Source organism: Mizuhopecten yessoensis, unplaced genomic scaffold (assembly GCF_002113885.1).
Source record: "Mizuhopecten yessoensis strain PY_sf001 unplaced genomic scaffold, ASM211388v2 scaffold4033, whole genome shotgun sequence".
NCBI lineage: Eukaryota > Metazoa > Mollusca > Bivalvia > Pectinida > Pectinidae > Mizuhopecten > Mizuhopecten yessoensis.
In genome coordinates this window covers 1,698,253-1,842,431 of record NW_018405342.1, presented here as the reverse complement: position 1 = coordinate 1,842,431, position 144,179 = coordinate 1,698,253, and the positions used below count along the sequence as shown (strand labels likewise).

General features: G+C 36.2%; 15 protein-coding genes across 20 annotated transcripts; 8 read left to right on the top strand and 7 right to left on the bottom strand.

Annotated features, from left to right (window-relative positions):
* Positions 1–3,200: 3,200 nt before the first annotated feature.
* LOC110448452 lies at positions 3,201–14,713 on the bottom strand. The gene is made up of 3 exons (XM_021494704.1): positions 13,989–14,713; positions 4,958–5,095; positions 3,201–4,259 (listed from the first exon to the last, which is right to left on the bottom strand). The coding sequence occupies exons 1-3, from the start codon at positions 14,209–14,211 to the stop codon at positions 4,048–4,050; spliced, it is 573 nt and encodes a 190-aa protein (XP_021350379.1). The 5' UTR covers positions 14,212–14,713; the 3' UTR covers positions 3,201–4,047.
* A 10,153-nt stretch (positions 14,714–24,866) lies between these two features.
* On the bottom strand, positions 24,867–33,767 carry LOC110448451. The gene is made up of 3 exons (XM_021494703.1): positions 33,666–33,767; positions 31,337–31,840; positions 24,867–30,489 (listed from the first exon to the last, which is right to left on the bottom strand). Exons 2-3 carry the CDS (start codon positions 31,830–31,832, stop codon positions 30,170–30,172), a joined length of 816 nt encoding a protein of 271 aa, XP_021350378.1. The 5' UTR covers positions 31,833–31,840; positions 33,666–33,767; the 3' UTR covers positions 24,867–30,169.
* A 1,423-nt stretch (positions 33,768–35,190) lies between these two features.
* Positions 35,191–40,802, top strand: LOC110448404. The gene is made up of 5 exons (XM_021494622.1): positions 35,191–35,651; positions 36,608–36,686; positions 37,180–37,335; positions 39,324–39,421; positions 40,631–40,802. The coding sequence occupies exons 1-5, from the start codon at positions 35,373–35,375 to the stop codon at positions 40,694–40,696; spliced, it is 678 nt and encodes a 225-aa protein (XP_021350297.1). The 5' UTR covers positions 35,191–35,372; the 3' UTR covers positions 40,697–40,802.
* Positions 40,803–43,491: 2,689 nt separating this feature from the next.
* LOC110448403 lies at positions 43,492–48,147 on the top strand. Its single transcript, XM_021494620.1, has 5 exons — positions 43,492–43,834; positions 44,510–44,588; positions 45,174–45,329; positions 45,623–45,720; positions 47,102–48,147. The coding sequence occupies exons 1-5, from the start codon at positions 43,562–43,564 to the stop codon at positions 47,168–47,170; spliced, it is 675 nt and encodes a 224-aa protein (XP_021350295.1). The 5' UTR covers positions 43,492–43,561; the 3' UTR covers positions 47,171–48,147.
* A 404-nt stretch (positions 48,148–48,551) lies between these two features.
* LOC110448449 lies at positions 48,552–53,004 on the top strand. Its single transcript, XM_021494702.1, has 3 exons — positions 48,552–48,994; positions 51,884–52,021; positions 52,571–53,004. The coding sequence occupies exons 1-3, from the start codon at positions 48,802–48,804 to the stop codon at positions 52,849–52,851; spliced, it is 612 nt and encodes a 203-aa protein (XP_021350377.1). The 5' UTR covers positions 48,552–48,801; the 3' UTR covers positions 52,852–53,004.
* Positions 53,005–53,068: 64 nt separating this feature from the next.
* LOC110448470 (gibberellin-regulated protein 14-like) lies at positions 53,069–54,382 on the top strand. Its single transcript, XM_021494735.1, has 2 exons — positions 53,069–53,072; positions 53,703–54,382. Exons 1-2 carry the CDS (start codon positions 53,069–53,071, stop codon positions 54,380–54,382), a joined length of 684 nt encoding a protein of 227 aa, XP_021350410.1.
* Positions 54,383–57,480: 3,098 nt separating this feature from the next.
* Positions 57,481–66,159, top strand: LOC110448402. The gene is made up of 3 exons (XM_021494619.1): positions 57,481–57,735; positions 62,487–62,630; positions 63,348–66,159. The coding sequence occupies exons 1-3, from the start codon at positions 57,516–57,518 to the stop codon at positions 63,647–63,649; spliced, it is 666 nt and encodes a 221-aa protein (XP_021350294.1). The 5' UTR covers positions 57,481–57,515; the 3' UTR covers positions 63,650–66,159.
* Positions 66,160–71,465: 5,306 nt separating this feature from the next.
* Positions 71,466–73,901, top strand: LOC110448469 (elongation factor 2-like). Its single transcript, XM_021494734.1, has one exon. The coding sequence runs from the start codon at positions 71,466–71,468 to the stop codon at positions 73,899–73,901; it is 2,436 nt and encodes an 811-aa protein (XP_021350409.1).
* A 7,640-nt stretch (positions 73,902–81,541) lies between these two features.
* On the top strand, positions 81,542–120,830 carry LOC110448448 (tektin-3-like). 5 transcript variants are annotated; one of them, XM_021494699.1, is made up of 11 exons: positions 81,542–81,635; positions 107,671–107,832; positions 112,468–112,644; positions 113,007–113,185; positions 114,334–114,419; positions 115,817–115,954; positions 116,510–116,580; positions 116,981–117,124; positions 117,732–117,954; positions 118,484–118,638; positions 118,971–120,830. In XM_021494699.1, exons 2-11 carry the CDS (start codon positions 107,825–107,827, stop codon positions 119,200–119,202), a joined length of 1,413 nt encoding a protein of 470 aa, XP_021350374.1. In that variant the 5' UTR covers positions 81,542–81,635; positions 107,671–107,824; the 3' UTR covers positions 119,203–120,830. The 5 variants fall into 5 exon arrangements, with proteins under 5 accessions (XP_021350374.1, XP_021350376.1, XP_021350372.1 ...); XM_021494701.1 differs by lacking the exons at positions 81,542–81,635; positions 114,334–114,419 and adding exons at positions 91,791–91,887; positions 113,862–113,947; XM_021494697.1 differs by lacking the exon at positions 81,542–81,635 and adding an exon at positions 91,792–91,887.
* Positions 84,268–84,789, bottom strand: LOC110448468. The gene has a single exon (XM_021494731.1). It carries the CDS (start codon positions 84,787–84,789, stop codon positions 84,268–84,270), a length of 522 nt encoding a protein of 173 aa, XP_021350406.1.
* Positions 84,808–85,317, bottom strand: LOC110448467 (UPF0506 protein SJCHGC02965-like). The gene has a single exon (XM_021494730.1). It carries the CDS (start codon positions 85,315–85,317, stop codon positions 84,808–84,810), a length of 510 nt encoding a protein of 169 aa, XP_021350405.1.
* Positions 85,865–86,779, bottom strand: LOC110448466 (trichohyalin-like). Its single transcript, XM_021494729.1, has one exon. It carries the CDS (start codon positions 86,777–86,779, stop codon positions 85,865–85,867), a length of 915 nt encoding a protein of 304 aa, XP_021350404.1.
* Positions 86,780–87,331, bottom strand: LOC110448464. Its single transcript, XM_021494728.1, has one exon. The coding sequence runs from the start codon at positions 87,329–87,331 to the stop codon at positions 86,780–86,782; it is 552 nt and encodes a 183-aa protein (XP_021350403.1).
* A 2,850-nt stretch (positions 120,831–123,680) lies between the features above and the next one.
* Positions 123,681–129,917, top strand: LOC110448447 (uncharacterized protein C17orf105 homolog). Its single transcript, XM_021494696.1, has 6 exons — positions 123,681–123,907; positions 124,428–124,498; positions 124,873–124,997; positions 128,141–128,264; positions 128,920–129,036; positions 129,759–129,917. The coding sequence occupies exons 1-6, from the start codon at positions 123,805–123,807 to the stop codon at positions 129,813–129,815; spliced, it is 597 nt and encodes a 198-aa protein (XP_021350371.1). The 5' UTR covers positions 123,681–123,804; the 3' UTR covers positions 129,816–129,917.
* A 71-nt stretch (positions 129,918–129,988) lies between these two features.
* On the bottom strand, positions 129,989–136,752 carry LOC110448446 (intestine-specific homeobox-like). 2 transcript variants are annotated; one of them, XM_021494693.1, is made up of 5 exons: positions 136,503–136,752; positions 133,261–133,407; positions 132,376–132,527; positions 131,812–131,961; positions 129,989–131,368 (listed from the first exon to the last, which is right to left on the bottom strand). In XM_021494693.1, exons 1-5 carry the CDS (start codon positions 136,642–136,644, stop codon positions 131,102–131,104), a joined length of 858 nt encoding a protein of 285 aa, XP_021350368.1. In that variant the 5' UTR covers positions 136,645–136,752; the 3' UTR covers positions 129,989–131,101. The 2 variants fall into 2 exon arrangements, with proteins under 2 accessions (XP_021350368.1, XP_021350370.1); XM_021494695.1 differs by lacking the exon at positions 136,503–136,752 and adding an exon at positions 134,185–134,264.
* Positions 136,753–144,179: the final 7,427 nt, after the last annotated feature.

Below are 144,179 nucleotides of genomic sequence, written 5' to 3'. Positions count from 1 at the left end.
ACCCACAATTGGAACCCAAACATACTAGTTGCTTAACCGGAAAACATGCTCCTGCACAATTTGCAATGGAATGAAACCAAAATAATTATAAAAAAAAACTTCAGGTCTACTTTCACAGGAATACATACATAAATGTAGGGATTAAGCCGTAAATAATCGAATGTAACATAGAATTACTGACTACATATTAAAACAACCCACCGCATTCAAATAATGTCGATGTGAACGAAACACAAGATGACTTTGGGGTAATGACAATTTAGATAATGCACCTTTCTATCTATAAAGAATATTTGTTTGTAAAATATTTGAGTCTGATGAAGGAGATATTTTAACTTTAAACCATTTTCCCCATTTGGGCCCCAACCCTCCAGTCCCTGGGGATGGGGCAGGATCTTATTTTCTCATACGATCGTATTGCCATCTGACATCATAATTTATTCCGACCAAGTTTGAATAGTTTCCTGTTGAAAATTGACAAAATAAACCCAAAAGTGTTATTTCCCTATACATGTATAAACTAAATTAAGTCAACCTTAACCGCTCCCCAAGCAGGAATCGAGGCCCGGAGGTAATGAAATTGAAAAATAGATAAAGCCCCTAATGGAATTTTCATCCATGCACACAATTTGATTGAAGTACATGTGAGTCTGAAAAAGAAGACTTTTAAAATATTGGTAAATGTTCCCTTTGGAGCCTCGTCCTAGCCCCTGGGAAGGAATCCCAATTTTACAATGTAATACTCTCTTCCAGAAAAGATGATTCTGACCAAGTTTGAATAATTTCCTGCTGAAAATGAAATATACCCAAAAGTGTTATTTACCTATATAAACTGTGGTAAACAAGGGAGAATGGATTGCCCGGGGTAATTAAATGACAGTTAATATAAAGCCAATGATGATATTTCCATCCATGCAGATAATTTCATTGTAAAGCATCTGCATCTGGAGAAAAAGACTTTTGAAATATTGGCAAATGTTCCATTTGGTGACCCGCCCTAGCCCCTGGGAATGGAGCAGGAATCCAAATTTTACAATTAAGTACCCTCTTACCCCAAAGATGATTCTCATCAAGTAAGAATTATTTCCTAAAGAAATTGACAAAATATACCAAAAGTGTTATTTCCCTATATAAGCTATAGTAAACTTTAACCCCTCCCCAAGGCAAAACGGATGGCCCGGGATACTGAAATCTACAATTTAAATAAAGCCCCTGATGATCTGAGCATCCATGTAGAGTAAATTACTGTAGTACCTCCGAGTTTGGAGAGGAGGACTTTTGAAATATTGATTAACTTTCCCTGTTTGCCCCACCCTGGTCCCTGGGGTTGGGGTAGGAATCCCAATTTTATACTTTCGTAGACTTATCTACCAAGGATGATTTTGACCAAGTTTAAAAAAACAACTTCAAATATTAGTTCATGAGATGGCCGACGGACGACGACGGACGGAAAGTGATTAGAATAGGTCGCTTGAGCCAGTTTAACACCATCTTTCACTGTCTCATAGCTTTACAGTAAACTAGAAAAGTTAGGCAAATGAGTAGGAAGGATAAAGCACGTATTGCAGTGGGTGAAGAATACAGATTAGAACTGTCGGTCCCTTGTACATATTGATTGAGCTCATCTAATGGTTGTCGAAACGTTTTAAGCCGCCCGGACGTGACGTAGGAAGAAGTGATTTATGTTGTGCATTGTTTCTGAAGCCCGCCCCAATATCGTATAAAGCGTTTCTAGATTATCTATTTCCTATCATCATTGATGGCATTCTTTACCAAAAGTAAACCGGAAGAATGTCAAACATGCAAGATAGGGTCGGCCTCACAAGGCTCAACGCTTACTTTCCTATCAATCCGGCAGAATGCTTTCATTACAAATAAACGATGCATTGAATTTAAACTCATTGTCAATAAAAAGCTAAAACATCCCGATGAGAACAACATCTACATGTAAATCGATGATAATGAAAAGTCTTTGAAATAAATATAAATTTCCAGTAGAATACTTGCCAAGCGAAACCTTACCCATAGAAATAATTGATGATAGTGTTAAAAGTCTTTGTTGTCTGATTTAAACCGCTGTAAATGTAAGGGACGTTTAGTCTAGCAACCGAATGCAGAATTGAGGGCTTTCTGTCATTCTCTCTGCTGGGGTACAAAAGCGAACAAAATATATCTGCGGCGACCATTGCAACACTTGGACCTGTCATAAAATCTGTCTCCACATTACCTCGCGTTTGGACTTATTGCTGGGCGTGCGTCCAAGTCAAGAAGGTTTTGGGTTTAACGTAATATTGAAATTGATAAGTATTGTTCTCTTATAGACGATCATCTTTAATTGATGGTAGTAAGGACCGACAGGTTAGCCCGTTGTCAGTATGCTGGGACCGAGAAGGAATTCCATGCTGCCATGTCCAAGATAGGATATTTCAATTTGATGACACATTAAGTGGGATTTGAGTGGCCCCGTCATCCGACATTACGCCTTAGTATGACCTTGACTGTAACGAGGACATAAAAACCAAGACTCGAATGTTTTTAGTCTCTTAACAACTCATGACTTTTACTTTAAATCTTTTCTTTTGCAAGATTTGTTGGATTTTCGTCTTCAGTCTCCCTGTGTAATTTGCGTCCGTTTCCTGCATTCAAGGTAATCTGATGAGGGGTAGGGGTGGGGCTGGGGGTAGAAATGAGTAAATAAAACATTTAGTTGATTTATTTCAAAAAGTCAAAAGACACAGAGTCATGTTTTTTGCTTGTAACTGGCTCGGACAAAGGCTGACAAAGATTGCTAAAAGAAGCCTGGAGCTCTTTTTTAGGTTATTGACGTTTTCATGCAATCATAGCTGATGCGAGGACATTAAACATTAAACAATCAAGTATAACGCCCTCACAACAACAATGGCAGAAAATTCCGCGAAACCGACAACAGTATACATAATTACACATAATGAATACACTTTGTTAAAACGGATAATGAAATCTATACAAAAAAGGACTTTGAGCGATACACGTATATTGTGTCTCTGTGAACGGACCGCCAGAAAAAAAAGGGGGGAAAAAAGAGAACTATCAATGCTGACTGACCTCCAGAACATAAAAACGGTAGTAATGCTAACTGACAAAAGAAAAAGAAAAAGAAAAAAGAAAACTATTCATGTTAACAATGAAAGCAGTGCAATGCCTGAATAACAACAGTTCGATTGGATTGTATCATAGTTTATTTTTAGGCAGCAGTATGACAAAAATAATTTTACAAGTCACGTGTTACAAGGATGTAAACTTAACAACTGATATTTTCACCTTTTTGTTAGTTTATGTTGTACATCACAGCACACTACACCACACACATGTAATTGTTTACATCAGATGCAATTAACGGTATATATACATTTTATAATCTACACACAAAAAATGATCCAACCCGGAATTATGAAAACAGGACTCGAGCCAATGACGTAATAACAAATCAAGATGACAGGTAAGTGATGATACGATGCGAAAGTTAAATGGGATTTTCACCGAGGAAAATTATGGAGTTCAGAATATATGGGGTTTTTTTTCCGTTTCTCTGTATTTACCACATTTCAATACAAGGACATTTTTCGAAATACATTTTTTACAAAATACCTAAATTAAACACTCTTAACAAGTGTTCCTTGCTTTAAAAGAAAGTTAAAGTTATCGCTTAATAGCGGGGAAGTCTCTAATAAAAACCTCCTTGTTAATTACTTTTCTCTTGTTTCTATATTTTCCACAAATTTATAAAACTCAAGATATATGTCCTAACAGTTGGTTGAAATAATTATTTTTTTCGTTTTTTTATAAATTTTGTTTCTCGATTTTTGCTTTTTTTGTGGTTTGTTTTGTTTTGTAAACATAAATACATATCTCCAAAACATATTTACACTGAACATAATGATTGCACATGAACTGAAAGCAAACTCACGTTCTCGAAAGTATTAAAGCATTTTTTGCCTGTTTTGAATGTTAGTCAGATATATATTGTATATGTCATTTTTTCTGAGTGAGACGCACTTCCGCTTCCGGTCAGACAATAGAAGCCATATCGCTGTCCCCGCCGTGTCCTGCAGCCTTCACCGTGGCAACGGCTGTCAAGGCTGATGCCAGTATGTGCAGAAATCCCGCGAGAATGTTTATTCCAAACGGGAAGCTAGCCGAATGTGTTCCGGCTGCCAGGCCGTCGCCGAGAGAGTCGTACAAAGCCGCAAACACAAAAGACCCTCCCAGGGCAAACAAGCCTGAAACAAGTGAAAAACATTCACAGAAAAATCTACGTGTTTACAAAATTATCATATGATGTCTTCTCTCGTTCAGAAGTTGCAGCTGGAAACGAGACAGATTTTCCATTGACTTCCTATTTGTATGTTTATATAAACACAGGCATTGATATGTTTTGAACAAAAAATCAACAAAAACAAAACAAAAACATTAAATAATAATTAAAAAGAAATAACAGCGAGTATACGTTGACTCCAGAAAATCAAATTAAGTCAGACACAAACTTATTTGAAAGGATTCAAATTGATAATCATGTACAGTATAATTAGTAAAATTATAGTTAGCAATTTATGTTACATTACTATGGTATGAGTCTCCTTTACAAAGAAATCTACAATAAGACACATACGCTGTCTTGTATTTATGTTTAATCTTATTTAATACCTTGATGGCGCTTCGAATGAACATTTAAACTCAACCGAAAAGGGGAGTAAACTGATGATAAAAAACACATTTATATTGTGTAAGGTGGCAAACGATTTTTTTTTTCGGCACACAAGGTACAACTGCAGGACAAAGCAAGTTTTTGAAGTCAAGCTTAAACGTATAAATACGTTTGATATTGTCCTGTACTTGTAAAAGATCTGACAATAGAAGAGCCTGTGACACGTGTGTGTCAATGCTAGAGACAGCTTACAACTACAGTAGTTGTACTGACCTGCCGCTCCAAGTAGATAGATGGCCACAGATCGGACTCCTTCCTTTCTTATGGGCAGATACAACACGTGCATAAACAGTGCCAAGATACACAAAAAGCAGGCGAACACTTCAAATATCCTTGAGATGAACAGCCATTCTGTAATAAATTAATAAATGTCACCGATAAATGTATTTCAAATTCTAGGTTTCTTAGAAGGAATTAAAGTTAAATTACAAGTAACGTACATGTTGTCCCCGTATACGTAAATACCAAGAAATGTAATCTCCCTCGAGGTTAATAACAATGGTAGCCTCGATATTTATGTACAATAACCGTTGTTTCTCTTAATGTAAGACGCATATCGTAGTCTCCCTTTACATTAATCACACTTACCGTAATCACCCTAGATATTTATCACACCTACCGAAATTTCCTTCAGTGTCAATGACACTTACCGTAGTCTCCTTCAATGGTAATGACACTTACCGTAGTCTCCCTCAAGGTTAATGACGCTAACCGTAGTCTCCCTCAAGGTTAATGACGCTTACCGAAGTCTCCTTCAATGTCAATTACACTTATCGTAGTCTCTTCAATGTCAATTACACTTACCGTAGTCTCTTCAATGTCAATTACGCTTCCCGTAGTCTCCTTCAATGGTTATGACTCTTACCGTAGTCTCCCTAAAGGTTAATGACGCTAACCGTAGTCTGCCTCAAGGGTAATGACGCGTACCGAAGTCGCCGTCAATGTCAATTACACTTCCCGTAGTCTCCTTCAGTGGCAATAGCCTTTACCGTAGTTTCTTCAATGTCAACTACACTTACCGCAGTCTCTTCAATGTCACTTACACTTATCGTAGTATCTTCAATGTCAATTACGCTTACCGTAGTCTCCTTCAGTGTCAATAGCCTTTACCGTAGTCTCTTCAATGTCAACTACACTTACCGTAGTCTCTTCAATGTCAATTACACTTACCGTAGTCTCCTTCAATGTTAGTTACACTTACCGCAGCCTCCTTCAGTGTCAATTACACTTACAGTAGTCTCCTTCAATGGGAACGACACTTACCGTAGTCGCTTCAATGTCAATTACGCTTTCCGTAGTCTCCTTCAATGTTAGTTACACTTACCGCAGCCTCCTTCAGTGTCAATTACACTTACCATAGTCTCTCCAATGTCAATTACACTTCCCGTAGTCTCTTCAATTTCAACTACACTTACCGCAGTCTCTTCAATGTCACTTACACTTACCGTAGGCTCTTTAATGTCAATTACACTTAACGTTGTCTCTTCCTTGTCAATTACACTTACCGTATTCTCTTCAATGTCAATTGCACTTACTGTAGTCTCCTTCAATGTTAGTTACACTTACCGCAGCCTCCTTCAGTGTCAATTGCACTTAAGTGTCAATAGCCTTTACCGTAGTCTCTTCATTGTCAATTACACTTACGGTAGTCTCTTCATTGTTAATTACACTTACCGTAGTCGCTTCAATGTCAATTACGCTTCCCGTAGTCTCCTTCAGTGTCAATTGCACTTACTGTAGTCTCCTTCAATGGGAACGACACTTACCGTAGTCGCTTCAATGTCAATTACGCTTCCCGTAGTCTCCTTCAGTGTCAATAGACTTTACCGTAGTCTCTTCAATTTCAATTACACTTACCATAGTCTCTTTAATGTCAATTACACTTAACGTTGTCTCTTCCTTGTCAATTACACTTACAGTAGTCTCCTTCAATGGGAACGACACTTACCGTAGTCGCTTCAATGTCAATTAAACTTACCGTAGTCTCTTCAATGTCAATTACACTTCAATGTCAATTACACTTACCATAGTCTCTTCAATGTCAATTACACTTACCGTAGTCTCTTCAATGTCAATTACACTTACCGTAGTCTCCTTCAATGGTAATGACACTTACCGTAGTCTCCCTAAAGGTTAATGACGCTTACCGTAGTCTCTTCAATGTCAATTACACTTACCGTAGTCTCTTCAATGTCAATTACACTTACCGTAGTCTCTTCAATGGTAATGACACTTACCGTAGTCTCCCTCAATGTTAATGACGCTTACCGTAGTCTCTTTAATGTCAATTTCACTTACCGTAGTCTCTTCAATGTCAATTACACTTACCGTAGTCTCTTCAATGTCAATTACACTTACCGTAGTCTCTTCAATGTCAATTACACTTACCGTAGTCTCTTCAATGTCAATTACACTTACCGTAGTCTCCTTCAATGTTAATGACGCTTACCGTAGTCTCCTTCAATGTCAATTACACTTACCGTAGTCTCCTTCAGTGTCAATTACACTTACCGTAGTCTCTTCAATGTCAATTACACTTACCGTAGTCTCCTTCAATGTTAATGACGCTTACCGTAGTCTCCTTCAATGTCAATTACACTTACCGTAGTCTCCTTCAGTGTCAATTACACTTACCGTAGTCTCTTCAATGTCAATTACACTTACCGTAGTCTCTTCAATGTCAATTACACTTACCGTAGTCTCTTCAATGTCAATTACACTTACCGTAGTCTCTTCAATGTCAATTACACTTACCGTAGTCTCTTCAATGTCAATTACACTTACCGTAGTCTCTTCAATGTCAATTACACTTACCGTAGTCTCTTCAATGTCAATTACACTTACCGTAGTCTCTTCAATGTCAATTACACTTACCGTAGTCTCTTCAATGTCAATTACACTTACCGTAGTCTCTTCAATGTCAATTACACTTACCGTAGTCTCTTCAATGTCAATTACACTTACCGTAGTCTCTTCAATGTCAATTACACTTACCGTAGTCTCTTCAATGTCAATTACACTTACCGTAGTCTCTTCAATGTCAATTACACTTACCGTAGTCTCCTTCAATGTTAATGACGCTTACCGTAGTCTCCTTCAATGTTAGTGACACTTACCGTAGTCTCCTTCAGTGTCAATTACACTTACCGTAGTCTCTTCAATGTCAATTGCACTTACCGTAGTCTCCTTCAATGTTAATGACGCTTACCGTAGTCTCCTTCAATGTCAATTACACTTACCGTAGTCTCCTTCAGTGTCAATTACACTTACCGTAGTCTCTTCAATGTCAATTACACTTACCGTAGTCTCCTTCAATGTCAATGACACTTACCGTAGTCTCCTTCAGTGTCAATGACACTTACCGTAGTCTCCTTCAATTTTAATTACACTTACCGTAGTCTCTTTCAATGTTAATGACGCTTACCGTAGTCTCCTTCAATGTTAATGACACTAACCGTAGTCTCTTCAATGTCAATTACACTTACCGTAGTCTCCTTCAATGTTAATTACACTAACCGTAGTCTCTTCAATGTCAATGACACTTACCGTAGTCTCCTTCAATTTTAATTACACTTACCGTAGTCTCTTTCAATGTTAATGACGCTTACCGTAGTCTTCTTCAATGTTAATGACACTAACCGTAGTCCCTTCAATGTCAATTACACTTACCGTAGTCTCCTTCAATGTCAATGACACTTACCAAGATTCAAGACTTCAAGATATTTTTTTATTACGCTCTGACACACAAAGTGTGTAACAAGAGGTCAAACAAAATAACATCAAACAAATAAAACATGACAGAGAGAGTAGATTACACATGGACAGATCCAGCATTATTTCATAGACAGATTTATCATTATTTCATAGACAGATTTAGCATTATTTCATAGACAGATTCAGCATTATTTCATAGGAAGATTCAGCATTATTTCATAGGAAGATTCAGCATTATTTCATAGGTAGATTCAGCATTATATCATAGATAGATTCAGCAATATTTCATAGATAGATTCAGCAATATTTCTTAGATAGATTCAACAATATTTCATAGATAGATTCAGCAATAAATTCATAGATAGATTCAACAATATTTCTCATTGTTTGATGTACATATATGTATCAGAAGTATTGTTACAAAGTAACAGTAAGATTATACATGAACAGATTCAACATTATTTTCTTACATGTGAAATAGTAAGTTTACACATCATTATTTCATACATGTGAAACAGTAAAATTACGCCTCATCATTTCATACATGTGAAACAGTAGTATTATACAAGGACAAATTTAGCATTATTTCACACATGTAGATTACATGTGAACAGATTCAGCATTAGTTCACACGAGTGAGAGTAGATTACACATGAACAGATTTATCAGCATTAGTCATATATGTATTGAATACTCAATTTTCACAGCAAATTATCTTCACTGCCATAATCATAATGCAAAGTATAGTATTTTTGACATACTGATTTATTTGCAGTTTTACAAGAAATGTACTAACCCTTTTGATTAATCGTGTATTACATATTGTAAACATTCCTTTCATTTTATCAACATTTGGGTTCGTGTAATAATATTTTGGAATATTTTTTTCCCTAATCTGGCGTATGGATTCTTGTTGGCATTTAAACAAATAATGAAATGCATCTCCTGTTTCATTTCTATTACACAAAGTACATTCTCTTTCCTCTCGAGGAATTCCCATCCAACGGCCAGTTTCCAGGGGCAGCGGAAAGTTTGACGAGCGAAATTTTCAAAACACAACACGATCCCTCTTGTTTAATTGAGTTAAGTAATTGTCAAAACCAAAATTAGATTTAAATAATAGATAATTTTGTCCTCTACTATTTTTTCCGATATCGGCATACCACTTTTGAATAAACTGATCATTAAGCTTTTGTGTTACAACATGTTAAGTTTTTTGTCGTTCTAGAGTAGTCACTTTTTGGGATGTCCAGACATATGTCAACCCTAGATCCTTTAGTGTAGTTTTGATCAAATTTAGCCACTTCGAGTGAAATGCGCCCGTTTCGTGCATTGCATGTATAATATTATATAACTGACTCGATACTTTACCATTTTCTGTTATTAGTTTGTGCCAAAATAAAATCATTCTACTTTTAATAGTATTTTCTAAAGGAAAACGTCCCGATTCTCCATATACCATATAATTAGGCGTAAATTTCCTTAAATTGAGAACTTTTTTTATAAATTTCAGATGTATCGTTTCCAAGAGGGTAATATTTTCGAACTCCCATATCTCTGACGCGTATAACAGTATAGGCAATATTAATGTATCAAAAAGTTCAAACTGCAGGTCTACTGGTAAATTGATATTTCTGATTTTCCTATATAAAGCAAATAAGGCTTTCTGGGCTTGATCAGCTAGTTTCTTTTTCGCCTTACCAAAGTTTCCAGTATAGTTAAACAATAACCCAAAGTACGGATAAGAATCAATAATTTCAATTTCCTCTCCGCAAAGCATAAATGTACTACTGATTTTCGATTTTCGTTTTGAAAAGAAAACTATTTAGATTTATTTGTATTAACATGTAATTAATTTCCATATTTTACGATAATCGCCGAATACATCTAAAGCTTTCTGTAGACCCTCGGGCGATTCTGCCAGTACAACAGTATCATCCGCATATAACAAAATGAACAATTTTAGGTACATTCCAATAAAAATTTGACTAAGATTATCAATATCTTTGAGACATTTCACCTCATTATTAATCAGGAACTCTTCTAGATCATTCAGGTAGATCGAAAATAAAAATGGCGATAAATTTTCCCCTTGTTTTAAACCGATATTGCACGTGAAGAACTGAGTCTGCTCGTTTCCATTTTTTACACATGACTTAGTATCAGTATATAAGTTATAGATTACATTTAGTATTTTGCCATTGATATTGCTTCTCAGCATTTTCCCCCAAAGTCCACCCCTCCACACTGTATCAAAGGCTTTTTTAAAGTCAATGAATGAACAATATAACTTTTTATTATAGGAGAGATACATTGATATTAGTGTTCGCATTTTCTGTAGTAGAATAACCTTTCCTAACGCCAGCTTGGCTTCCATGAATAAGATTTGTTTGATCAGATAATTGATTCAATCTATCATTTAGTATAGATGTAAAAAGTTTTCCCAAACACGATACTAAAGTTATTGCTCTATAGTTGTCAAGATCATTAATGTCGCCCTTGTTTTTGTATATTGGTTTAATTAGCCCCACAGTCCATGACTTAGGTATTATACCAGTATCTAATATTGTATTAATTAATTTGACATATATATTTATAAAAGGCTCTAATGAATATTTTATATGTTCATTCAGGGTCTCATCGTTTCCACATGCTTTATTATTACTAAGATGTTTAACAGATTTCCTTATCTCTGTCTCAGTTATTGGACCATTTAAAACATGGTCATACAATTTTTTCATCTAATGTAGGTAACTGAAATTCTTCCATATCACTGTTATCAGTATTAAGATATTTAAAATAATTGAAAATTTCATCTATTTTTTATCGACTTTTGATATTTTTCCTCGTACAATCTATTTTGTTCAAGATATCCCAAAACTTTTTCGGATCACTTTTTGAGGTTTTTCTTATTTCTCCCTCCATTTTTTCTTGGAAGTTTATATAACATTTGTTCATAGTTTTACGATATTCTTTACCTTTCCTTTTCAACCTTTTCCTATTCAATTTTTTTTTATCATTTTATAGTTATGCTTAGCGATATTAAACTCGCGTCTTTTCTTGGCACATTCATGTGAAAACCATTGTTTAGTGTTTTTGTCATTATTACAAAGCGTCAATAGTAATAACACTTACCGTAGTCTCCGTCAATGGTAATCACACCTACCGTAGTCTCCGTCAATGGTAATGACACTTACCGTAGTCTCCGTCAATGGTAATAACACCTCCCTTAGTCTCCGTCAATGGTAATGACACTAACCGCAGTCTCCGTCAATGGTAATAACACCTACCTTACTCTCCGTCAATGGTAATGACACTTACCGTAGTCTCCGTCAATGGTAATAACACCTACCTTAGTCTCCGTCAATGGTAATGACACTTACCGTAGTCTCCGTCAATGGTAATGACACCTACCGTAGTCTCCGTCAATGGTAATGACACTTACCGTAGTCTCCGTAAATGGTAATCACACCTACCGTAGTCTCCGTCAATGGTAATCACACCTACTGTAGTCTCCGTCAATGGCAATCACACCCACCGTAGTCTCCGTCAGTGGAAATGACACTTACCGTAGTCTCCGTCAATGGTAATGACACTTACCGTAGTCTCCGTCATTTGAAATGACACTTACCGTAGTCTCCGTCAATGGTAATGACACCTACCGTAGTCTCCGTCAATGGTAATGACACTTACCGTAGTCTCCGTCAATGGTAATAACTCCTACCGTAGTCTCCGTCAATGGTAATGACACTAACCGTAGTCTCCGTCAATGGTAATAACACCTACCTTAGTCTCCGTCAATGGTAATGACACTTACCGTAGTCCCCGTCATTTGAAATGACACTTACCGTAGTCTCCGTCAAGGGTAATGACACCTACCGTAGTCTCCGTCAATGGTAATGACATTTACCGTAGTCTCCGTCAATGGTAATAACACTTACCGTAGTCTCCGTCAATGGTAATAACCCCTACCGTAGTCTCCGTCAATGGTAATAACACTTACCGTAGTCTCCGTCGATGGTAATGACAATTACCGTAGTCTCCGTCAATGGTAATAACACTTACCGTAGTCTCCGTCAATGGTAATAACACCTACCATAGTCTCCGTCAATGGTAATCACACCTACCGTAGTCTCCGTCAATGGTAATAACACCTACCATAGTCTCCGTCAATGGTAATCACACCTACTGTAGTCTCCGTCAATGGTAATAACACCTACCGTAGTCTCCGTCAATGGTAATGACACCTACCGTAGTCTCCGTCAATGTCAATGACACTTACCGTAGTCTCCGTCAATGGTAATGATATCTACCGTAGTCTCCCTCGACATTTATGACACTTACCGTTGTCTCCCTCGAATGACACCTTTTGTAGCTCACTCAGTCATGGTAAATGGCTCTTTAATTTTACCGTAATCTTCCTCGAATTTAAGTGCACATTACCCTAGTCTACCTCAAAGTTAATGGCACTAGTCGTAGTTTCACTTTCAGGATTAAAGACAGTCACCGTAGTCTCCGACAATGGTCATGACACTTACCGTTATCTTCTTCGAAGTAAGCAGTACTTACCGTAGTGTCCTTCGTAGTTAACGGCACATGGTGTTATCTTCCTTGTTAAATAATGACACCTACTGTAGTTTCCCATGAAGTCAATAGCACATTACCTAGTCTCCCTGGAAGTTAATGGCACTTACCGTTGGTCCTTCGATTTAAATTAAACTTACCGTAGTGTCCCTCAATATTAATGATACTTACCGTAGTCTCCCTCAATATTAATGATACTTACCGTAGTCTCCCTCAATATTAATGATACTTATCGTAGTCTCCAACAATATTAATGATACTTACCGTAGTCTCCAACAATATTAATGATACTGACCGTAGTCTCCCTCAATATTAATGATACTTACCGTAGTCTCACTCAATATTGATGATACTTACCGTAGTCTCACTCAATATTGATGATACTTACCGTAGTCTCCCTCAATATTAATGATACTTACCGTAGTCTCCCTCGAAATAAATGACCGTAAAGTCAAAGTTTGTTTTGAACACAAACAGGATTGAAAACATATTTTGCGAGCTTTCGAAAACGTCTGTTTCTTTTACCCGCTGAAAGCAACTCACTAAGCCACAATGAACCGAATCAGCGACGTCAGCTGTCAAAAATCATAGCGACATTTCGCCCAGTTGCATTCTAATACTGCAGGCAGTCAGGGGACGGGTTACATGTTTACCCATTCCGCCTTAAACAAACTTAGCCTTTATTATACATACCAAACTGATGAATCTTTCTCCGAAGACAATTACGGTAGTTTCTCTCGATACATGTATCAATGTCACTTACCGTTTTCTTCCCCGGTGTAAACAGGAACCTGCAAGTCAATTCCGTAGTCTCACTTTGATGTTCATAACGTAAGAAACATGTCTAGGCACTTACCATATTTGTCAGAAACGTTAACAGTAATTCGTAAGAAAAGGGCGTAGTCTTCGTCGACCACTATGTAGGAAAATTCGTTAAAACACTTACCGTAGTCCCCTTCGATGTTTACCAGCAATTTTGTTTCACATTTTGGTAAGCATTCTACGGTCTGGTACATGCCAACGGTCTTTGTCCTTTCGACGAGGGCGCTACTGACATGTTTGTAGGACCACCATTCCGGATAGAAGAAAGATAAATACTGCAGTGCTACAGAGACAACAGTTACCGCTAGGGCCACAATGTCTAACACAGTAGGACACAGGAACACCATTGTACTCGATTTCTCAAACACGACAGGTGCGATCTTCACAGGTGGATTATTTCACAGAAAATATCCTTTCACATAAAGGAGGTGTTTCTTCTATCTAATGCTACACAGATAGTAATTTCCAGGTCGGTTGTTACACGGTTTAATCCTCTCACATAGGTGATGTTTCACGGATAAGTTTATTTTTACTGTTTGTCGTGTAACTACAGTTGGTGGTACTAGAAAAAGTGCAGTGCAAACAGATTTGTATCCGATTTATGTAAACAAATATGTATCCGATTTAGATCATTCGCCTAATGTTACTAAACAACGAATGTAGTGAGCAAAACATTTCCAAAATAATAAATTACTATAAAGATGCCCAGTCTTTTTTCTATGTAAACTGTAAACACTGTCCTCAACGTATACACACGACACTATTCAACTGTTTACCGAAAAAAAGTGTATCACCTCAGCGAGCTCCTCGACTTCGTGACGTCATCCCGGACAAGCCTCGTTTCGTAAACAATCACCGTATTTATATACCACAAAGTTTGCAAGTAAGTTGCAAGTCCAGATGAAGGCTTAGCTAAGTTACATATCCGTTTGTATCGCTTTCATTACATTGAACGAGCAATTTTACTAATACTGTTTTATGGAACGATGAAGTATCTGCTGTCCCAATAGCATTTTGAATGCATGTGTTGTTTTTTCTCTAAATTGCTACCCTTTCTTTTATTGCAGTGTCATATGACGTCCTCATATGGCCTTGGCATTTACGAGCAAACACACAAACAATAAAGCAAAGACGTTAAACTGCATACAAAGTGATATACACGATGTACAGTGAAGCAACATAGATTGCCTTTCCTAAAGGGCCTTATGGCAGAAAATCATGTATGACATATGTATCTAAAACGTTGTCTATCCATATTATGTCAATAATACTTGAAACTAGGAGAGCTTCAGTACTAACCGGAAACAAACATTTCCTTTACTTGGTCTAATACACGAAGGCTAAGCGCTAAACTCGTCGACCGGAAGTGTGGAACATCGGGACATTTGTTACCGTCCACTCCAACTTTCCGAAGTATTAAGTGATGTGTAAGCAAAGCCGGAAGGAGATAGCGAGGCAAGGCCTCATACCCATCGGAATACCTCGATAATAAAACCATTCGGAGCATAAGACATGTCGGTTGTTTTCCTGTAAACTAACATTAAATGATCATGAACAGTCCAAGTAATACACGTTGTTACTTTACGAGAAGCAACAGCAACTGAACAACGCCATCTCTAGCATCTCTTGTCTACCGGGATTTTGCAAAAACATGTGATTTCTATGTCAGTCAGTCCGTCCATAACCAATCAGTTAGTGGCTGATAAAACCGGGGGTAAAGTTGCAATGTAAAAATGTCAAATATTATTGGTAATGTAGTAATTAATCGTTACGTATCGTTAGGTACTGCTTATGAGGTTACCAAAAATAGAAACACCCACATATGTATTATGCCTGAAAGAGAGTGACAAACTAATTGGTAAACGTCACAATATCACTCTGTCAATTATGAATGGCGAATTGGAAGTTTCCCTTTCTGTTTTGCTGAAAAACTCTTGGAGCAAAAATAAAATGTATTCATACTAGTTCGATCCTTTGGTGTACATCAAAAGAATCTCGCGGTCATGGAACGGTAAAATAATGACAGGCTTTGAAGTCGGGCGTTTCCTCTTTGTAATCTTCAAAGGACAGGTATCAGCCTAGCGATTGGTCAGTTTTGTTTTACCTGACACCAATCAAACAGCTATTGTCGTCCTTCAATTTTGCTATGACATATTCCAGGGCTGTAGAGAGCGAAAGTGAGCGTAACCCCTGGATATCGAGGAGCTGATACGCTGTCATTGACCACGTGTTTTGAGACTGAAGAAATCACCTCTAGCTTCAAAAGCAGCAACGGTGACACCACTTGGTACTATTTTAAGGTCACGTGAAACCATTTCTTCAGAGAAAACATTATTTTATTATTCAATCAGCTCCTGAGATTGTTTAAAGTGGTAGCTGTATATAAGCCGATCAGTATATACTGGGAGACATGTAAGTACAACGTAAAATCAAGGCGGATCCAGGACGTTGTGTAAGAGATGGCGTAATTATAGATGATACTTGAAGTTTGTCGGGATCAATTCAATGTAGTTTGTTCTGTTGGGGCGCGGAGAAGGTAGCAAAGACCGCTTCAAAATAAAGAGAAATTTGATTAAATGTATTTAATTTTAATTTCCTTTAATGAATTGACAATTTTTGACGAAAGTTACCTTAAAAGGTAAACTAACAATATGTAGAACTAACTTTTAAAGCAACAAAAGTGGAGTTTAATCGAACGCCGTTAAGTCAAGAGAACCTCGGGTCAAAGGTTTTAAATTACTGATATTCATGATTAAATATTCAAAACTAAAAAAAGATGTCCGTGTATTTGAAATGATAACCATCAACAGAAAAAAAATATGAAAATAAACTATTGTTTTGTAGATTGCTATATAAAGATTGGAAAAAAATCTAATGCAATTTTGTTTCATGATTTATAAGATTCGTCGTAGTATTTCTATAGTAAGGTTTTATACACGATTGTTTAGGAAGGGTCCAGGATCTGTGTATGACTACTTGTAATACGGAAACATGACGACAAGGAAGTAAATATCGCAGTGATAAGGGCACTTAAATTAAGGATTGACCTTCATTTTGACGGCGTATACGGTAGTATGGACGCAGTTGGCTACGAACATATTAAATGTTGCGCGGTACCGCTCCATAAATAACATGTTCTTTGCCAACTGTGTTCATACTACCGTATCCGCCGTCTAAATAAAATTCAGTCCTTATATTTACATTCAAAAAATGTTAAAATGATACATTACGCAGTAAAAAAAAAGTCGAAGCGGGTTGCCACGATGGTAACTACGGTAGCCGTGGTTACTAGGACAATGTAGTTCCAGTGAATCTACACCGATATATGAGTAAATTTAGAAAAAAACGCAGTGAGCAACACTATTTGTTTCCTTTCATGGTTTTAAAATTTTAAACTAAGCAATGTGAGAAGCCCTTCGAACTTTTCTATTCATTTACAACGGTCGTTATGTACGCGCATTGAAACACTGCTCCTGGAGTGACGCGGTCGAATGTTTCAGAACGAAGCTGCCATTGTTGACGTTACCGCCAAAGAAATTTGAATGTGCATTCATGGAATAAAAAGTTTGTCAGCATTCTTTTGTTGTATAATTTGACATAATGGATTCCGAATATGTTTGTATCTAAACGGTGAATGAACCAAGCATTGGTTGTCATTGGACTGTTGTCTTGCTGGAGCGTGAACGGTGCCATATTTGAAACAAGTATCAATCCGCCGAGCCTTTTTTCACTTCGTATACGCTACTCTATACGCAGTCAGAGTTTCCTAATCTGAAGAAGGGAGACGTGTAGATATTGTTCTTTTAAGACACGTGTTTTCATTTTCCGAGATACATGTACAGATGGTAAAACAAGAGGTCCTCAGGACCTTTATCATGCCGATATCTTATCTTGAGTACTACAGCCAAAATTTCCCAATTTCGGATTCTGCCTCTCGGCGGCGATTAGGACAACATCCTTCCTTTACATAATATTTAAGTCATAAAGATGTTTAAGAGAAAACTTGGTTGAAAAATATTTTACAGAAGGAAAAGACTACATATGTAGGTCTCGAGAGACAGGTAGCATCTGTGTTTTATCTCTTTTTGTCTAGCAACTGTGAATTATTTATTAGTGTTGAATTGGGATCTAGCTGGTTCATTGTTATAAAAATGACATAAATACGTGTGAATGATTTCAGTCCCTTTTATTGAAGGGTGTCCCTAGGGGGGCAACATCAACTTGAGTTTTTATTGCAAACACACTGAGTTTACAAACTGGATTTAGTCAAAATCCATCCAGGCGTTTTGGAAAGGTACATTTGACGGACAACTGTTGTTGTGTAATGTCATAAATCGACATGTGTAAGCTTAATTATTAAGAAAGGAGGCTAGGTGGCCATCTTGAGATTAATGGTCGGTTTGAGTGGGTATTGCATGTACATTAAGATACTGAAATATGTTACTTTGGCCCAGATAAACTGGAAATAATTATGAGAATGGTGGGAGATAACTAAAACCTTTCCCTACTATTATAACTGATATTATAATGTAATTGTATGGCATATATTAGCTTCTTTCTCTATTGTAGCTTTTTAAAAGTAGGTTTCTTTTAAAGTTACGTGGTTTTACATTCATTTTAGTTATTTAGTCTCTCTCTCGTAACTCTTTATTAGTGGCTTTTGTCATGTTTTATGTATATTTTATTGGCATTGTATGTATGCGGAAGGTGAGACTTTTATAAACTAGCTGTACCTCGGGGAAATCACAAAGAAATCTGAACCCGAGGGGTGATACTCTTGATTGTCTAACCTGACTAACCTACACACACAAAAATCAGTATGGAAACCTCCGCGTTGGGAATATAAATATGTCATTTATATTATGATACTGGTCATATTCAAAATTTTAAAGCACAAGAACAATCTGTATAAACAACGAAAGCAGTTTGTATACATGTTCAAACATCAACACAAATGCTACCAGAGCCTAGTATACGTTCCGACAGCGCAGGGACCTGAACATTTGTTCAGCTATATTTGGACCTAAACTAAGGTGTTCAGAGTAATTTTTCATATTTTAGGGGTTATGATCAACTTTCGGTAAAAATGACACCCCCAGTGATCATAAATAAGAGAAAGGCGGAAAGCTCTCGACTTTCTTGCATCAAAAACAACACTTCTAGTTTATCTAAAATGCTTAATACATGTACCGTTGGAAAGATGGATAACTTTTCTTTTAAAAACCTCCTAAATGCACGTAAAATGTAATCTCCTTCCGCGGACATGATCTCCGCTTCCTCCAAAAACACACGCCATTTCAGAGTTCCAAAGTTGTTCGTAGTCATCGTGCTACTTTTTTGTATTTTAATAAGGTTGACGTCAGCCACGTGCCGAGACCCGTGGTTTGATTGGCTGGAAGCGCAGACATTTTTTTCGCTAAACCAACCAACACTGCATGTTTCGGTACTAAGCATGTTTCTGTAGATCAACTAGAAATTGTTGTTTTTGATACAAGAAAGTTAGGTGGCAGGGGCGATACAGAAATGTATTGATGGTGTTGCCAAAACCAAAAACTTAAAATTAATTTAGAATTAATTTCGCCACTATTTTCTGCAATTGTACTTAGGAATTCGTATGAAGATTCTATCCCATTTTCTCTGTCATCACATTATAGGGATTTATATATAGAGTATATACAGCTGATTATAGCTAGAACATTTTTTTTTTATTTATTTACTCTCGGCGAATGAAAACTAATTCAAGATACATGTATACAGCTGACACTCGTGTTAGATTGACTGTTGCATCACTTCGGGCTCCAATGGTGGCAGAGTACAGTAGAAATGGCTTGACCCTAAAAATAAAGGGCATGTCTCGGATAAACATGGATAGCGGATTCATCCTGCACAACACACCTACATATATATATATATTTATAAACTACATTTTTAATAGGTGTTTTTTAGAAGAACTTTTTTTTTTCAAAAAGTGATTTCCCCAGATTTTGGACTTCTGAAAACCATGGTTACCACATCAAAAAACACCAAAATATGCAAAAAATCATGATTTTTAACCCAGAATTTGACCCCCGCAAGTAGAATTGTTTTTCTTAAAACCTGTCTGAAATTAAATATCGCCTACTCGGTAACAGAAATACTCACGTTTTAGCATAGGTCATTCCGGTGGATTTTTCACAATATTTACACATGTGCTGAGTACAAAAATAGACTACATGAAAAGCTAGCTTTTGTTGTGTAGACACAGATTCGTAAATGCCCAAAATTGTAGTCTCAAACCAAATTCGACTTTTCTTTTTTTTAAATTATGAAGCCCACATAGTCCACTTCATCATGTATATGCCAATTTTAGTGCTGATTTTTTTTTTAAATTTTGATACATGTTATATTACAGGGGTTATTCATTGTATAAAAATATCACCCATGGCCACCGTACGCTACTGTACTCTGCTACCTTATACATCCCTTTTTTTCCCCAAAAATTCAATCAAAACCTTTTAAATGTCTGGAAAATGACACAATGAACAAAAAGATGTATCCGTTTCCTTTCTCACTTTAAAAGTGACCGAGTAATATGAATTCTCCTGCTAGGTGATTTTTTACCAATTCTGCTCTCAAACTACCAACAAAGGGAGGTAATCTGAAAAATTAAAACTTGAATAACTTTGTAGTTTTCAGGAATAATTTTTTTTTTGGGGTAAAATATGATGCTTTAAGATCATGTGCATGTGAAAAACAAAACAGAACAGTGATACAAGGATGTTTCTGTCTTGTGTGATGACGTCATAGTTACTGTGATGTCATCATAACTATGACGTCATCAATGGGCATATGTGACATCATCAAGGCTCACTGATATCAAAATGAATACCAGGAAACCCATCACAACAACAAACTAGAAACAGACACACTTCCCGTAACCGATGAACAGCACAAAACTGTCAGATATTCTGAAACATCAGACAAATGACACCATAGCAACCGTTGTTTACTTTCCTCGCCTAGAATTGACAGTGACCCCAGACATTGGTCATTTTACATATTTCACTAGAAAAAAAAGTTTTCTTCAGCTGTAATTATGGAAATAAAATTTATTGACATTATTGACTTTGTTAATTTAATCTGTAAGCTGAATCAAGTGGAAAAAAACATATAAAATAGTGTAATTAGAATGAAAACAGATATTTTACCCATTTTCAATAAATACAACTTTATGTGTTAGTTACCATGGATACCGGGTGCTGAACTAAGTGAAACAGACTGAAATCTGGTCTGAATGCATCAGGAGATAGCCTGTTAATTATTTGTTGTTTGGTATCAACTTTACCAATTACACAATTGACACATATGTGATGAAGTGTGAAGTGCCTGTGAAAAGGGCGAGTTAACCCCTCTTTATACATTCACAGGTAATAGGCTAGTGACCTATATATTGACCTTTATATGTAACTTTTTAAACGTTTTGAGTAGTTTTAAGCAATAATGAATGAAAGTGAAGCTGAATAAAGCATAAAAAGGCTTTTTTTCAGAAAAAATCAATGTCTGTGTGTATAAGGTGGCAGAGTACAGTAGAAATGGCTTGACCCTAAAAATAAAGGGCATCTCTCGGATAAACATGGATAGCGGATTCATCCTGCACAACACACCTACATATATATATATATTTATAAACTACATGTTTAATAGGTGTTTTTTAGAAGAACATTTTTTTTTTCAAAAAGCAATTTCCCCAGATTTGGGACTTCTGAAAACCATGGTTACCACATCAAAAAACACCAAAATATGCAAAAAATCATGATTTTTAACCCAGAATTTGACCCCCGCAAGTAGAATTGTTTTTCTTAAAACCTGTCTGAAATTAAATATCGCCTACTCGGTAACAGAAATACTCACGTTTTAGCATAGGTCATTCCGGTGGATTTTTCACAATATTTACACATGTGCTGAGTACAAAAATAGACTACCTGAAAAGCTAGCTTTTGTTGTGTAGACACAGATTCGTAAATGCCCAAAATTGTAGTCTCAAACCAAATTCGACTTTTCTTTTTTTTAAATTATGAAGCCCACATAGTCCACTTCATCATGTATATGCCAATTTTAGTGCTGATTTTTTTTTAAATTTTGATACATGTTATATTACAGGGGTTATTCATTGTATAAAAATATCACCCATGGCCACATGTACGCTACTGTACTCTGCCACCAATTCAATGATGTGCTCTAGATAAAAGCATGATGTGGTGCTAAGAGTTTAAGGGGTTTTTTCTTCTTTTTTATATAAACAGAGGTACACATGTCTAAACTGCCTGGAAAAGATGTGATAATATTACACACACACACAAAATAGGACATAGGTACTGTTTTTTTCCTTCTAACCTTTCAGTTCAACTACAATCACATTCCAATAAACATGTTCCTGTGATATTTGCTTGTCGCATAAAATAAAATAATTTCAGATAACAGCTTTTGGTAACAAAAATCTATTTAATATTCTATCCCACATTCGACTACCAAAACAATCAATACATAGCATGATCATCACTATAGGTTGATAAATATTCCGTACACTTTGGGACTATCATGCGAAACGATCTCATCGATGGAGCAATAACTATAGGCGTGGCAGTCCAATGTTTGGTGATGCAATATCTTGCATTATGTTCATTCGGCACTAGCATTCAGTGGGGAATTATGCATTGAATTATTAAGTATAAATTGTATACATTTGAAACCACAAGGGAATATCAGCCCATATATACTAGCGGAAAAAAGAAACTGTGCATGCGGAGAATTGTAATAGAACATGTATTACCAACTGTATATACATGAAAATTCACACACATGACCGAGTATGACACATACACACGATCCGTGTGTCATTGGCAGTTTTTCCTGCGCAGTTTGCTCTCTATAGGCGTTGACCAGTTTGCACGTTTTTCTCGTCCAGCCATCCAATTCGACAATGAAAGTTTATTTTTCAACTGTTGGGTCACTCTGTTGAGACCAGCGAACAGTAAAAACAGCATTATAACGTTTTTATTTGTGATTAATGCTATGCCGAGGCTCAATGAAAATGACCGCTTCCGGATTATTGGTATGCTTCAAGCTGGTATTGACCACGCCCATGTCTCTTCACGTTTTCATGTCCATCGAAACACAATCCGGGATTTGTGGAGACGACATCAACAGTTTGGCCACGTCGGCGATCGACCTCGTGCGGGACGTCCACGTGTGACGTCACGTCAACCGGGCAACCATATTCGGCTTGTCCATTTAAGAAATCGCTTCCAAACGGCAAGTTTGACTGCACGGACAATCCCTGTGCTGCTACCAACAAGCCCGAGAACTGTACGGAACCGATTGCGTGAACGAGCTATCCGTCCGCGACGTCCTGCAATCCGCCAAGTTCTTCTGCCGCGTCATCGTGTAGCACGTCCGGACTGGTGCAGAAATTTTGCGATTTACTCGACGGGAATCGGCAGGCATTTTGTTTACAGACGAGTCGCGAGTCCACCTGGATAGTAGTGACGGCCGTTCCAGAGTGTATCGTCGCGTTGGATAACGTTTCCGTGACGCGTGTGTGGTACAACGTTCTTTCGGGGGAGGCAGCGAATCACAGTCAACGGGAGAACACCTCTGGTGGTTGTTAACGGGAATTTGAACGCGCTACGTTACCGTGACGAGATCCTCCGGACCCACGTCGTTCCATTCGTGCAAGGGCAGCAACGTCCCATTACGCTACAGCAGGACAACGCCAGGCCACACACAGCTGGTGTCGCTATGGACGTTCTGGCCCAGCAGAACATTGACGTTTTGCCCTGGCCTGCTGTATCCCCCATCTGTCGCCCATTAAACACGTCTAGGATGAAATAAAGCGCAGATTACGGGCATTACCTAATCAACGGTGACGTTGGCTGATTTGGCTGCAGCGTTGGTACAGATCTGGAATGCCATCCTATAAGCATTCTTGAACCGTCTGATAGGCTCCATGCGTCGACGTTGCCAGGCTTGCATTCAGGCAAACGGTGGACATATGAGGTCAGGTATTAACTTTGTGAACTCAGTATTGACCCCTGCTGTGTTTACGTCACTGCTGAGCGGAACTTATTGATTCCATAACGTGGAAAATGGAATGCAACTGTTAATAAATAACAAATAAATTACACATTTTAAGCATGCACAGTTTCTTTTTTCCGCTTGTATATAATGACAGGGGTGATGACTACACACCAGTACAATACAGGTACATGTAGTACAGGAATATCCAAGTAGGATCATTGACCTGACCGGACACATGAGATTACTCAGGAGTGTTTGGGCAACACCCTTACACCTAGAGTTAATGACAATGTTAGGGAAGCCATAGAAAACAAAGGTTCAACTTTTCAATGTGATATTCACATATGAAAAGGAGGAAAATGTTCAGATCGATTTTTGACACAAAAAAGGGTGTTGCCTTGCATCCGCAACTGGGTGGGGTCGACTTTTCGACATCGAGAGCTTTCCGCCCCTCTCGTATTTATGATCACTGGGGGTAGTAATGTGCAAAGTTTCGCCACAAGTGTGTCCAGCACGTGGTCTCTCGGGCTTTCAACTACAGGGAACTTGGTCTGAGAATGAACAGGACAACAAGCGATCAAATCTTGTCTGGCAGGTTTTCAATGGCAGGGAACTTGGTCTGAAAACGAACACGAGACAAAACGAGCAAATGTAGTCTGGCAGGTTTTCACCGGCAGGAAACTTTGTCCGAGAACGAACAGAAGAAGGGGCGGCAATCGCAAATCTGTAGTCTCTCAGGTTTTCACCGACAGGAAACTTTGTCCAAGAACAAACAGAAGAAGGGGCGGCAATCGCAAATCTGTAGTCTCTCAGGTTTTCACCGACAGGAAATTTTGTCCGAGAACGAACAGAAGAAGGTGCGGCAATCGCAAATCTCTAGTCTCTCAGGTTTTCACCGGCAGGGAACTTTATAAGATATGAGTACAAAAAAAAACGAATAAAAAATGTATTAAAAACGTTTAATGGAATAAAAAATATTGCCAAGATAATCTTGTTGCATCGTAAGTTGTTTTAAAGTTAATTTGCGGTCAATCATATATAATTATTAAGTTATAAAAGTTCGCAGTGAAATTAGAACAGAAATAAATCATTACTTCGTCAGCGACTGCAAATTGTTACAATGGAGTGAAATTTATTAGAAATGCTGAAACTTTCCACAGTATGATGACAAATTTTATGTGAGTAATGAGTTAATATTTTTGCACCGTCTATGAGCAAACAAATACCAAACAGGATATCGGACCGAGTTGTCCCGATAGACAGTGATTCAATACTGCAGATATAAACATATGACAAGTGAATCAAATAAATTAAGGATCTTTGTACCACTGCAGGCAAAACATTAGAGAGTTCTACCCTAGTATTTCGTGCATACAGTAACCTCCCTTTAATTTTTGCTTTTGGATGAAGCGTGATTTGTCACGGGTACACAACTACTGACGAGGTTGCACTCAAATGTTGGTAACTATTTTTGGTTCATTGCTTTTTTAATATTCATTTTTTTCAAAAAAAATCCAAGAGGAAAGGTTTTCTTTTCAGAAATGTTTTATCAAAGCTATGCCAGGATAAGAGTTTTCCCGTGAAAAGTTACAAGTTATTTTTATTTTGCAGTGGTACGTGGGTCCTTAAATAAAACCTGATGAATTGATATAGAAATGTGGATGTACATGCAGTAGTAGGCTCTTGGTATTGCCCTACTCAAAGGTTAAACAGATTACAATGCATGGGGGTTTAGTAGTACCATAACAAATTAAATCGTACTGGGACCTACTACTATGTCCCAGAATAGCACCATCAATCATTTCACACTTACAAAGTATCTACATGTCTACAGTCACTAGCCATTGTATGACACAACATCCAGTAGAAGACCAGCACTTACGGACGATTGTGAAGACTTTGCAAACATTAATTTGAGAGAATATTCTACAATAAATTATTATAAAGTTCTGTATTTTAAACCCCTATTGTCTGGTAGTCTTCCACTATACCACAGAGCACATTTCCTAATAAATGTTTAAAGATTCAAAATGGCCATCCTCACATAATTTCATGTAAAAATCTTAATTTCTACACATTGGTTGCAAAAAGTTAAATTTGAAAAATAAACTTAAAGAGTCATGACTTATGAAGCTAGAAATAATTGAATTCAGTGATGAAGTATTGGTTTTAGACTCCGGTTCTGGTAAATGTGAATGAAGGGAGGCAACTCTTAGTCTTGTTATCTTAACATGCGTAATAGGTTCATTGGTTAACAAACTGACCCAAGTGGGCTTTCGACCTAAACTTATTTCACAATTATTTTGTGTACTTGCATTGTAATATTCAAATAAATTGGTTTTTGATGGATGAAAACTATAAGATATATACATATATATATATAATAGGATATCCTGCAGACACAATATGAATGCTTTTGTATAAAAAAAATCTTCAATTTCTGACTATTGATTCGTTGACAAATTCAGATTTTAAAATAACTCTAAATCTGTGTTGTATTTTTTTTTTTAATGTAACTACCTCATATGGAAATGCAGCAACTCAGAATCAGTGATTTTCGGACTCCGATATTTGATACAATAGGTACTTTTAGTGTAAGATCTAGCTAAAATACACTAAAACCAAACAGTTTGTATAAAACTGTGAAATTAATATCCAGCAAATTCTCTATGCTTTAACAGTAAAACCAATGAAAATAAACATGACAACCAACCAAAGACCTATTGGTGTGGAACATGAATTAAGATATTTATAACAAAACCAATTTACAAATTGGGATACAGATCAGTGGATCAACAAAAGGTGTTTCAGAACCCATGGCTTTCAAATGACCCTCGACAGACAGCAATTTCAGAAGTCTTATCAACACTTTCCCTGAAATATATAGGGTCAAAACAAATGCCAAATACACTACATGTAGACATACATTGTACTTTCAACCCAAAAGTGAAAATTTGTTTTCAAGAGTGAAAAGAATACTGTACTATCAAGGGCCTGCTGAAAGCCAGGGCACCTTTAGCAAATTGTAAATTTAAACAATGAATACAACAACTCTTTTTCTAAAATTTAACATCTGGTCAATATGTTAAAAACATACATATTCATGTACAGTAAATGAAGGGTTGTTTTTAGTAGTCTTCATTGATAAGTACATTTATAATTACTAATATACAGTATGTTTCTTTGGCAAAAATCATTGAACACAACCAAAACAGACCAGAAACACAACACGTTAACTCACCAACTTACTTACATAAACATATATACATTACTATGTGAACATCATGTAAAATATTTTGCATTGCTGTATCTGGTCAGAATATTCACATAGTACACACAACAAAGAAATGAAATACATAATAATGTCACTATTCTGCTGACATAACAAATAGAATCAAACCCTCATATACCTAACCAGTGCATATAACATACAATGTATATCTCATGGTTTTTCCAATTTTGGTATCATTAAGTAAAATAAAAAGAATACAGATTATAGCAATATTTTTGTCTGGGTTAAGAAGGCATGTTTAAGTTGTTCCAAGTATAAGGAAACTATAATAAAATCAAAATAATAAGAGTACCATTTATATTCATAAGCATTTACCTTTAAACAAAACCAAGATACTGTAGTATGATACTCATAACTGTGTTTAGAATATCTGTTAAGTATTCACTATCATTCAACCTAGTTGAAACTTTGCTCTAACTTTAAATTCCTTGTTCCAAATAAAAAATAAAAAATAAATAGAAAATAACTTTTAATTCACCTGCAGAATGTCTTAATGTAAGAAAAATTAGAATGTCCAGAAAAACCATCCTCAAAAACTTTGAGAATGTTGGACAGGTAACCTCATATCTTTTAATATATGATCGCGTTAAATGGAACCATGTATATATGTATAGTCCGCTTGGTGAAAGGTGATGAGTGCACTATCTAGTGCCACCTAATTACTGACCTTGCTATTTATAATGTGTATGATTTGATTTGTTAAATTACATTTTCAAGAGAGTATATCAGAAATAAAGGTATTTTCACCTAATTTTAAATAATGATATTGTATAATCAAACATGGCATACCTGTAAACTAAAATAGAACCTTCACTATTTATATATTTATGTTTTTCGTTATATACAACCAAATTTGTAAAATAGTTCTGTTACTGTTTGGCAGAGTTAAGGTGTACAACCAAACTGTAAAGGCATTGGATATCTATGCAAATCTAATACACGTAATTGTAAATCTATGCCAAACAGTCAAAATGGTTCATTTTTCAGAAAATGAATAAAATTTCTTCCAAGATAATCAACTTTAGTCAGTTGATGGAACTTTCAAGCAAGGTCAGGGTATTACTGATGTATTTCTGAATATGGCTAGACATTTTAAGATGCAACAAAAAACAACATATTCATTTAAAATCTGACACGATAAAATAAATTTCAAGAAATGCATTCTTAACAGATTAATTTTTAAATAAATACTATTCAGAGGATGGTTTGGGATGGATGATTAATGCATATATTTTTAAAATCACCCTGAAATATTCATACACACACGTCTCAAAATTTTGAAATTAATCAAAACATTATTTGTGTTCAATCTTAACAAAAAATTAAATAAATACAATTGCATACAGTGAGTACACATGAACACAAGTCCAAGCCCCATTTCCCCCCAAAATAAAACGTCAATGCTCAGATTAAAATTTCCCCTAAAATTAGTTACGTTTGAACTAAATGATACCTTAGCTTAGCTACAATCTTTAAAGACTTTAATCCTAAACTTACATTTATATAGTGTTTGATTCACAGGTATAAGAATAAAGTCTATTTGTATATAGTCCATGTGCACAAAGCAAATGTTGTATTTTTATCAGTTTGAGGATGTGATATACTCCCTTTACGTTAAAATTAATGTACAGAACTGTAGCAATTTACCTGGGGAATAAATCTATAAATATTAAGTCTAGTTTATTCAGAATCTATGAAGTGTTATAAACTTCATATTTTAAATTAAAAAAAATTATGAGATTTAAGACTCCAAATAAAAAATCTTCCTGTATGTTACAATAATAAAATAGATAAATCGTGATATTTAAAACATGAAGAAATTGTAAATAACTGTTCTAACACAAATGACAGACTGAAAAATGACACTTAAAATAATTTACTTGGTCAGTTTAGAAAGAACTTTGAAGATATGATCGCACATACTGTTTTCATGCTCAAATAAAAACAGTTTAATGCCATTTTGGCACGTTTTAGGCATGCTTCATAATTTGCTTCAACGGTTAAGTTTAAGAATAAAAAACAGGACAAATTTGTAAAAATAAAAATAAATCAATATAAAGTGCATTTTAGCATTATTGTAAGACTAAAAGTATACTAGGCACTGCATGCTTTAAAATAATTACTATCTTTCTATTACAAAGTAACTTGTTTTAAGCAAAACCTACAAATTGTACACACAACCGCTAGGTGTTAACATAAGGAAACGTAAATAAGGATTTTCTGAAGACTTGGTAGCATGCATGGGCCAAGGGTCATCTTACACATTCAACGTTACTGTCCCATTAAACATTTTACAACAGACAGAAAGGAGTAGAGAAGACAAAATTTGTAATAATCACTGTAGACTTTATGGAATACCTGTTAACTACAAACACTTTTACTCCTAATCCTGCAAAATTGTACCATGCAAATTTGAAACAAGCATTGCTACATACATTGAGGAAAGGTTAATGGGAAACAAATTACTTGAAAAAGTGAAATCCTATATAGCCTTCCTACCCATAAATTACTACCATATTTTTTCAGATCTTTTGAACTGAAACATGTTTATTTTTGTTACTCCCAATACTCATAAGGGTCCTATTGGGTTTGTTATGAAGGTGTTACACAGTCACTATTAACATACATTATTGTAAGTGAACATACAGGACTGTATCCTTATATAAGCCAAACGGTTAATCTACATTCAGCTCATTTAATATAATTTAGACTAAAACTACACAATTTCAACATCTCTTTTACAAAAAAATGCAAAATAACCTCATTTTTGTAACTCTCAGCATACAAAAAATCATTGTACATGTTCATACACAGTTATTACAGAGAACATCATCTATCCTCAAAATCAGTAGACATTTAAATAAATATTTACTCTTGTCCACCTCACAACCAAACATTCTAGAGATCTTGACTCACAGTCGGATTTCTCTTCACATATATACAAACGTTTTACTGATCTAGACATCCCCATCAGGAGTCTCTGGAATTGTCTGCAGGTGACCCCTTATCCCAGACGACCTTGACCCATCACTGTTATCAGACTCGAACACATCATCAACATACTCATTGAGAAGTCTTCTCTGCGGCCGATAGTTGTTGCGACGTGGAAGTCGTGTGTACCGGTCGACGTTAGCACGGTGAGAGGTGTTTTGGGACAGGTGTTCTAGGAGTGGGGACACAGGGGAACCGTTGGAGATCTGGGTGAACTCTTCCAGAGATGAGGGGACATAGCTGGAAGGACGTCTATGTATTACTACATATTCCCCCTCCATTTCACCTGTGAAAGATATTGACGATTATATTATATTATACATGTTATAACAACATTGTGACTAACTAAATTTCAGTTACTTTTCTCCAAAATTTTCATCCTATCAGAGAGCATATACTTTGTGTTATAATAACATTAAGTTGAATTTTTAGGAATGAAGAAATATCTAAGGTAGAAGTACATATTATATATAGATGATGTACAGTTTTTCACAAAGTATTTTCAGGGTTTGTTATGAGAACAATTTTCTCATCACAAGCACATGGATAAAATCAAGAGGCCCCTGCATGTGGAATTGAGATTTTATATACGTGTGAGGAAAGAAAAAATTGTTCAAAATGATGAACCCTAAAAACAGTGTGATAATCTATAAATGTCTTTTTAACTCAATTGCAATAATGCCCATGATCACACACATGGAATAAATCACATGGAATAATCCAATACGTCATTTCTGAGATACAAGTTTCCTGAACAAAAGTCACATGATTTGGCTGCAGCCCTGTGGTATATTAAGGGGGCATGTATACTTTCAGTGTATGATAAATCAGTAGCAGACCAATTTCATCAAAGTAAAACATTAGTAAATTGGACAAAAATGGATAAAATTTCACATCCTTCAAGAAAGGGATATGAACTGACTATTACCTAGTCATTAGATAACATAAGTAGTCTGGAGCTGTAGTTTTTTTGGTAAGGTTTTGTGCAACTCTCAGATTTTCTGTGTTCACCAGAAATACTCATGCCCCCTAGCATGTGACATGTAAATTTTAATACCTGGTCATATATGGAGAGAAAAAGTATTTCGAAAAAGATGTATTGATATATAAAGACGATCATCAGTATTCATTACCTCTTTCTGAAGATGACTGACTCCTCGTCTTAGTCTGCCGATACTTCAGAAATCTGGCGTATGTCACGAAAACAATGACAGTAGCTACCACGACAAGCAAACACAATACCCCTATCAGAGAGAAGGCCAATTCACGCCAGTGTTCCATGTCACTCTTCTCCACAAGGTCATACTTTGGCAGTGTTTTATTATACAGTGTATCTGACAATACTTTCTGTGATCCATGTGATCCCTGGACTTCAAAGGAAAAGCCTAAAAATGGCCCACAGACCGTGTCTTTATCTGCATGACAAAACTCAATTACGATAAGATCTGGCGGACATTCAGTACAGTTTACACAGCTCTCATCGGGGGTTATATAGCGATCACCACTGCACTCTACTGGCGGCTTTTGATCAAATGCAGATGGTTTGGTCCTCTGTCCCATCACCAGTAAAGTGTCCAGTAGGCCCAGAAGTAGGGCTAACAATGCAGCCATTTCACGTACACTTCTCATTTGGAATTCTAAATAAATAGAACAAGTTATAATTAAACCTAACTTTAAAAGATTAGAAAAATGTAAAATTTTCTTTTTAAGTTACAATTGAAATCTTAATTACGATGGTACAAATGGTGTATAAGTGAAAGAGAATCATGTGCCTGATCTTTAACTGAGTGAGGCAATGGAATAAGTATAAACTTGTGGCTGAGTTCATATTAATTGTACATAGGATTACGGTCGAAGCTATAGAGGGAATGTCCCTTTTGCATAGTGGTAGAGCGTCTGACTAGGGACCAGGAGATTGAGGGTTCGATCCCTGGTGGAAGCACACTATTCTCTTTCCTAACATTACAAACTGTTGATAAACACCTGCCAAAATCTGTTCAAAATAAAATGAAAATGTTTGACATTTTACACAGGATGAGTATCACATTTTCCTATGTCATGAGACTAACTACATAATCTGTTTAACATGCATGGCCACGAAATTATACTTCAAAATCTGTCAAATGTCTGAAATACTACATACCTTCAATGAAAACTGTATTATTATTGAAGATCTGTATCTTATTATTTCTTAAGTACTTTAAATGAACCAAAGGTTTTTATCGTATATATATAGTTCTAAAAAAAAAAACATCTTTCTGGCTAAATAATGTTCTGTATATTGAATGTTTTAGAGTGTCCTGTTGAAGTTGAAGAAGGTTTGGTTGTGAGAAAGAATACACATATTTTCAATGCCGGGTCGTTTCGGGAGTGTCAAAAGTCGTTTCAGGACATTTCGATTATTTTCTACTGTTTGTTTAGCACACGTGTTTATGTTTGTTTTGTTTACTTTTTAATTGAGTACTCGATTATTTTCTACTATTCGTTCCTCTCGATTTAATAATGGAATTAGTTTATTCAAATTAACAACATGTTGTCAAACAGGTTACTGTCGGCAGGTACCCCCTCAAGAAATCTAAGCGTGGCACTAATTGGCAAAACTAATAATCCCAAGCACGGGTAGGTCGAAGGCGCCATATGTGTACTATTGTGTACACATAAATCGTGACGTCATTGCTGATAGGCTACGACGAAAGATGTGTTAACACAGATTTTTACGAAACAGGAAAGAGAAATGTTACTTGTTACATTCATTTATATTTTGATAACATTTTTTAAAATGTCCCGAAACAACTTTAGGACTCCCGAAACCACTTGTTACCGAAACGACTAGCATTCATCCTCTCAGTCTGTGATATGTTTCAAAATGTATCTGTGATTATGTTGAATATATGACCCTTTATAAGAATATAACAAAATCCTGAATTACTGGTGTGCAGGTGGAGCATACCATGCTGGTAGGGGGCTCCCCAACCATTGGACCTGTACTATCCTTTCTTAAGTTCTTCTTAATTTTATATCTTTTATAAGCAAATGTGATCAAATAATAAATGAAATTACAAATGTGATAAATGTAACATGCCACTTTTACCGCATTAAATATTATTATTATTATTTATTTAAATATGTTTTATTGGATGCTTCCTCTCTAATTGTATCTTTCACAACATGAACATATCTTGTTTAATTAATGAAACCTTGTTTTATGTATGTTTTATCTGTTATGTCGATTATAAAAGCTCGCTAAACGAGCTTGTGTTTATCTTAGTAATCATATCGACGTTAAATAAAATGTACTTGACTTGACTGTATCGAATCGTCTAAAATTAAAAAATCCGAAAACAGGGGACCGGGGGAGTGTCAGTGTAGGGATGGTGCCCTGCCAAAGACTTTTTTGTGTTATCAAAGTCGATTATAACTACTGTATGAAGTTAGTGATTTGTTTCATATGTCATCGTTTACCTGAGGTAGTACCATGTTTGTATCTGTAATGTTACCATCCCGACAGCAATCTTCACAAGCGGAACCAAGTTTGGTTTCTCCACTGCCGAAATCTTACCGGAAATACAGGTCACGTGATTATTTCTAAACTCGAAAACATACCGGTACTTTCCGCGCTGAAAATCCGGAAATCATATTATAACACACAGGGGCGTGGATTGCTTTATTTGTAATATTAAAAAATAGGGGTCTCCTATACTAATAAATACATTAAATATCGATGAAAAGTTACTTAAAATCAAATATGATAAAACAATTTATAGTAAAACTACGCGTAAAAGAGAAACAGTACCACAACGAGAAAATATTTTACTAAAAAAGATTGTATAAGTAAAAATTCATTTTTACTGATATTATTTGACCCTAATTAATTTTGTTCAGAAATACATGTCTCCCATAAAATCCTATACTATCAGACACGTTATTCAAATCATCATAAATACATACATATATATATACATTAATTACATATACATGCATATCATTTCTTTTTTGTTTCTCAAAATCACCAAAATCAAAGACTAACTGTGTTTAATAATCTACATGTACAAGGTATTAATCATGATATTGACACTGAACTCCTATTTTATTGGGAAAGACATTTACCTATAGACATGAATGTGAATATTTTTAGAATAGTTCAAACTTACATAAAGGCCAGCAACAGATTTACAGTTAAAGACATTTTTACTAACTAAAGTTACTGGAAACCAGCTTTGTACTTTCATCCTACCATATTTTACATGTTTAGTTCCTTTTATGCCATTACTTTAATTTATATATGTGCTGATTGAAGAGAGTGTCGATAATGTTGTTTTAACTTGTGATTAATCCATTTGAACTTTTGTATGACAATAAAATGTGTTTAAACTAATTGCATTGTACGTATGCATGTACACACCCATTCGGCACACCTCGGCAGATCTACATCTAACATGAAGGGTACCGGAATCGGCCGAAGTTAGCCGAATGCGGCGACACCGTTACCTTGCGCGCACAGGGACCTGAGAATTTTCATACAGATATATTTGAACCTAAACTAGGTGTTCAGAGCAATTTTTCACGTTTTAGCCCGAAAACGTGTAAAATTATTCTAATCATCTTAGTTTAGGTTCAAATATAGCTGTATCAAATTATCAGGTCCCTATGCTTGCGCGTGCATGTTTCCTTTTTCAACAGACCAAAGCTCTTCCAAAAGCCTCTCCTGCAAATGTTAACGACTAGTTTTCTTGTCGAATGAGAGTACACGCATTTCATTTTATATGTATTTAATTTGAAGATTTGCTAGCGGACAAGCAAAAACGTTTCTGGGTAGTATTAGAAACCTCTAGAATATTAGAAACAATCTGTTCAATCCCTGTTTGCAACCTAACTGTCCTTGTCCCCGTTGGAAAGCTGATTGGGACTGGTTCAAAGTGTATATAAACATAGTGTACTGCATTCATCTGTACTTATACATGTATAGAGCCCATTGTACAATCTCGGCCTGTGAGATAATACCCTATCTTTAACTCGCTGTCACTGATGCCCTTGACGGGCGTTTTGTACAAAGCCTCGGATATATATGAACAAGATGAACAGCGAGAACAGTTTGAGTTAAGATAACAAATTGATAGGATATCGTGACGTTTAATATGACCGATTGATGTAAACCTGGACCAGAAAATCATGGCGTCGATCAGTTTTCTTACCGTAGTTTTAGTGGTCATTTTCGCGTTTTCGATGACTAATGGTCAAAAGCCATGCTGCTCTCCAGAAAAGTGGACGGCACATCTACTCCAAAAAACAGGGGCGTACAACTCTGCAACGACCGTGGCATCCAAAAGAGACGTTAGTAGCTACATATTCTATGATCACACCGTGAAAAAAATGGCGATCAACTCCGACATCAAGAACACAACCTTCAACTCAACCACGTTCATACAGCGAATCTTGGACTTCAGTAAGGTACTAAAAGCTTTTAATTTTACTGAATATATATATATTAACGGTAGCCCGAAATTCTCTGATCTTTATCAAGACTATTACTTTGATAGCTTCGAGTTGTCTACTGGAAAAACCAGATTTATTTTGCAGCTACATGTATGCAATACTGTGCTTAGAAACATGTTCGTGGACTAATGAATTCGCGAAAAGCGTTAGTTTGTCAGTTTTGGGTTTAACGTCTTGACAAAAGCCAAGGTCATATAAAGACGGGTGTCTCCACCGAGAAGAATGTGACGAAGAAGACGTGAGAAAAGAAGATATAAATCTCAAGTGTTCTGATAGGGGCAGCAGATCAATTTGGATTTCTTCAATGTCCCTTTAGTAACCACTGTATCTAGGAAACAGAAGAAAATCCCCGATTCTGCGGAGGTTCCACATCAATCGCCTCTTAAGACACGCAGAGGTAAACAGAAGACACAATGTGTCCCGAAACTTGCAGGAGCAAAAAAACGTAGTAACAGACTTCTGGCCATAGTTACAGCATTGTACATGCAGCTTGAAGAAAAACTGTTACAGTCGATATATGTGTATTCTGTATCAGCTGAACCCCTTGTAAACCGGCCAAATACCATTTAGAATCAGTCACATAGAATTCGGATAAGTTATGTTCAAAGACACAAAATGCAGGGTCCCTTACAAATGCTACCTTTGTACACGAGTTATGTCCCTTACAAAACGCTTTAATAGCCTTTCCTAATTAAGAAATACCAGATTACGTCTTATGCACCTTTATACTTTTTCATTTCGAAAGGGCAATCAACGAGTAATTACACTGAAAAATAACAAATACTATTCATTAATCTGTTTCTTACAAGGTTTTTTTTACATGACCACTCTTCTGAAAATGAAATAAGTGTAAAATTTGAGGCAGCATTATCCTTAAGCATGATGTAACTCCCTATTTTCTTTCGCCTCAGGGTGTGGAGTGGAGGATTGAAGGAAAGAACTGTACACGTCACCAGACAACGGCGCCAATGCCCCAGCCGTGTTTCTTGGGTACGTCACAGAGAAATGCTCACAAACTTAATTTAGTTGTTTTATTATAAAAAATGACAAGAAATATTTGTATGTCAGATGTTTGAAAAGACTTAATCTTCTAAGGGTTAATTGAATAATCAAATAGAAAACCTTGATAGGAAAGACATATATGTATGGTCATATACGTCGTTTCTGATACAAAGTAGGTTTTCAAATATAGCTGCTTGAATCGTATGGAGCCAAAATTCATGCTAAACACCAAGTTTTTTAAAGCCATGATAGATTATAAAATTGGAATATTTCGTAATAAATTGAGAAAATTACTTAATAAAATATACAAAGTTACAAGACATTGAAACAAATAATAATATCATGGTTTTAATCGTTTTGAACTTTAGGATTCAAACAATTGCAAGGATTTTTTTTTTGTGATTATCATATAGTTAACGGTAAGTTTTAAGGATGTACCAGGTATATAAGGTCATCACACATTACATATGGCTTTCTCTAGATGGTGCGGATTTCTTCGGCTACCACAAGATGGCTGAAATGCCAGTAGAAGTATGGTTCAGGGACGATGGCAAAGGTCACACGTCAAGAACTACCATGTCACGTGAGCCATGCGTGCTCGTCACCGAGACGACGAGATCCATGGGACCGGGTTATGGTGAGAACATTTTGATTGATTGATTGTTTGATTGAGAGGTTTTACGTCCGTGTCTCTACTGAGTAGTTCGGCTATCCAGCGGACGACATATAACACATGTTACCAATGCCAGTCTTAATACGTTCGATATAAAGGCCGAAGGTCAAGGCTGGGTCAAGGTCATCTTTGTGTGAACAGTTAAGTTCAAACCGCTTTAGTACAAATTTGCAACGAGTGTTAGGTTTTAAATGTCGTTCTATCAATTTCTTCACTAATTTATCTTATGTTATTGTAATAGAAAAGAGTAGCGAACATAATAAGCATGTTCATTGGTGTTAGAACACACGACCCCTGACTTTCTATAAGATATACCGAACCACTATCAACAAACTATAACTATGCATTGGGATTTCCCCCCAGAATAGCATCGTTGAATCATTGTCAAAAGAAACTCATAAAAAACTACAGTAGAACTCTCCAGAGTGTTCCCCCTTTGACGGGACAAAGATCTTTAAGGCCAGTTCTCTTTAAGCCCGGAAACTACATTATACACGTTACATGACTTTAACACATATTTTTTTAAGTTGCTGTGTAGACGTTTGCAACACTTACTCGGAATTCCTCGGGTGGTTCGTTCCTCGCACGCTGGTGATGCACTCGTCACATCTCGGCAGATTCCGTACCTACATCAGATGAAGGGTACCGGAATCGGCCGAGGTTAGCCGAATGGCTGGTGATGGAGCTAGCGTATAGCGGAGCCACCCGATGTTTGACGAATGCTTGCAACACCGCCGCACCCGGGGTCATGATGAGATGACATTTTACTTAATACCAAGGGTGTGCAGTCGGAAGTTTAGAGGGCATCCGACTCGCCGACTTGAGTAAAAGTTATAATCAGGAAGATCCTGGTCTGCAGTACATGCATGCATATAGAGGGTAACAGAAAAGAGATGAGAATGTGGGTTGAATATGCGACGGTTTAACTGTACGATTAGTACTCAGATTTACACTTATGCTGAATCCTTTAAGTCATTTGACACCAAAGACCGGTGTCACGATACGCCTAAAACATACATTTTTGTAATCCGGACAGACATTGGACACTAACAAATATTCGTGCACATGTGCTCCTCTCTGTCCCTATGCAATGTGGTTTTCCATATACAGTTACCTCCCCTTAGCTTCTGTTTCGATAAAGCGGTAAAAAAAAGTTTTGGCATGACACTTTTGACGACTTGTAGCTCAACCGGTTAGAGCGATAGTAAAACAATCTGAAGTCCGGACTTCAAACCCCGGTCTAGCCCTACTTAATGTTTAGTCTCAAAACATTTTATCTTCATTATTTCTCACAAAGTGCTGTAAGGCAGGTTTTATATTCAGATTTTTTTTATCAAAGCTATAATCATGCCGGAAAAATGCCGCTTCCAACATTAAGTTAGTTTTTGACAGTCGTGCAGGGATCCTTAAGAAAAGAGACGGTCCCGGCCCGATCCTGACTTCCCTCCATATAGTGGTGTATATAGATCTTTCAGGTTCCATATAGTTTGTTTGTTTTTGTTTTTGTTTTGTTTTTGTTTTTTTTGGCAATTTCCTTTTGTATTGGCTTCAAGTGCCTTGTGGTCAGTGTCACTTCATGCCTCTATCTAGTCCTGACCGATATTGGGATTCACTTGCTTGTGTTGATAAAGCAAATGTCAATCTTATCTAGTTACTTTTTCATTCATGCACACTTATTGTCAGATATTCATGATGTGTAGTATAAAATCATTGCACTAAATTCAGATGAGTAATTTTTTGTTTACACGTATAAACAATTTCTGTTAGGAACCCCTGATGTCAGATATCCTCTTCCTCTCTCCGTGTTTTTCTTTTTTTACCGAGAAGTACTTAATAGAAGTAATATATCTGTAAAAATGTTATAATTATTTAACTATTCTGAATTGTCATTAATAACTGTTGTGTTTAGTCCATGTATTTACCATATTGAGTCTTGGTTTCACTGTTTACAGATTACGTGCTGTCGTTTGGGATCTATGAGAATGTCACCACGGGATATGTCGAGCCGGGCAATTTTGATGTCCCTTCGTTCTGTCCCCGGTCAGGACAGGTAGGCACATTTGTTCGTTGCTCCCATCCCTCTGTCCTAATTTTGTTCCTGGCTGTTTTACGCTCTCATCACCCCTCCCCGAACTTGATCCCCTTCATCCACATCCGCCATCATACATGCATCTTATTTCCTTTCTGTTTCAATAAAACCACTCTACAATCCCCTCCACACCATCCTTTCACATTCTACATTTCACACCACATACTGTAACTCATAGCATTTCCTTTCTTATCGCACATAAAACAGCCTCCTCGTGATACCATCTAATCCGCCTGTAACCGTACACCATCTCACACTCTTATTTACGTAATCGTTCTTTTCCTATTCTCCACCTCACGCTATAACCCTTGTCTCTACCATTTCCTTCTTTCTCCTTACATCATGTCCTTTCCGATTAACTTCACACCATCTCCAACCCTCCCTATACTATCCCTTCCCTCTTAGTCAATCATCTGCTTCCAAGAGCGTCCTACTTCCAACACCTCACTCCTCCCCACACGATCTGCGTTCATCCACTTAGACCACCACCTCCTCCTCCTCCACCACCTTCTTTACATCACCTCTTCTTCCCCATTATCATAATATATCACGTTCATTTTTCACATCGTCTCCTCCTCATCCTTACCCCCTATCCGACTGACTTTATAAATCATACCCTTCCATTTCCTTGCCCATTCCTTGTGCCTTCCGTTATATCACATCACGTTGACTCCTTTTAACAACCCCGTCTTTTCTCATGTCTCATTCACACCATGTTGTCTCCCTTCTTCATAAAATTACACCAGAAATGACCTGATGTACGTCTTTTATACATCTTTGAACCCCCCCTTGTCCAAATCATTTACCTCCGTACTATCCTTTGAATTCATCAAATTTCATCTCTCTCACACACTGATTTCAAGTAACACTGACTAATCTAGGAAAACTTTTAAAGCTGCATCTAAACGTTGCAAACATGAAAAAAAAAAATGAATGTTTCTTGAAATAGCAAAGTAGTTTTTTTAGAGCATATGGAATACAATTGAGTTGCTTGCATAATTTCTAATAGAAAGTTGCATTGTTTTAACGGTAATGTGAATAGTATGTATATATTGATATGGATTATAACATGTGTAAGACTTAAATTGTGAAAGCCTCTTTGACGAATAAAGAGATGAATCATGAATGAAAAACCAAACATAATATTTTAAATGATTTTGTTTATAACAGGTAATTATGGAGCATCCCAAACAGACACCAGCTTGGCCTTGGCACCTTCCCTCAACGTATCTCTAGAGTTCCATGAAAACAACGTCATATACAGCAGTCACGCGGAAATGACATCACTTATATGATGAATCTTAATTTGTTCATACTCAAACATAATAAAGAATAAGAAATATCGCAACCTTGGTTTTCATTCATTTTACAACAAATCACGAAGCCATCTTTATCTGTTCACTATACTGAAGTAGCCATAACAACGCATTTCTCTTACTCTCAGAGCTTAACGAAACGGCGGATATCAATATGGGTGGACCATTTTGTTCACGTGTATTCCATCAAAACGTAATAAGTACAATAAGTTGTGCAGAAGATATAGTCCAGTGGTAGATTCACGTCACTGGCCTTCTACGCAGACGGCCATGGTTCGATTCGTGGTGAACCAAGTTTCATTTGCATTTCTTGTCCACCTGAGAGTTGAGAAGAAATTGTTCCCGGAGTAGTTTTTTTTTTTATAAAAGCTCATAGTTGTTGGTCCAGTTTCTTTATACGAAAAGTTAAAAAAAAAGTAAAATATTATTTTATCGCCTTTGGGTTTAATTGTTTAACACTGGTTGGAGAAGGCACTATTTTATCTGTGACTGTATATTGTACCTGTGATTTTCTTCAGCCGAGAGCACTACGCATGGACTCATACAGTAAGACTGCCACCAATTCAAGAAATAGCGCGGTTTCATACAGGGACCATATTCATTAAACTGTCATTGTGCTCAAACAAGGAGTATGTGCCCAAACCTACTTTCTTGTAACTGGCTTAAAACTGCATGTATGGCTCACGGTTAAAAACTCAAATTTAAACATCGGAAACGGTCTTCGGCCGAAAGTCTCTCAAACATTCTTCCAGATCATTGACAGAATGTAAACTTTCATTAATTTATCACCGGAATACGAAATTTAGCTTCAACACACAATCTGAGTTTAAGCATGAGAATGGTTTCAAGAATATACAATACGGAGTTAAATACATCACACAACTTACCACGGAAAACTATATTTCCAATATAATCATGGTCATGTTGTACCTGTATATGTTGTACCTGTATATTACTACGCGCCAAGAGCTCCTACATGCACGTCACGCCTCCAATACCCTTGATTTATTATATTTTATTGTTAATAACTTCAAGGTTATATCAAAATATTTACAATGTAAAGTACATAAGAAGGGGTTATTATATGACCATTTCCATACATTAATACGTATCAATACAATCCGATATTTTTGGATGACATTGAAAATAATATTCCAATAACTCGTTCATTGGTACATGTGCGAGATCCTCTTTAAAACAATAATTTGCCCGGATTTTTAGACGAAGTTCAAGTCGAATTTTCTTAAGCAAAAGCAATGAGTCTCTATAGCGCCTTTTCTAGCGATTTTCTGTGAATGGAATGGAATGAATTTTGGTTACTTTATAATTGTTAGAATCCTTATATGGCGTGTAGTTTGAAAAAAACACTTGGTATTCTGAATTTCTGCAATAATATTTCACAGGGTGGTAATCCCTCCGTATTGCCTCGTTTAAGTATTTAGTGTTAAAACATTACGGCCTTTTCTATAGATAACGTACAGTATGAGTTTATCCTTCATTGCAAAAGGCACCTATCATAGTGCATGGTCTGCTATAGTGTGCAACTGTTGTCGTCCCGTGTCATGGATGCTCCAGATTTGCGAGTCCTTTTAAAATATCACGATATCATGTGTTTAATGTCTGATGGAGCATTGTCCTTTTCCTTTAAACCACTATTCAGGTTATTTTGACGAGGTCCATTTCTGCATATGCACCAACAAATAACGCCACAACCAACCACTTCGGAAGCTTCTGTGTAAATCGTCCAACTTTTGCATTTTTGGAGTACCAGATATGACTACACCGTTGATTTTTAAAGATCCCCGTACCGCTGCTATAAGCTGAAGCTACACATTAGAAACTGTTTTTCTGGCATGACTTTAGCTATAATACCTTACGGGACCTTTCTTAAAAAGTAAGAACGAAGAAATGAAGAAATTATGATTAACGATTAACGGTTATTTTTTTTAACGCTGGTTTTATTGAAACAGAAAGGAAATAAAATGCATGTAGGATGGCATATGTGGTGGATGGGGAAGGGGGTCAAGTTCAGGGAGGGATGGTGAGAGGTAAAACAGCCAGGAACAAAATTAGGACAGAGGGATGGGTGCAATGACTGTGTTCTGAATTTGAAAACAAAATCAGTGGGGCTAGACTGTGATTCGAACCCTGGACCTTAGATTTGTTATTTTACATGTACCTTTCTATCCGACTGAGCTACCTGGTCAACGTTAGTGTCTTGGGCTAACTATGATACATGTATCAAAATAAAATTACGAAAGGTTAATGTATATAAGAAAACCCACAGTGCAGTGGGACAAGGAACTTTAATAGTAAAAACAAAAACAAAAATTAGTTAAGAACATTTTTTCCGAATCTGTGTTAAATATATGCCTGTGTATAGTCACATCTTTCTAGTAATTCTAGGTGAGACACATAATGTTTTGTATTGTATACTCTAAAAAAATTAAAAAAATATTCAAACCTATTAAAAATGTTTGGATAATTTTAATGGATTCTTACACAGTAAAAGTTTTAAATAGTTTGGTATATATGAATTTGTATAGTGCATGATTTCCTCAATAATGTATGTAATCATCCGTACAGAAGGTACATTGGATCGTATACCGATAACATACTTTAAACAATACAAGACGAATTAATCTATAGGGAGCATAATCAAGATACGAGGTGGGGGTCAGTGAGATAGCCACTTATCACCCGTACACACTCTATCAGATGTAATAACGAGGCGATAACATGCATAACCTATATATTCAGTAACAGACACAGAACAACACTTAAAATGATCACTTGGACTGTTTTTACTTGTGTGGTTTTCTTATTTGCTGGAGTGACCAATGGTCAGACTCCGTGTTGCTCGCCTGACCAATGGACTGGACATCTCCTACAGAATACGGGCGAGTATAACAGGGTGGTAGACACAGCTTCCAAGGCTGACGTCAGCACGTTTATATATTACGACCACCCTGGCCGCAGACTGGCCACCTTGCACGATGTGTACAACCAGACAACCGATAACCGGACGTCAGTCCAACGTATCATCAATTACAGCAAAGTAAGGATGTTTACTTCCGGTAATCTCCTAAGAGAACTTCCGGTGTCTAGAAAGACGTAGAATCCACTGGTTAAAGATACCAAATAAGTTAAAAAGATAAAAATGTGAGAAAATGGCAAGGCATTCCAGAAAATTGGATCTATGATTATTTGTACATGTAATGATATACATGAAACAGCGATACAAGTTAACGCCAATGTTCCTGATGATAATTGTTATGGTATATGATATGGCTCTGAGAAATCGAAAGAAGGGAAAAAAATACTGTTTTAGTATATCTGAAGGGTTTTCTCTCAGAATCCCAAGACATTGTTTTTTATTTTCATTTTGATGAATATGGAACTTATCTATTTAAAAATTTGTTCTTGATTTCAAGGAGCTTTCAGTACAAACATGTTCAATTCATTATTGTCCTTGTCACTCTCAATTTATGATCATGACCTTGAACTTGTGTCATTTTAAAGTATTCATATACAGCATGCAAATACTTTTCATATAATTTAAAAAATATCAATAAATTAGATGCAATTTGTGAAAATTCTATTTTCTATTGCATTCAAATTAAAGAGACAAACTTGCACTGATATCATTACGTATCAAACAAGTTGAGGAACACTCTGTTCGGATTGATTTGGCTGCATTTTGAAATCAGATTTTTTTTATTTGTCATTGCAGGGTTTAGAATGGAGGATTGTGGGAAAAGTGTGTACACTTCACAAGGTCACGGAGGTCATGCCTTCTCCGTGTTTCCTGGGTGAGCATTTTTCTTCAAAATTTGAACTACTTTGGTATCCATGCTTTCTTGCACCAAAAGAAATCCAAACAATTGTATCTTAAAACTTGGTTGAGCTATGAAAAAAATATAACATCTTAATTCGAGAAGAGGAGAAATATGTATATGGCGTGTAAATGGACAAGTCAATCGAACGCACAGTATGTGTGACGTTATGACCACAGAGGCTGGACTTATCAGATATGGAATTTGATACAGTATAGGGGTAATAGTACATATAGAGATTACTACGACCCCTATAAAACTCATTTGTTAGATTCCCATGATGCCGTTCCTGTCAAATTTTAAATAAAACCTGAAGTAGAGTGTGATTGGTATATTTATATGGAAGCTTCACCGTTTATCCTTATCCGAACTAAATGACAGAACAGCGGTAATCACGTCCACTAATTAGTACATTTTGGTGACTGCGAACAGGATTTCGCATTGATGGAATCAACAAATATATTCTGACTTTGCACATTGAAGAAAAAATTAAACAATAAATAAGTAAATAAATCGCATGGTGCACTGTTATTAAAGATATAGCTTGAATTATTTAAACAGATGGCGCTTCTTCCTTCGGAAACCACATGATCTACAAGCTACCTGTCCAAGTATGGTACAAAGAGTTTAGTGACGGCGGGAACATCCGGTCCACTGTCGCCAAAGATAATTGTCTTCTGGTGACCGAAACCTCCCTAAGCATCCTCAGCGGTCCAGGTAGTTATAAAACCCAATGTCCAAAAGATGACAACATTTCAATATAAAAACGTTTGTATAAGTACATGTACAGTATATATACATATAAGACGTACTCTTGCAAATCCGTCTTAAAATCGCGATTTAAATATGTCAAACGTTACTCGAACCTTCATTACACGGCAGATAGCCATACATCTCCTAATGATATCACAAACTGTTTCATATACAGCTGTTCATTACTCTGCCCTTTAAACATATACTAATAGTTTAGATAAATTTCACACGAACTTCTATAATGTTTTCTTTTGTAGATTATATGCTGTCGTTCGGGGTCTACGAGAACATTACAGGAGGAAGCGTCCCGTCATCACCTTTCCAAATCCCTTCTTCATGTCCACAATCTGGCCCGGTATGTACTTTGTTTCCCTTTAGTTCACCTCAATATCAACTAGATTAGCCAATGAACAAGTGTTTTACATACGACTGTGATCTCTACCCAAAATTTGCCCGTTAAATAAAGTGCCTCTGATTGTGTTTGTGAATTGAATTAAATTTACATGTAAATAATGTATCAAAATTTGGAAACAAATATACTTTAAGTAGAATTTAAATTATGATGGTGGATATATAAAGGAGTAAAACAATCAGGAGAAGTTATCGTCCCGTTTCACCGGTTTGGCTTGGTCAAAAACTGAAGGCCGTGACATTCTCATATGCCATTAAACTGATCAGAAATGTCTGTTGAAGCCTTTGTGAGGTATATGTCTATAAATCTAGACAGTTTTCATTAAAGTGTTTAACTTCAAGTAAATGCTATTTAGTAAGCTTGGTGGTTAAATTGCGTGAATCCTGTAGGTTTCACCCCGGCAGGATTGGGATCGAATAAAGAATACACCTGCTGTTACCCACTGCATGTACCGTAGGAGGCGACCAATGTTTGAACCCCCTGCAGAATTGGGGATTTGCTTTGGTGTCTTCTATTTGGGGACACAAAAGCGACCAAAATAAATCTGCTGCACCCATTGCAATATTTGGGATCTTTATCTTTCTTTCTAACTACCTTTTATTTCCTAGCGCCTTGCTTGGCAACACCTCACTTTTGGCCTTAATGTAGAGCGTTCGCCCAGGTGAGGAAGGCAATAAGTTCTGGCCCCTGGCCGGGACATACCAAAGTCCTTAAAAAATGGTAGTTGTAATTCCCTGCTTAACGTTCAGCATTAAGTGGAATGGCAACAACTGATTCACCCGTTGTCAGTATACTGAGATCGGGCAAAATGCTGTGCTGCGTGCCTTCGGCATGGTAGTTTAGCGAGATAGCACTATACAGTCGGCATCACACCAACACACCCTGTCTCCTGCATACATACACGCAAGCACGCATACACTACGCACATGGAGGCACGTTCTTAAATGACCTTGGCTGTTAATAGGAGGTAAAACAAACTTAAACCAAACCAATCCTGTAGGTTTAACGTTGTTCTCATATCGTCTGTCACAACATGGCAATCGGAACTCCTCGGCAATTTCGAAAGACAAGATAATCCTCGGATGTCAATTGGAACTCATAGAGAAATTTTGGAAAACATGCATTTAAGATATATTTGTTTTCGTCAATTACAAATGTTCAAAATAAGAATGCCTGCATTAATATTGTGGATATAATTGTGATATGTTTGTCCTTAGATTCACGAAAACTATATCATAAAATTACTGCGGATTTTTTTTAACCTTTTTCAAGTTAAACATAATGAAAGTCCTATGTTTATGGAGCATACCTTTGATCATTGCAGGTATACCCGGGTTCAGCTACCCCCTACAGACCGTGGTACCTTCCCAACGATATCCTGGCAAGGAGATGACGTCTCATCGCGTGGTCATTCACTTTTTAACATGTTTATGTAAAATACAAAAATGTTTGCATTAAAGTATTAGCCAACAAGAGCTTGTCTGGTAGACACGTCAAGTATAGTATGAAATATAATGAACTACAGAAAAAGTTACTTCTTGAGATAAAATTGGGAGTTTGTCAAAAGTTAAATAACGCACGGCATTTGTAATAACAGATATGGAGTCAAATGTTATTTTTGCCAGTGAAATATTGAAACTCATTTATTCTGTAAAAGTTTCACTGGTGACAAAGATCACTTTCGCTGATTTGACCAATAAAAACACGGATTGCAAACTACAAATCAAAAAATGACGAAGCAGAAAACCTGACACACATGTATATACGAGTGGCCTAACTGTTCAAATGTTGGTTAGGTTCACGAAACGCAGGCCTCGAGAAAATCCTTCCGAGACTCCATCTGTTAACAATCACGGGGGAACTATAATCAGAGGGAGAGGGGGACGACACAACGTGTAATTACTCACTTAAATTTAACAGTAGCGATCACATGTACCTAATTTTGATACCGAGAAACACAAACTTTTTCGGAGTAATCTGATACGAGACCAGCGTATGACTGGGTTCATTTAAATCTATTCAGAAAGGAAGTTGCTTGAACGATAATTAAGCGTGAGTGTCATGAGTCCCAGTGACCTTGGCCATTGACATTCATTGTATGACATTGACTTTTGATAGAGTACATCTTCTAAAAAGGTCAAATGATTGACAATGGTGGAATCTTTCAGTATTGCTTTAAATACAAATCTTAAATTTAAGATTTGAGAATTTTCTGAGATCAATGCCGAGCTGTTGTGAATAGGAGAATGCCTAGAGGACGTTCAAGAAAACATAAGTTTCACCTTAGTTTTGACATGTTTTACCAATCAATGATACAAAGGGATTGGAAAACCAGCTTCTCTAACTTGTGAATTGGTGCATAGCTCTCTCCCAAATACAAAATTTAATAAATATAAAAAGCGTTTCTTATAACTTTGACCTTTATTCTATCAATTCTGTCTTCGATTAGATTCATCCTCTTGTCAAGGTCAATCATTGTACCAAGTTTGCGTGAAATTGGACGAACAGATGCTACATTTTTGCGCTGACAAGGTTGTAAATCGGACGGAAGAACGCTTTACTGCTTTGTGCAGATATCCCTGCAACGCCGGAGCCAGTATGAGAGTTAAAACTACGTTCGATCCATATACGTATATACATATGTTTAATATGCATATATACATTAAATGTCTCTCTTGTGTATGTGTACATGTACTTAACACAAACCATATTCCCAGAGTGTATCTGCACGAGTCTATGGCCTGGCCGGAAGCAACGCGTACATACAAACCGGAAGTACACACTAGGTTTCAGCGATTATATAGCAAAGGTTTCATGTTCACGGATTAAGCTAGTAGGACCTATGTACATATTTTATTATTTTGTTTATCAGTTTATTTCTACTTTATCTCACCAAATTATTTTAGATAGTTCAGACTGTAAGTTTTGTACAAGGTTATACACGGAGTGTATATGAGAAGACGTTTCTACAAACATCAACCAAAGTGTTAGACAAGACGCCCCCACGACACAAGCAAACTCAGAATGAAACTCGACTATATCAAACACAAGGTATTGCTCTCAGTGGAATTCCTTGCCGTCCTATTCATCATCCTTGGGATCTTCCTGAAAATCTGGTGGTCAAGCGGTCATGATGACACTCTCCAGAATTACGGTCTTTGGGATCGCGTCCTGTGTACGGATGGAGTTTGTCAACTGACCACCGGGGAAAGTTCTGGTAAGCTCTGTTTGCTTTTTTTGTTTTTGATTTTTCAGCGTCGCATATATCCGTTAAATGATGACAGGTGTCAAACTAGTGTTAATAGAGTGATGACAGTGTCAAGAGAGAGATGACTGGTGCCTTTGTCTAAAGAAAGACTACAGGTGTCAATAGAGAGATGACAGGTGTCTGGAGAGTGATGTTTGTTTGGTTGTTTGTGGCTTAACGTCCCTCAACAGGCAGGGTCAGGACGGTAGAGAATGGTGTCAAGATAGAGATGACATGTGTCTAAAGAGGGATGACTGGTGTTTATGGAGATGACTGGTGTGTAGATAGATGACAGGTGTCAAGAGAGAGATGACAGGTGTCAAGCAAGAGGTTACAGGTATAAGGAGAGAGATGACAGGTGTCTAGAGAGAGATGACTGGTGTGTAGAGAGATGACACGTTACAAGAGAGAAATGACAGGTGTCAAGCAAGAGGTGACAGATATAAAGAGAGAGATAACTGGTGTCTAAAGAGAGATGACTGGTGTGTAGAGAGATATGACAGGCGTCAAGTGAGTGATAACAAGTTGTCGTGAGAGTGATGACACGTTACAAGAGAGATATGACATGTGTCTAGAGAGATGACATGTGTCTAGAGAGATGACTGGTGTCTTGAGAAAGATTATTTGTGTCAAGAGAGATATGATTGGTGTCTAGAGAGATGACAGTTGTCTAGAAAGATGACAGGTGTAAAGAGAGAGATGACTTGTGTCTAGAGAGATGACAGGTGTCTAGAGAGATGGCTGGTGTCTAGAGAGATGGCTGGTGTCTTCAGAATGATGATTTTCGTAATGAGAGAGACGATTGGTGTCTAGAGAGTGATGACAGGTGTCTCGAGAGAGATGACAGGTGTCTAGGTATAGATGACAGGTGTCTAGGGAGAGATGACAGGTGTAAATAGAGAGATGACTGGTGTCTAGAGAGAGATGACTGGTGTCCATAGAGAGATGACAGGTGTCAATCAAGAGATGACAGGTGTCAATCAAGAGATGACAGTTGTCAATCTAGAGATGACAGGTATAAAGAGAGAGATGACCTGTGTCTATATAATGATGACAGGTTTAAAGATAGTGATGATATGCGCCTAGAGAGAATGGAGAATGGCGACAGATATCCATCAAGAAATTTTATGTGTATTAATAGTGATAAAATATGTATTAATAGAGAGGACACGTGTCTATGTAGTGATGACATGAAGTATCTCTTAATTGTGAGGGTACATGTATGCGTCTTTTTGGTGATGTCATATGTCTTGGACGATGAAAATTGTCTTAATATTGTTTGTTGCAAATAAACGTTTATATATTGATATGAGAGGTGTTACGAGACATATTAACGTAGAAGAGTAGAAAATAGAAAAACACTGCAACCATCTAAAGGACAGAAACGCAGCATCGGCTTTATTTTGGACAATTAAATATTTCTCTTAACAAAGAAAAAAACCTACAAGGGGCCTAAAGTAGCAGCCTTTTACACTCATTTTTGTCTCTCTCATCCTTAATTTCCGTTTTGATGGCGTCATCATCGTCACTTCCGGTTAGCGTATTGACCGGTTTGAGTATCATTCTGCTATGTTTTTGCTATTTAATTTTATCAAAATGACGTTTAAAACTGGTCATTGACCGGCTGCGATTCTCTATGCACACCGTCGTCACAGGACCTTAGCTTGTCGATAGAATCCCAAATCCAAACAGACAGACTTTGCAGATGACATGAGTATACTATGCGGAAGGTTATAACACTCAGGATTTTAAGGGTCGATGTGTACATTTAGCGGAGTAAACAAGCGTATTTGTGGCGTCATATACACATACATGTTGTATTGATTTTATTACATATCAACAATTTATATTAATGCGAGGCTGTTGTGAATAAAATGATGACGTCACATTATCAGAGCACATCATTCTATATAAGGCGCGCCACGGAGAAAGGTCCTTATGGCAAAAATATCGAATTTTATGCTTTGATGCATTTTTGTCTATGGATCAAGCAGTCTCTGATAGAATGTGGCATACTATATACCTTATGTATCATATGAATACCGTGTTATGCAGTGTCATAAAGCCATTACATAAACTATGTTTATGAAACGTGTTTACGGAAATGACGTCACAATCGAATAGGAAAAATCAATATGACGTCACATCATTGTGAAGCGGACGCAATTTTCATCGTTTCAGAGGCGGCTAAGTGCAAAATATTCGTTTCAGATCACAATTATACAGTTTATTTTGTATTATATGTTAAAACAAATCTGTCATTCGTTTCCCTTCATATAAGATTTATGATACTCGTTTTGGATTTTTCATATTTGCTCGCCAGAGGCTCGCAAACATGAAAAATCCTAAACGTGTATCATAAATTTAATATGAAGAGAAACTTATGACAGATTCTCTATATACATTTTTGTGTATATGTGTGTGTAAGATTTACGTCTGTCATAAACGGAGATGTTATTTTTAAATGGTGTCTTGCACACAAGCATGTGACACAAGCTTCTTTATCAAGTAAAGCGTCTGTGTTTGTAATAAAAGTTTCTTAATTAAACTTTGCCCTTCAAAATATACAACTGTTATCAATTATAAATTCATATCTAAATAGATAGTATGTACATTTGTCGGAATAATGTACCATTGATGTTTTGGTTATAACGCGTCCATTTTTCAAATGGAATTTTGCAAGTTACTTGCCTACAGACATTGTTCAGGAAATAAAAATGGTCATTGCAAAAACAATCGAACGTACAAAATGGCGCTGAGTATGTGATAAAAAACTGCGCCATATTTTGTTTATTGTACAAGCTAACTGGATAGGATGCTAAAACAATAGTAATGGACGTTTTATTTTATCTTTTCCAGGATTCCTGATGTTTATTCGCTTTGCTGGAGTTTTCGGTATTATCCTGACAATATGTGCCTTACTGTCTACTGTTGTTTATCTATGGAAACGAAACACCTTCTTCAACTACGTGACTGGCGTGTTCTCTATTTTCAATGGTAAGCGTAATTTAACGGGTACAGACACCACACACGTACTGTGTTATATGTCGAGGGTACGAGCAACCCTCGTGGGTGTCGTAAAGGGTACAAACCAATGACGTCATAAGTGTTATGTTATATGTCGAGGGTAAGCAATGCACGTGAGTTTTGTCACGGATATAATCAAATGACGTCATATTATTTGCTTTATATATCACGGGTACGAGCATATTTGGAAGAGTTGTCACGGGTGCAAACACATAATGTTATAAGTGCTGTGAAAATATAAAATGTATATCAGGGTACAAATATATTGTAAACGACGTCATACGATTTGTCTATAATAACGGATAAAAACTAATGACGTCATAAGATGTGTTTTTCATCACATATTCAAACCAGTAACGTCATAAATCAACCCGCGTGATTTAACAACATGTTGTGTATGACATAACGTTGATAAAAAGTAACTTAATTTAACGTCATCATCAGGTGTTTTTTTTATATGTAATGTTATAAGTTGTATTACAAGTATGTATGTAATTTCTTCATTTGTCTGTTTTGAAGGGTGCGTCACGTTTTTGGTGATGGTGGTACTAATGGGAGAGTACCTCAGTATCTCCTGGGCCTGGACCAGAGCACGGGAGTTAGTTCAGACCCCAGATAATGAAATTCTCTGCTACAACGCAGTGGTCATCTTCTTTTTCGTCTTCTCGGGTATCGCAAGCATGGTCAGCGCCCTCTTCACACTAATGAAGCTTGACAATGCACCGGAACACAAGGGCAGTAACTCTATGAAGAAGGTTAAGGAAGATATAGCTCTCGTGTCTATGGATGTACGGCGTTAGTACAGCATTTTTTTATCTGTGTAGTTTTTACTCATCATAACGTTGAACATGCTCTTAAACTGGTAGAACTGTTATAAAAAATGATACATTATTTGATTCTACAGAGCATCCTGAAGCAAATTTTCATGCAAATAAAACTCACACTTTTTATATATATCAGAAAGTTATGAATTGTATTCTGCGGTTAAAAACGTTTTTCTGACAGTTTACTCACCGTATGGGTCAGCTGGATAGCAGTGATACTAGAGGGCTATTGATTGATTGATTACCAAAACTCGACTGTATATAAGATTTAAATTATGTATGCCTAAATATCCCACATCTTGATTCTTACTCCTATTTGGATGAGAAGTACATGTTTGGATTAAAGTAATTGTAATAAATATCAAGCTCATGTAAATAAAACAGTTTTTATGTTTATTTTTCCCGAACCTTAAACTAATGCCGTGCGGCCGAAACATATTTGCGCTGATGGTCAAGTTCTATATTTAGCTTTTGTTGTCCAGCAGTACAGTGAGGTCATACAGTGTATAAGGTAGATCAAAGTGAAAATGTCAATAACATCGAACACAGCGCATGATTCTAGGTCAATATTCTGCATTAACAAATTATCTAAAACGGAATACATAAAAGAAAGACCGCATTTAGTGATTAGTTTGTTTGTATTAGACGTCCTACTCACACCTAAGGTCATTTAAGGACGTGCTACGTTTTGGTGGTGGTCGAAATCCGGAATGCACGGAGGAAAACCTCCGACCAGTACCTGGCGACTGCTCCACGTAGGCTTCGAACCCGCGACCCAGTGATGGAGGATTAGGTGATCGAAGACGGCCAGCGCCTTAACCATTCAGCCACCACGGCCCCCAACCATTCAGCCACCACGGCCCCAACCATTCAGCCACCACGGTCCCCAACCATTCAGCCACCACGGCCCCCAACCATTCAGCCACCACGACCCCCAACCATTCAGCCACCACGACCCCCAACCATTCAGTCACCACGACCCCCAACCATTCAGCCACCACGACCCCCAACCATTCAGCCACCACGACCCCCAACCATTCAGCCACCACGACCCCCAACCATTCAGCCACCACGACCCCCAACCATTCAGCCACCACGACCCCCAACCATTCAGCCACCACGACCCCCAACCATTCAGCCACCACGACCCCCAACCATTCAGCCACCACGACCCCCAACCATTCAGCCACCACGACCCCCAACCATTCAGCCACCACGACCCCCAACCATTCAGCCACCACGACCCCCAACCATTCAGCCACCACGACCCCCAACCATTCAGCCACCACGACCCCCAACCATTCAGCCACCACGACCCCCAACCATTCAGNTCGGCCACCACGGCCCCCAACCATTCGGCCACCACGGCCCCCAACTATTCGGCCACCACGGACCCCAACCATTCAGCCACCACGGCCCCCAACCATTCAGCCACCACGGCCCCCTTAATTTAGCGTCTTCTGTATCAATATCAGGACGTCTAAACGTACAAGGCCCGTATTCATGAAACCGTTCTCATGCTCAAGCAAGGATTTTGCTTTCAAGCCTAATTTCTCGTTCCGGTTATTTAATAAAATCTTATTTTGTCAATGATTTGAAAAACTTTGAAGAAACTGTTTTCAATCTTGGCATTTGACTTTTTGATCGTTTAAAATGATTCAAGTGAGCATGAGAACAATTTCATGAATACAGGCCCTGTTCAAGCAAAATATACTGGTTAAATGTTTACTTGCGTTTATGCTCTTCGATAGAAGCACACTATGCCACAAATATTACTACTGCGTTGCAAACGCCAATATTTCAACAGAGAAAACAATCTTTTGAAAGCCAATGAATCGCAGACACCTCTTAAAGTATTTAGATCAGGACATAACAATGACCCTATCTTTCTTAGATAGAAGCCTTGTTATTCGTTTGTTTGGAGTTTAACGTCCCCGCAACAGATAAGTTCGCATGAAGACGGAAACAACGCAGAAAAGAAAAGACAATAATATGAGTATAAAGAAACAGTAGGGAAAAAAGGATAAAAAGGTCGAGATCAATTCTGCTTTCTTCGATGTCTTTTTAAAAAAAAGACACAAAAGAAAAACTTATAGAAGTATGCAGTAGGTTACACGGGTCTTTTCTTTCCCCGAACCTGAAGGGGTAGATTTTTCTTCAGTAGTGGGCTTGTTATAATAAAAGTTAAAGGTATGGAATGGTACGCTGCAACATATTACCGGTTGTCTGTAACTTGCTTTTCTCTCACGCTGTAGGTTTCCTATCTCCCGACTCATTTAATAACCCGCTAGGAGTTGGTAAACATGTTTGTTAACCCCACAAGTAGCAATGCAATGCTTTGCGATGTCATCTTCCACTGTGACGTCATAGTTTGATTCACATTCACAAAGGAAATATATGGTTTTCTAGTTATAATATATGAACGATGTGGGAGAAACAGGTCCCCAAACTCGTAATGGTTGGTTATCATGTTCATTGTAAAAGACACTCGGTAAACCTCCTGTACAATTTGAAAATATACTAGCTCGAGTTAGATAAACACGATAACCAACCATCACTCGTTGGGGAACCTCTATATAACACAATAAAATTAGTATGATATTAATTGTTATGAACAGTAGCCAAGCTTCTCGTAAAACTATGTGATACACAGTCTGTATCATACTGACATACTACCTCATTCGTTACGTTCACTTGTTTCGCGCCTGAATCAATGGGTATTGCGAAATTCAAGGCCGTGGTGTAATGTCAATTTATACTCTTACCGATCACATATCGATTGTGATAACACAGACCTTTATTTCGGCAAATGTTGACGCCGTAGTGATGGACTGATGATCTAATATAATCGAAAATCGATCGGTTCGCCCTTTTCAAGTCCGATGATCGATTACAAATTCCATCATCGATATAATCGGTTTCTAACAGAACTAAAATTGACAAAAAAAATATTTTTTACTAATGTAGAAAAAATTAAACAAAATGCAAAACGATTGCTTGAAATCCACACATTTTTAAAGAACGACACATAAGATATAGTTAACAACTTCGTCTATTGATTTGAAAATAGCGTTCTCACTTTATTTGGGTATTAAGGTCCATAAAATCATAAACTGATTATGCTAACGATCACCCACCGGTTTACTACTTAAAGTTGACGGTATCAACAGGGCTGTCACATCGGAAAACTGAATTCACAAGATAGTAGTGGTGAAATTAAGATGAAATTTCATAATCGATGGTTGGTTGAACGAAAATCTGAACTCTCTGTGATCCGTTTAATATATGATTAAGTTTGTTTAAATTCTGATAACAGTATCTTTTTAAATTTAGCATTTTTCCCCCTGTGACAATAAAGCCGGATACGAATCACAATACATTCCTCCTATATGCAATATATCGTGATACTCTCGATCCAGGCGTATTGCGACACATCGGTTACCCCAGTATCAAACTACATATGTACGTACGTCCACATTCTCTTCCATTCCCCTGGGAGGTTCTGCGTCATTGCTCCCAAACCCATAATTTATACAATTTACCCACACTGACCACTTACACCCGCCATAAACTTGAGACGTAACGTTGATAGGTACACGTGATATTATAAATCTGACACTCAACACAAGACGGCGCTCTTTGATGTTGTAAGACAACATGACAGCTCGCCCTTCACCCTGTGATATGTGGACAATATTTTCAACACGTTTTACGGATCTAGAGTAATATATCATTTAAAATTTTCTATTTGACTTTTGAAGTTTGTTTTCTTCAAGTCTGTTGAAGAGATTAGGGAGACAAACAGACTGTTTATGACGCAAATATACCATAACGTATTATCGGCCGCATATAAAACTCTTGAATGTTCTCGACCAGCAATAACTGGATTGGGTTCGGACGATCAGCTGCAGGAACGTGAATATAACTAATGAAAACGTTGTGCAACAGCCACAGCTAAGAATGGATGTATGTCAGATTATATCAAACTAGTCTAATCTTTATGACAGAATACACGTCATCGTTACGCATCAGAAATATTACAGGAAACTCCGTATTACTCTGTGATATAGATTTAAACCTCTCATTAACTATATACTACAAGTGTGTGAGTGTTAAGTAGGTAGGTAATACATTTACATGTACATATGATATCAGTACTGACGTCATCAGTTTATGTGATCATGCTGTGTGGTAATACGGACAACGCGGTGTTATTTTCATCGTAGACATATTATAGCATCGTAATCTGGGAAGAAATACAGAATCTGTGGCGTCATCAAAGTTACGTGCATGACAACTTAAAGACAATATTCTTTTTCTTGATAATTATCTTCCAACATCATTCCAAAGTACCAATGAAGATCTCGTCATAATCTCATTTTATCATAAGTAACTTTTCTGGAACTGATTACTTATTCTTTTCGATTGCCGTTACATGTGCACATAACGTCATCTTGTTTTTTTGCCGTAAGAATTGTCAGTTTGGTTGGCGAATGATTTTTAAAAAAAATACCCCGTCCTAGCAAATATTGAGAGGAATTGGCTATCCTTGGCTATCAGTATCGACCGACGTTGCCATAAACCTTAGCGGGATTGACGTAATGACCGAGACGGCAGAATCCAAGAGCCTCTCTTTGAAGATGTCTCACCGTGTGAGAATAGTAGATGTGATACTCCTCTTGCTTGGCGTGGTGGGAACTTGTCTCCACGTGCTTGGGCTTGTGTTTCCTGCATGGTGGTACATCGACGACCCGAACAACGTGGGAACCGATGACGTCACGTACTTTGGAATCTGGGCAACAGTGACGTGCCAAAACAGCACCTGCATAACAACAAGTTCGGATAGATCTGGCAGTAGAGGTACGTATTGGAGTCTTACATATAAAGTAAGAGGAATAAATGCACTCAAATTAAAGCTTCGATTATTTGTACTATTTCAGTGATGGAAGGTAATATATTTTTCTACAAAATAAAATCAGACATCGTATGCTGATGTCACAAATGCTATTGATTAAACGACACCAAAGGACCAATCAACAAGTTTTGACAAATTATAACAAATATAACGTATTTATACATGTATTTCTTGATTCTCCGGGTGACTGGAACATTTTGGAGTCGGAGGAATAGGGTTAAGTGTGGGAAAGGAAATATAGAATGAAAGATCACTTACTTTATGTTGTGATCTAGCATGTAAGTACTTCATTCCAAATGTTCTATCAGACGTTGTATTCCCGGACATGTCATTTACATTTAACAGCTAGTAATTGTTGAAGTTTGGAGTTTTCTTCTTAAAAAACAATCTTATCAAAATTGTATCTTCATATCGTTCCCGTTTACTGATATGTCGCGTAGATCAGTAAACGGGGGCGATGTGAAGATATGATTTGAATTAGATTGGTTGCATAAGCAATAATATGGGTTTTCATTTACTGAGGAATACAGCCATAGAAAATAGTTCTTAAATCTTGATTTTTTGTTGTTGTTTTTTGTCTCAAAAATTGACTAAAATAATCAATAGAACAACGATGGAAGCACCTGTTTTCAAGAATTGGACCGACGACGCAAAATGCAAAAAAATAAATAATACATTAACAACCAGAAGAATATATGAATGAATATGGTCACCGTATGATGACTTTTAATATAGTTTACAAATCATAATACACAAACACGACAATAGCAAATTTATGACAAACACAGCATGGCATTATCTATATTTACAGTAAAACAGGAGGCCCAGATTAGAACATAGAACCTACATCAATCCGCCTACAGACAAAAAACCCAGTTTCAGCTGAATTCTAACGTTCAATTTATAAACAAACGTTTAGGTATAATTTACAACTCCTACAAAGCACGAACGAACGAACAGACGTAAGGTATGGCAAAAAACATGTACATTGTACCACTTGCCAATAACAGGCCTACTTACTGCAGTAAAGACATAGTGTCCCTCAGTTAAGTTAAGTTTTATACAGCTAATACAATACAGTTCTTAATTTTGATTACCTCAAGTTAAGTTAGAATAGCCAAATATTAATAGGATTGCCAAATCTCAATGTTCAAGCATCAAGTGACCATTTCATCTTTTTTCTCTTGTATTATTGTATTTATTCGTAAGAAAAAAAAATATAATGAAGTTTGTATTCCAAAATAACAACCCTAACAAAAGGGTTCAGCATCAGATGTTTGGCATAGAGAGCTAGACGCTTCAAAAGATCTACAGAAGAGCCGTAAACGGCTTATTGAAATTGAACCTTTCAGCTATCAAGATTTCTATAAAAAGGTCAACGTTATTAAAAATATTTTTGTATCCAGCAACATACTTATTCATTCAAAAAATATTATTAATCAAATACATATCATTTTCTTTGCAAAACATTATCTTTATTAACAAGTATTAAAATAGCATGAATACAATTTTCGTCTCAGTAGTGTATTTGATTTGCCATTATCAAGAACTATATATAATACTAGCTTCCCCTTGAAAGTTATGTATTAATGTAACACTAAAACTTGTTTGTTTCCCACAATAACACAATAACGTCAATTGAAACTTAAAACTAATTTTCTGATATTTAACTGATATTGATGTTCCCTATGTACTTTTGATATTTTTTTTAAATATCATGGTGGCAGAAAGGTTCATTTAATCCTATGTCAATTAAGAAATTATACCAGTTATTCAAACTCTGATCTATTTATTATGACACGTTCTTGTTACACAACCAAAAAGAGTTTCTATGACGTTTAAACAAAGTGAAGCTGAATCGAGTCATTTCGGTACTGACATACCAACTATTGTACATACGCCTACAGCGTAGCCGAATCGACATCGATTATGTGGACAACTCGTACACATTTTACATCTGTGTGTGTATACGCTTCACTGGTCATTTGTCTGATGGAGGTGACAGTGTACAAACCGTACTAGTCATCGAAACGTCACATAGAAACGCTTATTGGTTGTGTAAAAAGAACTTGTCAAAACCAATACTTACAAACCTGCAGGAAATGTTTCGAAATATCTGGTCTATTGACTTCCCCTTAAACGATATACATAGATTGTGATTTCTACTTACTCTACTGTTCTCTCTATTTCATCAAAAACTACCAGTATTTCTCGTTAAATAAATTTCAGTTCTGAGTGATGCTATTCCGTTGAATGTTCAAACAATTCTGTATGGATGGCAAATGTTTGATGTACATTGTAAAACTGAATAGATTCACAATGGATGCGAAATGATTCTATTAGATTTTTTTATTTGTATTATTGATGATATGGGTGATTTTACGGTGGCAACAAAATTGAAAATTGTACGCAGTTTGCATACAAAATAAAGAATCGTCATCTTCTCATACACTCATACAAGTTCGCCGTAAACACGGCTGACTTTCAGCCTTTGTCTCTAATTGCACTTTAAAAGTATTTCATTTATAAATTGTTAAGTTAATCCATTATTCAATTGATTAAGAGTAATAAAAGCGCCCTGGAGTAATTTCATAAATATTAACGAGCATGATATTGAAGCTGTACATCATACTAATTCAGATATTAATTTACCATTGACAGTTTACGAAAGTACATGTCATTTAGGGCGAAGAACACTAATATTAGTCGTTCACAGAAAGGAATATATAAACATTAATCTACCAGGTATAAACTTTTAAAGATGGAAAAGCATATATTTTCTTCAGTTTAAATAAAATAATCACTGAAAATGCATCAAACAAATGGTCTTCGTTAAGTTAAAGAGTTGTTCTCGCATTGGTTTCAAATCAATCATGAAATGTTTAACTGTGAATGGTTGGTCACTGACGGGGTCTTCCCCGACCACCAACTCGGCTTAAAATCACATGTTTACATAGGTGGTCAGTTGATGATAGTGAGTTATAGTCTATAGCAGAAATGGTGTACAGGTACATTGCACAGGTAAATCAACTTCTAATCAGATAATCAATAACTGCTAATAATTGTAAAATATTGATCAATATTTAGAACAGTTTTCAGACATAAAAAGGGTCTGTAGCCAAGGGGATCCGGTATCATCTTACTTATTTCTTTTGGTAGTTGAAATATTAGCTATCATGGTAAAAAAACAATAAAAACTCTAGGGCATAAACATAAATAACAAAGAACACAGGCTCTCACGGAGAATAACTTATCATTGCAAAAATGAATCACCTGTTTATATCTCTCCCTACTCAAAGTAAAGACATAATTCAATCATTGAACAAAAAAAATAAACCGCTCAACAATTGTTCAAGACCATAGTGAGGGTGAACTCAAAATTATTGATTTGGAAAACTTTATATATGGACTTAAAACTAGCATTCAATCGGTCACTTTCAGGCTTCTTTCAAGAATACTTCCACTTAATCATTATTTAAAAATAATTGGAATCAAACAATGTGATTTATGTAATGTATGCCAAGAAAGCAAACAAACTATAGAACATCATTTTTAACAGTGTCAAATAACAAATAACTTCTGGCAAGACATACGTAGATGGATATACTTAAAAACTGACCAAACGTTCGAAATAAAGGAAAATATTATACTTTTTGGCAAAACTTCTGAATTCCAAAAATCAATTCCAACTAAAATCATCATGATTCATGCAAAAATCTTCATCTACTTTAGCTCCAGAAAGGTTTACTGTGTATATTCATGTTTAATAATGGCTATCTTTTATTGCTGTATTAAATGTGTATTACTGTTATATGTAGGAATAGAAACAGTATTTTATTGCTGACATTAGTATCAATGTGGCTTAAATTAAGGAATTTTGTTTTTCATATAATGTAATGTTATTTTTCTTTTTCTTATAATGTAAAAATTATTATTTAATGATTATTTTCTATTACTTAGTTCTGTGTTAAATGTGTATTACAGTTATATGTAGGAAATAAAAACTTTTTATCCATTTTATTATTTTTATTATTGACTTTAGTATCATATCTACAAAATGAGTTGACATTCTTAGTTGAAACAGGCTATAACTACACTTCAAAGGATTTCCTATATAAACACCTTCCTTTCAATTCTCCAGAGTTGGTGTTCGGGGAATGAGCCGTCACTGACATGACAATATGACTGATATTCATCTATTAAAAAGAAAGCATTCGTGATGTAGTTATAGGTTTTGTGTAGTTACGTGAGAACGACTTCCTCTCTGTCACTTCTACTTGTGCATGCATTCACATTTAATTGAATTGAAAATAACTTATTGTTAATTTCTTTGGCCTATTTATGTTGCAAACAATTTTAACAAAATGTGCAATGGAACGATTTATAATCGGGGTATGGTAGTTGTGTGTGTTTGGTTGTAACAAGGTGCTGCCTTAGCATCCCTTTCATCAGGTGACAGAACATTGTATTCCATTACATATGTTAATATACAATATACTATAGCTATCATACATTATTTACGAAATATTGTAGGGACAGGTAAAACTGTATTGTACTAGGAACTAATTATGCGTGTTTAAATGAAATTGATATAATTAAGATATAAGGAAGGATAATTACTCTGGTAAATGATAATAACTTAAGTTGAACTTTTACCCTATGACAGATTAACAAGCGTCCGGTTTTTTTGTTACAGCTTGGTTACAAGGCGTGGCGGTGGTAGAGACCTTTGCGGCCATCTTACTTATGTTTAACGTTGCCACACAGCTTGTGCTGGTCCGCCAGTGTAAGACTGTGTCCATTCTCAGGCGGCTGGTGGTTATTCTCACGTCTGGAGCAGGTGAGTTACCTTGTAACCATTATTTTGACAACGTATGTTTGGCAAATACTGGGGCGTTCAGGTAAGGTCAAGGTTATGTAAGGGCTGATTTCTGTGTCAGATAAAGGTCACGGTCGATGGGGATAGTCTTTTGTAAAACAATGAATGGAATCAAGGTGTATGGATAATTCAGTGTCAGTTTCAAACTTATAAATAGCTCAGTAACAGGTAAAAGTTTAAGATGAGGTCAAGGTCAGTACGACAAAAATGGTTAACAACACAACTATTCATATGAAACTTCATTGTCCTGCATGCTTATGATTATTACTTTATACATTTTTAAACTACTTCAATGTGCAAACTTGAATCGACTCAAGATGATTTTGATATGACCAACTGGTATGGTTAAAAGTAATAACAGAAGATACATGGGCTGGTCACAATGCGTATGAATACATAAACGAAGGAGAATCACTGTTGATGGCTATCTATTAGAGCTATTTAATATCGTAACCAGTATTAATGAAAATTGTTTCGCCGCAAACAGTATGGAATTATTCAAAGGGCGCTGATCAAGGAATGATATCAATTTGCGCACTTATTTAATTACATTCTTCCAATTCAAGTTTGTCATCTTCAAATATGAAGATTATTTAGAAGTATATTTACAATATAATGGGTTAAAGTTAAATATATACATTGTATAAATACATGGTATTTGTTGTTTTGTACCAATAGGTTGTGTCATTATCATTGGTATCCTGCTGTTCGTGAAAAAGAAAGCCGGATTAACTCCCCTTGAGGCTCTTGAGACACGTGACGGCGCGACAGGGTGGCCGCTGATTCTGTCATCAGCTGCTGCCGCCGTGTCACTCATAATCGCCATGGTGATGGGGATCGGTCAGCTGACCATGTTTACAGAGAAAACGGACTATGACCACGAAGACAAATCAGTCGCCTACTGGCAACAAAAAGCGCAGCAACTAGACGACCTAAGTGACCTGGGGGCTCGGGTCAACGTCTCTGCGACATTCATGTAACATAATTGACACCGATGAATAAGTTTATTAAAACTGAATAGGTTAATTATCTAAACATAATAAAAATATTTCATTTCTTTTCAATGGTATAACAATTTTATCTTTCCACGGGATTTCTTCTTAATTGATAGGTATGCATGTATTTGTTATCTACATTTTATAACGGGCATATATACAAGTTTCACAGTCGGCATAATGAGTGTCAAATATTGAGATAGTTTAAGGTATATTCTGCTTATGACATCAAAATAAAATAAAGTGCTAGTAGTCAAGAAGACGATTCGCTGAGAAAATCTGTGTATACGGCATCGTTGTAGTAAGATGTGAAGCCAGCACTTTCTACTAGGGAACTGGAGCTGAACTGTTATGAGAATAAGATAAATGGGTGATATTTCTCCAACAATAAAAAATGTTGTGACTAATCCTAGTCTTGAAGAATTTGCACCCTAAGGGTTTTAAATAGCAATGGTAATGAGTTAAGGAAGAGACGGACAGGTATAACATGACCAAACACTCAATACACTGTAATGATAGATAAATTGGTCGGACAATCCTTTTAACATGAGGTCAAAAACAAAGGTCAAATAAATATTGTTTTCAATAATTATTGTTGATTGAAATAAGATATATATCCTTTCCAAGTCTTATGTCTGATTATTGTGAAAGATGAGACTATATTGAACAAAGATTATTAACCGATGAAATGATGATTTCTCTTTGAGGTCAAATGCCAACTTCTTGAATAAACCTAAAGAAGGTTACCTGAAAGGATAAAATAATATTACAAAAACATGGCTGCTGCAAAACCAATGCAAATTTAAGAATCAATCGCATCTTTAGTTAAAAGAGTAAAAACAAGTGAAAAATTTGGAATTTTTTCATGAAATCTGCATAAAAAGGTGTATGACAGGGTGTCGTTCTATTCCCTCTAACTTTTTGTTTTCCCTAGAAACAAATCTTTATTTTTTTATGATTTGTAGCTTGGATATAAGTTATTTTATATACCAATTTCAAAAAGAATTCATTGACAAAAAAATAATTCTATTCGACTTTACAATCATTTTTTTTGCGAATTTTTACCAAAGGGTAGCCATTTTGAAAAAAAAAAGATTTTTGTTTTAAAATATTATGTCAAAAATAGACATTTATCATATTGTTCTCAGATAAATTCAAAAAAGATATATATGCATTTTTTGGCGGGAACCTTAATGACTTAAAAAGGGCAAAAAAATGACATTTTTCAGACTTCAAAGGGGGATAATTCTTTCAAAGAATATTTTAAAAAAATAGCCTGGAAACCTATTCTCAAATTTTGATATTTTGTTAGGTACACCCCAAAGAACAATATATGCGAAATTAAAAAAAAAAAATCATTGACTGGATTTGTTTTGCCTCTAGTGTCCTTCCTTGCCTTCAAGGAGGCAGTGAGTGGTGATTTTAGCCACCGAAACTTTGACGATATAGCAATGTAAAAACATATACGGAGCTATACAGGAACCTGTCCTAATTCACTCCACACATCGACAGATCTGATACCAGTTTTGAGGCATGACACAGAATTGCTCTATGATGACTTATATAATGTAGAAGTTTACACTAGGAAAGGTCTAAATTCAAACTGTATATACACGTGAAACTCATGCTTCTGGGACAGACTTCAAATCCCAGTACCAAACACCATATTGAAAAGAGACGGATCACTTAACTATACAGGGAAAAACAACCTGTATTCTGCAATACATAACAGGCAGTTCCTTGATATTGGAGGAACTGATTTTCACTCATCCACGTTAGCTCTCTATCTGTGTTAAGTGAATAGTTTATACCGCACTTTTTTGCTACATGGGGTTGGAAGTAATTTTATTGATAGGGACCCAAGCCATAAATATATTGTACTATATTTTCGTACATTCAGCCAGATAGTGAAAGATCATATAAAAGAAATGCAGAAAGACTTTGACAGAACATTTAGTTCAGGGGTAAGGATTAAGAAGATAAAGATGTTCCGTTAGGGTAGATACAATGTAATATATACAGGTTGTAGAATTTTTGGAAACTAAAGCTTAAAGGTTTGGTAAGATTAGACTAATCAGACTAATGTCAACCTTTTACAACAGTTCTTAATGTTTTCATGACATTTTTCAATGCCTGTTATTATTATTCATTCATTTTTTATGCTATGCATATGTAGGTTCTATCAAGTGTTTTTGTTATTCTGTGTTGAGCTAGTAATTCGCTTTGGAAATTGAATAAGACACAACGGAAATAACTTCAATTTAATATAATAATTTAAACTTGGAAAAAAATGTACATGTATATATGGTTTTGTGGATAGAAATGTTAAATGAGTATTTGCTGAAATACCGAACTATTTAAAAGGATACTTCCTTCTTAACAAATTCTAGTAACACAAGTATGTTCACTATGACATGTTAACTTTCTATTGTCAAACGGAGAACAATAAATTATGTAACACTGAAAATATCATTTTTTTTTTTATAAATATTATTGACAAGTCTGTGGTTGTTGTTTTTTTTATTTATTTTTCATTAAAACCGAGCCATTTATCTCATTCAAAAGATATTCGTATTACCAAATGTTTTGTGGAACTAGAGTGAGGTTTTACAAAACATCGATCAATATACATGTAACAGCAACTAGATCTTGGAATCAGTGTTATACGGTTTAAACATACAGTTACGCTTGTTTTCAGCTTTGTGATTTTCTCGAAGCTCCTATCAACCAATCAACATCTGATGGTCTGTGTTCATCCGTGGTCTATGGTCCTTGGTCATCCGTGGTCAGTGGTCCGTGATCATCCGTGGTCTATGGTCCGTGATCATCCGTGGTCTATGGTCCGTGACCATCCGTGGTCTATGGTCCGTTCTTAAACAATATTTGTTGGCGCTATTTTTTTTAAGAAAGTGCCTAAAGGATTTTTCCTGTGTATCGCACGTGGGTTAAGCATGCTCCGTAATATGAGAAAACAAAGACGGTCGACGTGTGGCCATCTTGAATTATGAGAGTTAACGATTGTTATCGCTATTTATCACATTAAATAAATATCTGTTTTCCTTCAAATCTTATATTTAAATAGAAATAAAGTACATGATGTTACCATGCATCTGGCATGTATGAAATGCCTTTTAGGTAACACAATCCAAATTTATCTCTACAAATTAATTATATATATATTGATCAACATTGCCAAAAGTCAGGATAACAAAATGTTGTTTTTCAGATAAAATACGAACGTTATTGGAGAAACAGGTCCCCAAACTCGTGATGATTAGTTACCATGTTTATCTAACTCTAGTTTTCGAATTGTTAAAGACACCCAGTAAACCTCGTGTCTTAATACAACTTGAAGATTAACTAACACGAGTTAGATAACATGATAACTATCTATCAATCGTCTGGTAACCTCTACATAACCAGTCTGAAACAATAAACAAATGTTCATAAACTGTCTGTGAAAGCAACTTAGATTGTAATGTCTTGTAAATTACCTGCTTAATTTATATTAAACATTCGTGTTTTTTGTGTTGAGGATACTAAACATTTAATGCATGTAAATTCAGTTTTAAAATGAGTTACAAGATATGTTTACAAGTAAATGTTAGAATTCAGGGGCTGGTAACTAAAGCGATGTCGATGTTGTAAGTATAATTATACAATATTACCAATTACTGTTTTAAATATTGAAAGGCATTAAGGGAAGACAATCAAAATGCAAACATGAACAAAATGAATTTAGCGACATCATTTTAAACAACATTTAAAGAAGTAATCAGAAACAATGTTCAGGATACCACAAGGTAAACTTTTTGTGTGTTCCATGAATTACCTCCCTTCATACGTTATTGTGGAACTTGTAACACAACAGACTTAAGCTTCGCATCATAACATGTATTTATATTCTCCCTCATACCAATCGTCCGCATATAAAAAAAAAAAAAAAATCAATTGATAACACAAACACATAAATGGGATTATAGCTCGTTGCTCATTCGAAAGTTTCGTAATTAAGCCGTACGTAGTACTGTGTTGAGCAACGAACTCGAAAGAGCGCACTAGCGCGTGCACACACTACATAAACCCTACGTCACCTGACATCTTCCCCGATGACACGTAACCGTTAGCTCATGCATATGCATACCATTGAATTTAATTTAATTTCTACCATCGGCAATGTTATGATACTAAATTTAAGTCAGGGACGACATTGGGTGACACAACAGTTCAAAGTTCATTTCTGAATCAAATGACTAGTTGTAGGCTCTATGAAAGACGTGCAGTATAAAACACTTGAAGCGTTAACCGTTTACAAGTCCAAAATATGAAATTGCTGAATCGAGATGTGTAAATGACGAAGAAAAATATCATTTCCACCAGAGCCATGATCCCCAACAACTCGAGAAGATCTCACGGTTTTCGTATAAATTGGATTTAACATAATGTTTATTTTTCTTAAATTAAATTCTGTCCCTGCTTTGGCGTCGATGGGAACATGAGAGAGATATAAATCAGTTAATACAACTCTGAACTTGGTTTTTCTCCGTAAGTCATAAACGTATAGAATTCTTTTCTTTATGAAACATCCCCCGATACAACGCAAAATGGCCGAACACAACCTTTTCTATGTAAGTACGTACGGTAATCTGAGGTCCGAAGTCGGTTGATCGCGCTTAGTAATCTAAAAGTGGTACCCGCGGCTCTAGTTATAGTTTAGGACGTGAAAGGAATTCCAGGTGTTATGTAATACTTGTGAAACTCTCATTCAATCACCATACAATTTATATTACCCTGCGAAAGTCCGTATCTTTACAGATATATTATCACAATCGGACGTAATGTGAACATACCTGTTGAATTCAGAGTGTGAAAATCGGAGAAGGGAGCTTTGGGGCTAAGCTATCTATAAAACTAGAAATTAATTCTTTTCTTTACATTTGAAAAAGAGCATATCCCGATTACCTTAAGATGAATAAGTATTAATTGAATTGCCATAGGGTCTGTCTCCGCACCATCTTTTTTTAAGAGGAGATCGTTATTTTGGACTACATGGGGAAAATCAGGCTGACTTGTACTTTCATAACGATATATAAAAACACAGGAGTCTGGGGATCAAACTGAGCATAGTGATTTGGAGTCGATCATGTATCGACTTAGGAACAAGACTGGTGCAGAATATCTCACATGCACACGGGGTTACGACATCATATTCATTTTGGGTGACAGGGGTCTGGGAATTAGACTAAAAATACATGGGATTCACATCTAGGGATTCCCTGATATTTAGACACATTAACAATTTTTAATTAGACGATCACGTTTTTGCTCTAAGCTGTATGTGTTTTATATTTCAAAATTAAGACGAAAACTTATCTAAGCACTATGTATCTTCAAATTGCTTTAGAAGGTTTCAGCTTGACGGAATCAGGCGGATCTCGTAGTGTACGTCATTACCACAGGGACATGAACATCGGACTGTCCTGTACATATTATATAGTCAATGCAATTATACATTTATAAACAAAAATGCATGACAAAAGTACAAGAGGCTGGAGCTGCCGATCAAAACGTGTTCAGGATACCACGAAGTAAACGTTGAATGTGTACCTTGAACTACCTCCCTTCGTGCGTTATTGTAGAAACAGTCTCGAAATTAGTTGTAGGCCCTATGTAGCATTAACAGTTAACAAGTCCAAAATATGAAATTGCAGTATCGAGATGTGTAAATGATGAAGACAAGTATCGTCTCCTCCAGAGCCATGATCCCGAACAACTCCAGAAGATCATACGGTTTTCTTATTAGTTTGATTTAACATAACATTTAATGTTTATTATTTTAATTAAATTCCGTCCCATCAGAGGAACACAAGAGAGATATATCAGTTTATAAAACTCTAAACTTAGTTTTCTTCGTAAGTCATGAACGTATACAATTCTATTCTTTATGAAACATCCCCCAATAAAACACAAAATGACCGAACACAACCTTTTCTATGTAAGTACCTACGGTAATCTGAGGCCCAAAGTCGGTTGATCGCGTTTAGAAATCTAAAAGTGGGACCCGCGGCTCTAGTTATAGTTTAGGCCGTGAAAGGAATTCGAGGTGTTATGCAAATAATACTTGTGAAACTCTCAGAATCACCATACAATTTACATTACCCTGAGAAAGTCCGTGTCTTTACAGGAATATTATCATAATCGGACGTAATGTGAAAATTCGGAGAAGAGGCTGAGCGTATCTAGAACCTAATTCTTTTCTTCACATTTGAAAAAAAGCATATCCCGATTACCTTAAAATGAAATAGTATTAAATGTCTAAACGGCTTGCCGTAGGGGCTAGAAATTTGACTGATTCTATTGCAAAGGGAACTGACTGTGCAGTCATCGGAAACAGGGACAACACTGGGTTCAGTTCACACAGGCGCATGGGAATAAGTCTTTAATAACTATTTTTTTCCCCTTTATAGAATGAAGGGAACGTAGTCTATCTCCGGACGATCTTTTTTTCAAAGGGAGACAGTTATTTTTGACTACATGGGAAAATCAGGCTGACTGGTACTAGTCCGGGGATGGAACAAGACTGGTGCAGAATATCCCACATGGACCTGTGGTTAATTAAACCGACATCATATTCATTTTGGTTGACAGGGGTCTGGGAATTAGACTAAAAATACATGGGATTTAAATCTAGGGATTCCCTCATATTGAGTCACATAAACAATTTTTAATTAGACGATCACGTTTTTGCTTTAATCTGTATGTGGGTTTTTTTAATTTCAAATTGAGGTGAAAACTTATCTAAGCACTATGTATCTCCCAATTGCTTTAGAATGGGTCTCGTATTGTACCGTCATTAATACCACAGGGATTATATACATATCATACAGTCAATGCAATGATACATTTCAAACAAATACACTACGAAAGTATAGGAGGATGGAGCAGTCAATTGAAACGTATGCGTATGTGCGTCCGGACTATCGAAATTTGTACGTCTCTGCTCTACATATGCGTCCGGAATCTCGAAATTTGAACGTCCATGCTCTATATATGCGTCCGTAATATCGAAACCTGTACGTCCCTGCTATATATAACCGTCCGGTATATCGAAACATGTACTCCCTGCTCAATATATGCGTCCGGAATGTCGAAAGCTGTACGTCCCTGCTCTATATATGCGTCCGGAATGTCCACACTTGAACGTCCCTGCTCTATATATGCGTCCGGAATGTCGAAACTTGTACGTCCTTGTTCTATATACGCGTCCGGAATATCGAAACTTGTATGTCTCTGCCCTACATCTACGCCCGGAATGTCGAACCTCGTACGTCCTTGCTCTATACATGCGTCCGGAATGTCGAAACGTGTACGTCACTGCTGTTTATATGCGTCCGCAATGGCATTTCCCGGATTATTTATATTAGAAACCGGAATAATGAGGGGATTTGCAGTTTTATTTAGGAGCCAGACTTAACGTAAAATCGACTTCTTTATCAGCTGAAAGGTGTGGCAGATATAGCTGATATTTGTCAGCACAATGCTCGGTAATTAACTCTGTCCCAGTTACGGGTAGGTGTATATAAATAGACCAGTAGGTTGCTTTGTATACCGATACGAGCTTTGCTCGTTTCCGCATGGCTGACTACGGTATGTGATGGTGTTCACTCAATATAATACAGGCACAAAAGTAAAGGTAAAAATCTAGCGACACATGAACAAAGGCGAGCTCGTTTGCCAGACGTTTAGTACGAGTGAGGGCGGAATATTGACATTTGGTATTACACACGTAGGTACAGTCAAGATGGCGGGCGTAGGAATGGAGGAAGTACGGAGAGTTATGAAGATTCCGGAAAGCGTAAGAAATGTGGCTGTAATAGGCGGGACCGATAGTGGTATGGTACCGCTAATGAATGGTCTCAATAGAAAGGCCGGCCCGAATTTGACCGCTGAAGAGAGTGGCCGGTGTAGAAAGTATGACGTGGACCCTATGGCAGCCAATCTAACCTGCCTTTACCACACGTGCGCTCCGGCCGATCTCCCAGGTATGGAAGCTGTGGAGGGCAATACTGACTTTGTGATTAACATTTTGGACACACCCGGAAGTGTGGATTTCTCAGCGGAAGTGGATACTACCTTACGAATGATGGACGGAGCCGTGGTAATGGTTGACTGTATTTCCGGTGTAACACTGGATACTAAACTAGTTCTTAAACAGTCCATCCGGGAGAGGGTCAAACCAGTCCTATTCGTAAACAATATTGACCGCGCTATCATGGAGCATAAACTTTCGCAGGAAGATTTGTACCAGACAATCCACAGTGTCGTAGAGGCTGCCAAGGGTGTCATGGCAACGTACAGCGACGAGTCTGGACCAATGGGAAGCGTCCAATTTTCACCGGTCAAAGGTAACGTGTTGTTTGGATCTGCATCACAAAGCTGGGGGGTTACTCTCGGGGAAATAGCAGCGAAGCAGGCGGAGAAGTTAAAAGTGGCACCTAGTGTGCTTCTCAGTAAGCTGTGGGGCGATAACTTCTATAACTCGTCACAAAAGAAGTGGAAGAATGAACCAAGTAAAGATTACATCCGGGCGTTCAACCTCTTTGTCCTTGACCCAATTTTTAAGTTGTTTGAAGCATCCGGAAATGTTCAGGGAAGCGCGCTACCTGATTTGATCGAGAATCTAGGTGTGCAGATGAGTTTGGACAACAACGAGACAAACACGAGAACAAATGTTCAAGAAATGATGTGTCAATGGCTACCGATATCAAACTCCCTGTTGACAATGATCGTTATTCATCTCCCTTCACCGCAAACATCTCAGCGATACAGATCCGAACTGCTAGTCAGTCGTAAGACAGACGCAGTCGGCACTTCCGCTGTTAAAACATGTGACCCTTCAGGTCCATTGATCATGTACGTAACAAAATGGTACCAGATCGGAGAAACAAATACATTGTACGCGATCGGTCGTGTGTTTTCTGGGTCGATCGTGTCCGGATCGGAAATAAAAGAATCTCAACGAAAAACCAAAATAAGTGAAACCTCAATTGTAATTGGGGACAAAATATGTCCAGTACCGGAAGTCATCTGTGGTAACTTGTGTGCAATACGTGGCGTTGAACAGATGATCGCCAAGATGGGGGTAGTGACGTCACACAGCAGCCCGGTTGTGTTTACCGATATTAGACATAGTGTCAGCCCAGTTGTTCAACTGGACATTGATCAAAAAAATCCAGGAGATGCTCCTAACCTTTTGATCGAAATCAAGAGACTTATGAAGCTGCATCCGGTACTAGAATGCTCGATAGCGGCGTCCGGCCTTCACATTCTCACTGGTACTAGCGAGCATCTCATGCTGAGGTGCAAGTCCTACCTGGAAAAACAGATGGTTTTGAAACCAACTAAACTGCACGTGGCTTACCGGGAAACCGTTACAGAGGAACCGGAAATGTTGTGTACTGCAGTTTGCCCGAACAATAAGAAAAACGAAATCTCCATCAAGACAAAACCTCTGCCGAATGGTCTATGTGAATGTATTGAGGAGGGATTTATTTCAGCCGACCAGGATCCTGAAGCAAGGGCTGAATACCTCGCGAAAAACTTTGGATATGATGTCAGTGAGGCCGACAGACTATGGTCTTTTGGTCCTGGTAGTTCTGGCTTGAATTTGCTGTACTACATTTCTAAACAGGTTCGCGACCAAGGGCACATTAAGGACAGCATTATATCCGGTTTCCAGTGGGCCGCTCGGGAAGGTATTTTATGTGAAGAGAGCATGCGGGGTGTCAGGATCGAAGTGCGCTATGCAAAATGGCAGCTCGCGGACGATTCGGACGTTGTTGTAGCGATCCGCCGAGCGATACAAGGCAGTATCATTGCGTCTGTTCCACGTCTAATGGAGGCTCTGTTCCGCGTGGAGGTCATCTGCTCTCACCAGGCCACGCGCACTGTCAGGGAGACGTTTACGAATAGACAGGGGAGATTACTCGAGGAACGACGATTGGGACGCACCCCAATGTCGGTTGTTTGCTGTTTCCTTCCCGGTGAAAAGTGTTTAGGAATCAGTGGTGAGCTGGGCAGTTCCGCTAAGCGTGTCGAAGTTGCATTTGACCATTGGGAACTAATGAACAGTGACCCTCTTGATCCTGAATCGGCGGCTGCACTTGTTGCCATGGAAACGAGGGCAAGAAAGGGACTGCCTTCTGATATTCCCGGATCACACGCAAGTTCCGCATGATTGTAATTCATGTGGGTTGACATGAAAACCAGGAGATTAATTTTCAAAATTGATAACGACAATCAACCTCTCATACAATATTGCATATTGTGTATTTTTTCGTCATTGGTTTGGGGGGCGTCAGTGTGTGTTCACGGGTTATCTACCCCTTGCCTGGATTGTATACTTAGAATCCGGATTATGTGTAATCGATTATGTAGCCTAATATTATGGGGTCTTATACAATGGAATCTCGTTTATACGGCACCATATATTCCAAAAACACTTTTGTTATACACTTTATGGATAAAGGTGAAACTGAACCATTCGTCTAAGTTACACTTCCCTTGTCATTATAACCCAGAAAACTTGTTATTCGATAATATTTGAGAGAGGGAGAGGGCTTGTATATGCTTTGCATGTTGCCCAATTCCCATTAAATCTGATTGATGTAATAAAATATTTTGAAATGAAATATTTGAGAAAACAGACAATTCAGTTTAAAGGAGCTTTACTGTACTAGAATGACTATTCTATGTAACTGTGTTCTTAACATTCTGTATCTAGTTTGCATAAAAAATGATCCTACTAACTGTGACACGACTTTTGACGGAACAAGAGTACAGTGACACAGGGACGTGAGAATCAGTGTTACAGTTGGTATGTCGAGACCTATGATAATGTACAGGGTGTAATGCTAGAAGTAATGGACGTTAACATCAACACCCCATATCACTGAACAGGGGCAGGTTAACCGAGAGTTGATCTAAACCACAACTGAATACATCAGTTTATAGGTATAAATACAGCTGGTGTAACAAATTCCCATGTCCCTGTGTAAAGTGACACCTCGGTAATCCATTTTTTCATTAATCACGAAAGTCGTTTTTTATCTAAATAAGAATCCTGGATTAGCAAACTTCCGTGGTACTAACTTGTTTTAGTATCAACTACAGATTTGGCGGATATTCGACGATACTTTCCGTTGTGTTCAGTGAGGCCTGGTGTATAGAATGATCTTTTCATGCAGCGGGTATGTAGAATGCGTGGCCTCATGCCAGGAAGCGGGTTACACAGTATATACTTTGTAACCCACTTCCTGGTATGAGGCGCATTCTATGTAAATCCAAACATACTAAATAGCAATTCTAAATTTAAACCCAATAATTCATTTATATTTGTTCACTTAACAAACAACATGGAACTTGAAGCTGCTTGGTAGCATGGATCAAGGTCTCGTACCTGATCATCAAGGGAAGCTGTTATTCGCCAAAATGATATCAATCTACGGATTGGTGTCAAAAGAGGTTTTTCCCATTGTCACTGCTGTTTTCGTTGATCTGAAAGAGAACAAAAGTTTTGAAAACTAGTGAAAAGCCGATGATCATTTAAAATAGTGTACAAACACAGGGACCTGATCATTTGTACTATACATGTACAGTATTTGAACCTAAATTGAGGTGTTCAAAGTAATTTTGCACGGTTTAGGGGTTAACATCAATTTTCGGTACAAACGCCACCCCTAATGATTGTATATACCTGTTAAATTAATCTAAACACCTCAATTTTGGTCCAAATATAGCTGTAACAAATTTGCAGGTCCCTGTGTGAATATTGCATTTGATATATATTCTTCCAGATCAAAAATTCTCGTATGTTCTAAGCCAGCATGTGACAGGGACCCGGAAAAATCTATATGTATCTTTAAACTGCATGTTAATGTCACAGGGGCCCGGCAATATTTCTGCATGTGTCTTGATAATAGCACAGTGGCCCGGCAATATTTCTGCATGTGTCTTAATAATATCACGGGGGCCCGGCAATATTTCTATGTATGGCATCAGTGCTGTAGGTATGTCACATTGACCTGTGAGATGGGTTCTGGGTGCGCTCAGGGTGATTTTATTTTCATGAAAATATGTGTCACCATTTCATAAGAACTAATATATAAAATTAATTCCATCTATATTTGTCTAACACTACTTCTGTCTCGCCATATTATGTATATCTAGGTGGGGTGAGTTTGTCTGAAAATAAGTTTATTCATTTTAAAAGCCATGTTCTACTTAAACACCCTGATAACCTACGTTTCTGGATCGAAAGAAGTACACATAGTGTATTGACTTTTTGTTAAATGACAACAGTAGTGACAAATCGACTTGTACAGCCAACACCCGAACTCGAGCTGTCAGTTCGTGGTGATCCCAAAACACACATGGGATTAACACGTATAGTATTTACTATTTCGACTGTATCATTGTGTCTGTTCCCTGTGGCTCAACACTGTACATTGTACAGTATCAAACTTATGTATTTATGAGATGATGAATTTGATAGAAATATTCCTTCAATATGGGGTACATTTAAGACAGAAACATTTCAATCGATTGGGTGGGATAATTTAATATCCATCCCAAGGCTATGCTAGGGTATTGACACGTGTGACGCTTACCCCGACGGTTGAGATTTTCTTTGTCAACCCCATGATTGCATTTCTCTGTCACTTAAAAATGTATAGGATAACTAGTCCACAGCTATACCATGACGTCATCCTCAAACCTAGGGCACGAATGTTAAGGTTCAGTGTGTTAAAGCACGAAGCGTTACTGAGGGCTGTACTTCTAACAGCTTTTCCAATGGTTGATATTTCTTGGTCTATCACATACAGAAGTGATTTACATTTTTTTCCTTCAACACTTTCCCGTCGTCATTAACTCTTAAGCTGTAATGGATTATCCCATGCAACGCGCCATTATTAAAGTATTGACGCATGACATATTGTTGACAGCGATCCTACCTGATGTCACGATTCTATTATTAAGTGGCGATTCTATAAATACGCTTCTGAACTGTTTTTATTTAGGTAGACCAAGGCGGGTTTATATTTCCCTTTGCAGATACGTTCCTGTACATTTGAAGTGTGTGAGAATAAGATGTTATGGTGTTTTTTTTTATAAAGTTAACCGGTTTTGTGTATCACATGCTATAGGAAATAATATAGCCAACCAGAGTTTGCGTAACAGACACTAAAGAATGTATAAGCCAATCAGGTTTTATGTATCAGAGATGATAGGATGTACATGTAATATAGCCAATCAGGGGTTTTGTAACAGACACTGAAGGATGTATAAGCCAATCAGGTTTGGTGTATCAAAAGCTTTAAGATGTACAGTATTATAGTCAATCAGGTTTTGTGTATCAGAAGCGATATTATATAAGTATGACATTCATTAGCTTTTATGAATACCCGAGAAAACCATTGTCACCCGAGGCGAAGCCGAGGGTGACAATGGGTTTTTGAGGGTTGACAATATTCACTGTCACCTGCTAATGAATGTCATATCTATTTTGTTACACCAAAAGTCTTTGTAGCTCAGAAACGGCAGCAAACCTTGATAATGACATCTTGTTTGTTTATAGTTTGCTGTTTACAATCGCTATCGCATCGGCGCTTGATAAAATCGGCTGTTGCCGTCAAACGTTCTTGTGACCATCACGGTGGGGAAATGAAGCGGTGAACGCATGTTTTTCGCGCATGTGATATTTTTCACTGTCTCATGGCAATTTCACGCGCCCCTTAAAACCATTGTATTTTCGGAGGGTGACAGAGGTTGTTTGTTTAATTTTCTCCCAACCAATCAAATAGCTAGAAATTCACTTGAGGTGTAACAAGATGTATTGGCAGTACATCGTTATACTAATCAAAATTATTTTCATAATGGTCTTTTACACTTGTTCACATTTCAATCAAAACTTGTTTTTTCTTACTGTAAACCAATGCATAGTCTGCGCACATTTGAAGGACGACTCGGGGTGATACCCCTAGATCGAGGGATTGAGATATTGTTTGTTTAATCTATAATACATTTACCATATTTGTTCAAAATTACTAACTTGTTAATAAAATTTACACTAATAAACTCGTGTATAAAATGAAACTTTGTTGCTTTAACATTGTTCAGTCACCTAAGCCGAAGTCTCAGTTAACCTGTTGCGATTGCCTTTTGTGTGTCGTTGTCGTGCGTGGCCCCCTGGGGCCCGATGAGTGTTGCCAAAAGGATTCAAATTGGCTAAAACTTTAACAATCTTCTTTTTAAGGGACCAACATATACCGGAATCAAATACTCTTCATGGATGAAAGATCCTAAGGTGCTGTATCAAAATTGTGAATTCCGAGGCCCCCGGGGTCTTCCATTTCCAAAGGGGAGGGAGGGGTTAAAGTTCACTATCGTTTATCTAGAGGAAGGACGCTTTTGGATATATTTTACTTATTTTCAGTGGAATGTAAGTTAAACCTGGTTGGAATTATGAACATGGGATTGCAGTTTGATGGTATGAAAATGAAGGTCCTGACCTACCTGAGGGGTGGGGCCAAAAGGGATCAAATTGGCTAAACGTTCAACAATTCTCTTCTCCACGGGACCCAGATAGTTTGGGTTTAAGTGGTCTTCATGGATGTAAAGGTCTGAAGATGCCTTATCAAATTTGTGAATTTTATTATCGACGGGAAATATAGGGGAAGGGGGTAAAGCTACTTTATTTATATAAGGTAATGAGACTTAATGTTATAACTATTTATTTTCAGGGGGAAAGAATTTAAATTTATTTGGAGTTTGATGGCTTGATTGCAGTTGGATGGTTTGAAAATATCGAACTTTACTAATTGTTAGGGCTCGAGGGATTTGGCCAAAGGGGGTCATTGGCAAAAATTTCCACAATCTTCTTCTTCTGACAAAATATGTTAAAATCAAAATCCTCTTCATTGAATGGTCTGAAAGTGAATTCAACAACCCCCGGATCATCCATTACTCTCTGAGGAGGGGGATGATTTTACTACATTCTATTATTTTACTATATTCTTTTTCTGACAGTATCACGACAACAAATATCAATTGTGGTATTACAACTCAGGTGACTGTTAAGGCCAATAGGACTCTAATTGTTATAGTCCCTTATCGGTGATATTTGATTGTAAGGTCAATTACGGTGGCCAGATCAGTGCCATTTCGCTTGGGCGTAAAGACGAAAGAATGAGAATTAAAGTTTGTTTCTCCAAAATGACAAAAGAATTGGAATTAAGTTTATTGATTCCAATCTTTTCGCCGCGGTGAAATGAAAATGAAAAAGAAATGAAAACAAAAATTAAGATTCTGATCATTTCGGGACGAAAATCGAAACAACAAGAGCGAAGTGTTCCTCGGGAAGACAAAACAAGGAAATGGCACAAATCAGCCACCGTACTGCATAGTCTCTGAAGACACTGCGTATATCGGTAACCGTCGTTATTAGCTGGAAAAGAGAAATTATCAATCGGGAACTGTCGGCACTTTCCGTAAACGAAACCTCGAGCTCAGCGATGAGGTTGTGTATAAATACAGAATCTGCCGAGTTGTAACGGGGTTTTTTCGCGACCTACTATGTAAGTTGGCAATAGTTTTACCCCGATCTTAAGATATCATATAGTAGGGAATTAACCATTTTTCCTACTAGTCAGTTGAAATATAAACACATTGAGTTAAATTAAGAATTGTGAAATATAAAAGTTAAAAAATAACTATGTTCATAGCCGTAAAGCTTATCAGCGCTATATATCAAGCTGTTATACATTCCGGACCGAAAGATCTCACGATTTCGTACCATACTATCAGGCTGCACAAAGTGTATAATTGCACGTATATTGTCACGGATGAAATTTCATATCTTTACACCTGATGATTGTGTGATTCAGTGAACGATTAATAAGAATGAGAACGACGATTTCAGCAACTCCACAATGTATCGTTGTATACACCACTTCATGTATTGAATCGGCAAATTTTGCTAAGTTAGCATATATATATATATAAACACGTTTTTTGAATATAATTTAGTTTGACATAAGGGCGTAACTACACGAGCGAACGCGTATGCTCTTACGGAGTCGTGTCAAGGGGAAGCACTCGTGATGATTTATTAGGCAAAATCCTTTTGACACACAGATCACCAAACACACAAATTCTACTACTTTGTGAACAAATTAACAGGTTTTGTGAGTTTTTCACTAAACAATAAGATGCTGTTAACTTGTTGCCATCTGAACCGATTCTTAAGGTTTTCAACAATTAAAATGATACTTTCTTTCTCACCAAATACACATGACCTCGGGTTTGTATTAGATCTAACATTCTTGAAAACGCCCTATTGTCGATTACCTGAGCTTGTTCGTTTATGAGGAACAACCGGTTTGACCGTTTATCCAGCCGGACCTGCAAATGTTTATGCAGGCCTTGCAAGACTTTGTCAAGGCTCGCCTGAAAGCAGCATAATACTACTAGGTCCGACCTTATTTTATAAACGAACAACAGTGGTCCGACCGGTTTGACCGTTTAAACGAAAACGGCCCATGATCGCCCAAGTATTCGGAACACATCGTTTTGACGGTTAGATGGTACTTGAGATCTATGGAAGCCTACACCGGATATTTCCCTTTTACGGAAGGTACCGATAGTTACCGCTTACCCTTATTACGCACAGAATAGTTGATAAATATATGGCATATACGTCATTTCATTTTCTTTGGGAAAATATATTTCTATTTTAATTTATCATAAAACGATAAATACCTCAAAAACTCCATTTTGATGCGATTATTAAAGAACAACTCACCAGGATGTATAATTCATGTATTTTATTTTCGTTCTTAGACATCTTTCAATTGTTTTGTTTTTTTATATATTTAAAGAACGGTAAGTTAAAATTAAATATTTTCAATTGATATTTCTATCTATATGATTTTTTCCAAATACACTGTATTTCAAAGTTTTCCAAAACTGATGCAGTTACCTCCCTTGTCGTGCTAAATTCACATACATATATAAGGTGTTTGTCACTTTTCTTTAAAAAACACCTTATTATAACTTATTCTAGGATACTACTGTCATTTCTGGAGATAAATACATGGTTTCTGATTATCAAATTAAATGAAAATCAATTTCACTATCTGAGCCATCGGCCCGTGTTCATGAAACTGTTCTCATGCTCAAGCATGAATTCTGTTCTCTAGCCGGCTTTCTTGTAACTCTCTTAAATCTTGAAACATATATATAGTCAAAAAGCCAATTGTAAACATTGAAAACAGTATTCGGCTTAAATTCTTTCCAAATTTCTTGTACAATATTGACAAAATATGACTTTTTATTAACCTATCACTCACTGTACAATAATCTGGGGTTGAGCATGAGAACGGTTTTATGAAAACGGGCCCATGTCCCAGTCGTTGAAAGCTTGATCAGCTTAATACATGACAACTCAACAAAAACTCAAAGCTAAAATTACATAAATTACTGTTCAAAGACAAATAAACAGAAATACATTTTTTTTTTTTTTTTTTCAAAGTTTGTTAGCTAACCCGGCTTCGAATAACCCGACCAGTATAAGAATTTTATGTTCTTGCTTTTAATAAGGAAACAAGTTCCGAAATAATTTTGTTAAATTCTAAGCAATATTAACAAAATGCCTTGATCTGACTGCTTATCTGCGAATAACAGGCGCTTGAAGTCATAACCTGCCATACACTATGTTAAATTAATTCCACGTATCAAATAATCTAATTTTAGCACACATCAAATCTCGTATGAATGGTTGCGAGGACCATGACGTGACAATACGTATGACGTCATTGCTATTGTTGACTCCACCATCGTGTTTTCCTGCTTGCGTAACACAGATAACGTTAGATGATGCTGTGAGTTTCGCGTGCATACACACAAGACTACGGTAAGTACAATTTATTTACATGACATATTTGTCTATCTATGTCAGTCGACATTCCTCTATGGGTGTTTCTATACGGAAGGAAACCTTAACGATGTGGAAACACACTCTAAAATAGCACTTCCGGTTTCGAGTTAAAAGTCAGTGATCATGTGTTTGCTATATAATTAATTGCAGATTCAACCATGAATCAATATGTTTATAATATTAGTGCCTGTTCTCGATTTAGCATAAATAAAACAAAATAATATCACTGCTGTAGATTCGGGACCATGCAGTGATTTCATTTGATAATGTTTTACAATGGACCGATCTGATCGTCAAATCTTTTTTAAATGACCGATCCTAATGTTAAGAGTCTTAGAGTTAAAGTAGGGCTAGGGTTTGACATTCCTCTTCTTCGGACTTAAAGAAATGCAATATAATACACAGTACGTGTATTAGGGCTAAAACAATAACTCGTATCGTGTCGTGATACTTTCTTGTGTATCGTATCGAGTTGCCTGTAACATTATACACTAAGTACAGTATTTTTAAACCATTTTTACATTAAATTCTTAAAGTGTACTAATTATTTTGGAATCTTTCAGTAAACACGGGTTCACTGTGCGGTCATTCTCACAGTATTAAAAAATCATACAAAAATCGAAGCCCGTTGAAACTATAGAACTTTAAGCATGACAGGTCCAGATAAGGTCAGCCAACCGCGTCAATAGAAACAATGTATCTTGAAAATTTCATGGGGAGGTACACTCGCCATCCCCTCAACCCAACCCTAACTCCAGGTACAATTGCATCCGACCCTAGTCCAGGCTTCGAACATGATCACAATATATACTGGTTTTAATTCAGTCTACTGGGGCCTGTTCGTTTATGCAAAACAACGTAATTGTATCAATTTCGGGTATAAATCCTGGCGGACCTGCAAATGTTTATGCAGGCCTTACGAGGCTTTGTCAAGTCTCGCCTGAAAGCGGCATCAGATTACTAGTCTCGGTCCGACCAATTTAATAACGAACAACAGTGGTCTGACCGGTTCAACCGTTTAACCGAAAACGGCCCAGGACGACAGTTGCCAATATAAGAGTTACCTCCCTTCTTACAGATGTTAAAAAAACTCTGGATTATTGTCTAAATCGATTCGATGGTGATTTATCTATTGGAAATAGAAAAATATCGAAACATGTAATAATGTTTCTGAAATAACGAACATCATTCCCGCTATACCTAGTCGATTGTAGTCCTTTCAGTAGCTTAATATTCCTTGATTCTATCAGTGCAAGTATGTTACTGATTGCGTGGGGAATTATAAATCGTAGCCGGAACCAACAGTTTCACTAATAAAGTGGTGATTGTTAAGTTTCCTGTCATTTAAGAGCTGCTATCTCTTTTTTTGCAATCAATTATATTCAAAAATCTCGCTTATCAATTTTTGTTTGCTCAGTACCGCGCCCATATTTATTACATAATTGTTTTCGCACATTTTAAAATGATTGATATATATTTTATAACAGTTTATAAACAACCCAAAACAAATAGTGCAACTGAATTACGTAACGGTGCACAGTTATTGATTTTATTTGTCTGTATGTACTTAACAACGCCTCTTGATAAGATGTACACACATAAAACACCCATAGCCACACAGCAACAATTTACTACCCCGACCGAAAGCTTAATGGCTACTGATAACACGAATTTCCTTGTTATCAGCATGGAGACGATGACATTATGTGTCTTAATCAATTATTTGCACTGGGGATAATTAATAATATTTTGTGAATAGTATGGATTGGGAACTTTTCACGCATCAGGTCCGAATATTAATTAGAGTCATATATGTGTTTGAGTGAATCGACAGACAGCAGATTGGCTCCACCTACAGGTAAATAAATTACGACTGTGATTGGTAGGATATTGACGTCGATAGGCGTTACCGTATAAGGTAAAACATAGACAGGAAACAGACATTTCAACATGGTTCAACTTTTAATATGATAGACCGGAAACAAAGCTTGAACAGGGTTACAACTTTGTAATAATAGACCGGAAACAAAGCTTGAACAGGGTTACACCTTTTTAATAATAGACCGAAAATAAAACCTTTAATTAAGGATAAGACTTTGTAATCAGAGTCTTAAACAAGACACAAACAACAACAAACAGTTACGTCGTTGCTACTGAATTTCATCATCAACGTATCCTTTTACAAATTATATCGTGACTCTAATCTGTATGTATTGTAAATGGTTTGTTTCCTATGTTGTTCTCCGAACTATTCTATATACTGTTCTATATACAATTTATTACATTGTTCTCCAAACTTTTATATTACTCCTTTATTATACCACTCTTCATTCGTTTTCCTCTGCTGTGTTTCTAAACTGTTTTCATATTTTTCTTCACGAATCTTTTTTTCTCTAAATTACTAAGTATTATACCTCATCTCTATACGTGTAGTTGTCGCCTGCTTCCGTCATTCGGAACTAAGTTGTGCCAATTATAGGCTCTTGCCATTTTTTTCTAGAGAGGTTCCGAAGAAAATATAATCGAGGAAACTTGAGCATGTGAGATCGACATGATGGCTTATTGCCCCGTCATGTGACTGACCAGTATCATTCAATCAGACACACTGTTATAAACTATTCTCCATACTTCTCTCTAAACTGTTCTCAATACTTCTCTCTAAACTATTCTCTATACTTCTCTCTGAACTGTTCTCCATACTTCTCTCTAAACTATTCTCTATACTTCTCTCTAGACTGTTCTCCATACTTCTCTCTAAACTGTTCTCTATACTTCTCTCTAAACTGTTCTCGATACTTCTCTCTAAACTGTTCTCGATACTTCTCTCTAAACTGTTCTCCATACTTCTCTCTAAACTGTTCTCTATACTTCTGTCTAAACTATTCTCTATACTTCTCTCTAAACTGTTCTCTATACTTCTCTCTAAACTGTTCTCCATACTTCTCTCTAAACTATACTCTATACTTCTCTCTAAACTTCTCTCTTCACTGTTCTCCATACTTCTCTCTAAACTGTTATCGATACTTCTCTCTAAACTGTTCTCTATACTTCTCTCTAAACTGTTCTCCATACTTCTCTCTAAACTGTTTTCCATACTTCTCTCTAAACCTCTCTCTTCACTGTTCTCCATACTTCTCTCTAAACTGTTCTACATACTTCTCTCTAAACTGTTCTCGATACTTCTCTCTAAACTGTTCACCATACTTCTCTCTAAACTATTCTCTATACTTCTCTCTAAACTGTTCTCCTTACTTCTCTCTGAACTGTTCTCTATACTTCTCTCTAAACTGTTCTCGATACTTCTCTCTAAACCATTCTCTATACTTCTCTCTAAACTGTTCTCCATACTTCTCTCTAAACTATACTCTATACTTCTCTCTAAACTTCTCTCTTCACTGTTCTCCATACTTCTCTCTTCACTGTTCTCCATACTTCTCTCTAAACTGTTCTCCATACTTCTCTCTAAACTTCTCTCTTCACTGTTCTCCATACTTCTCTCTAAACTGTTTTCCACACTTCTCTCTGAACTGTTCTCGATACTTCGCTCTAAACTGTTCTCCATACTTCTCTCTAAACTATTCTCTATACTTCTCTCTAGACTGTTCTCCATACTTATCTCTAAACTGTTCTCCATACTTCTCTCTAAACTGTTTTCCATACTTCTCTCTGAACTGTTCTCGATACTTCTCTCTAAACTGTTCTCAATACTGCTATCTAAACTGTTCTCGATACTTCTCTCTAAACTGTTCTACATACTGCTATCTAAACTGTTCTCGATACTTCTCTCTAAACTGTTCTCAATACTGCTATCTAAACTGTTCTCGATACTTCTCTCTAAACTATTCTCTATACTTCTCTCTAGACCGTTCTCCATACTTCTCTCTTCACTGTTCTCCATACTTCTCTCTAAACTGTTCTCCATACTTCTCTCTAAACTGTTCTACATACTTCTCTCTAAACTGTTCTACATCCTTCTCTCTAAACTGTTCTACATCCTTCTCTCTAAACTGTTCTACATCCTTCTCTCTAAACCGTTCTCAATACTTCTCTCTAAACCGTTCTACATACTTCTCTCTAAACTGTTCTACATACTTCTCTCTAAACTGGTCTACATCCTTCTCTCTAAACTGTTCTACATCCTTCTCTCTAAACTTTTCTACACCCTTCTCTCTAAACTGTTCTACATCCTTCTCTCTAAACCGTTCTCAATACTTCTCTCTAAACCGTTCTATATACTTCTCTCTAAACTGTTCTACATACTTCTCTCTAGACTGTTCTACATACTTCTCTCTAAACTGTTCTACATGCTTCTCTCTAAACTGTTCTACATACTTCTCTCTAGACTGTTCTACATACTTCTCTCTAAACTGTTCTCCACACTTCTCTCTGAACTGTTTGATACTTCGCTCTAAACTGTTCTCCATACTTCTCTCTAAACTATTCTCTATACTTCTCTCTAGACTGTTCTCCATACTTCTCTCTAAACTGTTCTCGATACTTCTCTCTAAACTATTCTCTATACTTCTCTCTAGACCGTTCTCCATACTTCTCTCTTCACTGTTCTCCATACTTCTCTCTAAACTGTTCTCGATCCTTCTCTCTAAACTATTCTCTATACTTCTCTCCAAATTGTTCTCCATACTTCTCTCTAAACTTCTCTCTTCACTGTTCTCCATACTTCTCTCTTCACTGTTCTCCATCCTTCTCTCTAAACTGTTCTCCATACTTCTCTCTAAACTGTTCTCGATACTTCTCTCTAAACTATTCTCTATACTTCTCTCTGAACTGTTCTCCATACTTCTCTCTAAACTATTCTCTATACTTCTCTCTGAACTGTTCTCCATACTTCTCTCTAAACTATTCTCTATACTTCTCTCTAGACTGTTCTCCATACTTCTCTCTAAACTTCTCTCTTCACTGTTCTCCATACTTCTCTCTAAACTATTCTCTATACTTCTCTCTAGACCGTTCTCCATACTTCTCTCTTCACTGTTCTCCATACTTCTCTCTAAACTATTCTCTATACTTCTCTCTGAACTGTTCTCCATACTTCTCTCTAAACTATTCTCCATACATCTCTCTATACTGTTCTCTATACTTATCTCTAAACTATTCCCCATTCATCTCTCTAAATCATTCTCTATACTTCTCTCTAAACTGTTCTCTATACTTCTTTCTAAACCGTTCTCCATACTTCTCTCTAAACTGTCCTCTATACTTCTCTCTAAACCGTTCTCTATACTTCTCTCTAAACTGTTCTCTATACTTCTTTCTAAACCGTTCTCCATACTTCTCTCTAAACTGTCCTCTATACTTCTCTCTAAACCGTTCTCTATACTTCTCTCTAAACTGTTCTCTATACTTCTTTCTAAACCGTTCTCCATACTTCTCTCTAAACTGTCCTCTATACTTCTCTCTAAACCGTTCTCTATACTTCTCTCTAAACTGTTCTCTATACTTCTTTCTAAACCGTTCTCCATACTTCTCTCTAAACTGTCCTCTATACTTCTCTCTAAACCGTTCTCTATACTTCTCTCTAAACTGTTCTCTATACTTCTTTCTAAACCGTTCTCCATACTTCTCTCTAAACTGTCCTCTATACTTCTCTCTAAACCGTTCTCTATACCTTTCTCTAATCTGTTATCTATACTTATCTGTAAACTGTTATCCATATTTATCCCTAAACTGTTCTCAATACTTCTCTCTAAACTGTTCTCTATACATCATTCTAACCTGCTCTCCATGCTTATGTCTAAACCGTTCTCTATACTCCATACTTCTCTCTAAACTGTTCTACATCCTTCTCTCTAAACCGTTCTCAATACTTCTCTCTAAACCGTTCTACATACTTCTCTCTAAACTGTTCTACATCCTTCTCTCTAAACTGTTCTACATCCTTCTCTCTAAACCGTTCTCAATACTTCTCTCTAAACCGTTCTACATACTTCTCTCTAAACTGTTCTACATGCTTCTCTCTAAACTGTTCTACATACTTCTCTCTAGACTGTTCTACATACTTCTCTCTAAACTGTTCTCTGTACTGCTCTCTAAATCGTCCTCTATTATTATCTCTAAACTGTCTTTCAAGTTTGAATAGTGTTCTACATACTTCTCTCTAAACTGTTCTACATCCTTCTCTCTAAACGGTTCTACATCCTTCTCTCTAAACTGTTCTACATCCGTCTCTCTAAACTGTTCTACATACTTCTCTCTAAACTGGTCTACATCCTTCTCTCTAAACTGTTCTACATCCTTCTCTCTAAACTGTTCTACATACTTCTCTCTAAACTGTTCTCCGTACTGCTCTCTAAATCGTCCTCTATTATTATCTCTAAACTGTCTTTCAAGTTTGAATAGAACTGAAAAAGTCATAGCGTAGGAAGACCGTCGCGGACACTTAACATTAGTTGAAGCACCACCTGTTGGCCTCTTTGTTTAATTGAACGTTCTCTTTCCTGTGTCTATATATCTATTACGGTTGTAAATCCTCGACGAAAATAGGGCTAACCACTTGTTATCTCTAGTTTTCCATCTTCCTCTATCCGACTTCTTCAAAAGTTCTCGCAGTTGACCGTTCTCTTTTTACCCATTTGTTCCCAAGGGAGTACGTTTCGATTCATAGTTGTGATCCTCGACCATTCTCTACAATTTTTTACACGTTCACAGATAATGTATACTCCTGATCTTTCCGTATATATACATTGGTGACTCTTATCGGACAGTAGATATTCTAGGACTTTTGCAAAAGAAATATATATAGCATGCTGTGATTTCTATTGAACAATGCCGAAAGATGCTTTGAAGTCTAAAAATAAGGATAATACACTATTGTTTTCTTTATCTACAATATAAGTTCTTGACAGAAACATCTAATTAAATATGCTTTTACCACTTGGAACAACATTTTAATATGATTCAACTTTGTAATAATAGACCGGAAACAAAGCTTGAACAGGGTTACAACTTTGTAATAATAGACCAGAAACAAAGCTTGAACAGGGTTACACCTTTGTAATAATAGACCGGAAATAAAACCTTTTAATTAAGGATAAGACTTTGTAATATGGTTTATCTACAATATAAGTTCTTGACACAAACATCTGATTAAATATGCTTTTACAACTCCGGTTCTAGTTTATTGCTGATGCTGTTTGGTATCCGTTTTAGTCTTTTGCCGTCACGTATGAGATAACAAATGTCACAATGATCCCTCTTCGGTTTTCACAATTTGTAAAGTCAACTTACTGACTGAGCTAACTTGAAATTAGTCCCATACTTCGAACCTTGGGGGATTTTTCTGCCTTCAAATATTTCAAAGAAAACGTCTTTTACCTTTCTTATAATTTGGAATGTACATATGTGCCTTGGTTTATATAATTTAAATGGTGACAATCCAGATTTATAGTACACTTTTGTTTTGTCTTAAACAACAGCTATGCCAGGCTTTGGTCTGTATTCTTTCGTTCCATGCTGTTTTTGTTGTGCTTGGAGATATCGCCATTCCATGCTCTTCAGTCTTTCATTCTTCTTCAGCTAACAGCTAAAACATACATATCATTAGACTGTATATTCCCTTTAATGTATTGGGTTTTTTTTGACGTAATATTGGTGTAAAAAGAATATTCTCAACTTCAATAACAGTTACGTAGTCGTACCAAGTGACAAAGCAATTGGCAACCATTGTCTTCCAATAGAAGTTATTATGTCAAAATCTAATGTAAAAGGCTTCTTGGACAATGTGAGCAATTTGCATTTTCTATAGGCTGTATACATCATTTGATGTATGAAATAAAAACTCTGAAGTAGACTAGCACAACTTGTATTTGAGCCCCATTTTTTTCAATAACCCTTACAATAACGGGTTTTTGCATATATCCCTCTTTGTTCAACAAAGCCAAAATTAAATGCTTTAAATATGCTGGATTTTGACAATGATTATAACCGTGGTCAAAGACATACTTAAAACGATAGTGGCCTAATTCAAATGGATGAACATAGAATTTCACTTTAAGAATATTTCATTGTTCATTGAACAACAGAAATAGCCTATTCAAGTCTCTCAATGCCTTAATTTCATTGGAATGCCATCATTGTCAAAACCAGCGTACGTTAAAACGCTTGAATTCTGCAAATCATTTCTCAGGCTACATTTGAATCGTGTCGAAGATTTGGAACTTCAGTCCTCTTATTCTAAAACATGAAAACATAGATATAAATAGATATTGATTTCTAAAAAACTAGACTGATTTTGATTAAAACTGCGATGAAAGCTAGAAAAAATACACAGAGGATGAAATTTCCTGTTTATAAAGTTTACCTTAATCTTCACTGATTAAAACTTTGTTTACAATTTGTTTATTGTCTTATATCTAAACGCTTTCCTGGATTTTGCAGGAGAAAACATGTCCGGTGTCGCCTTCTGTGTAAAAAAAAAACACGCTTACCCTTCCGAAACATCTTAAATAGCTCCAGGTTTCTGTGCGAGTTTATGATGTTTTTCCCTTTCCCTTTGGTGTCTCCTTAGTTCTCGTAGTTCTCGTTGTGGTCTGGGTTGATTTTGATAAATTAATTTTATCTTATATTAAAAATTCATTTTTACAAATTCTTTATTATTATATTTTTTCCTTCCATTTTACCATTTCTTTATCTGTTGTCCCCGTCCCTTTTCCTTTAATTATTTTTTATATTTATGTTCTTCTTTCTACCTTTGTGTCCTCCCCCATCCCCCATCCCCACCCCCAATTTTCCCTCCTCTATAACTTATTCGCCATTGTTTGGTGTCTTTTTTATTCGGTTATTACTTACGATGTAGGCTATCAAATTAATAAACAGTGCATGAAATATTCTGCTCCCATTTTCCATCTTCCCTTATTCCCCATTTTTTATGGTTCATTTTCTTTATGTATTACTATTCCCTATCCGTCCTTTGCGTGTTCACTCATTTTTTCTTACACTTCCTAATATAAAAAAATCTCTCTTGTTTCCCTTTTTTCACTCTTAATTGTTATTTTCCTGTTATCAGTTTAAACATTTCTTTCTCGTTTCTGTCTTTAAGGGTTGTTTTGGCAGTAACTCCCTGCCAATCTTGTACATATTTGTCTACCCCCGTTGAGCTCTACCTCACGTTTAACCCCGCCTCACGGTATATATCTATTGCGAAGTATCACGAGAACAGTTACAGATGCATACGTCATACAAAACTACCACCACGAATGAAGTGCAAATGTATATATAACCTAACGAGTCGATGTCTTCGTAAGTTTATGTCCTCGCGAATTCTGAGCACATACAGTAGTATCAGTTATCAACAGTATTGCCACACGTCAAATTCCTTTAATGCAGACAGAGATCCCCGAAATAAAACGCTGGCTCGATCCTCAATGCATTGTCGCAGTCGCATTCACGACAGGTTCTGGGTGAATCGATACTCATTCTGTACTAGCATTCCCCTGAATTGATTTTTCTATACTTTCAATAACGAACAGGCAATACACATTTTAAAGCCTATGTTAGTATTTAAATGAAATGGGAATACTTCCTCGGTCAAAAATGGCAGAGTATTGACGTTCTTTAAATAGATATATTTATTGAATCGCTGGTGAGCAAATCATTTGCTTTTCACACATTCGTTAAAAAAATTCCGGCAAATTGAAACTATTTGATCGTCGATCCGAGCACTATTAACAAACCTAGAGAGTACTTATGCAATTTCACAAACTAACATTGCACACCAATTTTTTCAATAGAGTTAGATCGATAGCAAACATGGTAATTTATAGCGCTTTAGAAACGTATGTACGGGGAACAAAGACTTCACTTATCACACTACCGCTTATAGTTAATGTAGAGAGCTTATTTATACAGAATGCCGGTGTAGGTATAAAATGTACATATATAAGCTGTATATGTGTGTGGGCTTTATACCGACCAAGGGGGTCAACGTTTAGATTAAAATATAACAATCTAGTTTTTCATATGCATATTTGATTGATTGATTAATAAATTAAAAAGACATTTTACTTTTTAATGATTATATATGTTTTCCTATATAGATACAACGATTATGTGTTTCAAACAAAAATACCTATGAACTTCGCTCCGTGCATATATTTTAAGTCCGGGGTCAGCGCGCTCTGTCAATCTAAATCTCTCCTACCCAGTTACCAATGACACTAACTGGGATTCTATAGGCAGAGGATAGCGTTCACGTAGACAGGTGTGCACCGAGGTAAGAAAGCTAACTTGATTTCATTTTAATCATGATATACAATACATACCTAGCAGTGAAAATTGTGTATTTTTTAAGCCGCCACTGCGCACGGCTTTCGTATTAGGGGCGTTAGTGTGGGTGTCTATGGAGCTTCTGCACCCTAGCAACAGGACGCCATGTCGTTAGTTACTGACTGCTAGCCGTAGACTACACAAGGTAAGAGGAGCGATTCCTATTTCTCCGATTGAAACCATGTTTATTTCTCGTTATGTTATATGAAATACATACTATCTTATTATTTCGATCGTTCTACCTACTTATTGAAGTTAAGTTCACTACAAGTAGTTTTTAAAACGCTGGTGTAATTCATTTAAAGGGACTCTGGTATCAAGTGTCAACTCTGTAGTATCGAGTTTGTCGATGCATGCAGTTCACCAAACAAAATTATTTACAGGTAAACCACTTAATGTGTTTGAAATGCTAATTGAAATATCGAATTAAGTCAGGAATTTTAAATTTTAATTAATTTCTATGTTCAATTTAATTCAATATAAGCTCTATGTCTATACTGAATCGTAACTCAGTATGTGCTATTGTGCAAAGCTTATCATTTATTTAGCATAAAGCTCTATAGCAACATGTGTATTCTACATCGGTTTTTATATCTATGTGCTACTAAACTCAGTATATTAGTTATCAAACCTGTTGAAGAATATCACTTTTTACGTTCGACTATTTACACGTCAGTTACTTTATGACAATCTGATTGCATCAAATAATCCACGAAATAGCAAAATTAGAAATCAAATATACAGGAAAGATTATGGAAGGTTAAAATCATGTCTACACTCTCTTTTCTCTGTCCCGTCAATATTCCATGTTATCTAAGTTTTCGCGCCCATGAAAGGTAGTATTCATTCCCTTCGATTTGTGTACCACAAACCCCTTAATACTTCATACCTGGGGTCTGTAATCAATGAGAGGGAGAGAAAGAGTGCCAGTTATATCAGCTACCCTACTTCCACTGTACAGAGCGTCCTGGTATCTAACTGGATAGGCTTCTTAATTCGCTAGTCTGTCAAACGAATTTCGAGTAGACAGGCAAAACAAATCTATAACTCATTTTTTCCCTTTGACACTTAGTTGTATAGTTACAGTTTACCTAACCACTAGGCACTAATCATGAAGAACAGTTTGCCTGATCACTAGTCATGCCTTCTTGGTGGCCATATTGTCCGATGACCAGCTCCGTATTCGGTTTGCTCAATCAAAAAATATCTCTTCACGATAACCAATTTGCAGGGCCAGATGTCATGTCTAATGGTAGCCAGTTTTCCTGATCAAAAGTTTTGTCTTCACTGTGCCCAGTTTGCCCGAATAATTAATGACCATGTCTTCACGTTGTCTAGTGTACCCAAGACCAGCCATGTCTAAACGATAAACCATTATTTATCGATGGATTAGATTAAGAGTATATGAAATATTCAAAGTTTACATTGATGTAAGTGAAGACTTTGTTAAATCTATATGATAAACAGTTTTCTGTTTAGATCCCAGTTTATTCTGTAATAAAAAACAATAATTCTTCTCTCATAGACAAAGTGTGTACTTCTTATACCATATAGATGTTCTCATTTTCTTGCTTTGTTGATTATTGCAATCCATTATTGTCATCTGTTATTTTGTTCTTGAATATATATCTCTTGCTGATTTCATCCTGATCCTATATACCGGCCCAGAGAGGCATGTGGTTACTGACCCGAAATTGTACAAGTGTCGGCGTGTTTGAAGTCTTTTGAACCGTCATAAGTGCTTGTGTCATAGCTGCTTTTGATATTTAAATTAAACACCAAAATTTGCATATATTTGCCAGATTCACTTATGCCCATGCAAAGATAGATCTGACATGATCTACCGACAAAAAATTGCAGAATAATGGGTCGGAGTAGTGGAATATAGCTTACTGACTTTTTGACACATTTACGATAGGTAAAACAATACTGGTATAGTAAATTTGAATACTTAAGAAAACTTTTGCTGCATTTTTTTCCATTTAAAGCGAGCTACTTTAGTCGTAAGCACGACAGATAAAACATCATTAATTTAATTTACCTTGAAAATGAATTAATTTAAGATAACGAACTTTTGTCCTGTTTAACAAACATCGATTAAAGTAGATAACATGTAAGAAAATGAGCAGCATTTCCTCCGTGAGTTAGTACAAAAGAGCGTCAATTCCGTTTTCCTAGTGGCGTAGTCAATAAGTTGAATACACTAGATACACTGGGTTAGGTGCAGGGTTTTAGAATATCGATCACAGATAAGGCCTTGGTAAGTTCGATCGACCTACTCTATTGTATAACCGTAAGTGGGAAGCACAGTGGCTTTAAAATATCGAGTGTATTAATTTCCTTCCTAACTATAAAGGGAAATATCGGGGCTACAGATGTAGGGTTTTATCTCTCCTCTGAAAGATCCATGTCCCACTGCAGACAAAGCACTAGAGAGAATTCCATTGTGGTTTTTCGTATAAAAAATAACTTCTCCTGAAGTCATTTTGTGTATAACTGTTGCATGACTCGGCCAGAGTACTATACCATTGCCTAGGTATATCAGTTGGTTAGAGGGACACTATATATATCACGATAGAAGATTCAGGGTTCGAATCCTGGCCCTGAGATCATGAAACCTAAGTTTTGACTTAGCCAATCACAAATAGCGTCATGAAAAGTGACGTCATACGTGATTGCCTAAGCGAAAACTTAAGTCTAAGATTGTTTTATGATCCTGGGCCAAGTCTAACACTGTTGCATTTTTCCATTAGTACGTACGTTGCTAGTTTTGTTTTCCGTGATCATTTTTCATAAAAGTTTTGCAAGGTTTGTTTTTCCCCAGAGGTCGTTGATTGCACGGAAAGAGTTTTGGCGGTGGTAAAGGGCTCCGTAAATAAAACATATACATTCAAATGAGAACGAAGCACAATAGAGAGAGGATGTTTATGTATCCAAGGTTAGTTCTACTAAATATCGTGGCTCACATATAGTAGGTTTACGGCCACACCTAGGAGATATGTATCCTGATGCCGAGGCATGTGGGGTTGATATTATATTAATTGTTTAGATGTCTGTAGTTGACCTATGTCTTCAGGTGATTCATAACATTTATTGCCTGTGAAATCTCTCACTCGGCAAGTATGATCGAACATAGAGATAAGGCTAACATTCATAAGCAACGAAATCTTTAATGGCTAACCACGGTCGAACAAAGTGATATAATGTAATGGTTACTGGAGGGACAATAGGTGTTGTCGGGAAAGTCCATTATAATTCTATGTCAACGCTTGTTTTTAGATATGATAGTCTCTTTCAAACAAATCATTAAATATACATTTGTACCACGACGCATGTGGAAGGTTAAGGAATATTGATACTAACAATGCTTTCAGTTTAAAAGCAACACTTAGACAAAAGGCATGTAGTTGGTCCATGTATTGTCGGCTTAACGGATATCAAGTCAATTTTTCAAAAACAAAATAGACACCTTGGTCATGCTTTCCTCCAATTCCAAACTACTCAGTCCTTCAATTTTATTGTTCTACAGAGAATTTCAATATTTGTTAAAATTGGTTGGAATTCTTGTTTTAACCTGTCTGTAAACTTGCCATGATTGGATCAACTAGGCTCTATACTTCATTGGTATAAATTAAGTAGTGAAATTAAACAAACAAATACATATAACTTACACGATTAAGTTCCAGAATGTATGGACCTTTCACATATTTTTCCTGTTGAGTCAACATCTTTCTAATCCTGTAGTAGCCACTAGTGTATATATAAATGTAAGGGTCAGATTACCTTCGAATGGTCCCGGTACAAGCCTGATTGTACACGATCATGAAGGTTTTCAATCAAGTCAGACAATGGTTGGAACTATCATGAAAATTGCAAATGAGATTAGAATTCGGTAAGTAGAGGGATTGGTAGGTCGGCGGTTACCAACTGTAACGCGGAATTGAATCCCCATTTCAATATGTATGTGTATATGTATTGATCCTATTGTAACCGTATTAGGTTTGACCGAATGACCATTGATCAGCATTTAGGGGACCACCGTCTATTTCACTTAAATGGTGGAGGTAGATTATTTGCTGAACGGACAGAAGGAAATCAATATAAAAGCATGTGTGTCGAAATAATATGATATGAAGGCGATAGAACTTATTGGAAATGGTCTATTGATAAACCAAAAGCTTAATTTCCTCTTGGTTTCCAAGGTCCCAAAACGAAAATGGGTTACCTCATTCGAAGATATCAACGTTAAATTTATACCCAATGTTGTTTACAATCGACGGAGTCAATGTGGTCAGGTTTCGTCTTTCGATTAAAACTTGCACTCGATTAAATGCCTCTATTCTTCTATTGGACTTTCATTTATATCAGTAACTACGATCTTTGGTTTGATTTCAAATATAAATGTTGGAAGGTAACGGGAGATTGGTTGTGACAGGTACGGCCAATTTTATAACGGAAATTTTAAAGTCGTTTTTCATTTCTTAATAGCGGACATAACAATGTCTTTATTTGTTCGGAAAATATCGAAGATGTAGTTTGGATAAGAAATATTCTATTTATATTCATCTTCATGAAAGGAAGGTTATCATCTCTAAACAGTTTTGTTTTAAATTTCTGAAAACAAGGCTACGTTTTTCTAACAAAGGTGTGTGCTACGTTCATCTGTTATAGTGTGCACCTGATGCACATATCAAAAATAAGTTTAGAAGAAACCGTTGCCTAGGTACATTTTCGGGGTTTAGAGAGAGGGAAGATTTGTTGACGTTGTCAAGGAAGTTCTCTACCCGATACTTGGCATGGTAACCATCTATATATATATCCAACAAACCAACTAGGTAATGAAATCCAATCCCGAAAAAGTTTGGTACAATCAATTATGGATGTCTAATCGACCTCGTTACAGCGGTATCCTAGCGATGGGTTAATGGTGTAGCTAGTTTGTATCAGCACATTCCCTAGGGGACATTCATTAGGGTTTCGTCAATGGCAATAAAGTCGGCCGTAATAACAGGTATCCACAGCCTTGCTGACTATTGATCCCAACATTTCCTACACCAAATTTCCACCTGAATATTAAACAGGCAGTAATTATCTCCCCTGTATTATATTGTCGATACTTGGCACTAACGTACTATGGCAGTGGTCAGTACTATTGGCAAATTGTTTTAATATTTGGTCGAATCAAAATAACCTAGATTGCATTGCTTCAACGCCGTTACACATCTAGGACAATGTGCCTTGACTTCAAGATGACGACTTCATATAACGAACGTATTCAATCATTCCGAAGTTTGTTATTTTTGTGTCTAGAGTTATTACCCTGGCATGTAGTTCAGCCTGAAGTCATTAATTTATCCACCCCCACATTCTAAACTGGACCTGCCCAGTCTTTGATATGGTAATATTCAATTGAAACCCTAGGGGTAGATGGGTTAATCCACCGCTAGGTGTCTTGGTCAGAGTGTCGCAATTTAAGTCATTACGCAAAGGCTCAATTGCAGACCTGACATATTGAACATCGATAATTGCTTCATAAAAATAAACATTATATTTAGATGCAAAATCCATGCCAAGATTAAACACTAAATATCACATAGACCTTAATTCAAAACGCGAAAGAAAGATATTGGGGAACGGTCGACAACTCAAAATATATATCAATTTCTCTGGTGTATACCTTAGTATATATAACACCTTGCAAGTCATCAACTCATTTTAAGTCGCCTGTAGTTTGTTTCAATGTTGAGTGCATAGATAAGATATATTGTGTCCCAGCATAGTAACCTGATATTGAAGCCTTAACTCCAACAACAAGCCGCGTGCCAGAACGTAGTGCCAAATATAGTACTGAAAATCTGACATCAGTGGTAACGGGTAACATATCGGTAACCTTTGGAAGGTTTCGAGAATATCCAAGTCGGGTATTGTCGTTGAGAAAATCTGTTAAGTTACCTTCCACTGGTGTTGTAACAGTTGCAAGATGGTATATCTCTCTTTTTGACGTCGGTGAACATGGGATGGTGTCATACATTTGGTATGCAAATGCCGCTTTTTAATCTACCTTAAGTAGACGTCACTCAATGCACATGGCATAAGGCCAGGTATAGATTGAATATTCCAGAAGCGGGCCTCTATACGGGGACAGCATATTAGCCTAACGCTGCGGTAGTACCATGGTACACGGCAAGTGGTAGCTCACATTGCATAAACCCTTCAGTTAATGTTGCCCGTTTTTTCGAGCTGCTGACTTTAATCCAATTCGTCACAAATGTGTACAGGCAACTTATTCTTGAGGAAATTTGTATTTGCATTTAATATTGTTGTGGTTGTTAAATATTTGAGTGACGGAAGGTTTGCATAGCATGTCATACAATCACTGCATAAGTCACCGCATACTTCTGCAAAGATATTAAACCACTAATGTCTAATGGAGATGTAATTCGGAGCTAACATGTAGGAAGTTGTCGACTTTGGTTGACGATTCTGTTTGACAGTATCATGGATGCGCTGTCTTGCCATAAAATATGGTGATTGTTTGGTGTATCATAAATGTGTTAAACTGAGTCGGTGGAGTTCTATTAAAATTCTGGTTTGTTCAAGAACGATTCTTTGCTTTGAGGAAATATATCGTTTGGAATGTCCGTAGGAACTAGTGTTGATAAAAAAGGACAGTTTAAAAGCTTTTAAGAGGAGCATTGCATATTTGACCAGCATCATACATATTTCAACAGGAATTGATCCATACACATTGTACAGGAGAGATACGTTTCCGGCGGTATACCACACATTGCACATCTTGATGTCACGAAGCTACGCGTTTGAAGTATGACCTACTGGCAAATTAAAGTTGTTATGAAATATTCCATATTTTCACTGTAATAATTGTGTTGCAATCATTTAATGGAATTGTTAAACTTTACCGTTTTCTAAAACTCACCATCTGAAACGTTTGCAGTGTTAATTATTTCTTATTATGCGAACAGTGTAGGACAAACAGAAGGTTCTACAGAATGTTTAAACCCTATAATGTACTCGAGTATTGCATAAGAAAGGTAACTAAATGATAGCTATGCATTTGGAGGTTTCGTTCCTCACTTCAGCTATTGTAATAAGTTTTATTTCTAAATAAAATCTAGTGAAAATGTTGCTGTTCATATTATTGATTGTAAAACACCACATATTATAGATTGTAAAACACAGGTACATTTTGAAGTTTCAAAAAAGAGGGTATTGGAATATGGAAACGGTCCCAAATCTTTCTCTCCTCGTCCACTGATTAACCCAATTCAAACAGCTAGACCTTAAGTGAAGAAATGCAAACAGCTGAATTCTTCTCCATTTAAAATCCTATTCACTACCTGCCGTACCTTAGAATTATTAAACTACACCTATACATGTCTGCTGAGGTTTGTGGAGCCAGTTCGCCTTGTACGTGTACAATATTTACACAACAAGGATAAATTCAAATTGAAAATTACATTGCGCTTTGAAAGGAGCAAACTTGTAATTGATCACGGATGTGAAAGCGAACAGGTCGACGTACTGTTACCAATCAAACAATACCACAACAGGTGAAATCGATGTGAAAGCAAATAATGCTATAATATTTATCATACCACATGTGTTTGTAGCGATAAAAACATCAAACTTGAAATAAATTCGTCAAATAAAATACAATAACTGGGTTCGCGTTAAATCCAATTATGAATAGTCTCGCCCGAACAACAGTTGATAAATATAATACAATACAATTTTTCACACAAATCAATAATGTTCTGTGCCCGACAACCCACCCTAAGATAAGATACGTGACCCACACTATACTATATTTAAGGATTTCATAATAATAAAGATTTACAAAATAGACGCTTTTACAAGAAGGTGAAAGCAAGCCTTTGAGTTAGGATATGTTGGGGTTAGAAGGTCAAGTAACATTATTTACTCAGAATTTAATATCTTTATTAGAACATGTTCAGTATAAAACGTAGACATGTAAATCGCTAGAAAGACGGTTGGTCTGTATGGTAGGTTTAGCTTTGTACAATAAAAAAGTAATAAATAAATTTCATTAAAATATTATGTGATAAATCATATTATTTCAACATATTTCATCGATAAATAAATCATTTTGAATGAACTACAGACATGGTATATAGATATTCAGCAGTGTAATAACATGAACTAGTACAATGAATATAAAAGTATATAAATAATGATTCGCTGAACTATGCAATGAAATATTATTAAACTTAATTTGTAGTAATAACTACAGGTACATCAATTGTTAAATGTCAATTAGTTTAAAAAGACGTTGACATAATCAAGACAGATAGAGATATGTTGTAAACCCGTGTACAACGGTAGCTAGGTTAGAAACAATGTAGCTGTAATACAACATAAACTAATACAATGAACATAACATTAAAACAATGTTCACTGAACCATATCATAAATATTTTCATTCAATATTTCTTCATACCCACTACTTAAATTGCTAAATAATTTTAGTTCTGGACAAAAACATAAGATATAAAAATGGGCTGTAATTCGTGTATAGCAGGTGCTAGTCTGATGAATCACTTTAATACACATAAATGTGTGTTTGGCAATCGTTCTACAAGCTTTAGTCCTTTTCGATATATCAATGTTTACGCCTTTGGAATGATAGCGCTTATTCACCAGGTTCCTAATGTGATAACGTTGTTGGCTGTTGTAAGATAACACAATGTGACCTTTTTCTTGTCTCGTGCCACTTGGGGTAGAATATAAGTCAGTTTTTGTCCCATGCCATTCCCGTTAAGATATGACAATTTTGTTAAAAATAATTACCAGTACATTGTTCCTAGTTCAGTAGATCGCACCTTTGTTAAAGGTAGACTGATGAGGTCCCGATAACAATGGCCAGGTATAAACTTCTTACAAAGCCAAGTTAATGGACCCCAGTATTCAGGGCTCTGTTAGATTACCTATGCGCAAAAGAAAAACAATTTTAATAACAAAATCATAATGTATTGAAATTTTGAGCTAAAATGAAACGTGTCTGGGCTTGGTATAATCAATATCAGAAAAGTGCCTTGGGAATATTAATCTACTGGCACAAGTCCCTGGTTAAATAATTTTTTCAAATTGCGTTAATGTGTTGTTAGCTGCGGACGCGTTTATTAAGAATGGCCTCATGTATGTAATACACAGTGTAACGGTTCTACTTCGTAAATAGTTAATATAGCGGTTGTGAGGTACTCAATGGTGTGGACAATAAATTGTAATATTTATAGTCCTGTGGGCTGTCAACTCTATATTATCATATAAACCATTAGACAAATCCTGTCTCCCATATATGGTATATTGTATACATAATGAATTAACACTTCAATGAGTAATTTTGCAATCTCAGCAAATTTTGAAGCATTATTATAGTGTATTCGTTATGTTTCAGTGATTGTGTTTTAATGACTTTGTCGAATGATATTCATGCTGTTGTCATGCAGGAACAGTGATCAAATAAGGCAAATATTTAAACTTATACACAGGCTGAAATATTAATATGAACACGACAAGAAGTATCAATAAGTCAAATGTAACATCGATGCCATGTTGATAAGAAAATGTCTACTAAGTGCTGTTGAGTAGTTTAATTAATATATGCTAGGTAATGATGAATACATTAGTTTACTAACTGTACTTAAATATCATATAATTATAAGTAGTTTGATTTTAATATATGTACACACATATTTTATTATTACGAATAGTTTAAATTACGTATTGCAAATGTAAATTATGCAACTATGATTAGTTCGTAATATTTGTAAAAGTGTACAGTCTCTTTACGAGTAGTTACTAATAGTAGTTGTCATTCATAACTTAACGTTCCATAAAAGTGCAACATAATTGCCATATATAATTTATCAGATCGCCCTTGTTCATTGTTCATGCCCTAGTCTAGCTTTTCTACATGTGGATAATTGATTGTGAACACAATTTGATATGGCGTCAGTCCTCTTTTAAATCTAATATTTCATCTATTTAAACGAAGAACGACAACGTTTGAATTGTCTTGCTCACTAATATAACCCACTGTCATTTTAGTATATAATTATATGTTAAATATAATGACAATAGTTTTACTTCAAGTAGTACTATTGGATATGACCGAAAATTATGGTACTTATGAAATCAGATATGAAAATGAAAGTACGGAAGATAAAGGAATGGAATTAAATACAGCTAGTTACAATCCACAAATGAACTTCGGAATGACTCGAGGTCGAACGAACTCTTTGTTTGGCCCAGCGTTAGAATGAAGCACGCAACATAATGAATATATAATGTCATGACAATAGATCGAAGCTTGATTAGGTCGGCCGATATAAGGCCATTTCACCTAGACAGCTGACCTGGAAGGATTTTAAATCCGTCTCCTGATCATATACAGTGGAAGAATGAATGAACTTTTTCGTTAGCGGTCTCTAGGCGCAACGATAGTCACTAACAAGTGACGCATATATCTCGCCAATGCCCCTGCCTCGTAAGTAATGTGGCGCGTTCGGTCATGCTAATTGCAATATATACACGTAGACATAGTATGCAGCTTGCACTTCGTACCGGATTAATCTATTGTCTAGATTATAGGATTAATAATGAATAGTTAGCACGTGTGTGTGTGTTCCCTGGGCCAATTCCATGATATCACTTGGTAACCACTGCAGGTTTAAAAAATATAACTAGGTATGTGTATAATTAGTTCAAAACTACGAAAACTAATTTTTATGAGGAAAAACATGCATTTGTAACTTTGTAATAGGGAATTAAAAGTGTGTAAGTTAAGTGTTTGTATATTGACCCACTGCATGGGTTACATCATACCTAATTTCGGGTATACTGTTGGAATCCGTAGTTAACCATGTAGATTACCAATATTGCATTTAAAAGGTGTACAATCCCTTCTTAACTGATCGATACCGGTCGACCTCATTTTCATAACATTTGAAATTATTGAAATTAAAACATTTGGTAAGAAATTTAATTGAAAAACTTTAGTCAAGATTAATGTCTTTACTCGCATATCGTTTCGATAATAAACATAAATGGACTTTTTCATTGTTATTATTCAATGTTTGGTTCAAAGGTCGTTTACATGATTAAAGTATTTTCATGCTTAGTACACGCGATAATATACAGTGATAGACATACGACTATGTATTGTGATAAGAGATCGTCCGTGATATTCCTTTAGGCAGTGTTATTCAAACACATGGTACACAATTGTATTTACCTTTGTAATTGGACGTCTGTTTATTCAAATGGAAATAGCGTTCTTATTGTAACCTATTTCAGATAGTGACTTGCATATATGTATTTACCATTAGGAATTGCTGCCTTACTGAAGCTCTTGACGATTCATAACTGTTCTGTTTTGGAGATTCTCTGGAATCGAGTTATTGTCCAGCTATCGTAATACTGAAATGTAAATGTGTTATTGATATGTAAGTTTACGGGGTATTTACACTTAATCCTGTATGCTGACATATTTTTGACGTTTTCTAGACTTGTCCAGTTACATTATCCAAACATGTTTTTAGATCCATTACTCATGAAAAGCACCCAGGTGAAAGCAATATTGATTACCCTATGAAAATGTGGACTTTTCAAGTAGCAGAAAACATAAAAATAAGATGTATTCTATATTGCCCGTATGTTATTGGCCCGATGACGTTACCTTGTCACGTGATTGATATCCATGGGTTGTAATTTCTGAGCTATGTGTTTATAACGAGAAAACAAGTGTGATTTAACCAGCCATAAAATCAGCGGTGACCGCAATTTATACAACATGATGAATCGCTCAAATGCACCATGTATATCGCGCCATTGAAACATGCTTTAATAAGCAATTTCTCGTATGCAATATGAAACAAGTTAAGCTTGATTGCTAAGCTTCAGCAGAATACATCTCGTTACAAACTGTTTTGAGAAGTTGTGCGAAATGTATTTTAGTCAACCAGGCATTTGTTTTGTAAATTGTACATTAAAAGCAAATTGAGAACGTTCAACGATTGTTCGCTTTCAAACCTATATGAGCACACTGAGTGCAAACACGGCCTCGATAGAGGATTGACTGGTACAGTTAGTACGCTCACGAACAAGCTTGATTTTATCGATATTTAATATGACGAAAATAAATAGAATTTAATTTCGTTATGGACATAAATGTAGAGCGATTGAACCATGGTACTTCCGTTTATAAAACATCTAGGTTGACTACAGCGACAATTTAATGATGTAAGGTCCGGGATTATAATAATGATCTGGTCCCGTCGTAGTTTTTAAAGACATATCATGCAAGCCAAACATTTCCTATGCATAGTTACGGTTTCTTGACAGTGGTACGGGGATTCTTAAAATATGCTCGTTTTGACAATGACGTAGTGTTTAAATTAGTATCTTCCCCACACTACATACTTATAAATACTAACATACATCGAAAAATGTTAGGTTTTACATTATAAATCCGGGATTAAACAACCTGCTTAATTCGGACGCTTTTCAATAGCTATCTTGTATTTAATCTTACCCAAACAAAACAACTGCGCGTTCTTGTTCTCGGTATACGGTACGTGTCATCAGGCCTCTCTTAAAATGATGGCCATGACCAGGTGTAAAGACCCATTTATTTATTTCTATAACTAAACATGCAAGAAGTGTATAAGACTGCTCCTGAATAATTTAAAATATTTAGAACCCGATCAAATTTCCTCTACATAATTGCCCCAGACACGCACCCCTAGTCAGACGTATTGTATGATGTATTGATCACCCATCAGGTAAAACGGAAATTACTAAATTGCATATCAAATTAATGAAAATATTATTAATTTAAAAATATTATGATAAATGATGAATGAATAGCGAATTGACACGGAAATTGAGCTTATTCAGGAAAAATGTAAATAAAAAAGAAGACAATTAATGTATATAACTTAATCATAGATTCGAAGTCTTATTCATTATGCAGAAATATTGTTGCTAAAAACTTTTAATGTTATCATAAAGTTGGTTTCTTTGTACTCTACTGTACTGCATTGTACATTGTAATTGTATTTATTAAATTCATGAATAAATGGATTGTTTGATTAATGAATAATTTTGGTATGACGTTGTGAATTACACTTATATATAAAATTAGCATGAATCATGCTTACATAAGATTTTCGAGATTTTCTCAATTGCAAAAAAAAAGGAAAAAATAACAGAAAATTCCACAAAGTTTAGTTACACTGTTCCCTTTGTTCACATAATCCCTTTGTTCACATAATCCGGTCCTCATCACCAGGGTGTCTGCCACTCTTAGATAACCTAGTGACATCTACTACAGGACAGACCCCACGTCAATTTACCCTGTAAATTTTCCTATGACTAAGTGACTTGTAGTATAAGACAGACCCATTGTCAGCCAGGCCTACAGTCCACCGTCGACTTTATGACGTGTACTACAGGAAATGTCCCCTGCCAGACCTGCACTCTAGGTAGGGGGTTACCTGGTGAGGTGTACTTTGGTTTAGACCATCTTTACTGAGTAATGTCCTATTTATGTAACTTAACATGCCTTCTAAACCTTATCCGCCTGATCGGGTTTTCAATTGAGATAAAACTGTAAACATTGTGGTGTTTGTTTTCTCTTTCATTTCTATTTTTAATATGCAACGCACTGTCGACTTCTTTTAACACCAATCCTTATGAATGGCTTCAAAATGCACTATAGGACACAGCTCAATTAAACCAAACCACACGTACATTGTTCATTGTTGACATTGAACTAGAACTATAAAATGAGCGTATTGTTCATGAAACTTTTACAATATGTCTTTAAGTTGAGTACAGTTACTAGGCCAGAGGGTGGTATCGGTCCATGGTCTGTTGGGTCAACCGGACATTCACTACTCTAGCAATATTTCAATACAATGTACGATTCAATAGCATTAATCTATCACAAAGACGGCATTGAGTTCGTTTCGTATTTTTATCTGCTTAGGTTTAACAAATTTACAATTAGTGTCGTATCCTAAAAAGTGTTTTTCCTCACTTACTCATCAATATGTAATCATCTCTAATCTTTATATCATTTAAATTACATTTCTCACAGCAGTTTAATGTATTAGTTCAATATATGTTTGCCAATATGATTTCCCTTCCGCTTACGAATCTGATATATGGTTTCTGCATGGACACGTTGGTACATTTTTTCTACTTACTTTACAAATAAAGTTAACTTTCCCTTGCCTTCTGTCGTACATTGCCCTTAAGAGCCATGATATCGATGATTAGTTTTATACCATTCGTGCACTTAGGTGCATTAAGTATAGTGTCTGTAGGAAACGACCTTTGGCAATGGTTCCATATCGCGCTTCAACAAAACATAAGAGGATCATTCTTTATTCCGTGAACTCTAGAGAATGCCAATTAAGAGTAGGAGTCTTTGGTTACACCACATCAATATATTTGTTAACACGTATCCAACTTGTTCTATTTGTGATTTATTAATATATAATGTAATAATATTCAGACATGGGAAACAGTATTACATGTATGAAGATGCATTGTCTTGAGTAACATTTACCTTACTTCAAATACATTAAAAATATCATTAAATAATAAAATTAGCATCTATAGTGTAGGTTCCTTATCAAGTGCTGTTTATGTGCGTGCATATTGAAGAAAAGGACTTTTATAAGATGGGAAAACTTGGTCCTACCATGAACTTTGTTTAAACTACAATCCGTAATTGTTCAGCTATTGTAAGAATAATACACCTGCATATAAATTAAGATGATTTATACATTTTTACATGATACAGTTCAGATACAATACCATCAATAAATATATATGAAGTTTAATACAGTTCATTGCTCATTTTATAATAATCTTTACATTAGCGGTTTGTTATTTCCGCTTAACTGTTTGCTTTGGGTAAACAACTAAATATTTACCTCACAATCTTGAGGCACTCTCGACAAAACCCCGACCAACGTGTCTGTATAAACCTCTGATAATGGAACACCATATGATAGTTATATCAACTGGGTGACAAAATCTCGATTATAAAAATCAATATGTTTAAATATTTGCTTTTAATTGATTAGTACTTCCATTATTCTTTACACAATTTCAAATAGGTTCAATTAAGTTCTTTGATATTTAAATATCTAACTGAAATAAGTGTGCTAAAACCTATCATGATTATTATTAATACACTATTCAATCAATGAATAAGTAACTTTCTTAAAGCTGATACTTTACATTGTGAAAATAATGACGTTTTTCCATTACTGGATTCGTTGTTATCGCATGACTGCCCTCGCACTGCCAACTGCAGTCGGCTTTTAACGATACCATATCCAGTCTGCTCAATTAAACCGATTAATGCTACCCCAATACACCTAAGAACTGCTAACAAATCTCTCTGTAGTAGCTTACGTCATACAATAGCGCTTTCCATTTCAGAGGATTGTTCAAATAATAATCACAAATGCATTGATATACACAGCCAAACTAAACTCGTCTTAGTCTTAGTGAAGCTTAAGTCTAAACCCTAGTAACTAACGACTGTGTTTGCACAGAAACATCGGGTGGCAGTCAGTGTATGAACGGTAGGTCGGAGCGGCAGTATCTTCTTGTGCTATTCATTATTCATTACATCTATTAGATATACAACGTGGTTTTTACATTACAGGCTTTGTGGATGGTGAGGAGAGGCACGTGACAGGTTGCCAGGTACATCTCTATAGTAACAGCGTTCTGCCGTAAACTAGTCTGCTGATTGTTTTACGACATTATTTCATGGTGAGGCCGTGTGTTCAATTCTCAAGTGAACAGGACAAATAACCATGAGTCGGTAAGTACAAATATCATTATATTTAAATTATTGTGTGAAACACTGTCATCATGCTTGCTATTTGTATATTAACCATCATTTGTGGGGGGATATCTTTATAATCATCAATTTACGATCTGTTCTGTGAAAAAATGTAGGCTAGAGTTGAAATAGTGTAAAACTTCAGACTTGAGTCTGTTAGGTCCTACTGTGTTCTATTCAACTACTTACTTTAAAATACATAGGATTATACACCTTTCGGTGGATCTCAATTTTTTGAAATGAAAAGAAAACTTAACATGGACATTCAAAGATTTCTTTACAGAATAATATATACACCTCAAAAAGAGTCATCTTTAGAAATGAAAAGAAAATGGAAATAATATATCTGAGAATTATTTTAACATGATGTAATCTCTTTTTGTACTCTAGGCTAAAGGTTAAGAATATTTTTTTCCGAAACGTTAAGAACTCGACAAACTGATTCAAGTCCTGTCATACCAGTATCCATATTACATTTTCATTGAACCTAATGTATAATTTACAGTTGTATTCAACACCGACGTACATGTGTCACCACATGTTAAAGGTATGAATTTACCATATCTTCATTCTGACAGGACAATTAACGAAGCTTTCTTTCAATATTACCTTAGTATATGTTTCATAAGCTAACACCAATTCACAAGTGTGAAAACAAAATCATCAAAATGCCATAATTCAGTTTTAAAAGCAAATTTGTGCAATAAATACAGAAGTAAAACACATCGAAGAAAACAAATTAGCATAATATTCATTTTCTTTAACTATCAATCCCAGTGAAGCAAGTCAACGTACAATATCATGTTTATACATGTGTTGAGACAGAAAAGAGCTTTGCTGTGTCATCATTTACAAACTAGTCTGTCCTTTTGTATCAAAGGCTTCAACAAATTAAAAGTTACATTGGTGTTGCAACATGCGTCATCCACAGCGCATTTAATGATAGACGGAAATAAGGGATATATGATATATTCACATAGGTGAATATGTGATTATCTGACTGATGATATATATACATGTACTAGTATGGGTCAAAGTTCTGTTTCACTGTGTCTTGATAAAAGGAGCGGATCGCTCCGAAAATTTGACAACCTAAACTTGTCCACACTGTTGGAATTAGTTCTTTGCCCCATATACATGTACTAGTATATATAGTAAATATATATATGTTATAATTACTGTGAATGTTGTGTGACAAAGCTAGAACATTAATTTCATTCCATGTTGTGCTTGCCTTTCAACCAGACGGCGTTTTCCTATATGAATATCCTGTCGTGGTGTTCTATACACTGAGGCAATTAGACCTTACTCGATTCTCACCGGGTTGTCCCTGGAGGATATATAATTTACTATGCATGTATAACGACAATGTACCCTATGAATTTTTAAATTGTCATTTCATTATTCCAATGAAAATTGTATATTTTTTTCGCTTTTTCCTATTGCCCATAGTTTCACTCTACTGGGCATGAAATCGGACATACCACTGAGCTTATTTGTTTGTTTAAATGACTTGAACCCAGAAAAACATGCATAATTTGTACAAATAGGATTCATTTCGATGATTCTGCAGAACTCATAGACAGGATGTCCTCTCTGACCTACAGGAATAAAGCCTTGTTAGATTACAGAGAAACAACCTTAACTTTTATATTTTTAATAATTGAAGTCCAAAAGTAAAATTGCATTCATACATGGTTTTAATGGAATACATGTATTATGACATTTCCCAAAAAATCGTTTTATGAGATTTGGTATTTGAGTTAACAACTTGCTAATGAATTTATAGCATCAATCTAATTAAAGATAGTCAGACAGATGAGGATGGTCCATTCCTAATTACCAGGAATAACTACTACCATTCGTGTAGAACACACATCACAGCTACGTTGACTGCCCATAAACTATCCCCATATGTGACAATTCGATGCACATGACTAAATTACCTACTTAAGGTCGCTATTTCACTAACATGAATGTATATATTATTTACATGACATACGATATATCGGTTTAATATCGAATTCCAAGCTGAATTTTTGAAAGAGAATGACATTCGATTAAAAGTATTTTGTTCTTTTTGAAGCAGTATGAAAGTGATAAGTGGTAAACGTCATTGTGCTGATGATACAGGATACATTTCAGGTTATCATAATCAAATAATGGTATATGTGCTTCAGGAATGATCACAATATGATGATTTATAGACAATCAATATCGTATCTCCTATATTAGGTACACTGATACACCAATCGTTACAATCTGTCATACTTTCATGTGACATACAAATACATTAATTGTTTTAGCCTTTATCCCTGACTGACTGTTGTATCTTACAAATGTACTTAATGGTATATTCTGTATCACTGACTGACTGCTGTATCTTACAAATACATTAATTGTACTCTACTGTCACACTGATGTGCGATAACCATTGGAGATACAGTAAATTATGACAACCACGAACACATACCACAATAGGCAAACTATCGCCAACGTTTCCTCTAAGACTTTCGCTTCATCTTGTTATCATGCTCTTTTTCCTTCATAGTAATAACGACAACTCGTGTTCAAATTCTTATCAGATACATAACGAATGCTAAGATTTTATTTCATCCTAACTATGTTAAATTCACAACAGCTTAACAGTATACCTCATTTGACCATGCTCTCAAATTGCCTTTTTCGACGAACTAATGTGAACTATTCTCTTTTTTACCTAGTCACAACAAAACAATGTTCGCTGTTAATACGTTTATTGGTATTGATTTCCTCAACTGTACAGAAACTAACACAATACAATTAGTGACATGCTTATTCACACCAAAACAAGACCAGAAATATTTGAGATTTCCTTCATTATTGAAATAAATAAACAACTAAAATAAAACAACTACGTACAGTGATAAAAAAGGCAAACATGTAAGATAAATTTCTCTTCAATTCCTTTGGGGATCAATATTTTAGTTATGATTTGCAATATAGCTTTGTAATACCACACCTTTGCACAATCGCGAGAATAATAAAAGATAGCAAACTACCATAGTTTTTAATTATCAACACTTTTAATCTCTAAAGCGTGATATCGACGGAGAAACATAATTCCGAACCTACATGGTAGCTAGGCGATTCGAAACAAGTTTGGAATTAAAGGTCAACAGTGACGGCATTTTGTATTAAAAGGTTGTTTACTTTGTAACAGGAAACTACATTTAACAGTCATTTATCACACCTTTGTAAAGTTATACACATATGTAACACTATTTACTTCTGTTCACTTAGCCATACCTCTGTGTAACTATGCCGTATATGGTATGCAATGCAAACAATGTGGTGATTTTATTGTTAAATCTTTGTGTATTATGAATGAATAACAAAAATTCCTCGGTTTCTAATAAAATAATAAACTGAATAGTGCATAGACTTTTGCAGAAAATAAAATGCTCAACTTTTATTGCATCAAATACGCATAAATTTACACATTAAAAACATTATACACAATAAAACAACGTGATATGTTAACATGTTGGGAGATTTGGGGTGGCAATATCATTTGTTTGGCTAACTGCATCTAGAATACAAGCGTTTAAACAGCTAGAACATTAATGATAATGTAAAGTAACTAAACAGCTAGAGCACCCATGTTTAAATATGTTAACGGGGAAGAAAATGTCATATCAGGTACAAGGCAAAAAATGTATATACAACATTTTCATATCAAAATCTAGGACATGTCTCTCTCGAGCATTTAACCACTGTGCTGTGTAAATACTGACATGGAAGATTCCATTTAGTAATACCAGATATCGGTAGGTTTAAACAGTGTCTGCTTTCCAGTCAAAACATGACACTAGGTCTTCTACAATTATATAATGACTGTTTGACAATTGAACCCCGGAGGACCATTTGGAACATTACATTAGCTCTCAAGTAGAATTACGTTTGTTATCCAGGGTGTGCGTTCCAGATTTAAGACCTGTCACGTCTATATACTCTGAATTTAAACTTAAACGAAAAAGATCGTGATTTACTTGAGTGGTTGATCAGGTCGATCAATAGTGTTTGTTTAAACAACTCCGTGGTCAAACAAACGACAGGGTTCCTTATACAGAAATGTATACACTATGTATATCTTAACTAAAAGGAATATTTTAACGTTGTACGATTTAGACATAACAAGGGGTCAATGCGTAACCTTACTAAAAGCAAACCTTAACGTCACCCTGGTTTGTTCATGATCGATAATGTTGTCATGAAGTATAATAAATCAGATATAAGCTAACAAGTCTTTTAGTGCCTTAATAACACATATCAACTGTAATTAGCTGCCCGCAATCTACAAAGTCTAGTTAGCTTAACAAAAAGTTCTTAACTTTGTTGAAGTAGCATGCATTTTGAAAGGTAAGCAAACAAAACAAAAACAAACAAAAACACTGAACTTCAGAACTAATAGCTCATGTTAGGGACACACAATATATTTCAGAGGACAGAAAAGACATGTCTCAATTTTAAAATGTTTGGATATTTTGGAAATCGAACTGCTTTCTGATTCTGAATTTATTTTTGCGATTGATATTATCTTCTTTACCTCGACTATGTCCCTTTGTTCCGCAGAATGAATACTCCTTACTTCGACAATGGCGCCATTCTGCGCACCCGCAGTGTCACACCGGGAGCAGAAATGTCAAAAATGTTGCCATATGTCAACGACAAGACCATATCCCGTCACCTTGGATACGCCGGCAAATCTATGGATCTTGGACATGCTGCCACATACTACAACCCAGCCAGGTAAAAAAAAAATGTAAAAAGCGATATGTTCTTAATTGCAATGTTCAGTTCTGTCTCATTACACAGGAATTTACATAAAAAGTATACTTCTATGCACCTGCAATTAATGTCTTTGGAACTTATAATTCATTTATGTATTTTATCGGAATATATATATCTCTCTATATATAAAGACTAGCACAAGCATAGTGTACACAAATGGATGTATTTTTTCCTTCTAAGAATGTTAGTAAGTGGATTAAAACGTGTATGCATGGGGTCCAAGAACTTCATTCTTGGTTTCTGTACCTGACACTTTCAAGAATATCTTTGTCATCCATGAATGACTATATTATATATGTGTGTGGATTGTTGTCGTCTAGGAATGCCCTGTATTCCCGTTACACCACCAACGACTGGGGATTGTCCAACAGCATGAACTATTCCATGTCTGACAAGGAGCGATCTTTCGCCGAGCGCCTCAGAGCTGATGCCTGGAGGGCCGTCAAAGAGACGGACGCCCGCACGCGAAACAGGCAGAATGATATCACCAAGAAATTGGGTAAGCGAGGAGAAAGCGTCGAGATTGAGAAAACATCAATAGGGTGCTTAAAGTGGTGTTGGTCATAGATTTTATATACCACATGTAGAGATCATCAGGAATCAGTAAATGGCAATTATAAACAATCATATTTCAAAAAAGAAAGGGACAGTTTTGGCCTATGTATTAACTAATACACCCCGGAAATTTCATTATGAACTATTCCAACCTTTGAACTGGAAGAGTTCAAATGTCTTTAGGGGTGAATGAGTTAAGCACACAATATACGGTCAAACATATAGGAATGGAAGAAAAGGTAAACATGATGTCAACGCACATCTGTTCTTTCGAGTTGGAATTATCGGGGTTCTCCAATTATCCAGTTAACAAAATATTGAAAACAAGTCTCAATTTTTTGCGCAAGTTTGTTTACCAATATTGTGTACATTGTGACGTCACGCTACTACTGTATTGTGATGACATGTAACTGTGAGGTCACAATGTTGTCCTTTTGAAATATTCTAGACGGTCTTTAGATCCTTTTTTTCTATATATATCAAGAGGACACCATCAAGGTTTGGGACAATGATTAGAAATACTAAGAAAGGGAACGTGGAAGCCAAACTAAGTAAATACTTACTAGTAATATTTTCAGATCTTCCATTCCGTTTCGTATATTTTGAATCCAAATTTTCAGGTGAGAGAGTAACGGACATCGCTTTCTTGAAGAGCGAAATCAACATGGAAATAGGGATAGTTGCAAATGAAACGCAAAATCTCAAGGTACATTGGTTCAACCGCTAACTCGAGGTGGTGTAGCTAATCCATTTGAGTTGCATGCGAGTTTCTGTGGTAGAGAAGGATTATAATATGTATTAATATTTTTGTTGTGTGTTTTATTTATCATCCTAATATATTAATGAGTCCAGTCATTCAAAAATTGTGTTTGCAAATAAATAGAATTAACTAAACATTCACATAATTACATTTTCATTTGAAAATATGAAATTATATGAATTTCGTTTGTGAAAATAGTTATCAAATATATATATATATAAATGAAAACAAAATTGGCAATAACTTGCAGCACAAATTTGAATAACTGGGCAAAGGTCAACATGGTGCGAAATAACAATATGCATTTTTGGGCGCTTGCTTTCTTTCCCCAGGCGAGCGAGTCTATGACATTGCTTTCTGGAAAAGCGAACTTAACAATGAGATAAACGCCATGGCTACAGAGACCGACAATCTCAAGGTAACTTACCAGTATATTAATATACGCACCTGCATTTTTCGGTAAATTGTATCTGCTCACCTGCACATAAAGGTACCCGTGATAGATTACAAGTGATTGATGAGTATATAAAAATTATATTCACTTGAATATAAACACGGTATAAGTTTTCACCTGCACATCTGTATAAACTACATTTTCACTTTCTCATCAATTTAGTATCTGTATGTCAGGGCCACTAAAGTTATAAATGTTTATGAGGAAATATTTGAATGAAAAACTTAAGACCTCCTACGTGAAGATACCATATTGCACGGGGAACGGAACCAAGGGTTGGTCAGCCCTATCCCTTGCAGCTCATATCGACCCCAACATCTACACATCTACTTGATGCTGCTCCGTCCACCTGTTTTAAAAACAATGTGCTACCCTTAAACCTTACGTTTTCGTGTATTTCTCATTCCCTTTATTGTTTTTGTCAATGTTTTCCCACCAAAATTAGACCTAGCAAAATAATTATCACTTCTAAAATTGAGCAAACGGACTTTTCATAATGCAAACTTCCTTGAACAACTTATCCTTGGAATTACGTTTTTTGTATAAAATTGCCAACTACGTCCTGTGCCATCGACAAAGGGCGCTGAACAGCCGTTGTATAACCTCTTATTATAGCGATTGGATAGACAATGATCTTGAGTGATGGTGATTAAGGCCACCAATTAATCCTCTTTGTCGTGTTTATGTAACTAATATGACTTATTCTTGTTTTGGTTTTTTCATCGCCATTAACGTATATATATGTAAAACATTTGATAGCTATGACCGTTTCTTGTGGAAAGGTAATACTTCGCCTATCTAATATCAATCTTACCACATTGGAAAATTGATCAAGTGAAGAAACAATTATTGACTCCTTTGTTCTAACACGCTGCTTTCAAAGCATTTATTTATATATTTAGTAAGGCTTACAATGAAAAAAATTGAAAAATGTTCGGTATTACAGTGAAACCTGTCTATTCTGATAAAGTATGTCGAAATACAATGGTCGGATTTGGTGGTTTTTCATTAGGAATCGAAAATGAATTTGTTTTACGTAACTTCGGAATCCTCCGTATTTTGAATAGAGGAATTCCACTATATCAGATAAGATAGAAGTGTTCGACTTATAATCTTTGCGTCTGTTTTAAAAGATTGTGGCAGTTTAAAATTCTAGAATGCCGACTTACTATAACCTATGTCACACAAGGTCTTTATCTTATACCTACATTTCTTAACTGGTCCTACCTGTATAATACGTCCCGCCAGTTTCCCCTGTATTTCTGACGGTCACAGATCATATCTGTCGTCTTGCCAGTCCGTGTTCTATAGCCCCTTTTGTGTAACTACGGCAAAACTGTATCCCTACTGTCGGTTTCCAGGAGTACCGCCGTACCTTGGAGAAGGCCCTTGCCGACACTGCCAACCCCCTCCACATCGCAGAGGAGTGTCTGATGCACCGGGAGAAACGTCATGGAATCGACCTCGTACACGATGATGTCGAGAAACATTTGATCAAGGTACGCACTGGGGGAAAAAATGAAAAAAAAAACTTTGTCATTCTATCTTTCTAAGTAAAACCTGTTTCTTTTTTTATAATGAATGTCTTGAATTCAAGTGTAAATATCTTAGGGTTGATATTATGGAACAAAATTTTGTATTGAGAACAAGCTATGTCAAAGTTGATGACAATATTAGAATAGTTATTGTACAAAAGTTCATACCGCACAACCAGTAACGTTTTTATGTGTGACGTTTCAACTTTTAAACAATCCATTCTTACCAACCTGAAGAAAATATTAAAAAATATTTTAAAAAATCACTCTAACGATACGGTTACTTCATGATCAACTTTTGATATCAGTGGACGATATAAGGGAGATAACTACATGTTATAAGCTTTTCAAGGGAGATAATTTGGTCTAGCATCTGATGAATGTCTTTGGTGGCTAACACAGGTAAATTGGTCAATTTTATAACACACCATGTACCAATGACACATTTTAGTAGCGTCATGACAGGATGTTTAACAACTTAAAGTCAATTTAGTAAAATCTGTATTAAATTTTAAACAGGAAGTCGACTCCATCAAGAAGTGCCAGTCTAAGATGAAGAGAGTTTTGGACAAGGCCTACGTACAGCTTAAGTGAGTCTTTTACCAACTTTATAGGACTGCACTTTTGTAACGACTGTTCATATATATACATTTGTTACGGTAACTCAAATTCGTGAAGTTCAGTCATTTTACAAAAAATGCCACAAACAGTTATATTTGATATCTGAGGAGAGAAAATGGACGTTAAATATTTCAGTATACGACGATAACAACACCTAATACACTTAAATTCGGTCAACATAATTTACTATTTATTGTTTACTTTTCCTTGAGGACATGCAAGGCAAAACGGGAGTAGAATCCAAATGTCTGTAAATGTTGAAAACATACATACATTTATAGCCATTGATATGATTATAATGAAAGAAAGAGAGTTTAGAATAATAAAAAATATCACAAAATTGAAATCGGTATCTTTACCTGTATGCAGGATGAACCGTGCGGCCCAGCATACCCTGGAGATTGACGCCAAGGACAAGCACCACGCTCAGGGTCTTGATGACCGCATGCAGCAGCTGAGGAACGCTTCCGCCGGTATCGGTTACCACCCAGGCATCGAGAGCATTGACAACACGTGAGTTCCTCCAAGCACCGACATTTATCTTTACTCCAATGACCGTTTTGAAATTCTCTTCGATGTGATTCATGTAGTGCTTTCCTCACACCTACATTTCTCAATAGACATTTTACTGCACGAGATTACTGTATACCGGCTAATTTTTGCGGCAATATTGTTTTCGCGCTTTTCAGTGAAAGATTCAAGCGCGAGTTTGAAAATGCAGCTAAGTTTCCCATCTCCAAGCATTACTGTAAGATCTAGTTCAAGACCAAAAAGATAAAGAGCACCGATTTTAAATATCTTATTATTGTGACTCGGTAAATCACACATTGCAATTGAACGGGAGACCTATGCATACATGCATAAACTTAGCAGTATGTCACTTTTTTCGATCCAGTGTCATTAAAAACTGCAAACACAAAGTATCTATCTGTTTTTCTGCGAATTCTACACCGCACGAAACGGCGAAAATAACACTATGCGAATTCAAAGGTCTTTACAGTATTCTCATCTGTTGAATGTTTGCATTGATGCTAGATCAGAATTAGATTACGTTTTTGTTCGATAGTTTTATACGGTTATACCTCTCCTTTTACTAACTAGTGGTTATTTTCGGTTATAGCATCACCATCCCCGACTCCTGGGTGAGGTACACACAAGAGAACATCGCACGTTCTCAGAAGGAGAGGGCTGCCTCAGAGCGCCTAAGAGGAGAAATCGACAGCACCCTCCGCGCATGCGCCAATGACATGTGGAACCAGTTCAACTGTGTCAACAACTCCTTCAACACGAGAACTAGGCAGACAACTGATGCTAGGAACAAGCTCCAGGCTCACTTACAGAGGGTACGTCAAACACACTGGAGCAATTCTGTTAGTTATATCGATGTCTGTGACCAAAACTAGGGATTGGTCAGTTATTTAACCTTCAAGGAATTCTTTTCAGTTGTTAGATCTGTGAAAACACCTAGCACTACTACAAAAAGCTATAGGTATACCTAAAAAGCGTGAACATGATAGTTTGTGAGAGAGAAAAACATACGAAACAGCTGTTTTCAACTTTTTGGTTTCATTTTTGGGCCCGAATTGCTGAAACCGTTCTTATGCTCAAACTCAGATTCTGTGCTCAAGTCCACTTTCTTGTTCTTTTAATAAATTAATAATAAAACATCACATCTGTTACATGATATAAGCGAGTTAAAAGAAAGTTGACATGAGCACGGATTTCAATTTTAGAATAGTGTCAAGAATACGGACTCGGATGTATCCGTTTTTACACACGGTACCACAGCAAAAATCCCGTATTAGTATTTTGAGAGTTAAGGGATAAGACAAATTTGCTTCTGAAATATTATACGATGACTTAATCTTACAGACTCTACAAGAGATCTTCGACATGGAGAGGAATATTGAGTTATTGAGGAAGGCAATCCAGGATAAGGAAATGCCGATGAAGGTGGCCCAGACCAGACTGGACGAGAGGACCCGTCGTATCAACGTCGAGCTCTGCAATGACCCCGTCATGAGATCGTGAGTATACGTCAGCATGAACATGTTAAAAACGTCATTCATATAATTATGTTATGAATACCCGTATGTGTAGATATTACCAAGGCATTAGTCTCGTTCAACCAGACGCTTGATAAATTGTAATTCAATGTTCGGCGTAGCTTGCGCAGACAAAAAGAGTCTGGTTGAACGAGACTACCAAGGCATCTGTATACATAAAAATGTGTACAAAAAGCAAGGCATGGATACATATGTATCAGAAAATGGACATGTATGAGTGCATGTGAGTTGGTCACGAAACTGTTTACATTACCAACGCAGATCGTTGACACTGAGTGTTTTTTATTCGATAGGCTACAGAGGGAGATCGCCGAGATCAGGGAGTCAGTCAGGATCCTGAAGGAGAGGCTGAAGGCTTCCGAACTCAGCTTGTGCCGTCTGATGAAGACAAAAGCCACTCTGGACCATGACATATCTGTGAAGGAAAACACAATCAAGATTGACACCGCTTACTGCATGGGCATGCGCAAAGGCTTCCCTATGGATCCCAAAGTCGGACCGGTGTTTCAAATGCCAATATGCTAATGAATAGAACTTTTATCAAATTTGTTTCTATAGACGCCCATTAACTATGAAAATAAAATTCAAAATGGTCATCTAGAAGTGCTGACATTTTAATGAATTTACCAATGGAGTAATGCCATACAGACTCTATAAAATCACGTCTAAATATATTTATATTTTTTTCTTCAAAATATTCTTTTCGATACGGGATATCGTGATTATTTTATGAGTGTACGTTCAACGAATAGACAGATGATATTGGATGACAGTGTCTATGCATATCAAACAAATTCGTTTGTTTCGCAAATTTGCGAAAGTTTGAGGTTTTATATAAACAGTCCGCAAACGTTATGAGTCTATGCGACCGGTTTGTTATACACGGTATACGTTGTGAAAATCGTTAATATCCTTTATTGTTCACTTGTTTCATAACAAATCTTTTGTTCATGTTATATTTGCAAATACGATTTGCTTTTCATTTTATTTCGTTTTCTTCCTTTTTTGAAGAGAAGATTTGAAGCAGAAGGGGGTGTGTGTTTCTAGAGATAGGGACTTTCCGTGTATCTAACACTGATATGATACAGAACACAACAAGAAAAGTCACCGGAAGTTAGAACACATATTCAGAGTTGTCCCTCTTCTAGATCCGCCTTCTCATTACATCGAAGCCGTCTTTAAGTTAAGATTTTACTAGGCATGCTTGAGTTAGCGCAAGTTAGTGATAGTTTGTTCTATTAATATAGTCCCAATGATATCAGGAAGAAAGGACTAGGAGAAAACAGACGTTACTGTTTGTAATGCAAACTGGTGAGTCCTTTGTATACTTTACCGTTCAGTATTTGGTTATTTACCGAACCGAACTTGCATTTCAGTATAACTTATTTCGAGTTTTATCTTATAGATATCGTTATGTTTTTCAGTAGTTTAAATTATTGTAGATAATAAATAACCGCAGAAATCAAAATCAAATCAGCTAGATTATATACAGATGGTAAGTAGTGCTAGCACATAGAACGATCATTAACTGTGCTGCACAGCACGGGAATCAGCTAGCATTAGCAGTGCTGAACGTGATGATATTCTTCAGTGCTAAATGAAAATTATTTTTGTTGTGTAATAAGTGTGAATAAAAAAGGTTTGTAACTGATTTCTTACTCTATAGTTTCTGTTGAACACTTTTATTTATTGAATTATAAATACATATATTGAACAGTCCAAATCTATCATGTTCTTTATTTTTTGTCATTATTAAACGAAGGGTGTGTGTATTGAATTTCAAATTAAATTACAGTTTGCTTTCATATAAAAACCGCTGCACATATAAAAATGTCGGGAATTTCCGTTTATTGTCGGAAATCCCTAATAGATCCAGCAGAATGTGCGCATGCGCTGAGGATAAATTCCTCTTTGTGGACGTAAACCACATCAGTATTAGTCTATCTACAACTTGAACATTACAACCACATGATTGCTCAACAGAATGTGTATGTACTTAGAGTAATGACTTGCCATCTAATGTGCTACAAACTGTGATAAACTGGCTATATTTTATTTATATGTTGTTACGATTTTGTATATAGCGTTTCCATTGGTCGAGTAGACACCGTTGTACTGCTTATGTTGTTTGCACAATAAAACTTGGAAAAATATTATTGAGTTGATCATTTTTTTGAATTTCAAAAGATTCGATGTTAACTGTACCTAAGAATAATATAAAACTATAATCCTTTGGTAAATGTATTTTATTTATTTATTTGCGAGACTGGCAGAGAAGATTGTTATATTCATAAACCAGAACTAAACTATCAATGGGAGATAACCATATTTGCTGTATATCAAGATGAAGATGGATAAACCGAAGACCGTCTCATCAAAATTTCAATGATAATTTTGAAGAAACATCCATTCGGTATCATTTGCTTTACATTCATACTAGCTAGCATTGTATGGCGAGTAAATTTCAAAATAAATTGGGAATTTCGTAATAAAAAAAAAGAAATATAAAATGAATGAATGAAAAAAGAAGTATCAGAGAAATAAAGTTCCTAATTTCGACCCCTGACAATGGACCACGGAGTGGATTATTTCTACCTCGATCTAATTATCAATTTTACCCTACAGAATTTGCAGAAAGTAATACAGCTAAAACACTTATTGGAAAAGAATGTGTTTTTTATGTTTTTCAAGTTGGAAAGATGAAAAATAATACCTGTGAATAAATATCAAGAACAACGAAAGATGTCTCCTCGTCAACATTACTTTCTAAAACTGATGCTTTGGAATATTTAAATCAGTAAGCAACTTAACCACAGTGACAGTGGACACATCAAAATAAATATTCCCTAAACGATCAATAAATATGCTCAGAAAAAAACTGTTTTTCAATCAGAACAGTGATTATAATTATTATTATTCTCTTTCTTACCTCCAATTTGAAGATTGTATAAATAGAATAATGCGAACATATTAACTTTACAAAATACCATATTAAATACACATAAGTACCAAATAACATACATAACATTAACAAACTTAATTGCATTGAAGTCATACATTCAATATAAAAATAAGCTAGACAATCACTGGAAAAACCAATAACTTTTCTCCAATTACAAAGCAACGTTCAAACCATAGACATTAATGTACATGTACACCGGATAGAAGTATCTGACAAATGTATTTTATTCGTTTATTTATTTGAGAGTCTGGTATAGAGGACTTTTATAGTCCTGAACCAGAAATAAACTTAACTTAATTCAACTCGCCTAACACATTCTTCTTACAATGTCCACAGAGAAAGGCAAAATACACAACAAACATATAATTAATTATACTTATATATATAAGAGAACACACGAAAGTGCAATTGTATATACTTATATAATCATTATATATCTTAAAAAGAACATTTATATGTTTGCAGTAAAGAGAAGAAAACAAAATAACTGGTCTAGTTACAACATTCATGAAACAAGTTACATGTATTGCAAATAGTCAATTTAGAAGGAATATTGAAATTTTAAAATTTTAAAGACAAACACGTTCTTAAAATTTTCGTTAATCTAAGACCATATAAAAACTGCTTTACCTAGATTTCAAGAGTAGGTTGCCGATGCCATTCTCACTACGTCAGTAAAAATTCCTGACAACTGTGACGAGTGGTCTCTCTCTAAACTTAATGTATGATTGAAAATCTTAAAGGGAAATAACTCTGCCTAACTCGAGTATAGGTCGAATCTTTCTGTTTCATATGTATAGAATAGTGATAATGAATTTATCCAGAAATACGTGGGAATTGGATACTAAAGCATAGCTAAATAAAATGAGGACACTCATGGTCTGCATTGACTGATTTCGTTCGCCACTTTTCAAAAATATCAATTCCATAATTTGAATATTAAATCGTCAAAAAAATACCCGAAAGAAATATTGTTGTTGGCTTTGACTGTTCGGCTCTTACGAATATATCAAAAAGGGTCAACCAGCCAACAGTGAATCGGAATAGCACCTACATTTTTAGAACCCCGCGTATGGCCAACACGACAGCTATACCGTATTTTAGAGATACAACTTGCATCGACAGAGCGCTTGTCTTCAACGGAATTCCATTATTTTCTGTTAATTAGATTTTACCTTATTTTGATGATTTTTTGTTTGTTTGTTTTTATTTCTGAAATATTGATGCTATGGATAAAAGATATTCAGCTGAACATAAACAAATAAATAAAATAATGAGAGCAAATTTCACCGACCATTGGCTCCCGTACTAAGTACTGCTAAATCTGACTGTGTCCTTTATACCTTGGAGAAATACTATACCATTACACTGTGTAAGTGCCGGGCACTATCGTGGAGACAAACGTTGACAGGGGGTCGGTCGTTCGTCCTGTGTAAGTCGGCGTTATAAGTTGGTGTCCTTGCCCGACTATAACGTGTGGAACAGACATGGGCCCATGGCAAGTAAGAAACCCTTCTCATGCTCAAGCATAGATTCTGTGCTCAAACTGATTTTCGTGTAACTTACATAAATCATGCCAAATGATAAAATAATTCGAACTTGTAAATGTTGGAAATCATTTTTCGGCTTCTGTTGCTTTCAAAATCATAACATTTATTTTTTATTAATTCATAACCAGTATGAAAAATTAGAATTGAGCAAAACAATCGTCATTGAGCAAGAGAACGGTTTCATGAATAGGGACCGATGATTTGATGACGCGGGAAAGGGTGTAGTTTTTTCTCCGGAAAGAAAAAAAAAGGATTGGGGAGGCCTAAGTTTTCCCTTCCCTGATACATGTATATCTGTGTTTTCAGAGGAAAAAAATCTTATCTCATTTAATAATATTTGAATAAAATTTATTAGCAGATGTGGCGTTACATAAATCTTAAATCATCAATCAATTTTGAACAGTTTTTGAAGATCACCTACTCAGGTTCAGGTTATGGGAGATAACTCTTACAGACCACAAATATGACGTCAAATGTATTATGACGTCACATCAGCGTCAAATGTATTATGACGTCACATCGCCACGTCGGCCACTTCTGACTCGTTTGATTTTGTACTGTTTTGTTTTCTTGTTCCTATTTTCACGTTGAGACAATTTTGCTTCCGTTGTCATCATGCATCGAGCGTACCAGCCGCTAACACCAGCAAACAACATCTTCTTGAAAAGACTCTGGGATGAAAAATATTTCAAAACTCACAGAAAAAAAGTCGTTGGAGGTTTGTGTAATATTTTCAATACATACAGAAATATGTTTATTGTACAGTACAGTTGTTACGGCAGTAGCGGATCATCGGCTATAGCGGATCAGTCAATAAACAAAAGCTGATTACACTAAATGTATTGATCCTAGAAAGAAATTAATTGTTTGCACATGGTAACAAGTTGTTTCTTATAATCTACAAACAAACAAAATAACTTTATATACGTTTCATGTCCAGAAATCCCGAATTTTATATTTTCTCAATCTGCTCCTCTAGCGATGACCGCCATCTTGGAATACGGACGGTTCGATGAAGAAATGGATTCTATTAAAATACACACTTACAACCAAATAAATATGCATTTAAATGATGAATTATGGTGTTTTGTTTCAGAATCGTGAAGCAGCATGTATTTCAATCTAATAAATAAATAAATAGATATTTTAGTGTTCTAATTCTGGTCTGTTTTGACTACAATATTATAGATCAGATGGAAAAGTTTGAAATGCAAAATATTTTTCATTTCACTTTTCAGCCCAACCTATGATTGATAACAAACCCCCAAAGACGTATATGCATTTACATATCAAGCTGAAAAAGTTACAGGTACGTTCTCTGTTTTATATCAGTGACGGGCAATCGCTACATGGCTCGCAATCAAGAAAATGTCAAGGTCGAATGAGAAAAATAAATTATTCAGATAGATTTCTGATTAAAAAGAAAGAGTTTATAAAAAAAATGAAAATTCAAGAATGCGTAGATAGTATATAAAATGATCTACAGACTACAGAGAATTCATCAAATGAACGTAAAACGAAGTAAGGACATTTTGAGAGTGAAATAGCATTAAATCCAAAGGCAAAATAACGTAACGTGCATGATTTATGGCCCGTCACTGCATATTGACCATTTAAATGTTTTATGTTGACATTTCTTTACTCCAATTATATTTAACTCGTGTCATGTCCGCCTTTGACCAGATGGAAGGGGGGCGATTAGCCAGTGTAGAGAGAGACAACAGGATCCTCTTGGAGAGAATGGCTCACATCATGAGATCTGGGGGTCGTGTTCATAGCCGCGAAAACAAGGACTACATGAGGAAAAGGTGGGCCTAAGATTTACGTTTTCACAAACATGAACGTAAATGTTCCCAAAATGGACCGATACCAAAACTGTATTTTGAAATATTTATCAACTTTTGGAAATAAATTTTGAAATTTGCAATATCAAACAAGAGAAAAATGAACAAAAACTTAACACTAAGTAGGCAGGACCCAAATCGGATTAGTACCCAAATCGGATCAGTACCCAAATCGGATTAGTACCCAAATCGGATCTCATTTTGATAAAAAAAAAAAAAAAAAAAAAAAACACGTTTAAATCAATAAGTGTGTCGACAGATCAGTTGTATCACTGATGTAGCCGAAGAACAAATTGGCCTGCACCATTTTTTGTTTACAGATGATTACTAATTCAAACTCAAAAGTCAATGTTTTGTTTAGTTTTTAAAAAAAATAGCGTGTGCGACGACTTTGCATTCTGATTTGGCCTAGGAATAAATTCACTCCATAGAAAGACTTGTTCTCATATACATTCTAAAGTTCAACATGAAATGTTAATATGTCGTCAACAAATATTCATTCAAGCCTTGATCCGATTTGGATCCTGACATTGATTGGTGACTTCAGAGCGTTCTATAAATATCTCAAGTGAGTCCCGGGTACTAATTTCGTTTGTAAGAACACCCATCGATATTCCTCCTTTGATACAATCATAAAGTTCATCCTCAGAAGTTTCAATAAATGAATAAAATCCGATTTGGATACTGTCACCTTATGTCTTTTCTAATCCTACCATTTTCTGCCCTAGTTCATCGCTTAGAAAATTAATATAATCTTACATGTTTGTGGTCTGTGGTCAGGGTAATCTCAACCCTCGGGTAAATCAGAAATATCAATTTACCAGTAGACCTACAGTTTGAACTTTTTGATACATTAATATTGCCTATACTTTTATACGCGTCAGAGATATGGGGATTCGAAACTATTACCCTCTTGGAAACGATACACTTGAAATTTATAAAAAAAAGTTCTCAATTTAAGGAAATCTACGCCTAATTATATGGTATACGGAGAATCGGGACGTTTTCCTTTAGAAAATACTATTAAAAATAGAATGATTTTGTTTTGGCACAAACTAATAACAGAAAATGGTAAAGTATCGAGTCAGTTATATAATATTATACATGCAACGCACGAAACGGGCGCATTTCACTCGACGTGGCTAAATTTTATCAAAACTACACTAAATGATCTAGGGTTGAGATATATCTGGACATCTCAAAAAGTGACTACTCTAGAACGACAAAAACTTAAACATATTATAACACAAACGCTTAATGACCAGTTTATTCAAAAGTGGTATGCCGATATCGAAAAAAGTAGTAGAGGACAAAATTATCTATTATTTAAATCTAATTTTGGTTTTGAAAATTACTTAACTCAATTAAACAAGAGGGATCGTGTTGTGTTTTGCAAATTTCGCTCGTCAAACTTTCCGCTGCCCCTGGAAACTGGCCGTTGGATGGGAATTCCTCGAGAGGAAAGAGAATGTACTTTTTGTAATAGAAATGAAACAGGAGATGAATTTCATTATTTGTTTAAATGTCAACAAGAATCCATACGCCAGATTAGGGAAAAATTTATTCCAAAATATTATTACACCAATCCAAATGTTGATAAAATGAAAGGAATGTTCCAAATATGTAACAAACAATTAATCAAAAGGGTTAGTACATTTCTTGTAAAACTGCATATAATTATAAAAAAAATAACAATTGAAATAAATCAGTATGTCAAAAATACTATCCTTTGCATTATGATTATGGCAGTGAAGATAATTTGCTGTGAAAATTGAGTATCCAATACATATATGACTAATGCTGATAAATCTGGTCATATATATTCTTCTGTGTCACATGCATGAACTAATGCTGAATCTGTTCACATGTAATCTACATGTGTGAAATAATGCTAAATCTGTCCTTGTATAATACTACTGTTTCACATGTATGAAATGAGGATGTGTAATCTTACTGTTTCACATGTATGAAATAATTATGTGTAAACTTACTGTTGCACATGTAAGAAAATAATGTTGAATCTGTCATGTGTAACCTTACTGTTACTTTGTAACAATACATCTGATACATATGTACATTAACCAATGTGAAATATTGCTGAATCTATGTATGAAATATTGCTGAATCTATCTAAGAAATATTGCTGAATCTGTCTATGAAATAATGCTTAATCTCTCCATGCGTAATCTACTCTCTCTGTCATGTTTTATTTTGATTGATGTTATTTTGTTTGACCTCTTGTTACACACTTTGTGTGTCAGAGCGTAATAAAAAAAAATCTTGAAAATCTTGAATCTTGGTAAGAGTTTGGCTATCAAACACTCGGCGTGCATTTTAGGCAGCCAAACTCTTACCCGAGGGTTTGCATTTCCATGTCCACAAACCACACCCATGTTTGTTTCCTTTTCTCCCATACTCGAAATAAACATACCAGTGTCAATACTCGACTCGTGTTTATATGGCTGCATTCCATAACAGGCAGGCATGAATACACTTATGTTAATTTCATACGGGTTATGAAACCTGAACATAAAATTAGAAATACAATTAAAGTTTAAAGTTAACAATATTCTTTAATATCTAATAACTGCAATATATCAGTTAATATCTCTAACAAGTCAAAAATAATTCATGCAACATAGATCTGTAACACAACAGAATTATTTCCAACGACGTGTATACGGTCACGTATGAAAGGTGCGTCATGACGTCATAGCGCGTGTAGGCTATATTTTTTATCTTTTCACGGATAAATTCCTGTCTTTGAACAGCAAGTATTGGAGAATATATCTGAGTTCTGGATAAAAAAGAAAGGGAGATAGGCATAGATAAAATATTTAATATTATAGGATGAAGGTTCAGCCGTGAAGGAGTCGGCTGTCGGACAGTTTTCAATAGAGGAGGGCAGCGATGGTTCTTTAGAAAGACGATCGATATATATGGATAGTTTTTAAGAAATGTTCGATAATTCTGTTCTCACAAAGATCTATTTCAATACAAGGTCTGCCTAAGCACCGTTTTCAGAAAATATTTTTTGATATAATTTTGTTAAAAATTAGAAAATCAAAATTATCTGCATTATAATCCTTTTTTGTCCATTTGTCCAGTTTGAATAAGACCAAGCGCCAGAGGGAGCTGTTGCGTATCACGCATGAGAACTTGGCCATCCTGAGACGGCTAACCTCCAAGGAACCGCACTATAATCACAACAGGTGGCATCACGAGTGGAAGGTAGGGCGCCATCTGTCGGCGAACATCGGAACAACACGTATCTCACACATTTTTAATCATAATTCAATATTGACCAAAATATGAGATGTAGTTGTTACTCACAGGATCTGTTTAAAGTGAACATCAGATTATATCTTTCCAGTGTTTTTTTCCAAATTGGACCGGTACCAAAAACTGCCCAAACGCGATAACTCACATTTTTGGCAATGTATTTTGATGAATATTCAATTGCTTGAGATAACCCAGTAGTTTTGTTTTATTCTTTTTTTTCAGGCTTTGACTTCAAACTTTAAAATTAAGTATTTTCAACTAATATTTTCCAGTTTTGTATTCATTTTTTGTTTGTGCAATTGTCATAACATTGGAAGTTACCTCTCTTCAGTGTTTTTAAAATCTTTTAGAATTGAGATAAAATAATAACAATGATTTTATCATATAAAAAAATTCTTAATAATTATATCAGACAGTAGAACTGAAATTATCCGATTGTTTTGTTCAAAAGCTCGAGGTTTTTATATATGGGACATGAGCATGCTGAACAGTAATATAGTCTAATACTTCAGGCTCTTGCCTTGATAGTTCTTTAAAAAAAACATATATAATCCTTACTGAATGCGTGTTTAGTTGTATTGATGCAGTGTCGTTTTCTCGCCAGATGAACCAACAGTATATGATGAACATTTCTAAGTTCCCACACTCTTGGCGGAATAAAAATGAGCTAAATATAAGGAAGATGAAACAGGTTGCTGCTAACCGCTGGATCGTTGACCAGGTAGGTATTATGTTTATTGCTTAGAGAATGGAGTTGGTATACAAAATAATACTCTGGGATTGTTCATTGATGATTCCCCTTTCCTCCAGTGATCTTTGGACGAATACAAAGCTCCATATTTAAAGTTTGATTTTTTATGCTTCTTGAAAAATTCGGAGAGCATAAATGTGCCGCTTCGTCCGTCTGTCCTTCCGACATGTTGTACTGGCCATTTCGTCGGACTGAAGACAGCTCAGTGAAATGTAAGCGATATGCGGTGTGTCACGTACTACTGATGGGTCCGGGCGCCCAAGGCTAAGGTCTCAGGTCAAAGTCATTGTCCGGACCATAACTTTTGACTTTCTTTAGATATTTTAATGAAATGTATAAGGGATATCTGCCAGCTGACAAGGCGGTGTGGCACGTACCACTCTTTGGTCCGTATGCCCAAGGTCAATGTCACTTTGAATTCAATGGTCGAATTCATTGGTGCCCTGACTTTTGTTCCGTTTGCTCAATGAGAAGCGTTGCATAGTACTGTGAGGCCCATCCTTCCAAGGCCAAGGTCACATTGATATCGAAAGTCAAATGCATCGTCCTGGCTTAGTACTCATAAGTCAGTATCAGATTTTATTCAACGTATCGCCTCCACCTTACACATATGACACGGAGAGTCACGTCCTTTTTATTTACCAGTCCAGTTACTGTGTTACAATTGTATTGTATTTTATTTTCTCTTGCAGTTCCAAGGCGAAAATAAAGGACAAGGCAACAGAAAGCCGTTCGAGTACATACCATGACGTGTACACAGTATCAATGATAATTATGTACACCTGTACGGAAGTAAGATTGTCTCCATAAACCGTGTCTCTAAGTAAAATAAAATAAATCCAAAAGCAAAACAGGAAGATTGTATGATCTTTGTACGATCTGTAGGTGTCAATAACACACGCATAATAACAAAACTTTTAGCTGATAAAAAAAATACATCCTTTATTTACAAGGGAAGTAAACATGTTAAATGTTTATTACATGTAATACATGCCCCAGATTCATAAAACCGTCCCCATGCTCACGCTACTTGTAGCCGAGTTCTACTCTCTTATTGTTCGCGCCTTCGTCCTCTGGTAAACCTCAACGAGTTACATGGAATAAACTGGAGTCTGAGTATGGGCACGGTTATAGAAATAGTTAAGTTGAGTTCAGGATCGTACAGTCTATACGGACCGACTATAACGAGACGGTGCCAAATAGATGTTGGTGTTTTTCTAACATCAGATTAAATTTTGGAGCACAAGAAGCAAGACAAACTGTGTTCAATAAAATGTCTTCCCGTTTTCCTTACATCTAGTATGTTCTACAAATCAAGATATTAAATGTATCGCCGTCTTAGATTGCTAAGCTTGGCTAAAACTGTGCTCCTCTGAAACCTTGACTGGAAGACCACCATTAACGACTACTCGACTCTACGAACCTGAACACTTCCCGGGACTGGTGTAAATAGCATTCGTCCTGCGAATTTTCATAAACTATCACAGATTATATATAAATAATAACGGTCATTAACTAACCAGTCTATGTTAGTGTCATTCTTTCACGATATGGCATTGCGACACATGTAATCACGTGACTTACATGTTTAATATTAGGTGGTGTAGTCGCCCCTGTTTTCCTCTCCACACCATGTGACAACAACATTCAACTGTTGATATACATGTAGAGTAAACTAAAATTAAAACGAACAATTTCATGTTATTGTTCAAGTAGGTCTTGAATATAATCTTCTTAAAATTTGAGTGACAATGCTCGATTTCGAGAACTCAACTGTTAATTAAGATAGTTGACTGTAAAATTTTACATGGCAGTTCTGAGGTCATTAGAGTTGTTTGTATATGATGTGAGCGATTTTTTTAGATGGGCAGTTTTTATTTGAGGTGAGCGATTGTATTTTAAGTGAGTTGTTCTGGGAAAGAAGGATCAATATCTACAAAAAATGTTCCATTTTGGACATATTCCCGTGATGCTTTGCCTTTTTGTTTGTATGTGTTAACAGGTTAATTGCGGATTGTCTCCCCCTTCGCGGGTCTCACTTATACATATACTGCATCTCCATAGCAGCCTCGTGTTCACGTGCCTTTAGTCGTAGTGCAGCTATACTTCCGGTATGTCGATTTTCCACAAAGCCAAAGTTTATGTACCTACTTGTGTACGGATACGGAAGTGGACACACCGGAAATGATCGATAAACTGGAAACGGGGATAAGGATAAGTTGAGAGGTGATGTTTGTTCACCTTTTTCATCTGTGACGGACTCCTCAATCCTGGTGTCCTGTTGACATTGTGCTGTGGTAGCCTGAAGTCAGAACGTGTACATCCTAGTCAAGATAAAGCTTTGTTTTAATTTGTTCAATCGGAGATACGGAAAGCCCAGTCCGGTATTTCTTTACACCGTTTTTGATGGTTATAAACAAATCATCTTCACAAAATGCGTACTTAATTATTTACATCGTTCATATTCGTGATAGAATACCATTGCTAAGAAAAGCAGTTTTGACAAGAGTTACTTCCCTTTTGTAAACCAAACTTGATGTGTTCAATATGTAGTTTGCTGGCGAAAACAATATCGGCGATAGCACATCGATTTGAGAAAAAAAAAATCAACTTTTTTTTTAACATACACATTATACAGTAACTTAAAGGTTATCAATATTTAGACGTGATTATAAACCAAAATCAAGGGTATTCACAAGTTAAACTAGAGAATCTATTGGAAATATAAACGGCTCATCCAAGTACCTGTATTGGAGCTCCTTGGTGGAAGTCTTCTGTTCGGATGGAAGCGCGTGGGGCCGGAACATATTTCGTTTCCCGGAGATCCTGAAGTCCTCCAAAGTTCCCCAACTTCTCGTACTTGCGCCATTTTGCTCTCCGGTTCTGGAACCATATCTGTAACATACACGGACAATCTCGTTATGAGTCCAAGTGGTGATGTATTATTATGTTATCAAACGGGCAGCATACCATCAGATCCTGAACAAAATTACAGCAGTACGTCATATATGTGTTTCACCCATACCACTGTAGGTTTCCCCACTCCCGGGTCACAGGATAACCCTGCCTAGAGTTGTAAACATTTTTAGGTTAAAGATATTTCTTGTTTGCATTGCCATAAGATAGGCAATGCCGATTACGCCACTATTTGAAGCAGCATTTCTACTCTAACAAAATAAGCTTCCGGTAGACCTGTTTTGTCAACTTTGCGTAAACCTTAACACCTTCCGGTTTTGTAGAATTTTAACTTCATTTTCTTGGACTCTAGCTTCCGGTAGGCCCGTTTTGTAGACTTCGGACTTCACCTACCTGGACTCTAGCTTCCGGTAAACCCGTTTTGTCAGATAAATCCTCCCGAGCATTAGCATCTGGGTAGTGGGTAATGCTAAACACTTCCTCCAAAGCTTTCAACTGATCCGCGGAAAAAGTCGTCCGGATTCGTCGCTTCTTTCTCATGTCATCTGAAATACAGATGGCATACACATTTTTCAAACTAGTCGCCATATTTTTTCATATATCTCATTTCCCCCAAAAATATTAGGTATAAAATAAATGTCCTGAAATCAGAGTTCTATTTACAAAAGGTTGGTACATTCCCTGAGAGACTACCTTTTCTGTTAATTTGACAATTAGGCATAATTCTTTGGCCATAATTTTACAATTTCTATAATGATTTACTGACCGTAAAGCTAGCTTCACCAACAGACTGCATTTAAGAGGCCCAGGGGTTTTATTATTCATTTTTGATTCTCCTCGCCGGTACTGAAGGAGAAGCATTTTAAAGATTCACCATTTTCACTGAACAATTATCCAGACGAAATAACGTTGAAATCCTTTCACTTGTTTTGAAGGCGTAGACTTTTAAAGAGTCAATGTTATTTCCCATATTGGGTCCCGGCCCTCTAGTCTCCCCAACGAAAAAGGGGGCGGGAGCATGCCATTCGTTCGTACAACATCGGGTCCCCTCGGCTCGGAAACCCTGTCAGCTGTCTCAGACTTGGAGTGATTTGAAAGAAAAGTTGAAGACAGACGATTGATGACACACACTGCGCCGTGGCTTAACTTCACTTGGTCCTTCGAGTAAGGTGAACTAATCGAAATGCATTTTTTCTTCATACAATTTATGTTTTCTCATTCTGAAATAAGGCAACTCCAATATAACGAACTTCTTTGTGTACCAGTACGGTAACTTACCAGGTATCATGTGACCGTCAGCAGTTTCTGTGACGTCACAGTGTTCATCGTCCTTGTCCCTCTCGTTAGAATTGTTGTCACTTTCCTCTCCACTACTGTGTGACGAGTCCTCTTCGGCCGACAACTCTGTCGAATGCTCCGATGTGTCTGTAAGTAGCAAGTACCGTCGATAGTGTTAAAAATGTATGAAGTCACAATTAATTAAATTATTAAAATTTCACAAAAGGAAAGAAACATTTTTGTTATAATTTCAACAATCGTGATCCCATGAAAACACCACAATCAAACACAAGCAACAAACGTCTACATGAACCAGAGCAATAATTACGGATGATATATATGTACATTTTTAAAACTTCAACATTGCATTTGAAGTATGAGGAAAACTCGATAAGAGATGTCTCCCGAAAAAAACAGTCAAACTACGATAAAAATCAAACCAACAAGTTCTATTTGTAACGGACCATTACGTAAGTTGGAGCAAAATCAGTAAAATATCGTTAGCATCACCAGAGGCCACAGCAGCCATCATTGATGAACGAAGTGAAATGTATTACGCAAAATTATATATGAATACTAATGTTCATTTGAAGTTTCATAAGTATCCGTCAGTGGTTTCGGAGAGAGAGAGAAATCCGGACACCGTCAGGCAAGAGAGGACAAACGAAGAAGAAAGAAAGAAAGAAAGAAGAAAGAAAGAAAGAAAGAAAAATGAATAAGTCCCCCACTTAATATAGAGTACAAAATCAAACTAAACCGGTTGTGACTGGGAAAAAAACGTTTTTGACTACAAAACAAATAACCAAACAAAAACTTAACCAATAAAACTAGTTTTGACTTACATGATTTGTATGCCCGGCCGGATGAGAAAACGTTACTGAGCAAGTCAATTGTCATTTTGAGGCAACGAAACGACAATATTACCTTGGCATGAATCAGTCCTCGCCTTGTAAAACATGAGGTCGTCAATGAGAGAACTGATATAATGTTCGGAACACCTCTGATTAATTAAATCACCTATGTAACAAAAGCTAACTGTTTTCAAACATCTCTGGTAGAGCTTATGTCTCATCTTATAACCAGAAGTAATGACATGGCATCTTGTACGCGACGTCACGGAATGGCAATATCTTTCCTTGCAACCAGCTCAATAACCTAGCCATGATTTATTTTATTGATCTGAGCTCATAACAAGTAATTGTTTAGCCTGGTTCTTCTCGGGTAGAAATGATTTAACAATGACTGTCGGTTCGCGTTGCTGGGAAGAAGCTATTATAAGTAAGTGGTTCTTTTGAAGAGTTAAATGGTACGAAACTAACAGTTACTGATGAAAGGGGACCCTGGTCCATGTGTTGTAGACACAGGTAGGATTGTCTTCTTTTAATTTTCAGAGATAAAACTTCAAAAAGATATTTCTTTTAAATTGACGGAAGATTTAGTCATGTAGCTGATTTCAATATTTTATTGAATTTATAATGACCAAATCTCAAGTTTTCGTCCCATGTTATCTCTGAGATTGTATCATATTTTAAAATATTGAACTATCTCCTCAATGTGGTTAAATTTCGCACCAATCCGTTATATAGATATCTGCGACCGGGCCGATAGCCCTGTGCAAATTGCCTTATCTACGGGGGTCTGACAAACCGTTATATACATTACAAGTATAGCAAGTCGTGTTGTCGGGGTTTGGCAGTTTTGATACGTGGTAGGGTTTACTTAACAAAATCTGCAAACAAAATCTGATATATCACGTAAGAATACAACACAATTTGTAAAAGTATAGAGATTGTAACTTATGACAGATTTATATAAAATATCATAACATTTACCTTCTAAAATGAATACTTAATGTTAAAATAATGCATGCCGTGCTCTGTGTAGAAAAAAATGATTGAATATTTCATTTATTTACAATTTTATAATATTATAATCCATTGTGGACTTTAATGACTCAAAACTAATCACTCTTGTAATTCAAGAATGTTTCACGAAATGCGGTGAACTAAGTATGCAGTAAAGTCAACGCAATTGTTGATATTTTGATTAATATTTCTAACGATGCATGCATTCGATATTATAAACGATATCGATTCTTCCAACCCCCTCAGACATAAAGTAACCAGCTACACTAAATAAGCTTTTAATAAAAATAAAATAAATATTACGGTTAAATAGTGTAGCAGGTGTTATGTTTGAGCGTGTTAAATAAAGCTCGGGCAGTTTGTCTACTTGTCACGCGCGACGGTGAGACTACTTCATTCAACACACGTTCATTGTATTCTGTTTTAAATCTTGAAAACATTATTTCAGAATAAAACGTCGATCAAAGAAGGAGTGTTTTGTCAACAGTTAACGGTAAATCTGTCATTTGTAATTTGTTTTTAAAAATAAACACTCGCACCACCCACTCTAACAAAAAAAAGTAAAAACTTTGTCGAAGTTTTCTCAAATACAAATAAAACAAAGGCCCCGCCAACATATTGCAAGTGTTCCTTATTTTTAAATCCCATGATTTCTGAAAAAGACACACGCCACTAACACATATATAGCGCTGAACGCATACATTAAATGGTACATGTAAACTATAGAATGAAGAACTGGGCAAATATAAAATAAAATAAAACTTAACTCGATCTTGATTCATTTTTAAAAAGATAACTTATTTATGTCTACATGGATTTACAAAATAACCCACAAGGTTATATAAACACGGTATTCTGTTAGCATGTTTTGAATGGTTGTGATGAAAACTGTATTGTTTTGGTCTTAAAATAAAAAATAGTATGTTTTATGTAAGCATGTCAGTGCTTTGCTTACATCCTCGGTTTGTGACTTTATTTCATTCGTTTCAAAACTACAAATAGCGAGCACCATCAATCGTTTGTTAAGTGTCTATCAGTTTCAAAATATAAAAAAACAGTTTTAAATAAATTCAATGATTTGTGGTGACCGTAAAACAAAACAAACAAATTCAAACGTAAAATGTAATCACAGGCACTTGAGTTTAGCTTACAGAAATAAAAAGTAAGAACAAATTTTAAAAATAGACCGACCCGGAACCTGATCGGCTTCAACATTACAATCTTTATACCGCCTGCTCATTTTCATATGTTCTTTCTTCTGTTGGATAACCGAACTGTTTGGTAGTGAAGCGGACGTAAAACGACTCAAACACACTTTTCCCATTAACTTTTGGCTAAAACCAAGTGCCTGTACTGTAATGATAAAAAAAACCTTACCAGATATGCCGTCACCTCCATATACCTCTGTCAGGTGTGATCTGTCTTCATTTCTCAGAATTGTATCAATAGAGTGCTTGGTTAGTGTTCTCCTAAGTTCACTCGATGTGTACTGATTTTCATCTGGACGTTCCATGTGCATTTTTTTAGTAAGCCTATTAAATCAATCTTCTCTTTCAATTTTTAAAACGTCTTCTAAAGTGTGTTCTATATACCCATAGCACGGTTTTGAGTTCGGTTCACTCTGAAACCCGGGGTATATCTGCAGTAGGATACAATGTTCCCAAGGTAGCAATTCTCCATGTCAATAAAGTTAGGATTTGTTTGCGTTCAGATGTATTAGGTGCAATAAATGTCGAAAATCTATATAAAGTGATTCTAAAACAAGGGCCGTGATTGGTCGATTTCAAAAGGAGTGCGGTAATCGACATTTGATTGACAACGAAATACTTGAAATCTCCCTGTGACATTATCTAAGTGAAAGTTAATTCAGCTGATCACTGATAAAATTAAATCAATTACATGAATCAATTTCTGACATTCTATCACCGAAACGGAACACAGGGTAATGTGACAGTGGTTATATGATATTTATTTTCGGCGGTATCTAACTGCGAATCAATTAAAATCATTCATATCGTTATATATAAAAGTAATAAACGTCATTTAATGCCGTTGACACTTAACTGGATAAGATATATAGAAATTTCAGTTGAGCTTATCCTAAATTAGTTTACATAACTGGTCATACAATATACATTTGAGGAAATCTTGAAGAAAGTTAAATTTATACAATTTTGGAATTTACCATCACAAATTCCATAAGTGTTTTATTGTATCATACTTCAACAATGAAACTGATTAACCCCTGTCAATTTAACTTTTTCAGGCTCATATTACTGTTACATCATATTCACCATCACCGAACTCTATAATTGTATAATATTAAATAAATAACACTTTTACTTAACGTCCAATCAAAGTACAAGACTTTTATTCCAAAGAAAAGCGCAACAAATAAACATTTTCATTACAAAAGTGTCATCGCTCAGTGTATGTAGAAAATAAGTCTGACAGCACACTGGAGTATCGAGGAAAATAAAATGTATTCATAATACAATGCAAGTACCTATGAAGTTTAATAGAAATTAATTTGCAGCCGTTAAGAAGTTATCACCAAAACTGGCATTAGAATATTTTGACATTTGACCGCTAATAAAACAAAAATAAAGTTTCCTCTGTGATTGTCGGAAAGACCCGAATATGTACGATTTGTCAGGTAAGAAGTCGAAATACAATCGGAAACCGTCGGCAGTTTCCGTAAACGATACAAAAGAAAAATCAATTTTCAACCTTTGTTAAAGGAAAAGCAGCTTGAAACACTTTCAAATCATGTCCTCCCTAATGGCTATGGCAGCAGTGTGGTATTTCAGTTGCTTCCCTGGCTGTTTCAGCGCAACTTTATCTCTACAAAGCCATAAATTGTAGTTATGATTTGCCTTTTTAACAGTATTGTGATAGATCAAGAAATGAGTTCGCGTAAAACGGAACATGCCGGATGCAGAGACCATGACGAATCTGAAGACGTTTACCCTCGCAATAACTATTCTGGAGAAGATGGACTTTCTGGATGGACGATTATCAACTTTTAATTCAGACATAGCCAACGAACAATTTTACATAATAAAGGCCCAACCAGACTCCGCCACTTGCAAGAAAATATGTTCAGCATTGTGATCGACTTTATACCAGAATAAGATATGAAGTGTTGTAGATAAAGTTCACTGAATTTGGGAGTTTAGCCCTGATTTACTTAGATGTACTCAATTGTTAAATCTTACTTTAATGACAATTTGTTTTTAAATGAACATTATTGGCTTTGTGCTACATACATTCACACATTGTTCAAACAAAAGACATTAGCCCACATTCAAAGTCAAGGGATCAAATACATCGAAAAGTTCAAATTACTTCTTCTTATGAGCTATAAGTCCTAGAGTATAAGACTGAAGAAATAAATGATATTGAAATTCTGACGCTGTACGATTGAAGGACGACGGACGGCATAAGCCTACGGGAACTTTGTGCTAGTTGAGCTCAAATGATCCGTTCAAAATAGTTACTTTTCGGTAAGAATATATAATCTTAACCTTTTTACTTTTAAAAAACGTAATACTAAGAACTTGCCAGGTCTAGATTTCAAAAGAAAAATATCAGAATATTCGCTATTTTACATACAGCATTTTCTATGCATATCTAAGTTAGGAGCATATCACATTAATCCTATCCAATGGGTCAACAGCTGCTTGATAATTCCAATTTGTTATCACCATAACATGAAACTTATGAACAGAAGATACAAAAAATTGAAAAGACTGAATTTAGTTCGTGGTCTTTTAGATTTGACTGTCGATGCTTACATTTGCGGCAAAGGACACGACACTATCACTCCGGTTTTACTGAATGTCCATATATGGTAGTTCCGGTCTGGTAATGCCAATGGTTGGTATCTTTTGTAATAACATATTCAAATATTTCTTTGCTTTCTATGACTCGTAAGAGTTGACCTCAAAGCTAATGATATAAGAGGACCAAGTCCAAACTTGAGGTCGGGAGTGTGCTGTCTGAAATTCACAAGACCTGCATCGGTGTTGTTAGCACCGCTGTGTGCATGGGACACAGCAGAGCAATGCATGTCTTTGGTGACAACCCTACATTTCTTCAGCGTGGATTGAAACCAGTCTGGTAGGAAACTTTGGGTAAGTATGTCATTGATCAGCAGAGCCCATATACCCGACGAAAATATAGATACTAAGAAAGTTCTGGGTTACGAAAATAGAGACTTATCCGGTAGCAAACCCCGGGTAATTATTTTATTGATGTATCCCGAGATTCCTAATAAGGCTCTGGACTAGTAAACCAACTGTATACCCCATACGCAAGGGTGACTATAGATCTCGCTACTGAATAATCATGAAACTGACGACGGGGAATCTGTTACCTGTTGTTTTTTAATTTCAAATTCTGGAGGATACACGAGAATGCAAGAATAAATTTTAAGATTCGTTACTTCAGGACAAAACATCATCATTATAATTATCTAATTATGAAATTGACAGATCGGGCAGATGTAGTATCGAAAGCGGTTGTATAAAGCGAGACATACCGGCGGTTAGAAAATATGAAAGTTCGATCAGGATAGGTCACGTACTATAGAGGAAGTAGACAAAATCTTAATTAAAAAAGGGTCATAAATTTTCTAAACCTGAATATATTGATGTTATGTGTGTTTATGTAAATATACACGAATATGTTATTAATTGTGCAATTTACAAGGAAGAAATTCTAAAACAACAAAAAGAAACGTATTCGATAAATGTAATCCGCAACATATCTTAGATTAAAACATGTGATGTATAAAACGAGGGTTTTTGTCAAACGGAGTCGTATATATGTCGCGTTATGTGTTTATAAGGGACGTTTTCACTCGAAGTAGCCATGAGATATGACCACTGGTAGGTATTAAATTGGTGCTCCAAGCTGCAATACGGACGGGATCAGAGCCAATTTGGCCATCAGCGAGCAGTTATTTCAAAACTTTATCTCCATTAGTGATAGTTCAATGGACGTCAACACTTATACAAACACACGCCATTATTTATGGCTGTATCGGGTAAGTAAAATTGACATCTTCCGAAGTAGATTTCCTACCGGTGATAATCTACGCGATATTTGTGAACAAGCATTTAATTGCCCCATTCAAATGAGATTGATATACCCTTTGTTTTACGGGAGAGGGATGATTGGGGTTCCAAAAAATACCCGTCAGTTAATCGAAAATATCTCAAAGTCGACATACATGGACTTTGGTAGACGTTCTATGGTACCAAGTATTTTTACATCCAAATTTTATATGTGTTTAAACCAATACCACTGGCATGTTTTTGTTTGACACTGCAGACACGAGGGTTTTTTTGTGCGGAGGAATACATCCGTGATTGAGCATAGCGTACAAATGGATGTGTATACGTCCGCCCAAAAAAAGAGGTCTGTCTTTGACGTCAGATAGAGGCCAGTACCAGTATATGCTACTGCCTATATGACATACATACAGTTTTTTACTTACACATTTGAAATTTTCTTTAAAACATCCCAAATAACAACGATCAACAAAACGACAAAGAGGATAGAATAATGACGTCATATAACCGTGATACTGCCTAAAACGACGCTGAAATGTCGGGAACCTATTTTTTGTAACTAATTTCAATAAAAATAGCAATACAGCAATGAATCGAAGAACTCCGTCAACGGTCAGTTTCCGCCAAAGAGTGATTAAATTGCTTTTATATGTGTATTGAAAATAGGGAAATCCGTCCATGGCATTAGGAATTGGTTACGAGGTGGGCATTTTTCCGATCTTCAACATACATGCATAGAAGATATCTTTTCTCCCACACCTTTCCAGCGAATGATGTAAAAGTCTGTTTTGTCAAAAATACTGTTTCTCACGGTAAGGGTCATGCTAAAATGTAATGTCATATCATTGTATAGCATGACGTCATGAAATTAATAAGATCGTTCGGTAAACCGAAGGCAAAAAGATTTGAAAAAATAACTATAAATAAACCATGGAAACAAGACACATTAACTATAAACTAACCTCATTACATGGACACAATGCATACCAATCATCCATTATATCAATCGGGAACCGTCGGCACTTTCCGTAAATGAAAAATATTCACGAAAAGAAGCAGAAATGACACTAAATCATTTTTTTTTGGAAAATAGTATTTGTTCTGTCCCTGATCCCTTAAATGGCCCCAGACCGTCTGTAAATTGTTGACGAGTTTCTAATGGGTGTTTTACAACAGGCGACGTTGTATATTATGACCCAAAATAAATAAACATTACAATCAAGTTTAAATAACTGGTCGTAGAATGAGAAAAGCGTCTTTCAATGATCCTCCAAAACTTTTATTTCCAGGCTTATGGGAGTAAAGGACAAAACGTTCTCATTTCGTGATCTCAACATTTTGGATAGAAACCCACAAAATGTCGTCTGCTTTAAACATCAAACAACTTATCCGGGTACTTCCTGACTGAATTTATTTTTAATGTTCTTTTCGTGCAAAAACGATAATGAAGTACTGTTTACTGTCAATATTTGCTCAGAAAAGGCTTTAAAGATGGGATCGTGCCACAAGCAAAACTTATCAGAGGTGAACATGCCTCTCAATTACAACAACCGTAATATAAATTGACTTACACATATTGTGGTCTATGACGTCATCAACTCTAGCGCACCTCGGTAATAAACCCCGTTTTATGTTCGAGAATGTCTAGACTTTTAAAACAACACAAATTAGCAGTTAAAGCAATGTGCAATTTTAATGACGCCATGAAGTCGTACCAAGTATTTTAGCTAACCAATGAATTTTTTTCTTTCTTTTTCAAAGAAAATGGTAGATATACGTCCTTTACAGTAACGATGGTGCCTTCTCTTTTGTTTTGGTGTATCCCGCCTGACGATACAGTAAGCGTAACGACTTCTGTTGTACATGAGTACACTTTTCTCCCTTACTTCTTGTAAAAGTATTCTATTTTTTCTAGATCGTTCAAATTGTTGTCAAAATGGAAAATAGCTATAGAAAAGTTATCAAGGTTTTATTATGAATACACTTTTCGATATTTCAAGTATGACGTAAATTGCGATCGTAACAGATCAATGTTATTGTATGGAAACTACATAAAGTCCAATGAGACATATAAGCGGTTGAAATGAAAGCCATACTTTCCACCTGAAACATTTTTGTCTGCAAACATATATTAAAACCACCATAGATGGAATCAGCTATTCGGCAGAGTAAGTAATTCCGGTACTTTCCGCTGTAGGTTCTGAGAATTAATATACCTGCTGTATTCCACAGCCTGTTATCGTACATGTAAAAGGCGACTAATGTTTTGCCCAAATTAGAAACGACGTTTTCCTGACCCATTTGTTAACAATCATGAAGTCTGTAGTAGTATGCAGTAAAGTGTTGCGTTCGTTAACATTGATTGATTATCTAGTACTATGCTGTAAAGTGGTCTGGTACTATACTGTAAAAAAGCGTTCGTTAACATTAATTGATTATCTAGTACTATGCTGTAAAGTGGTCTAGTACTACACTGTAAAACGGCGCGTTCGTTAACATTGATGGATTCTCTAGCACTATGCTGTAAAGAGGTCTAGTACTAAACTATAAAGTGGCGCGTTCACTAACATTGATATATGCTGTAAATTGGTCTTGTACTAAACTATAAAGTGGCGCATTCACTAACATTGATAGATTATCTAGTACTATACTGTAAAGAGGTCTAGTACGATACTATACAGTGGCGCGTTCGTTTACGATTTTGGATATCCTAGCACTATGCTGTAAATTGGTCTAGTACTAAACTATAAAGTGGCGCGTTCACTAACATTGATAGATTCTCTACTACTATGCTGTAAAGAGGTCTAGTACGATACAATGAAGTGGCGCGTTCGTTTACGATTTTGGATTCTCTAGCACTATGCTGTAAAGAGGTCTAATACGCTACTATAAAGTGGTGCGTTTGTTAACATTGATGTATTCTCTAGTACTATGCTGTAAATTAGTCTAGTACTAAACTATAAAGTGGCGCTTTCACTTACATTGATAGATTCTCTAGTACTATGCTGTAAAGAGGTCTAGTACGATACTATGAAGTGGCGCGTTCGTAACCATTGATTGATTCTCTAGTACAATGCTGTCAAGTTGTCTGGTACTTTACTGTAAAGTGGCGCGTTCGTTAACATTGATGGATTATCTAGTACTATACTGTAAAGTGTTGCGTTCGTTAACATTGATGGATTATCTAGCACTATGCTGTAAATTGGTCTATTACTATACTGTAAAGTGGCGCGTTCGTTAACATTGATGGATTATCTAGCACTATGCTGTAAATTGGTCTAGTACAATACTGTAAAGTGGCGCGTTCGTTAACATTGATGGATTATCTAGCACTATGCTGTAAAGTGGTCTGGTACTATACTGTAAAGTGGCACGTTCGTTAACAATGATTTATTCTCTAGTAAATGCTGTAAAGTGGTCTGGTACTATACTGTAAAGTGGCGCGTTCGTTAACATTGATGGATTATCTAGTACAATGATGTAAAGTGGTCTGGTACTATACTGTAAAGTGGTGCGTTCGTTAACATTGACGAATTATCTAGTACTATGGTAGCAGTGTACAGTAGAGAATTGTTGCCATGGGTGATATTTTTGTTAAATGGCTAACCACTGTATAATGATATGTAAAACAATTATAAAAATAAAACTGTACTAAAATTGGTATAAGCATGATGAAGTGGGCTATGTGAGCTTCACATTTGTAATTTCAGACAGAGCTTAGGAAAAACATTACTAGTTGCGGGGGTCAAATTTTGGGTTAAAAATAGCAATTTTTGGCATTTTTTGGTAATCTTTGATGTGGTAACCATGGTTTTCACACAAGTGACATACATAGAAAGAAGAGGTTTATACACTTCTCAGTACTTTATATGTATTGTAAATGTAATGCAGTCTACAAATATATATACATGTATACATGTGTTGTGTAGGGTAAATCCGCTGGGTTTACATTTCCTTGACATGTGCCTTGTTTATC

Bases quoted from the DNA above. Each gene is read 5' to 3' on its own strand.
- LOC110448467 (XM_021494730.1), bottom strand. From the start codon at position 85,317: ATGGAAAACAGTTTAGAGAGAAGTATGGAGAACAGTTTAGAGATAAGT.
- LOC110448452 (XM_021494704.1), bottom strand. From the start codon at position 14,211: ATGGTGTTCCTGTGTCCTACTGTGTTAGACATTGTGGCCCTAGCGGTA. The intron at 5,096-13,988 runs GTAAGTGTTTTA...AATTTATTACAG, and splicing joins AAACATCGAAGGGGACTACG to AATGGCTGTTCATCTCAAGG. The intron at 4,260-4,957 runs GTCAGTACAACT...CACTTGTTTCAG, and splicing joins CTATCTACTTGGAGCGGCAG to GCTTGTTTGCCCTGGGAGGG.
- LOC110448468 (XM_021494731.1), bottom strand. From the start codon at position 84,789: ATGGAGAACAGTGAAGAGAGAGGTTTAGAGAGAAGTATGGAAAACAGT.
- LOC110448466 (XM_021494729.1), bottom strand. From the start codon at position 86,779: ATGGGGAATAGTTTAGAGATAAGTATAGAGAACAGTATAGAGAGATGT.
- LOC110448447 (XM_021494696.1), top strand. From the start codon at position 123,805: ATGCATCGAGCGTACCAGCCGCTAACACCAGCAAACAACATCTTCTTG. The intron at 124,499-124,872 runs GTACGTTCTCTG...GCCTTTGACCAG, and splicing joins TCAAGCTGAAAAAGTTACAG to ATGGAAGGGGGGCGATTAGC. The intron at 128,265-128,919 runs GTAGGGCGCCAT...TTTTCTCGCCAG, and splicing joins GGTGGCATCACGAGTGGAAG to ATGAACCAACAGTATATGAT.
- LOC110448464 (XM_021494728.1), bottom strand. From the start codon at position 87,331: ATGGATAACAGTTTACAGATAAGTATAGATAACAGATTAGAGAAAGGT.
- LOC110448469 (XM_021494734.1), top strand. From the start codon at position 71,466: ATGGCGGGCGTAGGAATGGAGGAAGTACGGAGAGTTATGAAGATTCCG.
- LOC110448449 (XM_021494702.1), top strand. From the start codon at position 48,802: ATGAAACTCGACTATATCAAACACAAGGTATTGCTCTCAGTGGAATTC. The intron at 48,995-51,883 runs GTAAGCTCTGTT...TATCTTTTCCAG, and splicing joins GACCACCGGGGAAAGTTCTG to GATTCCTGATGTTTATTCGC. The intron at 52,022-52,570 runs GTAAGCGTAATT...TCTGTTTTGAAG, and splicing joins CGTGTTCTCTATTTTCAATG to GGTGCGTCACGTTTTTGGTG.
- LOC110448451 (XM_021494703.1), bottom strand. From the start codon at position 31,832: ATGAGAAGTGTACGTGAAATGGCTGCATTGTTAGCCCTACTTCTGGGC. The intron at 30,490-31,336 runs GTAATGAATACT...TATCTTTCACAG, and splicing joins TCAGTCATCTTCAGAAAGAG to GTGAAATGGAGGGGGAATAT.
- LOC110448402 (XM_021494619.1), top strand. From the start codon at position 57,516: ATGTCTCACCGTGTGAGAATAGTAGATGTGATACTCCTCTTGCTTGGC. The intron at 57,736-62,486 runs GTACGTATTGGA...TTTTTGTTACAG, and splicing joins GGATAGATCTGGCAGTAGAG to CTTGGTTACAAGGCGTGGCG. The intron at 62,631-63,347 runs GTGAGTTACCTT...TTGTACCAATAG, and splicing joins TATTCTCACGTCTGGAGCAG to GTTGTGTCATTATCATTGGT.
- LOC110448446 (XM_021494693.1), bottom strand. From the start codon at position 136,644: ATGCACATGGAACGTCCAGATGAAAATCAGTACACATCGAGTGAACTT. The intron at 132,528-133,260 runs GTAAGTTACCGT...TCTGTATTTCAG, and splicing joins TGACGGTCACATGATACCTG to ATGACATGAGAAAGAAGCGA. The intron at 131,369-131,811 runs GTACTTGGATGA...TTCTGACTTCAG, and splicing joins ACCAAGGAGCTCCAATACAG to GCTACCACAGCACAATGTCA.
- LOC110448403 (XM_021494620.1), top strand. From the start codon at position 43,562: ATGATCACTTGGACTGTTTTTACTTGTGTGGTTTTCTTATTTGCTGGA. The intron at 45,330-45,622 runs GTAGTTATAAAA...TTTCTTTTGTAG, and splicing joins AAGCATCCTCAGCGGTCCAG to ATTATATGCTGTCGTTCGGG. The intron at 45,721-47,101 runs GTATGTACTTTG...TGATCATTGCAG, and splicing joins CATGTCCACAATCTGGCCCG to GTATACCCGGGTTCAGCTAC.
- LOC110448448 (XM_021494699.1), top strand. The intron at 112,645-113,006 runs GTAAAAAAAAAA...GTTGTCGTCTAG, and splicing joins ACATACTACAACCCAGCCAG to GAATGCCCTGTATTCCCGTT. The intron at 117,125-117,731 runs GTGAGTTCCTCC...TTTCGGTTATAG, and splicing joins ATCGAGAGCATTGACAACAC to CATCACCATCCCCGACTCCT.
- LOC110448404 (XM_021494622.1), top strand. From the start codon at position 35,373: ATGGCGTCGATCAGTTTTCTTACCGTAGTTTTAGTGGTCATTTTCGCG. The intron at 36,687-37,179 runs GTACGTCACAGA...GGCTTTCTCTAG, and splicing joins GCCCCAGCCGTGTTTCTTGG to ATGGTGCGGATTTCTTCGGC. The intron at 39,422-40,630 runs GTAGGCACATTT...TGTTTATAACAG, and splicing joins TCTGTCCCCGGTCAGGACAG to GTAATTATGGAGCATCCCAA.